Source organism: Labrus bergylta, chromosome 2, assembly GCF_963930695.1.
Source record: "Labrus bergylta chromosome 2, fLabBer1.1, whole genome shotgun sequence".
Taxonomy (NCBI): Eukaryota; Metazoa; Chordata; class Actinopteri; order Labriformes; family Labridae; genus Labrus; species Labrus bergylta.
In genome coordinates this window covers 9012145-9143234 of record NC_089196.1, presented here as the reverse complement: position 1 = coordinate 9143234, position 131090 = coordinate 9012145, and the positions used below count along the sequence as shown (strand labels likewise).

At 40.6% G+C, this 131090-nt stretch overlaps 6 protein-coding genes, 1 long non-coding RNA gene, 1 other non-coding gene and 1 pseudogene across 14 annotated transcripts; 3 read left to right on the top strand and 6 right to left on the bottom strand.

Moving 5' to 3' along the window:
* Positions 1 to 9636: 9636 nt before the first annotated feature.
* fgfr1a (fibroblast growth factor receptor 1a) lies at positions 9637 to 36973 on the bottom strand. 6 transcript variants are annotated; one of them, XM_029276858.2, is made up of 19 exons: positions 36690 to 36973; positions 36327 to 36384; positions 31360 to 31540; positions 25054 to 25296; positions 24749 to 24838; positions 23337 to 23509; positions 21170 to 21293; positions 19810 to 20000; positions 19344 to 19494; positions 15901 to 16097; positions 15376 to 15521; positions 14903 to 15024; positions 14318 to 14428; positions 13522 to 13712; positions 13273 to 13395; positions 12998 to 13068; positions 12765 to 12902; positions 11975 to 12080; positions 9637 to 11028 (listed from the first exon to the last, which is right to left on the bottom strand). In XM_029276858.2, the coding sequence occupies exons 3-19, from the start codon at positions 31511 to 31513 to the stop codon at positions 10852 to 10854; spliced, it is 2508 nt and encodes an 835-aa protein (XP_029132691.1). In that variant the 5' UTR covers positions 31514 to 31540; positions 36327 to 36384; positions 36690 to 36973; the 3' UTR covers positions 9637 to 10851. The 6 variants fall into 6 exon arrangements, with proteins under 6 accessions (XP_029132691.1, XP_029132690.1, XP_020486693.1 ...); XM_029276857.2 differs by having other exon boundaries at positions 36327 to 36973; XM_020631037.3 differs by having other exon boundaries at positions 15907 to 16097; positions 36327 to 36973.
* Positions 36974 to 42038: 5065 nt separating this feature from the next.
* Positions 42039 to 46427, bottom strand: LOC136181273 (uncharacterized). Its single transcript, XR_010667628.1, has 3 exons — positions 45806 to 46427; positions 43747 to 43791; positions 42039 to 42868 (listed from the first exon to the last, which is right to left on the bottom strand). It is a non-coding gene; the product is annotated as an uncharacterized lncRNA (long non-coding RNA).
* A 2089-nt stretch (positions 46428 to 48516) lies between these two features.
* On the bottom strand, positions 48517 to 50332 carry ankrd39 (ankyrin repeat domain 39). Its single transcript, XM_020631106.3, has 4 exons — positions 49916 to 50332; positions 49626 to 49729; positions 49339 to 49542; positions 48517 to 49247 (listed from the first exon to the last, which is right to left on the bottom strand). Exons 1-4 carry the CDS (start codon positions 50007 to 50009, stop codon positions 49101 to 49103), a joined length of 549 nt encoding a protein of 182 aa, XP_020486762.2. The 5' UTR covers positions 50010 to 50332; the 3' UTR covers positions 48517 to 49100.
* A 440-nt stretch (positions 50333 to 50772) lies between these two features.
* On the top strand, positions 50773 to 57248 carry kctd9a (potassium channel tetramerization domain containing 9a). 2 transcript variants are annotated; one of them, XM_020631146.3, is made up of 12 exons: positions 50774 to 50942; positions 51228 to 51349; positions 51436 to 51479; positions 52469 to 52565; positions 52688 to 52746; positions 52833 to 52961; positions 53080 to 53147; positions 53237 to 53332; positions 54437 to 54586; positions 54968 to 55073; positions 55151 to 55284; positions 56608 to 57248. In XM_020631146.3, exons 1-12 carry the CDS (start codon positions 50895 to 50897, stop codon positions 56722 to 56724), a joined length of 1170 nt encoding a protein of 389 aa, XP_020486802.1. In that variant the 5' UTR covers positions 50774 to 50894; the 3' UTR covers positions 56725 to 57248. The 2 variants fall into 2 exon arrangements, with proteins under 2 accessions (XP_065820044.1, XP_020486802.1); XM_065963972.1 differs by lacking the exons at positions 52469 to 52565; positions 52688 to 52746 and having other exon boundaries at positions 50773 to 50942.
* Positions 57249 to 58315: 1067 nt separating this feature from the next.
* On the top strand, positions 58316 to 59132 carry LOC114920186 (progonadoliberin-1). The gene is made up of 4 exons (XM_065963974.1): positions 58316 to 58540; positions 58622 to 58757; positions 58852 to 58947; positions 59045 to 59132. Exons 1-4 carry the CDS (start codon positions 58530 to 58532, stop codon positions 59090 to 59092), a joined length of 291 nt encoding a protein of 96 aa, XP_065820046.1. The 5' UTR covers positions 58316 to 58529; the 3' UTR covers positions 59093 to 59132.
* Positions 59133 to 68262: 9130 nt separating this feature from the next.
* Positions 68263 to 75467, bottom strand: LOC109982030 (uncharacterized). Its single transcript, XR_002277902.3, has 3 exons — positions 74955 to 75467; positions 69534 to 69627; positions 68263 to 68948 (listed from the first exon to the last, which is right to left on the bottom strand). It is a non-coding gene; the product is annotated as an uncharacterized protein (transcript).
* Positions 75468 to 78029: 2562 nt separating this feature from the next.
* LOC109982022 (protein polyglycylase TTLL10-like) lies at positions 78030 to 79083 on the bottom strand (annotated as a pseudogene).
* A 5327-nt stretch (positions 79084 to 84410) lies between these two features.
* si:dkey-112e17.1 (uncharacterized) lies at positions 84411 to 111280 on the top strand. Its single transcript, XM_020631103.3, has 7 exons — positions 84411 to 84564; positions 98284 to 99260; positions 102514 to 102565; positions 103729 to 103852; positions 106435 to 106577; positions 109128 to 109370; positions 109834 to 111280. Exons 1-7 carry the CDS (start codon positions 84448 to 84450, stop codon positions 110509 to 110511), a joined length of 2334 nt encoding a protein of 777 aa, XP_020486759.1. The 5' UTR covers positions 84411 to 84447; the 3' UTR covers positions 110512 to 111280.
* Positions 111281 to 112593: 1313 nt separating this feature from the next.
* chfr (checkpoint with forkhead and ring finger domains, E3 ubiquitin protein ligase) lies at positions 112594 to 126125 on the bottom strand. The gene is made up of 18 exons (XM_020631104.3): positions 125990 to 126125; positions 124956 to 125076; positions 124082 to 124181; positions 123606 to 123715; positions 123458 to 123517; positions 123169 to 123366; positions 122617 to 122700; positions 121965 to 122130; positions 121702 to 121856; positions 121361 to 121523; positions 119890 to 120089; positions 119576 to 119701; positions 119368 to 119451; positions 118416 to 118486; positions 118032 to 118119; positions 117783 to 117890; positions 117577 to 117649; positions 112594 to 115518 (listed from the first exon to the last, which is right to left on the bottom strand). Exons 2-18 carry the CDS (start codon positions 125059 to 125061, stop codon positions 115476 to 115478), a joined length of 1935 nt encoding a protein of 644 aa, XP_020486760.1. The 5' UTR covers positions 125062 to 125076; positions 125990 to 126125; the 3' UTR covers positions 112594 to 115475.
* Positions 126126 to 131090: the final 4965 nt, after the last annotated feature.

The following is a 131090-nucleotide window of genomic DNA, read 5'->3' as shown; positions in this document are numbered from 1 at the left end:
AATGAGACAATGGAAAGCCCAAAATTAAAGAGGAGCCTAACTTTAAAAAGGAAATAGTAACACAGTGTGGAAAATATGCTTACTTTATTTTCTTTCTAGTAGAAGGTTTGATTTCACATTTCTCATTTCTGTAGGCCTACATTAGAGCCAGCAGACAGTTAGCTAGCTTGGTGAACAAGCAGAAACTGCTAGCCCTGCTCTGATAAAACAAAAAGCAACTACCATAAAAAAACTCCCTGAAAACATATATATTATTCATAAATGCTAACAGTTTTTTCAAAGCTAAGAAGCTTTGAACAGAGCTAAGCTGTTTTAAACTTTCAGTCGTTTTTTGCTAAGCTAAGCCAACCTTCTGCTACCCATAGCTTCTTCTACTTGTCTTTGCTGCTGCAACGTTCAAATTTCCCCTCTGGGGATCAATAAAGTATTATCCTATCCTATCCTATCCTATCCTATCCTATCCTATCCTATCCTATCTTATCCTATCCTATCCTATAACTAGCATAGGCTACAGAAATGCGAGTGACAGAGCATAATCGCTAAATTGCCAATCTATATTTATATACTTGATTTATATTTGAACGTTGCAGGTTAAAATGTATGTACATTGTTATAGACACAACACTGAGTTTGTGTTGTGAAGCAGTTTCGTAGCAAAATTAGCAGTAAGTTTATGTTTCTTATATTTCATTATTTAAGTTCTTGCTATTTTTGCGTTATTTCCTTTGTTAACTGTTTGTTACACCCAATACAAATTACTTGTATGTGTAAATGTACTTGGCAATAAAACCCGATTCTGATTCTGATTCTGATGTTGACAAAAGTGTGTCCAATATGTGCTTCCTTTTAGCGCTGTTTTGGTCTCTGTCTAGTTGTGTTTTTTAGGGAAATGTCTGCCTTTTTAGCAAGTAGTCTTATCTCCACCATGCTAAGCCAGTTGATGACTTGTTGGGTGGGCTTCCTATTTGAATGATAGAACAGTAGTGTGTTTAAACTGGAAACAGCTTCCTGAGCTGAATACTTTAGACTTTAGACTTTACTTTATTGTCCCCAAGGGGAAATTATTTTCTACTTCACAGTACAGTTATGGACAGCACGCCGACAGATAATCACAGATGGACAAACACAACAAGATAACATGCATACAACTATATAGACAGAGTGGGACTGGAGTGTTTTTATTTTGGCCTTTTGTTGAGGGCTGCTATGGCTTCAGGCACCAAGCTTTTGCCATATCGAGCCCTCCTGCACAACAGGGACCTGTACCTATGTTCAGAGGGCATAATGGTGAAGTGGCAGTTGAGTGGGTGTGTGTTGTCCAGTGCTATTGTGAGTGCAATGCGTGAGATGGCCTTGAGATTCAGCTCTGACAGTGTGGGTGTGGAGACCAATTAATTTGGCAGCTATGTTTGTGACACGTGTGAGCTTGACCTGGTTTTTGACAGTGAACATGTTAAAGAAGCAAGTGGCACAGTAGAGCAGGATGGGCTGGACAATACTTTGATACAACAGCAGGAGGAGATGGGGGGCAACATAGAGTCCTTTGAGTTTAAGGATGGCATACAGTCTTTGATGGCTCCTTTTTTGAATGTCCGTTGTGTGCTGGTCGAAAGTGAGTTTATTGTCTAGTGTGAGTCCAAGGTATTTGAAGCTGTCAACTGTTTCAACTGTATCGTTGTTGATGAGAGTGGGGGGATGGGGTGATGGGGTGCCTATTGTTATTTCTTTTGTTTTGGCTACATTGACATGGAGGAAGTTGTGTTTACACCATTGGGAGAAATGTGTGACAGTGTTATGGTCGTCTGATACAGAGTTATTGTCTGATAGGAGGGCGAGGATGGCAGTGTCGTCAGAGTATTTGAGGTAGGTGGGGGTGGGAGAGGGGCTGGTGCAGTCATTGGTGTACAGGGTGTAGAGGAAAGGGCTTAGCACACAGCCCTGAGGGGCTCCGGTGTTGGTGATGAGTGTAGGTGATGTAGTTGTGCCTACCCGAACAGCTTGCCGTCTGTCGCTGAGGAAGTTGTGCAGGAGATGGATCAGAATGAGTGTTGAGTTTATGTAGCTTCTGGATGAGCAGGTGCCTTTGGATGGTGTTGAACGCGGAGCTGAAGTCCACGAAGAGGATCCTGGCCAAAGTGCCTGAGGAGTCTAGGTGCTGGAGGACAAGATGCAGCAGGCAGGCGACAGGCGACCTATAAAATCACTGTATGAGTGAGCGAAGTACTGGTACTTAATTTTTTGAATTCGGTTTATTTATTTTTTAATTGTTTTATAAAACATAGTAAACATTGATTTTAAAGATACAAAATTAATCTCTTTCAGAGTATACTGTTACAAATTACATTTGATCTTGTTCTAGCCCCGTCACATTCCATTACAAGCTGCAATGAGATAGATTTCTGCCAGTCATTGTTCTGATTTAGGGCTCATAATATTGATTCACAATGATAAAGTATGGGCATATTAGACATTTCCTGAATCCTTAGAGGATTCAGGAAATGTGAGTATTCCAGTTTCTGTGAGTATTCCAGTTTCTGTGTTTTGTGTCTCTGATGTTCCTAGATGTCACAGGGCTAAATGAGAAAGTATATTTTAGGTGGAAATTGGGGGAAAATGTGTGTTTTTTACAAAAAGAGCTACAGTTACCTCAATGTATGTCAGAAAGATTCAATTGGTCTTGAATGAAAGCCAAGGATGTCCCCTTTAAAATGATAATAAACACAATAGTACTTAACATTGACAAATGTCCTGAACATGGGCCTAAACCAAGATATGCACCAGCGTCTAATGCTTTTAAGTTTGGGGGGTGGTCTCTTCATGAGCTGGTTTCTATGACTCAGCTGCCACTCAGGGCGTTCTATCATATCAAAATATAATCTACAGACATCAACATTTTCAAAAATCATCACTAACCTTTGCCACCTTGAGTGGTACTGTAATCTGGTCTGGCCCATGGACTATGTATGCGAACTGGAGGGGGTCCAGTTGAGGTTTTACAGATGGGAGGATGGTCTTGAGCAGCACCATGTGAGAATTCAAAATATAAAGTCAAGTATCTCCATTAAGATGAGGTGAGCTGCAGACTAACTTTACAATTCTCTGAAAGTAAATTACTATGAGTGACACTTTTATAATGTCACATTCATTTCACATTGCCTTTGATACATTGTAATACCCATTATATAAGCTTCAAGGCCCATAGATAGCCTACTTCTAATTATATGTGTTAGGCCTATATTATGAATTGTATTAACAAGATATTTTTATTGCATTTCTTCAGGCAGTGCAGCCTCAGCACATCTTACAGTCAGGCACTAGCTGTGTATTTTGAGCTGCCTTGTTTCATATAAACTTTTAAGTAATAAAGACAAGTTCAGCCAAGTTAGCACTCACTCTGAGAGCTCAACATTTAGAGGTTCTGTTTGGCAGAAATTAGTCATCAAACATCACATAGTGTCTGTTTCCTTTGCCAGACTCTCACCCTCTCATCATATCCTCTGCTGTCTGGCTTGTGTGTTTTCTGGAATCAGATTTTTTTCACTTCTTCATTGACCAGCCCTGCTTTAACAGGAATCTACTGTCTTTGGCCAAGTTAAACGCTACGTCACAAGCAGGTTAAAACCTGACTTTGTTCACTTCAGTTTCAAACCCACATCCCACTCTGATTATGGGCCAAACAGCCTGAAAAGACCTCTCTGTCTGTCTGTCTGTTTCCATTTCTCTTTGGTTTTCATGGTTTAGCCTCCTGGCTGCACAGGAAGCAGGAAAAACAAAATAGGAAGAAAGAAGAAATGTGTTTCACCTCAGTTCTTTTCAGGGAAAAACCCAACTGCTTCAGGCGACATGCTCCATACAGGAGCCACAAAGGTGCAGAGACCTCACAGAGACATGTAGGTACACGTTAAGGTGTGGATTCTGTAGTGTAGGAGACATGAATGCAACCTCGTCTGCACCTCGTCTGAAATTCCTCACACAACGTGATTAACAGAGGTGGAGAGGGGCAAAATAAATAGGCGATTCTGAGGCATTAAATCATGGACTTAATCTTCATGTGTCTGCACAGGGCCACTGTCTGATAGATGTTAGTAATATTGTTGGTCAAGACTGACGACAATCTGACGTCAGATGTCCTCCTTGGTGTGTTCAGGAGAATGAAATGCATTCACACGTGATGGAGAAATTCAATAATGTAAGAGTTGGTTATACGACAAGCTCTGCCGAGTGTGTTTCCGTCATGTTTGATGAGTCTGTCATTACTAAGCAATCCAAAGGTTGCAAACATGCCCATAAAATTCTCAATTAATTCTTATTGGACAATAAAGGTTAAAGCCATGGACAAGTCTATTAACTGCAACGAAACCTGGGAAATAAAAGATGAGCTGTAGGATGCCTTTAAGATTTTATTCCAAAGTGTGCCAAGAAAACAACCCAGCTCAGTGACTGGAAGGTATGTCAGCCAATCTCATCCCAGCCTCAATTCAATTAAAGAGAGTACAAAGACATATGGCTAAGAGGGGAGTGATATGATTAGAGTCCTGTGCACGACGATGCTGCTGCTGTGATTCATACCCACTCTTATCTGGTCCCCTCACAGTCTGAAGAGCTGAAGGAGCAGAGGGCTCCCTGAGGTGGGCTTCAGTTTCCTCAAAGGCCTCCTGAACTAACCTACTACAATCAATGGATCATCTATGACTTATTTTTCTTACAGTGAAGCAAGACTATAAACAGGAAACAAGAAAAAAAATATTTTTCTAAGAGGGTTTTTGTGTTGATCAGCATTCTGACATTTGAAGACTCATGGGATCAAAAAAATCCTCCAAATCGAGAGCCACGCTGCTATCTTAGTTTTCAATCAGAACAATGCAGAGGAGCAACTGTATCCTAACCCTCCCCCCTTCATCCTTAAAGCGAGCTGCCATAAAAGACAGGTGATACGCCTCCTGGGACAGGGATGTGTTGGAGGAATGTGTGTGCAGGTATCCCGCTGCCTGTGGGGACTGTGGAGAAAGGCCCAGTGCACCAGTTGATCCTGTTTGATAAAGGCCCTGACAGGCCCAGATTATATGTCCCAGCCTGGAGGAGGTGTCTGCGTCTCATTCCTGCACTGAAGAAAGTCGATCTGGTGGGAAAGAGGCGGGGCCGTGCCTGCAGGCGTCAGGTTTTGTATGGACGCCAACACGCACCTTGTCAAGCAGACACCTCTACCCTCTCCACTAGCTCTCTTCACCAAACAAACACCCTCACCCATCTCATTTACCTGACCACACCCGGGCCTCCAGACGCTGTAAATACTCTCTCCACAAATCAGGACACAAGTACATTCAGTTGCCAGACACTGTGCAATAAGTTTAGCCCCAAAATGCCCTATTTTCTGTCTTGCCTGCGCCATTTTTGTAGCCTTTAATTGCTAACGCTCAACCTTACAGACCACAAATTATAGTGTCATTGTGAAAACATACAGGTAAAAATACTTGCTGGGGACCACTTTAGTTAGAAGAGGAAAGTACAGAGAATAGAGCTAGTGTTTAAGGAGAACTTTATAATAAAATGTGTATTTTTAAATTAATGACAAAGTTGAAGCTCTTACGACCATTTTTTTTCTACTGACCTCGAGATAACGACATACTGTATGTGTAGTTCACATTCTAAGTTGAAGCATTTCTCCGCAGCTACTGTTTTTTTGTGGGGTTTTATTATGTTGCATGTCCATTTTTAAGGGATATTTGGATAAGTGTGGATGACTTCAAGGCTTTTGATGTGGAGGGAAGAAGGAAAGGGGCAGTGACTCAAAAACAACAGTGAGACACACAGTGAGTGGCAGGCCGTGCCCCAGGCTCACCCCTACTCTCACGTCTCTCCCACAGAGAAGTCGGGGCACCAGGGACCTGTCACACAGACAGCCATCTCACAAGCACACACACACACACACACACACACACACACACACACACACACACACACACGCACACACGCGCACACGCGCACACACACACACACACACACACACACACACACACACACACACACACACACACACACACACACACACACACACACTCACACACTCACACACACACACACACACACACACACACACACACACACACACACACACACACACACACACAACAACAACCAAAGAGCACATCAACTGCCTACTTGTGTCATTTCTTCTGCATGGGTTCAACAAAGGCGTCAGCAACAAAAGATCATAAATAAGCATTAAAGAATTAGATATTTGTTTTGCAGCTAAATACATCCTGAAGATTGGACAACACCCTGAACCACAGTGGCCACATATTGAACAAAACAGTTGTTCATCATCTTAACTATTGTTAACGAGGGCGTGATAAGTGTCACAGCTAGCAAACAACAGAAAATATTTGTTTGTTTTGAAATCCACAATCTTTGGTGCAGCAGCCTGTCTGCTGCGGTTACACCCACACACACACACACACACACCCACAGACACACACACACACACACACACACACACACACACACACACACACACACACACACACACACACACACACACACACACACACACACACACACACACACACACACACACACACACACACACACACACACACACACACACACACACACACAGAACTGTCTGAGGTCTGATTTTTTATGTACTTTGCTATAGGGAGCAATGCCAGGAGAGGAGACATGTCTCCTTCACCTTGTAGATGGATGCTGGCCAGAATGCGATTCATGACTTCCAATATTGCTCTGCTGTACACCTCTTCTCTGTCTCCTTACGAGCATCGAAAGCTCTCCTCCACTTAACTCGCCTCCCTCCATCATAAATAATCAGTTCATGTGTGAGGAGACAGGGGAGCACAAAAACAGGCTGATGTCACCACTCCTTATTTTCTACAGCGCACACACACACACACACACACACACACACAGGTACCATCATCACCATTGGCGTCACCCTCCCAGGACCCCCTGTCCACTAACTGTAGCTAAGAAATGATCTCTGATTGATGACGTTTCTCTCGTTCAGGGTGTCACAGAGTTGAAGGGCAGGTCGTCCGTCAGTGCTGACAGAAAACGCACGTGGTGAAGATTAATGTTGGAGAGGTTCAGGCCTTTTCTCGAGACATGGAGATGATAATCCCAAACTGGAATAAATCAAACCCTCACTGGTAAACAGGAACAAAAAGCAATTCATCTAACAGGCCACCAAGGAGATAAGCACGGGTCTCATCTTGCTCGTATTACCGACGCCGAGAAAAGATGTGAAGACTGCAAATGATGTGTTAGTTTTTAGTAATTTATATCTTCAAGATGTGATGATGCATTTATGACCAAAAAATACTATTCATTCTTGTCAATGGGGGCAATTAACTGAAATATTTAAATGAAAAACATTTAAAATTCAGAGGATTCATTCAGCATAAGAAGAAATGACTGATAAAGCCTGAGCTAGTGTGACAGCCTGTTTATAATAGCTACATAGTTATTGTAATCATTTTAAAAGGTTACTCCAGCTGTTTTTAGAATCACAAATAATTGTCTAACTTCATGGTAAACCACTAGAGATTACCTTTGGAGCTGTATAATGGAAAGGCAGCTTTGAGGCAAACCTCCTTTGAACAGGCAGAAACCTTGAGCAGAACCAGACTCATTGGTGAGCAGCCGTCTGCCTTGGACTATCCATGGGAGAGTCGGGGTGTCAGTTAAATAAGACACCTAAATGATATCTTAACAATCCAAAAAGACCTGCAAGATGATGGAAGTACAATCATTTCAGGGAAAAACAAACCAGTGTATGATGTCCCACACAGTCTAAGCCTATAGCAGCATAACTACGGGCTGGTCCAAGCCTGAGCCAACCCTAACTAAAGGCTTCATCATAAAGGAAAGTTTTAAAGCCTTTCTTAAAAATGGAAAGGGTGTCTGCCTTTTGGACCCTGACTGGCGAATGACTTCAAAGGGGAGGGGCCTAGTAACTGAAGGCTCTACCTCCCATACCACTTTAGGACACTTATGAGGTAATCCTTGTGTTTGGCAGAATAGTTGTGTTTAATAGGATGAGTTAAATATTTACCATCTTAACTATCCTAGTTCAGTATGCTAGCACACTAACATTTACTATTTACCTTGTACTGATGCGGCTGGACAATTTGTACTCAAACCAGATGTCAAATATGAATTCAAAGTCCTCCCAGTTGTATTTAATTATTGTTTGTGCTGCAAGTTAAGTTTTAATCTTCCAAACGGTGCTTTGTTTTGGTCTTTTTACAACCAGTTAGGGGCAAAAATTATGATGCATATTATATAAATATCAGAGTATTCAAAACTCTATTGCTTTTGAGGCAAATGGAAAAAAAGGTCATGAATTCTTGACCGATCCCACAATGATGTAAACACTAAGATTATTTTTTTAATCATGTTAAAGGATACTTTTTTACATGATCATATGCAGGGCACTATCTTAAAGATCCGTTTAATGAGGCAAATTACATTACGCTAACCAGAATTAAAGCAGGGATGTTGCTGAGCTCAAAATATCTGTTAGAAGGTAAAGTTAAGATTGCAAAAATATCAACTAGTATCAACAAGTCAGTCTGTATTCCCTAATCTGTACTCAAGTTGTAATTTATGAGAGGCAAAAAGGACACAGCAGTAATTTCCTCTTTTTCGCGTTGATTAGATTAGATTTAATTCAAAATGACGACCTCAAAGAAGTAACACCATACTTATCAGATTAAAGTCATGGTAATACAGAGTTACAGCAGATGAACTCTCCTCTGCTAAACTCTTATTGTGCCATCTGTCCGAAGTGATAAGACCCTCCACCTAATAGCACCTCTGCTCCTCGCTCTGCACCATTAGCAGGTTATAAAGCAATGCCTCTTGCTCTCCTTCTACCCTTAAATAGAACTCTTCATCATCACCTCAACCACGGCACAGATGATACTTTTTTTATTACAATCCGTTTCCAGGAGTGGACGATATTTCTCCCAAAACATTACACTCATTTGTTTGTTTGAATCCTGGTCGGAGCTGGAACTGGATCCTTGCATCTTTGAGGGCCATGACATGTTGTCGGTGTTCATTTACAAATCCATGCAGATTGGCTTCACTTAACTGGTGGGATCAAAGTAACAAGGATCTTTTCCTTTATTAACATAAACTGTTTCCTCTGCGGTAATACAGTATGCTCAGCAGGCTAACTGCATTGATCCGAACTGTAAAAGCTGGCTTTTAAAAAAGGTCGAGAGCCAGTAGTGCTGTGCGGCTCAATTTAGCCGGTTGCATGGAGACTGCAATCCAGGTGACGCATCAGCCAATGGCAAGAAGCCAGAATCAGACACCAAGGTTGGTGTTGCTGATGGATGGAAGTGTAGAACCAGCACTTGCCAAGCCATTCCCACAACCATAAATCACATGTTTACTGCTGCCGGTGGCACCCTGTTCCCGCCAACATTTCTTCTGATGTCAGCAGGACATTATCATATCTAATAAGCCCCCAGCAACCTGTGTTTAACTGGGAGGGGATTGAAGTAGCCATCGCTCCATCTCTTTAAACATGATTTACATCACAAACATGAAAATCTCGATATTTATAGAGCCGTTTATGGAGTTAAGTTCAAGCTCTGAAAGCTTTAGCAGTTTGTTTTTCAATAGCATTTTATTTAATGTAATCCTTTTTACGATGACATACGTGTTCTGCAACCCTTCGTCAGAAGTTATATGGCAGCAAGTGTAACTCCTGTTAAAGCATTTACAGCAAAAGATAAAGTTCATCACATGGGAGGCATGCACAATGGAAGTGCATGATGTTGACTGAAGATAATTATTCCATGGCGTACAGCAGGGCATACAACCTGGGACACTTAGAGTTGTGACCATCTTTGATGTAAGTGAACAATCTTGAATGGGACAAGATAAAGTTTTACACACACACACACACACCTGTCATACACATACAGATACAGACAGTCAGCCCCACACGCAGTCATACAGCCAACACAAATTTTTATAAATCTATTTCCTCTGATGGAGAAGATACCCAAACACTGAGTCACGCTGTTTCAAAGGTTGTGTCATGAAAATCATGTAATGTTTAAAAATAGAAAACCCAATATATATATATATATATATATATATATATATATTCCATTGATGATTATGCAGTAAGTTTAGGGGAAGCAAAAACAAACTGGCCATTTCATCCTCATCAATTTTTACGATATTCTCATGTAACAACTGCCCCTACAGACTATATTAAAAATAGATCAAACAAAAGCATCCTTGTACAAAAGAAAATAAATCAATTATGGTAATAAAAATAAGAGTACAATGTAAATATATATTCATATTTATAATTTTCTAACTGTATTTACAAGAATAGAGCAGTGGAGCACATTGCTGCATGTTCGTTGGGAGTTTTTTCTCTGGATTTGGTCTGAAAAGCAGAACATTGTCCGTCTCTACTGACAAAACAACCGTGCAGGGGAAAAAACATCAAAACAAACATAAACCTGACACAATCACAGTCAGTCCTTTTTGATTCTCCTGACCCTCCCATGTGCCTCTCATGTGGAGAAATGCCCAAAGTGGAGAGAGAGGAGTGGATGTTTTTTTTCTGACACCCTGACAAACCGCCACTCCTGTAAATACAAAGAGCCCCATAAAAACATGGGCACCGCCAAGAACCAGAGATCTGCTCCTTGATGTCAAACCATGTGATCTGACAAGTTCTTCAAGGTGTCCTCTGAGCTCATTTCTCACAGAGCACCAGTGTTTTTTTTAGCTTCATCTCTGGGAATGTGGGGCAGGGAGCGGAGGAAGTGTCCATTTTTTTTTCTGCATGGAAATGAGGTATCAGCGTTTCTTAATAGCCGCTCCGTTAGAGTGAGGGGGAAACTTTGGCAGGCAGGGCTCCTCTGCTCCGGCATCGTGGGAGAAGACAGAGTCCTCGCCCGAGGAGCAGGTGGAGCTGCGTGTGTCCGGGTAACTGGGGGAGTATTGGTCCAGAGGCATGGACAGCTCCAAATACTCCTGTAGGAGACATATGGGGAGGAACAAAAAGAAACATTTAATTTCTAACCTTGTAGCAATCTCCAGTGTTGAAAATGAAGCTAATGCAGAAGTGCAAAAAACTGCAGTTCCTCGAGTGTCCACAAAAATAAACATGTTTATAGCCTGATAGAGAAATGAGCTACAGAAAACAAAACTGTTTCCTCTATGTATGAAAACTGAACAGAGTTCATTTTCATTTAGCCAATCCTCGTTATAATGATCTTAAGCCTTAATGTTAGGGGCGGGGTTAGTTTGAGTGACAGGTGGATCCTGCTGGCTGTCAGCAGATCATCAATTGAGAAACTTCAGTCACAGCACTTGACATCTCGGGCATCAACACTAACAAAAAAATCCAGCATTCTGATGGCTTCAACTGTTCGTCCAAGAAGTCAGGGATGGAGCTTTTACCGGGAGGGAAACCATAGTATTATTGTTTTGATATTTTGTAACAAACAAGTAACTGTACCTGTCTTGTTTGCTCAATTAATGCTTAGTACACATATTTATTTGTTGGCCATCTCATAAGAGTGTGGATTGCTTTCTGGATAGATTAAAGAGAGATGAAGTGTCCAGAAGACCAGTTACTTTGAGTTACTTGGTAAGCTTGAGTAAGCCACTACCACATATACAACATCACTATGTGGGAAACAAAAGGACAGCCATCTTCCTTCACCAGCATACAGGTTAGTCAGGCTGTTACACTCTGATATCTTGGTGTTTGCCAACCCTTCGCTCCTCTCCATCACCACACACTCCTCTAAGTAATGCAACTTCTGGAACCAGACAACCCACGTGGTGGTGGCTGAATGCAAAATTTGAAGCTTGATTTATGCAGTTGACAAACCAACGGATGAAGACTATACAGTCTGGATGCATAAATACAAGTTACACACTCATTCTTCAATTTGAAGTGAGAAGGACTCGCCTGGTTGGATGTCATGGCCAGGCAGCGGTCTAAGTCCTCCACCAGCTGTTTGAATGTTGGTCTATGAGATGGAACAGCATGCCAGCAGTCTCTCATCATCATGTACCTGCAAAGAGTAAGAGATTCACAATTGAGTTGTCATGATAATCAGGCCTTAAAATAAACCCACACACCCTAGATGTTATTGAATTCCTGTGGTTTGTCTGTGGCTCAAAAGTGACAGAAAATCTGAACATTATGTGCTCACTGGGGATCACTTAACCTTTAAATATCTTGTTTTATTAGCTGTCACACAAACAGTGGTAGGGTTTGTCATTATGTTGCTAAGCACCATTGCTGATATACAACAGCAGTAATATAAATATCAATGCCAACTGCTTGGGCAGAGCATGAGTCACAGCAGTGACTGAGACTCATTTAAGAGTCATGTAGATCATCTTTGACTTTCAAACTATTTACTAAAAAGGCACAAATGATTTCAAGATGGAGACTTCATTCTGATTGTGACCGCAAAACAGTAAAACATAGACTTAATTTGTATTCAGCTAATGTCAAAGTGGGACAAATATTCGCAACATCGTGAACAGCTCATGTGGGATATTCATCCTTTTGACGTCTCAGCAAAAATCACAACAAACAAATATGAAGTTGTGTCAGCATATAAAGGTTATTTTATCATTCTAATTAGTTTTTCCAAAATGAGAAAATGCTTTCTAACGTTACGACTACAAGCTTTTGTTGAAGAATTCCAGGAAAATTTAGACACAGTAGATTCAAAACATTTCCTTACAACTCATGAGTGCAGGTTGAGGGCTTGTCCATACGGTGTCCTTCCTTAAGCAGCTTGAACAGCTCCTCCACTGGGACTCCGGGATATGGAGAGCCTCCCAGAGTGAAGATCTCCCAAAGCAGCACCCCGAATGACCAGCTGCAGACAGAGACAGAGCGGAGCATCTTACATTTCTGCACGAGAAAATGTTCCGTCAAGACTGGATTGGAAAATTAAAGATGTGTGATACTCACACATCACTCTGGTGCGTGTATATCCGGTCAAACAGAGCCTCAGGAGCCATCCACTTGACTGGTAAGCGGCCCTGTAGGAGAGGTATGCAGGTTTTCAAACAGTTTCAGCATCTCCCAGGTTTGTTATGAAGACGTTACAGCAACATATTCATTAACTAGATGTGCTTATATTCTCTGCTTATTGGTATTCAGGTTAGTTTAAATGTCTGCAGGAAGGAATAATACAAACAGAAACGACCACAGAGAGCACAAAATAGACACAAAAGGATACTCACATTGGTGGTCTTCTTGTAGTAATCGATGTGGTGGATATCTCTTGCCAGGCCGAAGTCAGCGATTTTCATCACGTTGTCATCGGTTACCAAAACATTGCGAGCAGCAAGATCTCTGTGGATACACTTAACAGATAACAGAAACAGAGATTACTTGAACTGAACTCTGGGAATCAGTGTGAATATTTAATGTTCAAAGTCATGTGCGCTTGCTTTTAGTGAAGAAGTCTTCTAATGCAGATCTGTCTTTACCTTTTTGGAGGACAAATACTCCATGCCCCGTGCCACTTGGTAAGCACAGGACACCAGGTCTTTGATGGACATGTTCTCCACAGGAACCTGGTCTGGGTTGTAGCAGTACTCCATGCCGGGCGGGCGACGAGCTCGCAGGTACTCCCGCAAGTTTCCCTTGGAGGCGTACTCCACTATCACGTAAAGGGGACCTGGAGACAATTGAAGGAAATACAAAACATGAATCATCGTAGAAGGACATCATGACATAAAGCATTGTTATATAAAAGGGTTCCTTTATCAAAATGATCCTAGTGCTCTGGATTTAAGCCAAGTAGTTAACCTGCACTTATGAGCAGAGAATAAAAATACTTTATATCAGGGGTTGGAATAAAAAGAAATAGTCAAGTTAGATAAAGTTAGTAAATAAACTGAAGTGAACAAAGAGCTTTGTGTTTCAGTGCGGAGGCAGCAGAGCGATGCGCTCTGCAGGGTCATGAGGGGTTAGTTTATACAGTTTTTCGTCAGGGATGATTGAACAGAAATGGCAGCAGCTGTGGTCGATTCAAACTGAGAACACGGAAGCTGGTGTCAGAATCGTTTAATCATGCGCTTCTACACTTTTCTAAAAGAAAGATTCATGCTCGTCTGAGGGACAACAGTGGGCGAAAGACTGTGTGTGTGTGTGTGTGTGTGTGTGTGTGTGTGTGTGTGTGTGTGTGTGTGTGTGTGTGTGTGTGTGTGTGTGTGTGTGTGGGCCAAAAGAGATCAGCGCAGGTCAGTAGCAGAGCACTGAGAGAGAGCAGTCTGGTCTTACCATCCTGTGTGCATGCGCCGAGCAGATTAATGATGTTCTTGTGCTTCCCGATGATCTTCATCATCTCCATCTCTGAAATCAGGTCTGACAGGTCTTTCTCTGTGGCGTCAGCTACAGAGGAAAGGCAGAAAAAAAACAATCAAATCGGGGTAATTAGTGGATTAGTGCTGTTAAAAAGGTCCAAAAAGGCCTCACAATGATATCTTAGAAACTTTTCACTACTTTAAAAGTTTGTGTGGTGTTTGTCTTGGAAAATGCTCCCTGGGGAAAGGCACTTAAAGCACTGGACAATAAATGCTACTTTCCCCTCCATCCCTACTCCTCCGTGCACTTTAATGAACACTGTTTTATATGGGATGTCAAGGGCTCTCGTAAATTTTTACTCTGCTCTCCCATTTGCACAGTGGCTGAGATCCAATGGCAGATGTATCTGAGTATCTCTTCATTACAGTTGTGGTGTTAGAACCTCAAGTCCAGACTCCAGGGACTAGAAGACATCTGTCAAATCTATTACTCTGAAGAGCTCAACTCTGTGCAAGATCCAGGTATAAGATAAGCTCTTAGGACTAAAAAGAAAGGACTTACATTTCAACATTTTGACGGCAACCTTGGTCACACGGTTTGGCTTCTCTTTGTCGAGGCCCAGAGCCTCACCCATCACGACCTGACCGAAGCAGCCTTCACCCAGAGGCTTCCCAAGAACAAGTCTGTAAGAAGGAAAAGACACACAAGACATTAACAACACATATATTTCATCAGTTTTGTCAAAGAAAGTAATTCTCAATTTGTCTAGCTGACCTTCAATATATGCCTACATCAATTTAGGACAATATTCTTGAGTTAGAGTTACATTTTTTTACTCACTGCTGCTCTGTACAAGCACATTGTGATCATGCAGTTTAAGGGGACCAATGAGAGGGAACCTCAGCATAAGCTTTTTGAGTCAAAATGATGGCTTCTGTCCATCAGACTAAATATTTGATTCACGAAACTTCTCTCTTGGATAGCCACTGTTCTTGTCCCTAGAATTTTAATACGTTTTTTTTCCCAGGACGTACCTGTCTCGAGGAAGCTCCCAGCGAGGGTCCTGGGGTAGTTCATACTCAGACACCCCAGACAGCATCGGTGATCCGCTGGAGGAGAGGCGGGAGGGACGGACCAGCATCACTCCAGAGTGGATGGAGGAGCTTGAGTCCACAGACACCTGGATTGAAAAAAACACGGACATTACTCCCCTCATAGTGGATCAAAAAACAGATTTAAGAGCTTATTAAGAAAAGTGTGACCAAAAGAGAACAAAAACTACAACATGACCATGTCATACCTATGGAGACCAAATACTTCTAGATTTGATACTTACCTGATGTCCAACACCTCAAGGTAAATGCTAAAATGAACCTGAAATGTCTTTAAATGCATGCTTTTAGTTTTCTGTTAGAAGATTAACACGGCAGAGATTTACAAATGAGCCAAACAGCTCAACAAATTGAAAAGCTCCAAAGTTATCAAAGTCAAATATGTCATGCAGAGAGAGAAAGAGGAAATGGAAAGGTGTAAATATTCCGAACCCCCTATCTACTTTCTGTTACCTGTCTGCGCAGTGGGATGCTCTTTGCCAGCTTGTGGACGGCCAGCTGACTGTTGAAGTCGCTCTTCTTGGAGGAGGTGCGAATCTTAACGATGATCACGATGGCGATCATGACGGCAATGAAAAAGAAGCCCACGCAGTAGATGACCACCTCCAAGTAGGTGTGGTTGGCTGGAGGATTGTGTGGCACAGCTAGATGGAGGGAGGAGGGGGGTGGCGGGGCAGGGAGGGGGGTGAGGTCAGCTGTCATCAATTAAATCAAACTAACATAGAAGGTGTGATTTTATAGCCAAACATACGCATGCTTTACAGGCACACACAAACACACACAAACTCACACAGCTGCATTAAAACCAGAGCCTTGGACACGATAACATATGGAAGAGTGTATTGCTAGTTTCATTTCTTTGAGACAAATATGAATGATCACTAAATAATTAGTTTCTCATTAGAGAAATGATCGGGGACCAACCAATATGAATTATAAACATTTTATAAATGGAGAGTCCAATGGTGCTCAAAGGGTCTGATTTGTATACAGTTACATATCAAAATGTCACACGGCACATCACTTCCTCTTTATCCAATAATATAAGTCACACTTCAATCTACTTAAAAGTCTAAAAGCAGTGTACAATAAAGCTTAAGCTCAATAAAGTCATTTAACTGCTTAACTTAAAAACATGTGTTAACCAATTTTCACTTCTGTTCCTAAGACATTTTAATCGAAACCTGTGTTGGTGCTGGAAAACAGTGTTTTTTAAAATATATTCTATTTATGTGTTAGGTTGAGAAAACAGCTACAGCAAGAAAACAGTCCAAATCAGATCTTGTTTTTTTCCTCCCTTTTAGAGAAAACACCAAATGTTTAGACCAATTCTAGGGATGTAATGGACACCATGTTAATGAATACATAGTTTGGTGCATACCTTGGTTTGGGATGTGGCTTTGTGCAAAAGAACTACATTTCAGAAACACGTTTATAACACATTTAGACATTTCAGGTCATCAATGAAGCAGTACTTATTATTTTATATATTTATTTTTTCAGTATTTATTCTTGAAAGTTTATGCACTGTCTAAAGTGCGATGCTCAAAAAAAAAACAACAGTGTGCAGTGCTTAAATTTTAAGGATTTTAAATCAAGACTACCACTGAGAGGCTATTTTTCCACGTCATTACTGTGATAAGAAGGAAAGTAACCCTTTCTAAAATACCTGATAACTTCAGTTAATTTGTAGTTTGATTTTTATCCCCCCGTTATGTTCGCAACCTTCCCGCTTTTACAGCCTAATTGAGTGACACGCACCCTGTACCCAAGATGATGATTTTCATGGTTATTTATGGTCTTGGTCCTGGCCCTGCGTTGGTCTTGGTCTTACCTCAGTTTCTATCCCTAGAAGTCTTGGTCTTGTCTCAGAGCATTCTGGTCTCAGATAGTGTGGTCTCGACTACAACACTACCTCAGAGGGACAATATGTCCTAGGAGCACTTACACCTCGATTACTTTTTTTGCAATTCAAAACGTTTGTTTGTATAACAGAGATGCTGCTTTTCCTCTTAATAATAATAAATTCTATAAAACTGTTTTTGGGTTAGTTTCCTTTTCCTCCATCTAGAATTTCATCAAGATAAGTTTTTCTATTTAATTGTAGAAGAACATTGGCACTAATAAATAGTTCAAAATGAATTACATTCTGTTGGTGGGAGATCAACTCCAACTACTTTAAGCAGGAAACTCTATTTGTAGAACAAAGCATCCCAAACCAAGGGTGCCATACCAACTCCAGTACCCCATTACACCCCTAACCAACACCAGCAGCACAAGTGAACTGCACTTGTGTGAGGCTGACTGACAAGCTGCCTGATAATTGGATAAATGCCCATTCCAACCCTCAGGAATGAGACACATCCACCACAGAGAGCCAATTATCAGAGCCAGCCGCTGTGCTCACAGCAGGAAATGACATCAGGGATACATGTCATTTGCGATGCTTGTCAAAGAAAATCAGCTTTACACCATATCAATAGCAAACACCGGTTAAAGAGCAGAGCGGTGGAGACAGATCAAAGTGAAATCTGATCAGAGCTGCCAAACAACTCGTCTCTAAATGAGAACTACTACCTTGCTGAAACCATTAAGTTTGCTTATTTTTAACACTACTGCTCTGTTTTCTCGAGTTAGATTTTTGTTGTCATGGTTTCACAGGTAGCAGACAGCTTCTATGTTGTTTGGCATTTTCTGATTTCATTTGAGAAACATCAGAGCATGGTCCAAACTCCTCTATCTAAATCTAGTTTAGATGGAGCAGGAGCCATGCTGAGGACAGAGAGAGGAGGAGTTGTAGTACTTTGGAGCTTGCCCTGCCTTCCTCGCACATTTTCAACAAAAATAGAGTCTAAAAACAAGACCCTTTTCTGCAAAATGTGAATAAGCAGAGTCAGGCGGGAGTTAGTAAAAGAAAATAATGGAAACATAGGAGAGAGACAGAACCACTGATACCTTCAAAAACGATCAACCATGCAGAGTGATGAGAGAACCCGATAGAATTGCCCGCCAAGCAGGTATACTCCCCAGCGTCATCAATAGACACATTTCTCAGTTGGAGGACTTCCATTTCCTTGTCCGTGGTGTTAAGGCCAGCGGTCTAGAAAATAACAAAGGAAGTAGACCCGACAAGAGGCCCAAGAGGGGGAAAGGGAACCATGAGTAAAGGATTCTGAAAGAGAAGAGGGAATGGAGGAGCGTTCTCCTCCGCCATCCAACACCACCTAGAGCCCCTGCAGAGGACTCTATCAGAGAGAGCCTCCCTGCTTCCCCGGTATCTGTTAGTTGAGGAGCTGGTTAGATTGAGTCTGCGCTGCTGGACCCAAAAACTGGGCCAAACCCATCACCACATCAAATACCTCAGTCTCATCTCTACATGCAAGAGATGGGCAACATGGAAAACTCCACAGCAGAACAGGACACACTTGTACACACAATCATACTTCTGCAAATGATGTTGGCATTAGAGAAACAACAGGAGGTCTGAGATAGGTGAGCACAGGAGGACAGCTGGAAAAAAACAAAAGGGAGTTTGGGAGGGGGGGGCTGTGAGGCATGTAAGGAGGACTTTGAAGGGCAAGGGAGCGAAAGTAATAGAAGAAGATGGTAAGAGAGGCCCTTATTAGGAGGGCAGAGCACAGGCATGGGGCAGGAATGAGAGCGAGTCCAACATAAACCTGAGAATAAACACTTTCAACTGTTCTGCTGGGAATTTTCCATAGCGTCATTTACAGTCAGGAGCACTGAGGCAGGAGAGAGGGAGGGAGAAACGGAGGGAGGGAGGAGAGAAACAGCTGAAGTTGTCTCGAGTTAAATGGCCCTAGTTTTTTTCCAGGTGGAGCTGGAAGCGTCTCCGCTGTGTCGTCCCTGTGCGGCTGCGTGTCGGTTACCTGTGGGCTCATATCTGTTGACAATCAGCCAGGCCGACTGATTGGCCTCTCCTATATAATTGGACACTTTACATATATACTCTCCGCTCTCCTCCTCTGTCACATTGTAGAGGGTCAGCACCTGAGCGTCCGAGCTATTGACCCCAGAATGCTGGAAATAAAAACATTGCATGTGCATCACGGGAAAATATGGCAGACACAGGATCAAAATACTGTACATGATTCATGAAGCTCGTTTCTCAATCATATTTGATACATTTATAGTTACAGCAACAGTGAAATAAAGTTATTTTTTTTTTAAATAATACACTTTGGACCTGTTTTACAAACAAATTGGGAATTTAAGGCAAAATAAATTAGCATTTAATGAAAATATATAATCTAAATTGCTCTCTTTTCTTTTTAAGCATTATACATCGGATTTATCTGTGCCGATTTGGCAGGATTTGTCACAGTCAGCCCCTACCTTGAGCACACGGACATACGGCAACCCATCAGCACCAACTCTGCTCCCGTTGACCTCGATGTGCTTCAGCCACTGGATATGAGGCTGGGGGTCACTGAAGACCTTACACTCAAACTCCACGTCGCTGCCCACCAAGGCGGTGCGATTAGCAGGAAGGCCAGCCTGCAGGATTGGCCTGTGGGGAGAACGCTCTGCAACACCACCATGAAAAAAACACACACAAATGTTAGAGTAGAAGTTTAGCAATGGAGCAAACATGTGATATCACAGATAGACACATGTAGTATGAATTAAAAGTAAAAACCGCTCACTGATTTTTAAACATAAGCCAAATAAAACCTCAGTCCAGCAATAGCTGTTTTCCTGGAAATGGCCAAGTCAAACAGTAGACAAGGCAGCCTTTATAATTTGATCTGATGCTGCATAATATTTTAAGAAACAAACAAACTGACACTGTGATTTTGCATAAGGAGAGTTAAGTAGCTACTTCTCCTGATAAATGTTGCCTGTGCTATCATGCTCTCTCTATGAAATTAAATATTCTTGTGCTTCATTGTAAAGACTGGGAAAAGGGTAAACTTAGGGATCTTGCAAAAAGTCAACTGTCCAATACTGTCTGACCGAGTAGTCTCTGTGGGGACTAAGCAATTAAATACTGTCCCCTCAGTGGAGCTGCTCCCAACTCATCAGCATGAATCAGCATCTAGCCCCTCTGCTGAGGTCAGAGGAAGCCAAGGGGACATCAGGGACGGAGGGAGCAGGACTGTGATTTATAAAAACGGATGGTGTAGAGTGACAGAACAGGTCCCAGAAAAGTTATCACTTCCTCGACATGGATCCTCGACATGGATGATCACTAAAGATACATGTAACCAGGCTTAATCTATTAGATGTCTGACAAGAGAAGACCAAGATGAACCACTAAGAGAGCAGGCTTTTGATTGCTCAATCAGGTGTACTGTTGTGGGTTTTTGGTGAATTATAAGAAGTCTTCTAATAGTTAGAAGGTGATTAAACCCCAAGACCAAATGCAATTCTCATACTCTTCATGCAAACTGTTCCAAAACACATAGATATCAACATTTCCTACAAAAACACAGATTTCTTACTTCTCAATCTATTTTATTAACTAAAGTGTTATCTCCACTCCTAGACTCATCTTGCATGATCCATACAATACTGAGACGTTATTGTTGTTATGCGTGTTCATCGTTTATTTTCTTATCCCTTTTTTTTTCCACTTTGTCTTCCATTCAACATTTTCTCTTGTTGTGTTATTTCACCAATAAAGAAAAAAACACATCAAGATTTCCTTGTGAGGTTTATTCATTCCAACAACATGAACAAAGTCAACACTCACCGACTACATCGAGCTGGTAGGTGTGGTTAATGGTGCCGTACTGATTTTCCACCACACAGGTGTAGTTTCCCTTGTCAGAGGGGACTACGGACTCCATTATGATGGTCCACACGTGGTCACGGACCTAAAGGTTTGGGGGGAAAAAAAGTAAAGAAAAGTTAATTTACAAAGGCCATAAAATACAATAAAAACTAACGGTCAAAAATGAACATAGTACAGAAAAACATGTTTGATGTATCTGTGTACAAACTCTTGAGCAAGTTTACCTTCAGTGTGTGGCAACACAAAACTTAATACCTCTACATACTTACAGTGCCAGTTCTGAAAGTTAAAGCTATAATTTTATTAGTAAAAAGGAAGATAATCAAGGCCAGCAGGGAGACTAAACTGCATTAAAGACTGCAATCCTGCAAAACTTCAAAGGAGACACTTTTCTCTGTCAGTTTTCTTCCAGTATAAATTGCCATAAATTAAATTTTGCTCAATTTAAAGCCCTGCCTAACAAGGTCAATGATCTTGATGTGTTGATAACAAGACAACTCACTACTCCCTCTTCCTGTGACACCATCCGGCGTTTTAAACAGTGTATCTTTGCCCCACCACACAAAGGCCAGAGGAAAAAAAATCGAAACATGTTTTATATAAATCTGCCCCAACCTGTCTTATTAGCACTGACTGATGTCTGGCTTTTTTTTCTGAGACATGTTATAGTTTTTCTTCCATAAATCTGCCAAGACCGGCAGTGTGTGATTAACCGACAGACCTTCAAGGCAATGGCAACATCAAACATGCATATACAGAGAGCGAGCCCATACAGTTTCCCTCATTTAGGTTAAAAAACGTGATGAAGGAGTCCAGCTGCCTGCTGCCAGATGTGTTGTGCTTGGCTTCATATACATGTGGTCTACATTATACCCTCCCTCCGACGTCTACATGCAGACCTTATGAACAATAGAAGCCCGGCCATAAAAGCAAAAAGTTTGGGAGGGATGAGAGACGTCCACTGCCGTTGATGCAGACCTCTGCACCTTGACAGAAAAAAGCAGCAGCCAGATGGTGAAGTGTGCTGCCTGGCTGGCTGGGTGGGGAGGCTCAGGTGGGGGTGGGGGCGAAGGGAGCAGGCAGCTGAGAGGAAACTCCTAAATGTGTCCCAGCTGGAGAGAAAGATGTGCTGGGGAAGCACGAGACAAGGCTGGACTGGCCTACACCTTGATGGGAAGAGCAGATGCAGGGAAGGAGGAGGGGACTATCTTAACACACATCGCACACCTGTTGGCCAACTGACACTGATGCAGACATTCCCAGTACATAAAACATTATATTCAGAGACATCCAATACAGAGTTACCATTACTTATTATGATATGTATGGTTTTTTATATTTCTACAAAGTGGAGAACAGAGACAGGCTCTCAGAGTTTGAAGATGGTAAACTGTAACTTGAGGAATTTCTAGCAGTTAGGTCAAATGTGGAGATGTATTTTACAGAAGAACAAACAGATTTGAACTTCTTTCCAGAGCATCTAACCTGAACAGAAGGGATTTATTGTGTTATCTCTAAGTGGAAAACAACGCTTTGTACAACAAGCGCTGATGGTTGAAACTGGTTTATAATAGATCCGGTGCACAGCTCTGCTAAGTAAATCCAGAAAGTGCAATAAAACCATCTCTATCAACTATTACAACCTCACAGTTTTATCAGCAGTTACGGTCACATTGGAAACAGGAAGACGTTTACAAAGAGAAATCACACACCATGCATCATACACCAGACACAGCAGGTATCAGAGCTGTGTGGATATATCATTTCAGAATCAAATGGTCCACCGATACCCAAAATGAGGACAGCCAATGTTATCTTCATCCAAACGGAAGGCTAAGGTTGCCCACCTGGAGGTGTTAGTTTTATGACAGTGTTCCTTTTTGTGGCTTTGAGATTGATCTAGCTTTGTTTCTAGGGTCAAACGTGAAACTTGCCTCTGCGTCTCACTTACAGGAAGTGTTTCTTACTCCTGGGGAGGCGGGGGGGGGGTCTCAACGATGTGGATGAGATCACTGACACATCTTCACTTTTAGTGATTGAATAATAAATGCTAAGGAGGGTCTCTGGTCACAAAGAAGAATCTGAGGAGGAGGATTAAAAAGTACGTAATATTTGTATTGTTTACCTTGAAGCCCCCAATGCGATGGTCCCTCTTGAACTCCTTCCCGTTTTTGTACCATTTCAGAGTAGGAGTAGGGTTGCCGCTGGCCTGGCATCGAAACTTCACAGTCTTACTGGCCGGAACAGCGTGAAGCTTTTTCTCCATTTTTTCTGGATGAGCCCATTGTGGGGCCATTGCTAAACACAAAAAAAAGACAAAAGAAGTTATACAATGGCAGGTTATAGAAGAATATCTTCGATATAGAGTAACTAAACATTTTGAGTAATATCTGAAACACTAAAGGGTAGAACTACAACTCGGTTTCTTAAGGATATAAGTCAATGCCCTCTGGAAGAATACATACCAGTACTAACTTAGAGAGGGTCCCAAAAATATATTTTAATGTATATTTTTTCATGGCTCTACATGGTGAATGGACTTGAGCTTGTATCGTGTTTTTTTAGTCTTCTGACTACTCAAAGCGCTTTTACACCGCAGATCATACCTACCCATTCACACACTGATGGCAAAGGCTGCTATGTATGTTGACTAACTCCAATAACATTAGTACGCCGCCGACATAGCAGCGGGAGCAGCTTCGGGTTAAGTGTCTTGCCCAAGGTCACATCGGACATGTAGCTGCAGGAGCTGGGGATTGAACCCCCAAACTCTTGTTTGAGAGACTCTACCAACACAGCCACAGCTGCCCCAACACCGCCTTCTTTTCACTTTAGGCCTTTACACTAGTAATGTGTATAAATGGAAACATTTTATTTGCTTAAAAATAAAAATAAAAATAAAAGGAATAGTTTTGGAACAAGGAAATTGTGTTTTTTTTAATCATGAACCCCGATTGTTCCTGTAAAATGTGCCTCAAACTCGTAAGAATGAAAAAAAATGGATGGATAACATAATTCCAGATTCCAAAATAGACATTTCTAAATTAAAGTCACATGGTCCTTACCCATACAGCCCTGCAAAGCTGTACATTGCATGAAAAGAAAATAGATCTCTGAAACGTCTGTGGCTTCACTGTTCCTGAGTGAAAGGCCGAAACAGAGCTCTGAGTGTTTGAGAGCAAACGTCTCTGCTGGGGTTTTGTGGGCAGAGTGGGCAGCAGTAGCCAGATGATGGAGCCTGAGTGTTTTAATTGCTCAATAGACAAATTCGAAGACATCTAAGGTTAACCACAGCAAGTCACCGCAGGACATTCCTCATGTAGGAGCTGTCACCGAGGTAGTGAAAAACCCTCTGATTCAGAGTGAAATCATTCACCCAAATGTGACCCGCACACACACGGCAGACCCATAATTGAATCATAAATCTCTCAAATCACTGAGCGTGACAATTACTCATCACCCTGTGACACGGGGGAAAGCGGGTAATGACCATTTGTTGCAGTGGCATTAGTAACGGGAGGAGATCGGCACACTTACGCAGCAGCTTCTGACTCCCCAACAGTTTGGCTTCCTCCGATGAGGACTCTTCATCTTCATCATCATCCTCACTGGAGGCCAGGGTGTCAACTAGGTAAATACAAAGTTATAGTGAGGTCAAATACAGTTCCATTTTAAAAGATCCACATCATATGTGTTAGCAATGCAGTTTTTAGGATATGTGTGACAACAATGAACCCTACAACACTACTGACATTCTGTACAGTTTATACGCACATTTTACCAACAGCACTTCAAATGAAGAAAATGGCTAACACAAATCTGTCCCATTTGTACGTCTTTACCTGTGACGTTGAAGACGATGCTGTGGTTGCTGAAGGTGGTGCAGGCGTACAGACCGGAGTCGGTCAGCTCCACTGTCTCAATCTCCAGCTGTCCATTACGAATGCGTGTGTGTTCTCCGTCCACTACTGCCACATGGTCCTTTGTCCAGTTGACGGCATGGAGGGAGTCTTTGGCAGGGCATTCTAGCTCGAGACGATCCCCGGGGTAAAGCGTGAAGAGCTCCGGCTGTGTTTCCAATGACACTGCCAAAGAAAATAACAGGATATGGTTTCCATCAAAAAGCTAAGACATTTGTGTAATTGTTAGCATCAAAAAGGGAAATGTGAACATGTTTAAAAAAAAAAAAAAAAGGTCTAACGTTTGAACTAGCTTTATTAAAAATACGAGTCAGTCATGGTATTAAAAAAAACAGGATGGCTAACACCCAAACGAGCTGCACGATGTCTCTGATAACTGATGGGAACAGAGTGTCTGAATTGTTCTCAGAGCTCTAAAACAAAACCAAGCCGTGTCTGTTCTGTAGAAAAGAAAAATCTGAAGGTGCTCGAATCATAAAACAGGGTCCAGCAGAAAAGTCCTCCCTTGATTTCCTCCCTGCAAACAGCCCGCCTTACCTCTCCCACAAATTAAATCATCTCCCAAATTAGTTAAGGCCCCATCGTCAGGCAGGCAGGGAGCTACTTTAGAAAGGAAGGTGAAATTCAATTAGAGGATTGAAGAAAGGGAAGGTGTTGCGGAGCCAGACACCTGAGCCCCCCTGTTCTAAATGACTACAGAGTCTGCAAGGAGGGAGGGGTTAACCTGATTATGCTGACACACTGTCCATCACAATGGTGTTGTTTGTCTAGTTACAAAGGTTAAGATCAGCACCGGACAACTTACTTGACATTCTTGCTTTAGGATATCACAGCCATGCCAAAAAGGCAAACAGCGTGCACTGTTCTGATTAGCAACAACCGTTTGTGGACATTAGGGCTGCATCTATGGGCCATCATCTGATGATGATCTAGTCTCTGGATGAACAACAGCTAACATCTTAGGGCCACTGGTGAAAGCTCACAGATAATGTATTTCTCTGCACTACATCCTTTTCCAAGCTCTGGTCATGTATTTTATAATACTTTCTATAGTGGTTTTAGGTCCAGAGAAGATTCCTTCCAATGCCACGCATGTCTCTATGTGAATTTGGAAAATTTCCTTTTAAAATCAAAGAAAAATGCAGAAAGAAATCGTCAAACTAAAGCAGTTTGGTTTAGAGATTGCATTTCTCTTGCTGCATTTTGTCTCTTTAACTCACCACCTTGCATGTTTTCCTGCATGTAACCAAAACTCACTCGGACGTGATCAGTCAAAAACCCAAAGGACAACAGATGCAACAAGAACCCCTGCCCAACAAATTTCTTGTCTCCTTTCAACAGATTGTTCAGCTGTCATAATATTAGAGCTGCAACTATCGATAACTTTCAGTAGCAAGTATCTTCACCCTTGGATAATATACTCTATTCAATAAAACATTAGAGTCCAATAGGACTTAAAAGTCTGGGTTTAGGGCCCGGAGGAGGGGAGTTATAAGCACATCATGTAGTTGCTGGAAAAAACAGCAGCAAGAACAAAAAGACAAGTTGCATTATTTCACACTGCTAGAAAAAGGTCAATAATCCAGAGGAGTTGTTCCAAAAGGCCTTTAAATAAATCAAATGAAAATGAAATGGAGGCAAGCAGAAAATCTTCACATTTGGAAAGTACGTCTGAATAATGTTTATTTTTTGCCTTTGAATAACAACTGTGATTGTAAATCAGTTTTCAAACAGCTGACTTATGCATTAATGGACTTCTTGTTTAAACTCCGGTTGCAATGGTTATGTTGTTTTGTTCCGGTAGCATCACAAAGTTACCACCTGCTGCAGAAGTGTAACATCGAGTGCAACATTTCTCTCATCCTCCTTTCCAATAATGTCCCTTCCCCATTATTACAACACATTTTGAACTAGCTAATCAAATGCCTGGCTGTAAGCGATCTCCCCAGATGAGATAATTCGGAGCTGCATTCAAAGCCCACAGTGTGTTTGTACACGCACATCCTCAAAACAGGAAGCATATCTACACAGCATAACCCTCAGGACAACATCAGCAGACCTGACTAATCCCTCCCTCCATCACAACAAAGACCTCCTAACAATAAAAGGGAAGCGGGAGCAGTGAGCATGTGCAGAAAAGCGAGAGCCGGCCAGGGCCTGCAGCGGCAGGTTCTAGTGCCAGTTGCTATGGTGACCCCACTTGGGCCTAGTAAAGGTATTTCCTGGATCACATATGTCTGACAGGCCCTTAATCCCGGCAGGAAAAGGGGCCAGGGGGTAGGATCAACTTTCTCCTCAAAAACAAAACCGAGGGGAGGGGGGGGGGGGGGGGGGGGGGGGGGCACGTAGAGATAGGCTGCAGATATCAAACTTGCACACGGCCTTTAACACAAGGTCTCGGCCTGCACTGTGTGTGGGGGGGCTGACAGTGTGTTTCTGTCCCTGCCCTCTAAATGAAGATCCCACTGATAAGACTGTGTCAACATCCCAGCTGTTAATCTGGCTGCAGACATCATAAAACACCCATAAAAGCTGTTACATTTGCACGTTGCTTTATTGTAGGCCACAGTCTGGACCATTTGTGCTTCTGTGACAACCTACTTCAAAAAAGAAACACTATTTAGTCTACTCAACCTTACTACTGTGTACAAGAGAAAAGAAAAGAGCAACTGTATTTCTGCTTGACTCAGGGTTGAAGTATTAAGCAAACTATAACTCAAAGTATATATTTTGTTCAACTTCTCATGCTGAGGTTAGTGTTACATTTGAAGCCTTTCCCTTGAATCTGAGGATGTTTCATTTTAATTAATCCTCCTGTTGCTATGATTGGATTAAAATGGATTAAGGGGCATATTTTCAGAAAGCGACCCATCTGGAACGTCTCTCGTGTGTTCTTCCATCCACTTGGAAACATTGACTGACGTGGCTCAAAATCAGCCTAATTACAACAAATCATGAGAGGAATTTAGTGCAGAAGAAAGCACTGAGAGGTAAAACACGGGGAAGAAAGCTCACTAGTCTGTAAATCCAGGACCAACAAAAAGGAAAAGTTGGCGCCAGTCTCAGGAACCTTCGCTGACTACAAGATAGGAAGCAATATGCCGCGTGAATGACTTCTGGGATTTCCTGCTCTCGTAGGAGTGATGGTTGAATGCAGTGAACTCCGGCTGGTTGAGGCTCTGCGGTACAAACAGGGGTAACTGGCTTTGGCTAGTTCCCTGTGCTGATTTCACCACAGTTGAGTGAGGGGTGGGTGATGCGTAGGGGGGGATTGATAAGAGACAAAAGACAGAACTAGCAGGAAGAATAGGACAATGCCTGTTAGCAAGCCCCAAAATGTCTCCCCGAATGAGTACCCCCCCCCCCCTCCCGAAAGCTCTCCAGTGGAGGAGCTTTTCATTCCTAAATGAGCTGCTGACAATCAGCATGGATTAACACTCAGGAGCTACAAGGATTACTGTTCACAGCAAAGATGTCTCAGTGCCATTCAAATGAGTTCAGCTACATTTAGCCTCACGCAAGGGCTCTAATGGACAAACAGGAATACCAGGACCTCCTAAAAGAATTGATCACTAGTTTTTTTAACCCAGATATTTGAAAGTTGACCTACACATCAGAGACAACAGACTCAATAAAGTGAAAACTCTGCACATTAACAACATAATTACAAAGTCAAGACGCCCACATTTGCAGAACAAGGTTAAGATTGTTTTACAGAGTGAACAGTTGGCCTGTTATGAAGTCTAATCTGTCTTGTTTTTCTATCTTTCGCCATTTTCAGACTGCTTTTTCTCAAAAGTTCTGTAACTAAGATCAGCATGCTAGCATCATGCCATTGTACGTTTATATTGATTCCGCGGCGGCGCAATATTGGTGTCGCATTTGAGCATTGCGGAAGCGTGGCACTGTGGGAGCTTCCACATACACACACAGTCAGACATGCACACACACACACACACACACACACACACACACACACACACACAGCGCAGGCCTCCCCTTGCTGGCTCCGCTGAAATCGACTTGTCTGTGTAACGCCTCAGAAGATGGTACAGAGGGGAGGGGGGATCCTTAACGTTCCTCAGCCTTCAGCTGGATATTTGTTGTGAGATATTTGCAATGATGGGGGGGAAATTATTTACTTTAACATGAATCTTTGTACAAACTTATGGGTTGATCCGATGATATTTTGTGTTTTATTCTTCATCTTGAAGCTACAGTTACAGCATGTGATATGGATTACAGTTTTATTGAAGCAGTGCCACTTAAATAATCACATTAAATCTGTTATGTATCGATGAGCAGACATCTGAAACCATTTTTCATCTCTTCATTTCATTTTACATCATTATTTCTCAGCAAAGGTTTCTCAACAACTAAGCATGGAAGTTGATCTTAGATTTATTTATAGTGTGTATAGTGAAGTGTACAGGCTCAATAGAAATGAACTAAATGCACCAGGTTCTCTATGAGCTGAAATGAACTCTGGCAGGTACAAACTTTAATGTATCAGTCCTTAGAGTCAGTTCAATGTTTTGTTTTTCTGATCTCAGAGCGTCAGCAGAGCTGGATCCTCTGGGCACTGTTTAAAAGGAATCTTTCTCAGGAACGAGGGAGCTTCACTGAAGGGTCACAGCCTCGTCTACTTTGACTGACAGCAGAGCATCGAGTCAAACAAATCCCCGGAGAACAACGTATAAATAACTTCCTGACTTTTCACTGTAACAACCCAAAAACAAATAAAAAATACATCCATGCTGAAATGTAAAAAAAAAAAAAAAAAAAAAGTCTTTCTCTCTGAATGAGCATAGGGGTCAGGAAAATTAAGGGCTGTTGTCATTAAAATGGCAGTGGGCAGCCTATATGTGACCCCTGGAGACACTCAATGAATTGAATTTGTCCAGTGAATATTCTTTTCTTATGTGAACAACACATAACAAAAAGAGTCCCAAGACAAACAAAGAAGCTTGCATAAAACATGACCACTTCCATACAAGCATTTTGTTTCCCTAACCAAAGACAAAAGGAATGCAACCAAATGCTTCTGCTGTGATTGTTTGTCGACAGCTGAAGCCATCCGTCACCCAGCAGGGGAGCGGGGGAAAGTGAAGCATTCCCAAGCACAAGTCAGTGGGGGAGAGGAGGGGGAAAAAGCACACAGGCACAGAGTAGTAGCAGATAGTACCTGGCCATTTGGTGATTAAGAACAGGGAGGAGTGTAAATGCATCAGACTTCCCCCACCCTGGTGGAAATTTATGGCTCACCTTAGAAGACAAACATTCCCTACAGAAACCCAATCCTCTGGATAAGGGAGGGCTTAGAGTAGCATCTTCTTTCCTTTTTTTCAAAAAAGGGGCTAATTTATAGTTTCCCTGGCAGTTAACTCCCCTCTCAGTGACAACAAATACCTTTTCATTACAAAGGGGGAGAGGAGCAGGGACTGCGAGGTAGTGGGGCTGCCCTCGGGCTACAGATGGGAGTCATTTACTCCTCCCTGCTCCACTGTCGGCTTAAACACAGCCACACCAAGTTTATTTTAGGGCTTACAGGCCAAGAGAGACCCTCTTGCTTAATGACTCTAATTATAATGCTGTACTTTATCATATTCTTTGCCGCTATCCACTTCCGACTGAAGAGTGTAAACATCCAAACCCATCTACCCACAAGTCCAGGCAGCTATTACACTGCTGGACTGTTTCCAAGGGACACATTTTTAAGGATTCGATTTCAGTGCCTCTTTCCCCTTTTTCAGAACTTTACTTCTGCAACAGCCAGACGTGGTTAAATTCTTTATAGAAAACCTTAAAGTCGTACTCCTCAGCATACAAACTAAATGAAATCATCAGACCCAAACGTTCAGGGAGTAAATAGCTTGCTGTACAGACTGTTTTAGTCAGCCTGGATAAACACATTAGGTGTTGAAACAAAGTTGTGCTACATCTGACGCAGAGAACTGCACTCAAGCAACATCAGACTGAAATGGGGGTGGTGAAGGAAACACTGACGCTACAAAGGACTCCACCAAAGCCTGGACTGTGTTAGGGTACATTCCTGTACAAAAGAACAAAGCTTTGATTATCAGGACGGGAGTCAAGATAAGTCAGGCTTAATAAGCGTATGGGTTCAAACAGTTATGCGATATCTACTTATAAAGCAAGCAGAATTAGGAGTAAAAAAGCAGCTTACTAATAAAGCATAAGAAGCTTTTAGTTATGAAGCCCTCTTACCTTCATCAGTGTTGGCAAGCCGGCACTGCGTCCTTAAAACTTGGGCGAATAAAGCCAGAAACAATAGTAAAGTTGGCCTCATCAGCATCCTGCTGAGGGAGCTACAACCGCTGGCTTTTTTGCGACTGGAACTCCATTCAGACCGGTATGGCATCAGCAGCGGGGCATTCACAGGGCTGGACTGAAACACATACAAAAACAAGAAAAGCAAATAAATAAACATGATCATGTGGATATAAATGCCTTTAAAAAAGGTTGGTTTTAAGTAGTAGGAACATTAAGGCTAAATGTTTTCATGCTAAAACTTGTTAATAGGGAGGTTTAATTCAGGATTGCCTGATGAAAATAAACTTGTGATATGCAAAAGGGACACCAGGCCCATTCAAAACTTTAAAAGCTTTCTCTCTGGCTCTTCAAAGCAGAACCAGAGAGCTAACTGCTCAGTAGGCAAGGAAATTCTTCACTCCTCAGTAAGGAAGAAGAGAATATTCTGTCCCTCCATAAGGTTCAAGGTGGGAATTTTTAGCTTTCAAGCCTTCTTGTACAAAAACAGAGATAAGAAAGTTCAGTGCAGCAGGAACGCTCCGATAGCTCAGACAAACAAACAGTGAGATGTCCTGCTCCCTTCTGAGGAATTAAATGTTTAGTTTTGGAAACTTCAAAGTAACCATTGAAGTCTGAAGACATAATGAGGCTCATGACTTCTAAAAAAAATGCTGTATAGAGTTTCTGTTTTTGCTGCAAAAACCACTCAAAGTGTCTAAAGCAGTGATTCTCAACTGGTGGGTTGGGACACAAAAGTGGGTCACAGAGACATTTTAAATGGGTCCTGAAGGTCTGCATGGGAAAAAAAAAAAATGTATCAAAAAGTCTATGAAGCATTTTATTTAAACAGGTTTGTTTTGTTCTGTGTCTTTGAACTGTAACATGTTTGGTAAGATCCAAATTATTTAATTAAATCAATTCACTATCAATTAGTTTAAAAAGATCAGAAATGTGGGTCCTTGGAGTCTGAGGTGGGTCCTTAGGCTATACTGGTTGAGAACCACTGGCCTAAAGGATGTACAGTCCAGCAGTACCAGTGCGCGGCCCTCATACACACACACACATCTGCTCGCATCATCACCTCTGCAGCATCTGGCCGCAGAGATTAAAACTTGGCCCTAACCCCCATAACCCCCCTTGAGGAATTTATTTAAGAACAAAAAACTACAGCCAGTTATGTGACACCCTTGAGGAGAGAGACCGCTAGGCCATCATTTTCACGCTGAGAGATCTATCACCTAACAGTTGGTTTTTTGAGCCCAAAATGACCGCCCCCCCCCCCCAAATCCAACCATTTGCTCTCACGAGTTGTCAAACAAGGTCCAACAAAAGCTGGTTTCTTTTCACTCATCAGGTCAATGACGACTCTAAATATCAACAACAACAATTACTGTATCACATCAGGGTCAAAGAAACCTCAACATGGTTTATGTTTTGACACAAAGTCATGTTCAGAGATGCAGCTGCGGTTTCCTTTAAGAGCTATGTTCGCTTGTGTGTGTTCGTCACAGAAACGGTCATTGTATTCTCCTCAAAACCAATTCAATTTCACTTTCCAAGAATGGTCCAGTGTTCCAGCAGCTGAGCTGTGTCAGGGGGGTCCGAGGGGGATAAAGAAGCTTGGTCATCGCAGAGCTGTAAGCAGTGAGTCAGTGTTTGGGAGGAATCCAAGAAAGGTCTTTTTTCTGCGAGACAGAAGGAGCCGCGGAGAACGGACAACCATGTTCCCTCGACAACCGCCAATAATTGAAAGAGCAGGAAGTAGATTCTTAAAAGGTTATGATACAACGTTTAGTCACCTCCTCTCAGGGGAGATGAGGTATTTCTTACTATCCTCACACCACACACACTTCTACACTGAGGATGACCAATATATTAGTATGCCGATACTTTTGGTCACCAAAAATGTAAAGCAAACAAACGATTTCTTTAAAGCAACACTGATTAAAAAAAATATTCCAGGCCAATAAGAGATCTGCTATACTGTTAACAAATTGATGATCAGTCAATATTTAGAAAGAAATTGCAGTAGGGAAATGCCAAAGTAATATTTGAAAGCAGCTTAATCATTACCCAATATGTTTTTCCTTCAGCATGCATCCTGGACATTAACAAATCTGAGAGGTTTGTTTAAAGATAAAGGTTTTTGTCATGTGATTATAATTCTGTACAAATTAGATTTTAAAAAAAGGTGTGAAAACCAGAGCCAGAACTATTATAGCTTGATATAGCATTTCGAGTGAATATTGGCTAATTTTATCTCAGATATTTGCCAATATTACTACATTTATTCACCAGTCAAATAGCATTTCACTAGCAGTTCTTTTACTGTCATTCACTCTACAGATCGAACATATGTAACAAAGATATCGGCCAATATATCTGTATCGGATAGTATGGTCACCAAGAACCTGTTAGTGATAATTCAGTGTCATGTCACATTATACTGCCTCAGGACACATTGTTTGGCAGGGATCCCTCCTATTTCATAACTGAGTTCTACAGACTATAAATGGGCAGGATACAGCAGATGGTAAACTTTGAGAAATATTTAGAAATGGTAGTAGATTAACACTGATGTAATGAAATGACAATACTACTCAACGTGTTCTTTATTGGACATAAACAATCCGAGATGTGTAAACTTCCTTACACACATGGTTTAAAATCAGTGATAAAAAGGCTGAAGTGAAGTTTAGATTTGGGCTCAACATTGGGACTAAACATGTTTTCTGACTCGGCCAAATCATTACAGAAAAATGTCAACAGCAATTGCAAAAAGGACAGAACAGAGATTGCACAAGAACACACACACACGAAAGTCCTCTAGTATGACCAATACAACTTCTCTGCTGGTGAATCAAACCATCTTCAGTATGTCTAAACATAACAAGACTTGAGTTATGACTAACTGCCTACAAGGAGTCAACAGAAGTCAAACTGAAAGAAAAACTAGCCCAAGATTTACTGTTGTTGCTTCTTCTGGTGTAAAATGTCCTTGTTGAAAAGATGCCCATTAACATGCTAAGTATCGAAAAAAGTCCCAAAATACTTTCTTTTTTTTTTTTAAATGAACAATTGATGCTGATAGAAAATAAAAGAAAATATTAATTTAGGCTACACATCTTGGATTGTTTAAGTCCACTAAAGAACATGTTGACTAATGTTGTCAAAGATTAAGATGATATGCTTAGGTTTGGAAAAATCACACTGTTTTTTTTTAATCCTTCAGAATTGGTAACACGAGTGAAATCCGGCGAATATGAGAGGTTAAACTAAACGGATAAGAACACACAAGTCACATTTAGCTTCTCTCATTATACAAAGACAAAGGTTGCAGGCCTAACCCATAACACTGCCTGCACCATAATTACTGTTCACTGCCATCCATGCATAAAATTCCTCAGGTCCCAAATTCTGCAGCCCCCACACTCCCTCCCTGTTTCACTTTGCACTCCCAGCCAGCAACAGGCTGGTGTGCACACAGTTCAGCGGACACAAGAGCATCAGACCGTTCCCCTAAGGCTACTGTTTTCACAAAAACACACACAGCCTCACTCTCGGAGTTCATGGTTTGCCACGAGGGTGCTACGGAGGGCTCAGGTGTCAAAGAGATTACACCAAAATGTAAAGACAATTAATGCTGAGCCATTCGACACTTTACCATTTGGTTGACACTTCCAATCTAATGCAAACCAAGAAAGAAAAACTATCCCTGGAGACTTCATGCTCAGAAAATGTTGTGTTATTAAAATCAGCATTTGACACACATTGACGAAACACTTAATCCTGCCGTGTCTTTGGAACAACTTTTGAAGAAAATTTTTACTTTTTCTCGGTAAACTTAACCTCACGTAAAGCTCGCAAGCATTTATTCCACAACATATTTCTCTATGGATTTACAACATCTATTTCCCAATGCCACAGGAGCAGCGGGGTAAATTAATAGGCAGCACAGTTCCTCACTTCCCATTATAGGTTTCAGGAAAAGGCTGTTTTCCCTCCTGGTGAACTCCCTGTGGAGACACTGCTTCCCTCAACCATCCATCTTCTCCCTCTTCCTTTATATCATAACATTTAGAGCTTTACATAACATCAGGCTGGCCTCTCCAGACCCAGACTTCATGACAGATGTATTTATAATGGCCGTCCTCTGAGAATTTTTAAGATGTGGTTTAACCTCAGTGCATTTCTGCATATGTAATTTGGGCCATGGTTTTTAAGGAAAGAGACACGTTGTGGAGTCAACTCTTCATGTTTGAGCAGAAAAGTAAGAACACAATTTAAAGAAGGGAAGAAAATGTGACAAAAACTGGATTTTTTTTTTTTGTTGTTGCAGAGATTCTGCACAAATGTTGTAGTTGCAATGACAAAGTTGAGCAAAGTGCCACATATCCACAGAACCAAAAGTAGTTTATTTTAGCAGGATACGCTCATGTCCAATCTTAAACATTTGTTTTTTAAACTTCAGCCTTGATGTGCCTTGAAGTACTCCCCCCACCCCAAAATTCACAGACCTAATCTGATTAGAGGCGCCTACTGTGACCTGAGATAGAAAACCAACAGGACTGCAGGCAACATTGGGCCTTCTGCTTGAAGGTTGGTGTTTGTGCCCTTTTCATTTACAAACACGGAGGTGTTCCAGCACAGGAAACATCATCCACACAGCAAAAATACAAACATATCACCGTTATCCCATCTTTTTTTCCACGTTTCCAGAACACTAACACCATTTTCCTAAGAAAAACATGTGGCTGCACGTCTCAAAGGTTTGCTTCAGTCGTTCAATTTACTACAAAAGCCAAGAGGTGCAACAAACTGCAGTCAAATTATTGCCGTGGCTTAGCACCTTAAGCAGGTAAAAAGCCATTTAAGTGAAGCTAAATCAGAGAGTAGATGACTATAGTAAGACACAAACTCACCTTACTGGCGGTGGTCTGAGGAACAGCCAGTGTTGGTCAGATGAGGAAGACTCCCGAGCTGAGATTGGATGTAGAAAAAAAAACTTCCCGACAAACTGTATATCCAGGTATACAAACGTAAAGCCCGTAAACGAAGCTCACTTACTCCAAGATAAAGACGTTTTGCTAACAAGTTTGCTCATATTTTATCCAAACTTGTGCGACAGGAGAAAAGACTGTGCGTCCCCCACTCTGATAAAAAAAAACTATAATCAACGAAGCGGAAAAAAAACAAAAAACTTCCCACACAGTGTTTAAGTTTGCTTTTTAGAAACACCGACGCTGTGTTTTGTTTTCACTTTGAACAAATGTCTTTTATCTCACCTGGCTAACCTGAACAGATCCCGGAGGAACACCGCGCGTGTAGTCCCCCTTTTATCCCAAAAAACGCCACGAAATGAAGTCTCCTCACCTCGGAAAACTGTGTCTCAAAAGTTGTTCAACTCTCTCCGTCGAAATATATCGACACGATATGTTGCCTGTCGATTTGATCTAACACAAGAAAAGTCGTAGTTAAAATGAATCCTAGAAAGTGTTCGCACCATTCCTGGCGGAGAAATGCTGTTTAACAACGAGAGTCCGGACTGCTCCAAACCTCCCCCCTTAAATCTGAGAGTATGCGCATCCTCCGGACTGTTGTCAAGACCGGGAGAGTGACATAGACTACTTCCGGTCTGTGTTAGAACATAACATAAAAGCAGACATTATCAAACAAAAGCTATCGGAAGTTACTGGACAGTAACCTTACTTAACTTTTATAGATAAAGTTGGCCAAATATATACATTGCTGATACCAAACTAACATTTAGGCCTAAGTCTGATTTTTAAGAAAAGGCCACAGCTGCTCTTTAATAACTGTATTTATATAGGCCTGGAACTTTTCAATAACAAGTTACAATGTGCTTTATGGGTAAAAACTGCAGAAATATTTAAAACAAATTGGCTATACAAATCGACAAATAATAAAACAAATAATAAGGATTATTAACAGGTATTTGAAATAAAAACAACCAGTAAAGAAATCTCCTTATCTCTTATTTTTGCTACCTTTAAATGTTGAATCTTTTTAAACATTGGGAATTTTTCAAAGAGTAGGTGGGAAAAGGCTGAGGAAAAGGCCTATAACTGGGGGAAGATGCAGTATTTTGGAAGTAGCCTGCCTGGATTGATACAGTTGTTTTCAGAGTACTAACACACAAATACCAATTTAGAAAAATGTATAGCAGGCCTTGTGACTGTTTTGCAACTTGACAAACACATTGACAGAAAATGTTAACACTGCACTTGCTTTTTATTGAAACTTGTGTTCACATTTTATGTCTTAACTTTGCCATTTGTAATTGTTCACCCTATTAGAATTTAAACAATTTTTACACATTATATCCACTGCTTTCCATATATATATAATCGTTTATATGTTTTGTTTGTTGAAAGGCTCCATGTTAACTTTTTACTGGGACTAAAATAAGACTTTTATTTTTAAGGCCAAGCATTCGGTATGCAGACCTGATCCAGGCTATTAGTTTTCAACTTGACGCAGGTCTGCTGGGGCTGGAAGAAACCTGGCTCCCCCTGCCATCCATAGCACCGCTCCAACAGACCTCCACCAACTCTTCACACCGACCTCTTTGCATAGTGGGATTATAAACTAATACTGGGATTATAAATAATTATAGAGCTCCTGCGTTACACTTAACGACCATAAACTGTTATCTAGGTAACTCACTTCAAATGTAGTCATGCCAAATAAAGTAGGCTACTGTAAGAAAGGCTAAAAAAGGAATATCCAAAAATAAAATAGGCTATCAATAAAGTTTAGCTAGATTCCTGTAACGCCATAGGGATACAGGCTTCGTTTTTTTGTATACCACTTTTGGAGGGACACTGCAAAAAGTTACATAATGACATGAATCTACAATTATTCCAATGTTTTTTCTTTTTACAAAGTTGTCGAGCTCTTTGTGAAAACGTCCCTCCCCAAATTGAATATTGTACCTTAAAAAGTTTTATTAATTTCAAAGGAACACAAGTTGATGATAGAAAAGGTCTACGTATCATTGTCAACAGATATGTAAAAAAAAGTTCAACATCCCATAGATCATCAGATTGTGAGGGTCAAAATGCGAGGATGTCTCTTTGGAGGGAAATTTGTTTTCTTAGAGAGCCAACAGGAATGTAAATTCATTGACAGAAGGTGAGCACTTTCATCAACTTCCTGTTCAAGATAACTATAAAACAGCTTCATGTGCTGGCCTAAAGATCATATGCTTTGGCAACGTTTCAAAGAGAGTCAAGATTTCAAAAGTATCTGTCAACTCAGCATAAACACAAGATTACTTTGCATGATCAAACACATAGTTCGTATGTGAAGAGCTCATATGGTCTTTGATTTCATGTCACATTTGATTGACGACTGAAGCTGCAGAGACACATGAAGCCCAGCTTGGTAGACAGATTAAAGAGTAGGATGATTTAGAAACTGATTTGTGTTTCAACATATGTCCGCCTTTCATGCAATGTAAACCTTTTGTGGTGATTATGCATGCAAAAAAATAGATTACTTTATGTATTACCTTTCCCTAATTGTCCCCTAAAATAATCTTTTATATGTTGTTGATGTATCTACTCTACTGTCCTCCATTAAGGAAGCAGCCATTACATTATTGCTTTTAGTTTCAACACAAACCCTAAACTGAACTCCTGTGCAAACAAAGAAGGATATCTGCATGCTGTCACAGGATGTGCTTCAGATTAGATAAAGGGCTGATACTGTAATTGATCCATCGTGCAATCCTCACACCATGAACTTAAAGTTCAAGAAGAGATCACAACAAAACAATGAGTTAGGCTTACATAAAGGCCCCACAAAACACCACATAAAGTTACAACACTGACTAACTTTGAGTTCAGAATAAAGCACATACAGATAAATGCTGTTAGATTGAAACTATCACACACTCAGAGAAAGCAAAGTAATGAAAACGCCCATCACATGAAGGTGTATATTGAAGTTGCTACATACTGGTGGTGATAACTCTTTGGTTATCTTGAAAATTATTTTCACTTAAAGCATAACTCCCCTCCATGTTACACATCAAAGTCTGCTTTTAAAAATATGAACCAATAGTAAGCCTATCAAGCCATTAGCGGCTTCAGAAGGAGCTGTGTGAAGTCTGATGAATGACCTATACATCAAAATTGATCAAACCTCTGGATCCTGATGACTGAAAGCTTCAAAATGAAAAAAAAAAACATCTGGTTAACTAATAAAGAAGTGAGGCAACCCGACCTCTGGCATGCTACTCAGCTCTTCTTGAGGCAAAGAAGCAACATAAGCTACAACTAGCATAACACAAACCAAATCTCGAACAAAACAGTTGCAATAAGGAACTCTATGAAACTGGGTTGAATAAGACGGATAAGACAAGAACTCTGATATATTGTTGAATTATTGTAATTGGTCAACTCTGAGTCAGACATTTTTTCAGTAAGAAGCTAAATTGGTGGAGTACTGTTTATAAAAACGCTCAACATTTTGTGAAAATTTAGGATTTAGGTTTTTCTTTTTGAGGGTAAGAATAGTACATTGATGCTACTCTAAGTCTGCACAATAACTGGAAGCTAATCCAACAGTCACTAAGCTTAGCACAACAGTTTGATATTGGGGCTGTAAGCTTTTACAGAGTTATCAACAAGTGTCAACCTCCGGTGTTAAAAAATAAAGCCAATGCAGAAGTGCAGTTCGGTTTAGTTAGGTGTGGTACGGTACTCATTTATTAGCGTCTACACTGTCGAAAGTTGGGAATGGTACCAAAGTAACTGATCAGTACCGTCATACTTTTTTGCTTCCCTTATGTTGGGATGCCAAGTCCCAAGGGTACTGATCTGATCCTAAAGGTTGGAGCTAGACACATTTCAGTCTGTTCAGTGGTCGAATGATGACTTCCTGTGGGACAGCCGTAATAAAGGACAAACACAAATCGAGCCATGTATAAATACCCTGTGGTTACAGAGAGTAATTTCAAGGCTGTTTTGTTTTTTTGCGACTAAAGTCAACACGTAGCACCACCCCATGGACAACTTTGGCGGTGCAGATCTCCGCTTAACGTTCTCCATTGTCTCCCTTTGTTTAATGTGTGGGGTTTGTCTTCTTCATTGAACTTATTGGCAGGCTACACTGTGTCGTGCTGCTATGATGTCACGCGATGACACAGCTGACGCGGCAATCGCCATCCAGCTTACACTCTGTTTACCACGTAATAGTACGTTTGGCTGTGGAAATGCAAGATCAGGGTTTACCGTACCAAAATGTACTGAACCAAAGTGGACTGCTTGAGTGGAAACGGGGCATTACACAGCACATTCAGATATGCTTAAAAAATGCCCGTTTTTACAGCAGAAATGACCATATTTAAATCCTGGTACAAACAAAGGATTTTGGTCTGATTAGTTATTGTCCTCATAGGCACACCCTGTACGGGTGGATACATTTTTTTTTTTATAACTCATCTCTTTTGATTTCATGAATGAAGCGAGTTATGCAGAATAAGGTGCAGTGAATTATTTTATATTTTCATCACTGTGAACTTAAAAGGCAACCAGCCCAGACCCCAGGAGCTGATTTGGTCCTGAAAAGGAAATGCCTGGCACAAAAGGTTTAAACAACAACAATTGGTTTTTATTCCATGGTTTTTGCATGGATTCAAATACAAGATGTTCATTTTTAATCAGTGAGGTTTAAAGGTTGTGGTGGGCTGATATCCTTAACCGTGGAGAGAGCCAGGCTAGCTGCTTCTCTGCTGAGCTAACCAGCTAATGGCTTTAGCTTAATATTTACAAGAATTGTATCAATCAATTCTTTGTCTCTAAGCAAGAAAATAACACATATTACCCTAAATTCCTTGAAGTTTTATTGACTGACTGTAAAATAACATATTGTCTTCATTTTCTGCTTTTTGATTGCTGTATTGTGGTAAGACTCCCACTTTTAACAATTCTTAACTGCCTTTTTTGTTGAACGCACTTTAGGTTCAAATGAACTTGCTTCTTCAAAGAGAGCTGCTTTCTGCCAAGCCAGATGGAGTGTGACTTTGACAACCGCGCACATACCAGAGAAAAAGCACGCATGTTCATAAAGTTAACTAATAGTGAGAGTTAAACGTGCATGTGCTGCCATCAGCCACATCTTACGGTTTCAGAGCATCAAAACACGGCAGAGATCTTTGATGCAGCAGCAGTCTGGTACCAGACATTTTACAGACTTTGTTTTTATTTTTTTCTGTTTGTGTCTCTGATAAAGGGTTCCCTTGAGATGTGCTTTAAGCTGTTAATAAGAAAAAGCTCTCCACAAGACTCGAAAGCCTTGGCAGCACTCTGAAACATATGGTGACTGTTTACTCATTTGTTTTTTTTTATTGTTTTCTTCTTATGATAAGAGATGAGTCATATATCTGGAACTCTGGAAATCTCCCCCTCAGTGTGAACAGTGAAAGCTGAGGGTGGTAAAATGTGTGCGCAACAGATGAGACATAATAAAATAAAAAGCAATTGGATACCAATAAAAGATGGCATTTGGTGGTATATAGCAGCAAAAAGAAGACATTTTGTGTTTCTTTCTTTACCTGTTTACTGTCAGACATATGGGAATAAGAGCAGAACATGTAAAAAAAACAAGGTTAGTTTGAAAAAGCTTCAATCATTTATCATTAAGCTGTCCCTGTGATGTGGACATACCATGGTAGCTAAAGAAGCGTATAGGCGGGTCATGGATACTGAAAGGCCATAAAATGACGGCATACAGTAGAGTTTATGATTTTTATTAATAATTACACAGTACAGTGTACAGTATCTGGGGTAGGACCAGGACCTCATAGGCACTAAAGTCAGTTGAACATTTGCTCAGATGCATGCAGCAGACAAAAGTTCATCCTGAACACCGTCTGCTTTAGGATAAGGTGTGGCAGCTCTGATCACTCCACACTTCCTTTCAGTGTAAGGAAATGTGCCGGACACTGTTAAAGCCAGGGATACCTTATGCAAAAGCAAACCGAAGGCAGCCAAAGCCACACATCAGCATGAGAACAAACATGGGGTCATGCAATCCTCAGAATGAACAATATCTCCCTCCCCAGCCCCCCCAGGGGATGCTTTGCATGATGATTTCCCTAGGAGTTTTGTTTTTTTTATCGCCCCAAAGTGCTGTTTTATTGTCCCAGCTTTATACTGTTTTCGTTCCATTGTTACCGGACAAGTACAAATATCCTCCTTTTATACACAAAAACCTTCAGACAGGCCTTCCCCAGCCCAGCCCTCATCCATCCATCAGCAGCGCCTCTGCTCTGCACAGAGCCCCCCAAGCTCTGCTCACCACCCCCCAGTCCTCTTTTTGACAGGACGCTGTTGTGGCTTTCCGGGCCTTTATGCGGCCTGTTGTCTGAGGCAGATTGAAGACCCTTTGTGTGCGTCAGGCTCTGTCCTGAGTGGCCCGGGAGGAACCTGCTGGGCTGCGAGAGGAGAGACAGGAATGCGCATATGAATGGGGCTGTGTGTGCCGGGCACCTGCTGACAGAGGGACGGCGTGCCTGTATGAGTCTTAGTTCATCAGCGTAACCATCTTGTTCAATTACACGTGCAAACCGGTGTTACGTTCCTCTGGTCAATCACGCTCAATGGGAGGATTGTCACTGCAGTTGTAGATGTTTTGATGATTGTGGAGGGATTCTTGACTAATGTGGTGTCAGCTGCATTGTTTCGGTTGTGCAGCTTTTTTGTTACAGCCTAAAACTGAATTTCCCATGATGTGTATGAAGTTACTTAAATAAGTTACATGCAATAATATACAGAACTTATACTTGGTGCACCGTGCAACATGTTCAACTTTTATGTGCACTGTGTGCATGATCGTGTTTTTCCCAACAACTGTGAAAGTTCAGACTACATCTGTAACAACTGCAGCTCTGTTTTTGGCTCCTCAATTATTTTATTGTGCTCTGTGTGTGCTCTCTGTTTTAGGCTATTCTTGCTCTTTGCTGCTGTAACACTGTAAATGTCTTATTTGTGGGATAAATGATCTTATCTTATCTTATTTTTCTGTAACTTTGCTAGATGTTGCTAAGTGCTGTGCTCATGATGGATTAACATTGGGTCTTTGTAATATAACAATAAGTAAGGTCTTTTTTACCTGCTCTTTTGTTATATTAATAACAAAGAGTAAGGTCCTATAACCTGCTTTTTGTTAAGTGTCTCGAGAAAACATTTGTTGTGAATCGTCGCTATACAAAAAAAGATTGATTGATCGATTGATTATCTAAACTCTCCCCCAAAGTACTCAAATGATCCCTCATACTTACCTCCACATGTAAGTTTCTATTGACTATCTTACCTTTCCTTGAAGCTGTGGACTCCCAAGTTTTCATTTCATTTTATTCTATGGAGACAAAAAGAGGACAAATTAAAGACTGAATGTGTCTGTGTCTTTTAAACAAATAAAATCTTAGTGACGTAAAGCTGCCTGACACTGAATCACGTTGGGAGCCAGCACTGGTGTGGCTAACGGACTGTGACCACACATCAGCATGTCGGTTCACAAAGCTTTGTTTGGCCTCTGTGGGGGCAGCGGAAACACGTGCTAATGGAGCACTGACATAATTACAATTAAAGATGGTGTGGAAAACAAAGTTCTAGCAAGAACTTGCCTATTTACACTTAAAGGAGCAGCATTACTATCTGACATAGAAGTTGTTATTGCAATATTGACCCTTTTATTCCAGACTCCACTCCTGAAAAACATATTTGTCTCTTTAGATGCCAAATCCTAAAAGATAGACGCTAAATTCTGACTGCTGTTTGTTACTGAGCATGTAGAGTAGAGTGGATTTTTATTGTTTGAGAAAAATACGTCAAAGTGTGAGAAACTATAAAATTGTAACACTTTGGCTGAAAAATTTAAAAAATAAGAATTTACTCCTCTAACATTGCACAAATTCATTTGATCAATTGTTATGGTGTACTTACTGGTGAAGAGGCTTTAAAGGCAGGGGTAGTTATTTTTCTCCAGATAAACTTTTTAAGATTTTGGTTAAAATTGCCTTTATGTCCTGACAGAAATTAATAACTCATTTGTGTTTGTAACTCGAAGAAAACGGTCATCTGTATCAGTTGTAAGCGTGTAAAAACTTCTACCAATGTCTGCCATGAGGTACCAATCTGATGAACCAATCACGCCTCCCTGTCTCCCTGCTCGTTCTGTACTCCTTGCGTGCACGACCACACGCTCAAAGCGCTTCAACGATGACAGACTTTATGCTGTGAGTTTGTCGTTAGCCATGAGTAGTAAAATATTCATGTATTATGACAAAGTTTAGTGTTTGATTATGGTGAATGAGACATGAGATATGAGACGAGGTAGTTTCTACACAATGCAAGCAATGAACTTAGGAGCAACGGCGCTGCATGGAAGCGAGGGGCGTGGCAATGTAATGCTACTTTCAAAATCATGCTAGTTTTTGATAATGACCAAACCATGCCTTTAATATTGTACTTTTAGAATAATTTGGGTAAGTGTTGTGGTACATGTAATGTCAGAGAGCCTGCAAACTCCCCATCTTTATGTAGAACTTATCTCACTGACCAATAAGTATCTACAACAGTCAGGTATGATGGGACCTGATATATGATCCCAGAAGCTTCATTAATCGTCCTCTGACTCATATGGTAAAGCTTATGGGTTGTTTGTCTGGCCCTGCTTTTGAGAAGATTACATCTCCATAATCAATATAAAGAAGCTTAACCAGCCATCACAGAATCTGGAGGGAAAAAAAAAACATCTGGGAAAATAAATGTTCCCTCTGATAAAAACCAAGAATAAGAGCAAAATCACAGCGTGTGCCCTGAGCACAATTTCCTGGGGAAACTTTTACGTGATTATGATTGCTGGGAGGGATGTTTTGACATCAGCCAGATGTTTTTGATGCATTTTAGTCTAAGTGTGGCCACAAATTGTACTGAAATGGCCTCCATGTCTGATATTAAAACAACGGAAAGATCTTTATTTTAAAAAAGTCCTGAAAAAAAACATGATTCACATGTCTGGATCACCTGATAAGCCTGACAGTCTCAGTGCTGATTGCCGGGAAGATCTGAGCTACAGCCTTCTGGACTCATGGCTCTTGTCACCCGCTGACCTGGAAAGCTGAAGCTCAAGATCTGCAACATCACTTCAAGCAGCAGACAACATGCTGCTTTGAAGTGGGAGTGGACCTAAATTGGATTATGCAGTATCTCTGAGCAGCAGCTCCTGAAAAATTTGATTACACCCCCCATCAACCAACGCTAACACTCCTGCTTCCCTTTCGATGCAGATGAGATGATACAGGGCGGTCCTCCATGCCAGACTCTGGTACTCCCCCTTCTTAATATGTGCTCATCTGCCAGCCATTTACCTGATTACTTGTGGATAGCTCAGACAGGTCGGGCTCTGTTGGGGCAGCATTTTGTACAGGTGGACGCAAGAAGGACCAGGAATTATCATCAACAGCAGAGGAAATAAAAAGGCTGGAACACTTTAAAACAACAAATGTTGCAGCTCGATCACAATTTTGCTAGCAGAAGAAATACACACAGAGGACAAACTGTTCTCTTCATCCATGCTCAATCCAAAGTGCTGTTTAAAATAAAGTCCCAGCACTGACTTCAAATGCTCCGTTCAAGCATGGCGCACAGACCACCTTCTATTCCTGAAGAAAATAACATCCAGTCCCGGTTTAACTCGGCCTCATTATGGTGGAAGTGGGTTCCTGCGCCAGGAAGTTTCATTGCTTTCCAAATAAATCTCACTAAACAGAGCTGTAATCCGAATTCCTCGTCTTGTGGAGTCGTCACTTTTAAGGGAAAGCTCTCAAAGCTGATCCTCAAAAATCACACCTTAACCCTCATCTATCACACGCCGGAGAGTTTGGACTGAAGAAACTGAGTCAAGTTTGCATTTAATTGAAAGCCATTTCTGAAAGATGAATTCAAAGTCTGTTTTTTTCCCCCTGTCGATGCTAGGAGGCCGGTTTCTGATTGTTTCCACATTAAGGGGGGGATAGCAGCTCTCAAATTCAAACCAGCTCATGAACATTTATCAAAAAAAAAAGAACGAGGCCCTTTAATATTCCTGCGCTTTTACGGAGTGACACAGAGGGTTTTCATTACCCAAACTCACTGCTTGCAAATCTGAGACATCAACTTTGATTGTGCTACACAGAACCTGGCAGGGGAACAATCGGGAGGTGCTGTGGGCGGCTGTGATCGTCTGTGTGCCAGTCAGACTTACTGCTCTGATACAGAGTAACGTCTTTTATTTAGAAGTATTACAGGGGTGTCTTTTCTTCAGTGACCAGTGAAAAAGGCAGAGCACACCCCTGCTATTACAGCCATGTGGCACTCAAAATGGGTGATCCTCGTTACAGCTGCTCAGCTGTGTGGAAGGAGGAAACTTGTCACTGAGCGTAAACAGCTCTCTTGGCTTAGTTCTCCTAGCTTAAATACCCCCATCCCACCCCATCTAACCCCCCTTCTCCAACACCCCATCTCCTTGTGCTGTGTGGCGTCAGCTGCAACGAGCTCCAGATGTGGCCTGGCACCCCTCCAGTCACAGCACTGGATGTGGTTTGAAGGTAGTTTGGAAACACCACCCACCAGTGGACCCAATGAAAGTTCCTCAGACTGCAGCGAGAGGTTTCCTGCCGCTGGATTGTGTTTGTGCGGCACGCAGGAGAAGTGCAGCAACTGTGCTGTATCTGCCTCCTGTATGTGCATGTGTTACTTATTGACCATGCTTTGAATAAGTATATTAGACAAAAGATTCAAGTATTTCCATCTGTTTCTAGAGACATGGAAATATCAACATCCTCTATTCACTCACAGGCTCCCGTTCTTTTGTTCCTTGAAATACTGGTTTCGGTACACAGTTCAGTAATTTGCTTTTGATGACTACAGAAAGGATTAATCCTCTCAAAGACTCATAATTGCTAATCCTTTTAAATAGTCATTTGTATTTTCTTTAGAAAGACATAAAACCAGATATGATGGTGACTATTTATTTTTTTATTTTGCCTAATCTTCCATTCTAGGTCACAATTACTGTATAGCCAACATGTTTTTTTTTTTAAAAAAGGTTGGAGAACAGTTGAGTGGTTTGAGGTTTTTACTTTGAAAAAGGAGGGAGTTATATGCACATCACGTAGGTTCAGGGCAGTGCAAAACCAGCAGACTGAGGAAGAAGACGGTTTTTACTTTGACAAAAGTACAAAGACAGTATCTGCTCTCAGTGTGGAAAAGTGTAAATGCTTCACACCACGAGCATTAGGTTTCATGTTTTTGCTCACATCACTTTTTTGAAAAAGAAGCAACAGGTTACTGTAAAACTATTTTGGCTGAACGTGGATGTCAGATTTGAAACTTTTGATCCCAATGTGTCAGTGACCTGCAACAACATGTCGCAATCAGTGGTGACTTACTGCACTGATACAAAACAAGTAACCCAACTGAGTGTCATAAACAACCTCCCTGAGCAGTGATGTCTTACTACCCGCTGTAACTGCTTCACTTTTCTGTCTTTCTAACACTTACCCTGTTTAGTTTTCAGACATGGTGCTGGGAGGATCGAATGAGGTCACTGTGTGTAAAGCTGCCAGCTAATTCACATGGTCTACTGGAAAAAACACACATTTCTTTTGAGACAACAGCTCCCCCTGCTGCTTCATATTAAAACAACACACAGCGTGGATTTACTCAGAAATGTGCAGAAGTTTTACAATTAACACATCACAGACGCGTTGGCTTCCAGTTTGAATACAAACTGCTTTGTCAAACATGGCTCGAGTTCAAGGTAAATAATCATTGATGCTGCTGCAATGGTGTTGGGTGGGGTGAGGGTGTAAAAGCTGGTGTTTTAAGTAAACTGTTAATATCCATATGTGACTTCAATCCACCATTCTTAGCTATTTCCAAGCAGTGTTGGAAGTCACATTATCATTTTAATTTAGTAGAGTTTTCGCTATTCAAGATTTGTTTTTACTGTTTGTACCTATGTGTCCTCTGTATTTCTTGCACTTTCAAAAGCTGATTTTTACTTGCTCGCTTTAATAATTCTTTAGGGGAACTCACATTAAAGGCATTAATTTCCGTTTAATTCATTTGCACATACATTTGTATTTTACATTGGATGTATTTGAGTTTAACAGGTTTTGCTGCACAACTTCATCAGGTAGAAATATCTTTTGAGGGTTTCTTACATTCTTACATTTTAGTGCCTCAACTTTTAACTTAAAATTCTGTAAAGAAAATATATCAGTACTTGAGCGGTATTTTATTTACACCATTTCTATACTTCTTGTGTAAAGGATCATGTGTTGTGTACTTTTACCTCTGTTTACATTGAGCTAGTACACAAGATGCTCTAGCAACATTCCTACTCAAAACCTTGCTATTAATGTTATCTCACTGTAGAGTCTTGCATTTTTGTGTCCATTTATGGTTGCAGCATAAAAGGGTAACATTTGCTTACAAACTAGACATGTAATGCTGTGTCCAACCTGTTTTACTCACTGGCTCTTTGCCCAAGTCTGAAAAGAACAAGGAGTCAAATTTATTCAATCCAGGTCAAGATGAGTATAATCCTGATATAAGAAGACCCATCTAAATGTCTCTTCATAGCACCTCTGAATGCCCCAGATTGCAGTGTTCCTGATTTCACCCAGATGGTTTTAAGAGCTCCTGCAGGTCTCCCTTTGGTGCTAGCTGGCAGGGTAGCTGCAGCCTCTTGTTCACCTGGCTGCAGAGCGCTGGACTGTGCTCAAGAAGCAGCTGGCACACCTCCTCCTGACCTCGTTCTGCTGCCTGCTCGAGCATTAAATAGGGCAAAAATAAAGGCACAGGTTAGAAATCATGAAACAGCCTTGTTGTGTTATTGTTTCAAGTAATTCAGCACCTTATGTAAAGGTGATGCACCATCGTCGTCACAGGTCATTGGATCTGCTCTGTGCTGCAGCAGAAGTCTAACCACATCAAGATGACCGCAGTAAGCAGATCGATGGAGCGGTGTCGCACCGCCTGGTGTCTGGGGAGATGCACAAGCACCATTCTCCAGAAGAAACTTGCATACAGTGTGTTGACCACTGCGACTTGCATAGTGCTGAAACAAAACACACGTAAATGAGCCAGAGGTTTAGGTACAAAGGAAAAGTCAATAACACTGAAGACTAAAAGTTTCCCCACCAGAGCTGTGTATCCAGCTGCATCTCTCAGGTCAGGGTCTGTGCCTTTCTGGACCAAGGTTTTAACTCGCTCCAAGTCCCCGTCCATTGCAGCAGACCAGATACCTGTAGAGAAGAATACAACACAACAGCTGTAAGCAACAAAACACCAAATACATGAACTAAATAACTGTTATCAGAGGTCATTAATCAAATAAACATGAGTCAGTTTGAATTTTGCAGCTTCACTTATAAACATCTATATGACCTTGATCTCGCGATCTACCATTTGAAAGGCAAATAAAGGCAAACCTCGTTCAAAATCCATTTCATTCAGAGTCTGGTAAACACTGGGAGAAGAGACTTTATGGGAGCAACACGAACATTGATGTCTATCCAACGCCATTGTGGAAAAACAGTTTAAAACAACTGTTTCTGACTGATTCAAAGCTTTAGTTGAGCACTTGTTTCTGAGAAATATGCATCAATAAACTTGTTTTTGGGTCGGTTCCGCGTTTCTTCTTGTATCTTCAAAGGTCCACAACATCGTGGTGCATTACCCCCACCAAACAGGACCAGCTCTAAAACATACAAGCCCCACAAAAACGTTACGGAGCCAATTAATGTTTGACGAAAATAACCCAAAAATAATGTTATTTGAGAATTGTGAATACGAAAAAACCTTCAGGATAGCTTCACGTCTGCAGTAGACCGAAACAGGTCAAACGTGCTTACGTATGAACATTCCGACCAATGGTAGAGCAGCAGTCGGAAGATCCCTTCAGGGGCCCTCTGATTTATCGGGATTATCGTTTTTACATATTTTGAAGAAAACAAGCAACTGTACACAAAAGTGTTAACTGGTGATCTCATGAATAAAACAAGTGAGCTATCGTATTGCTGCAACGACTCTTTCAATTCACCAACTCGTCAGTTTAGTGAGTCTTTATTTACTTATGGCATGTCTAATCATTCCCGTTCCTCTTTCACTGTTCTGAAAAGCTTTAACTGTCATTTAAGCACCAGGCTGGAAGATGCACTGAATATAAGTATTAAAACTGTATCTAAATATATTGACGAGAGGACAAGGAGTTATGAAAATTTGGCAAAGTACGAGTTGCAACCTCATAGTAGATACTTTTTCCGATTGCTCCTGAAAGCATCTTCTGTCTCGTGTTGTTGTCTGATGTTGCTAGCTAGCCAGCTTGAATCGGCAACCAAGTGTTAGCTGGCTAAAGCCAAATCATTGTAGCCATTGTAGCAAAAAACTTGTAACCAAAGCGCCTAAAGAATGAGAAGAGTTACCTTATTTATTAACGGGACATGTAAAAATGGCAAGGTGGGTAAAATGTAGTTAATTGTGGGAGCTTAGGCCGCTGTGTGACTGTCTTTTTCCACTGAACATACGTGTTTCATTATGACCTCATAACCATCCTCTAAAGTTACGTAGTTCATATAATAGTCATATGGAGTCAAGAGAAATGCTACTCTTTGTTGTTTTGTTTTTCACACTGATGTTACTATTGGCAACAATCTTGCTAACTGCGACACACCAATGTATTTACATGAGTGACCTATTGTGTTAAATCTTATAAATCCCACTGTGTTGATTGTTTGTTTTTAGGTTGTAGCAGTGTACGGGACCTTGTCAGACTTATTATCCGTAGCCAGCAATAAGTTAGGAATCAAAGCCTCCTGTTTGTACAATGGAAAAGGTGGTCTCATAGATGACATTGCTCTTATAAGGTAAGTTTATAATAAGTGTGTTTCTGAGTTCACTGTTGTCATGACAACTCTGTTTGTAATTTTTTCCGTCTTGTCTTTGCTGACAGAGATGATGACGTGTTGTATGTGTCAGAAGGAGATCCATTTATTGGTGAGTGCTGTCATGTGTCATCATCTGTCAGTGGAAGAGAGACAGAGACAGGGCTGCTCGTTTCATCATGAGGATTATTTTACTTAGACTTTCTTTATTGTCATTCAAACTTGTACTTTACAGAGCAGATAAGAACCAAATTTCGTTGCATTTGACTCCTTAGTGCAGGATAAGAACAGCAGCAAGTATTTACATAGAAAAAATAAGGTGCAGATATGAAAAGGAAAGCTATGTGTAAAATTACTATACAGATAAATATATTGCACGTTTGTGATGTATGTTATATTGTGTTTTACAGTCCAGTGAGGTAGTCCTGTGTGGGGGTTTGAGGGGGAATGGAGGGATTATTTTTTTCGTGTTCAAAAGTCTTATGGCCTGTGGGAAGAAGCTGTTACAGAACCTGGAAGTTCTGCTTCGGAGGCTGCGGAACCTCTTTCCAGAGTCCAGATTCAAGATTTTTATTTGTCACATGCTCATACAGATGTGCAGTGAAATGTAAGGGTGTAGTCCAGCAGTGAAAACAGTCCTTGGTGGGGGTGGGAGGTGTCTCTGCTCAATTGATATTGAGTTCACAATTATAATTGTTAACACGATTACTTTTTATTTTACAACATCTGCACCACAACCATCTATCTATTTTAAACACTTTTGACACTTTGACATTCTGAACACTTTGAAAAACAAGCAAAAAATTAAAATAAATAAGTTAAGAATATCCAGTAAATATATACAAATAATAATATACACTATTAATCAATAAATTAAATGATGTTTTTGAGATAGTGGTGATGTACTCTTGTGGCCAAAATAGAACAATAAACACTTGGAAAAGTTAACCACACATGACTAACCTATGGGAAAAAAAGGATTGCTTCACGGCATCTTGTTTTCATGATCGTGGGAAAACCAAAAACTTGATTGAAATTGAAATGCGATTGCACAGCTCTGCTCAGAGACATTTATTCTTCTACTTTTTTTTTGCATCACAGATCCTCAAAATGAAGCCAAGGTTATATCTGATCAGCACGGAGCACACACTGATTGGCTGACACTTAATATTGGTGGTCGTCCCTTCACCACCACCAGGTACATTACAGAAGACTTGCGATTTCCAGACATCAGTGTATATTTCTGTTTGTTTGTCTCTGTTGCAGCTACATTTTTTTATTCATTGTCTTCTGTCCTGAATGTGTCTGTTTTGTGTTCAGGAGCACCTTAGTAAGCAAAGAGCCAGAGAGTATGCTTGCTCACATGTTTCGAGAGAAAGGTAAATTATGGCTACAGCCTATCAGTTTGCAGTCAGTCACATGTGAGCAACCTTTTGAGTTTTCTTCATCTCTGTGTTTTCCCCAGATGTGTGGGGGAACAAGCAGGACGAGCATGGAGCTTACTTAATCGACCGCAGCCCTGAATACTTTGAGCCCATTCTCAACTACCTAAGACATGGACAGCTCATTATTAATGAAGGCATAAATATACGAGGTAAGCGTTCAAGAAACTCTTAAGTATTGATAACTATATTCCTCAACAAAGGTCAGAAGTTACATTCCCTACAAATCTCCCGATAGAGTTTGAAATGTGTTTCTTTAACATCTTCCAGGTGTTCTCGAGGAGGCTCGCTTCTTTGGAATAGAGCAACTTGCTGAACAGCTAGAAGCAGCAATCAAGGTAATATGAAGTGTGGATTAGTGTTCATTTAGCACTGTGATTACTTCCTTGATACGTCATGACTCACCACACGCTTACTTTTAAAACAGAACTCACAACCACCCGAGGACCACTCTCCCATCTCCCGAAAAGAGTTTGTTCGTTTTCTTCTGGCAACACCAACCAAATCAGAGCTCCGCTGTCAGGTACAGCTTAATCCAAAGTTTTTCAGACATGTCCATCAGTGTTCATTTTGACAGATATTTTAGATTTAGATGTAGTGTTCGGTTTTAGATGAAAATGTTCATTAGTTTGTCTCATTTGAGTTCTTTTTACTTTTTATAGTTTTATAGTTCTAGTTAACGATAACTCAAAACATGTTAGTCCAGTTTCAGTCAATGAAAAGTCATTACATCTAAGTCATTCCTTTTAGTAAAGATATTCTCTCTTCAAACTAATTCAATTAACCTAATACAGGTGTCAGGAATTGGTATTAAGGCAACCGGGTGTTTAAGCTGTTTATCTAAACTCAAAAACCCATTAAAAACACCTTTTACAGACCAATATGTAACTCTGACACCTAGTGTTTAAAATGGGTACTGCAGTCCAAATTCTAAACATTGCAGAGAGCTGTCTCCCCCCGCCCCCTCCACCCTACAGTCGAAGCGCATGCAGGTTGTTATGTCACTGAAGCTTCAGTGTTTAGCCAGCTCTACATCGGTCTTGAAATTTTTCTGCGTTTTAACCCCTCCATTTTTCAAAAGCATCTCCAATATTCATCCTAATTTAACCAAGTTTCTGGTCCTGGAGCTTATTAGGAAAATGCAGAGGCTTTTTAGGCCGGGGAGAATCAGTTATATCTGTCCGAACCAGTTCACTTGCCCTCTTCAATCAGTGCAACACGGCCGTGCGGGGTGCCTTAAAACCACCTACCTTCTCTGGTCAAAACAAAAACAAACCATTCCAATGGCACCTGAATGGAAACTTAGGAGGACATACTTGCTTCTGCATTGTTGTTAGAGAAGCCAGTACTTCATATTGTGTGTCCTTAATGTCTGATGATTGAGTAAGGTCATTTTATGATTTGATTCAGTAGATATATTTAATGAAAACAAAACATATGTGTCGTCAGTTTTTATTTTCAAAGATCTATTTTTAGCTCGTCAATGACTCATTTTCGTCAGGGAAAAAAAAAGGATCACAAAGAAGAAAATCTTTAGTCACAATCAACATGAAGGAAAAGAACACTGATTTCCATCAGTTCATCATATGAAACTGATTTTGACCACCTTTATTTGTATTGTTTTTAGGGTCTTAACTTCAGTGGCGCTGATCTTTCCCGACTTGATCTACGTTACATCAATTTCAAGATGGCCAATCTGAGCCGTTGCAATCTTTCACATGCCAACCTGTGCTGCTCTAATCTAGAGCGAGCCGATCTGTCTGGAGCCAACCTGGATGTAAGTCAAAAAGCTCTTTAACTGTTCCATGTCAGCATTTTATGATTCATATTACCAAAAAACATCAACATAGAATACACTCAAGAACTCAGCCAGGACCAAACATTTCCCTGGTCTTCTAGGTAACGTGTCATTTTTGTGTTATTAAACAATGGTTCAGTTTTTTTGTGTTTGTCCACTTTTCCCCTGCTGTCCCCTCAGCTGTGAGGAGGAAGGGCCGTTCTGTTCACAAGTTTGACAAAACACAAATCCACTCTCACCTCATTAGAAGAGCATCAAGCAGACTGTTTCTCCAATCTGTTAACTTCACGTAACCTTTTTTAGGGTGTCACCCAGTATGAACTCATAAAACATAACGATTATTTGGCTTGTCTTTCAAAGGGTGCCAATTTACAGGGTGTGAAGATGCTGTGTTCGCATGCAGAGGGAGCTTCTCTTAAAGGATGCAACTTTGAAGATCCATCCGGTCTGAAGGCCAACCTGGAAGGTGATTGATCCTCACTCTAAACCAAAGCAGAGCCTCACATGTCAAAATAAATCTGAACCAAATGTTTTTCTGATCAGGTGCTAACCTGAAAGGAGTGGACATGGAAGGAAGCCAGATGACTGGGATTAACCTGCGTGTGGCCACTCTGAAAAATGCAAAGCTGAAGAATTGCAACCTGCGGGGAGCCACTTTAGCAGGGACGGATCTCGAGGTGAGTTGGAGCCATCAGAAGGATTATGACTCGAAACCATCATGTTGATATTTAGTTACAAATGCCACAAAAATAATTTCAGGAACAGAAATCCCAATAGCTTTTTTTGTATGCCATTGCTGCTCATATAGAATGTATATTTCTATTTTGCCTAAATGGCTAGAATGGAGCAGAATCCTCACATTTTACACAAACCCAAGAAAAGGTTGAATAGAATAAATTATATATCAACAGGTTCGCTTTGGTAAATGGACTCAAGGCGCTTTTACAATGCAGGTCACACCCATTCACACGCTGATGACAGAGGTTTCTATGTAAAGTGACCGTCAGAAGTATCTAATCCCAGTCATACACACTCGCACGCCCAAGGACACATCTGACATGTAGCTGCATTAAGCTGGGGACCGAACGGCCAACTCTACCAACTGAGCCACAGCCAGTTTCCCCCTCTGCAACACCTGATGGTTTGCCATTTGCCTGGCGAACATACTGATGTTCAGAACTGCTATGTGGAGGTGCCTTAAAACCGCCTACCCTCTCTGGTCCATGTTTCCTCAATGTCTGATGATATAGTAAGGGGTCATTTAATGATGTAATTCAGTAGATAGAAACATGAAAACAATGTAAAGGAGTCATGTCCTGGAATCAGCAGCATTCTCTGCCCCTGGAAATTGTACCCTCGAAAAGACGAGACAGACTAGCGTCTCCTGTGCCATTGTTCTTGACTAAGCTGATGTTTTAAGTCCCGCCTCGTCTGGATTCTAATTGGTCGGTGAGGGAGAAGTGACATTGACGAGCGCGGCGGTGTTCCAAAAGTTTAACTGTAGTGTTTTCAGTTTAGAGAGCTGTGAGTGCAGCGAGAAAAAAAAAACGTTGACGACGTTTTAGTGCTGACAATGCGGAACTGCATTGGTTTTGTATTGAAAACGAGCCCAAAAACGATGTTTATGGACACAGACCTTTAAGCAGAAAATGCCAAAAGAATTGTTTTTATTTTTGCAAGCGTAAACGTCTTCCTTTGTCCTTTAAAAAAACGGTTTTACAAATCAAAGGTGAATATTTTCAGGTATAAACCTATTGGCTGGACAAAACAAGCTATAGAAATAGGACAAATAAAGCTTGGGGGCATCTGCCATCATAATCTGGCATTTAAAACAACAACATTTAAAATACAAGGGACGTGATAATCAGCTGTAAAAGCACCTAGCATTTTAGTTAAATCAAATTGCAAGCAAATGTGTAAAAGTTTTCCAGTCGTCATGTTTATTTTAAAAATATACCACGTGTTATAACCCACTTTATTGAATCCCCTTGTCTTTGCAGAACTGCGACCTGTCCGGCTGCGATCTACAAGAAGCCAACCTGAGAGGGTCCAATGTAAAAGGAGCCATTTTTGAAGAGATGCTGACCCCTCTGCACATGTCTCAGAGTGTCAGATAAATGAGCTCACACCTGTGGATCAGTGTGAACATCAGCTGGCTTCTTTCACGAACCTGTGCTCCACTATATTCCCCTACTTTCAATCTCTGTACCTGTCTGTGACACAGGTACCTGTATGCACATCCCTGGCATTCCAACTTTTATTATTTGAGCTTTAAATATCTTGCACTAGAATATATTCAGGGTTGTCCATGTGTGTTTGTAAGGTAGAGTCATATTTGAATGTTCAGCTGCATATATCACCAAAACAAAAATAATGTTCCTTGTCTATGTCGATGCGTTTGGATGCAATCCATGACTGTACACATTTCATGTTTTACATAATTTATGCTCACGTTACTTGACATGTTAGTGGGAGTCTGAATAAGGTCATCTGTGTTCAGTGAAGTTCAGAGCGCTTAGCTTCTTCACTGATGCTGCTGTAGCAGAACCAGAAGGGGGTCACTTACCAATAACTGTGTGGTTCTTTGTTCCTGTTTGTTACTTCATTTTGTTGGATTTAACATATTCTAAAGAAAGCAATGCCAAGCCAAAGCCATAACAACAGCAGAGTCTGAAAGGCTCAACATGCTGTTTGTGCAACAAAAAAAAAAAGAAACTATGCGACAGGCTAGTTTATAAAACAGCTTATGTATGCAATACATGATCGATGGCTGTGAGGTTTTCAAACCTTTTGTTCTTAAAAAGCTTTCCGTTGTTTTGCGCTATGTGAATCTACCTCTTTTTTTAATCCGTCGTGTGAGTGATCCACAGTTGCATGCATTTATTGCAAAGTTTACGTATGACATCAATTATCCTTCTTAATTTCATTACGAGAAAATAATCCTTTTTGGGCTGCTTCACCAGGAGCCATTTTCACTTCTTGTCAAAGTGGGTTTGCCTGGAATCATTCTGCGTGTATCGACATATATCACTTAATCGTTCTTTAAACTTCTTTGCACAAGAGTATGTTGACTTGTAACATGTTAAACCTGTTCACCAAAAAAAAAAAAAACACAAGTTTTGGTGCTTGTATTTTAATGTAAATCAAATCCAGTGTTTCCCAAAAAAAAAAAACTTCCAAAAGAATGGTTCTTAGTTTAGTACGGTGTCGTCAGCTGTTTAGTCGAGGGTCTCACCTCAGTCTGTCTGCATGTGTGAAGAGCTTCTCGTCTTCTCTCGCTGTAGCTCAAAGCTGCTCTGATGCAATACAATATTTACTCAGTTCTTTTTAACACAAGGTACCCAGCCTGTGAGAATGAACGATGAAGGCAATCATGTTGTGCAAAATCAATGGAAGAGTTCTGGTTATTTATGTTACTACATCTCACTAAATGCGATATGGGACAAAGGCTTGATTGTGTATGAGGAAGAGAGTCTGGAATGAGTCCCTATCTATGAATATTGCACTCGACCATGGAAATATATTTCCATCAATGACTGTTAAATAAACTGCTATGAAAAAAAAAAAAAAGATTCTCCAGTATCTTTTTTTCCTATTTCATCTGATTTTAAAATTACAAAGAATAAGTACATAAGAAAAGTTACTGAATTGATAATCTTAAAAACGGTTGGCTATTTGTGGACAGATCCCTCCCTGTGCAACCTTTTGTTTTTTATGGAGGAGCAGAAATCACACAGCAGGTGTCATTTTTCAAACAGCTTTGCAGGTCACCATGATGCTTAATCCCACTTTGGGACCCCCTGTAGGGAAGTGTCAGATTTAGAGGAAAAAAAGCAGCACAGGTTTATATAAACCTCTGAAAATATTGAAGGATTCACAAAGGACGGCAGACAAGATCAGATCAGAGAGTTCTGCCCGCTGTATGAACAGAAGGTAAAGACTGGCTAAGAACTACATCAGTATTTGTTTTGTGGGATAAATAAATGTTAAAATTACGCTTTTTTTTCTCCTCAGCATGGTTACCCCGTCGCCATTGTGGCTCTTGCTTGTGTGCACTGCTATACCTTTTGGCTGCAGTCAGCACTGGTCATATGGACTGAGCCCAGGAGGGAAAAGGGAGCTGGACAACCTGTCAGACACTCTGAACAATGTAAGCATGAGCTACGTGTCATGGCCTCGCAAACTTTTCCAGAGCATTTGTTGATCTTCTTGTCTTTTGCTTGTACTTTTTTATTTTTCCACAGATAGTCGAGGGGTTTCCACATGTGGGCCCAGCCTGCTGTGTTTTGGGCTGTGAAGAAGAATCTCCTTTCTCTGAGATGAGGAAAAGAGGATTGCTTGTATGTTGTTATTTCATTTGCTGCAAGTCATCACTCTGACAGTTCTGATGAAATGCTTCATTATTCTCACACATTTTATTTCTTTTCTAACTTTTAGGATATTATCACCAGCAGGGAAAGTGGACACAAAAAATATAAAAAATGATCATCATTTCATGGTACAATAAATACTGTGAGCATGTTCACTTGGTGTGATTATTGTTTGACATGATTTATAACCACATCAGAGTCTCTTAACTCCTTGTTCCCTTCTTTAGCTTTACATTTTCTCTATTCTATTTTATAACACCCCCCCCCCCCCCCCCCCATGTCGTGGAGAACCCAACTTAATACCCCAAAAGGAAGGTGAAGACAGCTTGAAGCTTCCCTTGAAGCTTCCCAAAAAAAAGTTTGCCTAAAATATTACCAAGGTGTTTTTATCTCAGTAAGATGTTGAGAAGCTCATCTGTGACTTTTGTTCTTTAGACTGCAGTTTGTAGTGCTCTATTTATGGTCTACCAAAAAAAATATAACGGGAAACTATCTCAGAACTCTGCTGCAGGTCTAGTAACAAAAACAAGAAAAAGACCGAACATATGACTCCATATATAGATATATATATACAGGATATAGTATAACATATAACCTATAAGGTTGTAGAAGTTGAGATCAACCTTTATTTATCCTACAACAGATAAATCCTACATATGCCCTTGTGGAACAGATGTCATGTCCAACAGTTTCCCCAGCCTCCGCGTTTCGTGGCCCTCTTCCTCTGGCCACTGGAGCCCATGCAGATAACCTTGTTGTCAGAGACACTCTACGTATATGGACACAGTTTCGTAGACACTTTGGCCAGACTCAGGCTCTAATATCCATGCCCTTAACCTCAAATCCTCTTCCTTGATAGATAAATCTTTCCAGATGTGGTTTAATAAGGGAATCCGTTGTGTGGGGAACCTTTTCATGAATGGGCTTGTTTTGCTCATTTTTCCACCTTGTGAGGCAACACAACCTACCAAAACCACACTTCTTCAGGTACTTACAAATTCGAGATTTCACCCGCTCACATTTTCCATCATACCCATCCAAACCACCGACCAATCCGCTTGATGAGTGTCTGAAAGTCAAGCCCTACCTGACGGGTCACGTGACTCGCTTATATAGCACTATCCAGAAAATGGAGGGCTGCTCATTACGGCACCTGAAAGGACAGTGGGAGCAGGATTTGGGCACGGTGCTCTGGGATGCAATTCATAATTGCTCACGGTGCAATTAAAATAATTCATACATCGTCAATATGCGTGAGGCACGGGTTATTGCAGTTTAAAATCCTTAACTGCCTGCATTGAGCTAAAACAGCCTGGATATTCCCTGGTGCAGACTCGAGCTGTACCCGATGTCACCAGGCCCCTTCTACCTTAGGCCATATGTTTTGGACATGCCCAAAATTAAACGCATTCTGGTCTGACATCTTCAATACAATCTCATACACATGTGAAAGGAAGGTTGACCCAGACCCTGTCACTGGAACTTTTGGGGTTGTCCCTAGCAACAGCTGGATACCCAGACATCGATCAGATTTGATTGCATTTTCAACATTATTAGCCCGCAGGTTTATCCTCCTCAATTGGAAATCTCCAACCCCTCCATCTCACTCACGTTGGATTCGCGACGCTATGTCAGTTCTTAAACTGGAAAAAATTAGATGCACGGTTCAGGGATCATCAAAGAAATTTAAAAAAACTTGGAACCCCTTCTTAGACTATCATGCAAACATATTTGAAGCTAATACTCTAGACCAGTAGCCCCCCCCCATCTCGCCCCTACCTTCTCCCCTCCTCTTTTCCCTTCTCTCTTTGCTCTTTCTTCTTTGTATTGCAGTACTCAATTTGTCTTTACTTATGCATTCTGCTGCATACAGAAGTATCGCATATACTAAGTTTGAGGGATATGTATACCATTGCAACATATGCACAATAAAGCTCCTCTGTCACTTTAATTTGTTTATGTATTTCTCTCTTCTGCTGTTCTTCCTTCCTTTTTTCCTCGTCGCTCTCCTTTTTTCGTGTGTGACTGTGATTATTTCTGTGTACTATTGTTGAAAACTCAATAAAAAATAAAGATAAATCATACATATGTAAATGTCAGAGCTTTTTACATCACCTTGGCTGTAAGGAAAGAAACAAACGTAAGATTAAAAGTCCTTATGCCATTAAAGGTGCACTATGTAGATTTGGTAGTGAAATTTTAAAGTTGGAGAAGTGAAACAAGTCTATGCTATATTTTCTGAACTAAATACACAAAATGTATTCAAAGGAAAAATGGGTCCCTGGAACACTGTTTGGAGCTAAAAAGCTACCAGTTACGGTTTCACTGTTGCATGCCCCCCACCATAACTTCTCACGTAGCATTTTATTTTCAAACAGTGGTACAGTATGTTTGTGTATATAGTTATGAACATATACCACAGAATCTACATTTCTCCAACTTTCATATTTCTCTATCCAAACTACATTGTGCACCTTTAACGTGAGCAACATGAAGTCATGCTGTCACAGTTACAGAGAAGTTTAAAAAGTGCTTTAGATCCCTAGCAGCCTCGTGCACTCAATCACTTTCCAGGTGATGTCTATTAAGTCCTTACGGGTGTAGGGCTCAGGGTTTAGGGAGGAAATGGAGATTCAGCCATGGTGGTCGCAAAAACAAGGTTGTGAAGATCCCTAACGAAGCACTGAAGATGGCGCCAGCATAGCATCGGTCATAATCAGCAGTATGTAATCAACGGTTACATAGGAACACACAAAAACAGACGCATGGAATGCAATAAAAACTGTCTGTGAATTAATGTCTGAATTTAAGTGTTTAATTTATTTAAAAAGACCACACTATGATAGTAAAAATATTTATGAAATATTGTATTAATTATGAAACAAAATATGATATTATAAACCCTATAATATTATACAAATGTAGATTTAAATTGAATAACCAATAACCAGTCATACTGTCCGAGCTGGTCAGCACTCTAATGTCAGAAGAGTGCTCTTTAGCATTCTTGGTATCTGTTCTTAAGAACTGGGAAGTGAGACGAAAGTCAAACGGCAAATGTTGTTGTCTTTCTTTCTTTCCTCAGCATTTGAAATGTGGATCGATCAATTGAGCAAATGTTCTCCTTGCAGTCACAAAGTGTCTGTGTTTCTGACCTAGCTGCCGCTTCAGCTGTTCTTTTGTTGGCGGTAAAACACACACACACACACACACACACACACACACACAGAGTTTTTTCAAGAGAGAAAAAACTTTCTTTCTTTAGACTAAACTATAGCAGTATTCACTAAAGTGGGTATTCATTTATTCTCTCCTGCTCACTTGTAGTGTTCTCAGTGAGCCAGCAGAGGTCACACATTCATCTTACATTATGGGCTCCTGTTGTATTAAATTTACCTGACTAAGGACAGCAGATGAAAAATACACAGTATATTTCTTATATCTAACAGAGTATGCATATCTAATGTGACTTACTCATGATCCCATCAGGTTTGTTGAGCTGGCTGAGGAGGGTGGTGTAGAGGTCTTTCCTGTGCAGGTACTCGTCGCAGTGGCTCTCCTGGACCTGCCTCCACACCTTGATCATGGTGTTGCCCTCAGTGCGATCCCTCATCAGACCCCACGCCTGAAATGACATTACACCATTGTGAACAATGGCAGGGCCCTCAGGGCTTCCAGGGCCTGAAACATCTGCCATCCGTGATAGTCCTGGGACACAACCGTGGTTACATTCATTATCAAGGCCAGCCCAAGCTCTGCCGCAAGTGCGGTGAGCAGAGACACCTTGCAGAAGCGTAAGCGTAAGCAGGTTATTTGTGGAAAGTGTAGAGAGATTGGTCATACTTTCGAGGAATGCACCAATGGCAGAAAGTGCAGTCTTTGTTGAGAAAGCAACCACCTCTTCAGAGATTGCCTGAAATCTTTTGCCAAATTCAGAAAAGACGCATAATTCTCTTCTGACAGTAGCTGAAGTTCAAGTCGAAGTGTAAGGTCTGGAGATAGAAAGATTGGACAGTTCTGTTGAAGAGCCTCTCAGAGATATCCAGGCTTCCTCCATCTCTTGAGGGTAATGGTGCGTCCCAGTCACCATTTTCTGTGGTAAGTTCTCTGAGGATAGCTTTGCCTTGGATTGTGACTGGTGCTATGAATCCTAGAGGATCATAGAGGTTGTTGATATTGGATAAGAAACCTCTGCGAGTGTAAGGCTTTACCTTTTCTGAGACTGTGAACACAAAACAGTCAGTTTGGAGGTTCCATTTGATTCCAAGACTGCATTGAGTTGGAAGCATATCTGCATTAAGGTCAAGGTCTTTAAGGTCGCTAGCATGATCTTCGAGAGGAAAGGCTTCCATGACGTCTTCGTTGTTCGCTGCGATCTTGTGGAGCCTCAAGTTCGATTTCGAGAGAACTTGTGTCCCCTTCAGTAGGCTGACAGCAGCTTCAACTGTAGGCAGAGACTTCAAACCATCATCAACATAGAAGTCTCTCATCACAAAGTGTTTGACATCTGAGTCGAGAGGTAACTGGTTGAGCTGGACAGACTGGTGCAGGCAATGAATAGCCACAGCTGGTGATGGGCTATTACCAAACACATGTACTCTGATGCGATAATCCACAATGTCTTTGCTGAGGTCATTGTCATGAAACCAGAGAAAACATAGTAAGTTCCTGTCTTCCTCCCTTACCAAGAAACAATAGAACATATGTTCTATATCAGCTGTAAATGCGATGGCTTCTCTCCTGAAGCGGATCATTACACCAAGCAGTGTGTTGTTCAGGTCAGGTCCAGTTAACAGAACATCATTGAGAGATACACCATTGTACTGGGCACTGGAATCAAACACTACACATATTTGCTTTGGTTTTCTTGGATGATACACACCGAATGTTGGCAAATACCACCGTTCTTCTTCATCGGTGAGAGGAGAGGCTAACTCAGCATGACCTTTTTTAAACATCTTGTCCATGAAGCTGTGAAAGTGGTCTCTCATTTCAGTTTTTCTGTGAAAGTTCGCTTAAGAGACATGAGGCGCTTAAGAGACCTGAGATGCTTCAGTGCCTGAGGCCTGTTGAAAAAGGAAAGATGTTGTTAAAAAAAGTATTCAACCCCTTAAACTTTGGCAAACCTCAATGCGATTAAGTAATGTTACAATTCACTAGCAGACGATTTTATCCAAAGCGCACATGAGCCGCCCCTCAATGTAATGCAAGCCTTCTTTTATGAGCAAATTAACCAGACTTTTTCTGCAGATTGGTCTGACTTAGTCTGCCAGAGTGTGTGACAAGAGCAGCCGCCTCCTCTTCATAGTAATGATTATTCTGGAGTTGCTTTGATTAAATTAGGTATACCTGAGCACCCTTAAAAAGAGTTTGAATTTCTTGCATGCACTTACAAGGTGTATTACCATGAATAAATTAGTATGATATGTAACATCAAAATGAATTATTCCTTAGAATTAAGATTTGGCCTGATGAATATGACTTTATGTGAATCCAGATCATTCCCAGGCTTTTTTTTCCAGAGCCTCGGCTAGGGGTAGAAAACGTTTTCTCCCTCCATGTAAGAACAACAGTGGTTGTCAAGTCATGTTGCCCGAGTCTGCTGACCACTTGGAGGTAAATTAAGCAAAGATGTATTTAACCTTTTTAACAGTGACAATTAAAAATATACACTGTAAGTATTTGAAAAAACGGTGAACTGCTTTGATATAATTTGGCGAATTGTGCTTTGAACAGATTTCAAGACTCCTGATCTGACAAGAATACCCAAAGATTAGCAGTTTATCAGGAGGCTGGCTGCTTTACAAAGCACTTGGTAATATAAATCTTTAAAAAAAAGCTTTGAACTGTTATTTATTTATTGCTTTATTCTCTTAAAGTTCACTTATGGCTTGATTCAGGTGAATCAGGACAAAGAAGACTGACTGTTATCCCCCCAGAAGCTGAGGGTTACAACGCAGCCTTTTTAAAAACACAGACTGGTGGAGGGAAAAAAACACTATTTATATTTTGCCACTCCAGAAAAATTAGATACATCCCCTCCCGCCGAGTTTCAAAAGATGCTCAGCGCAAATTGCAAAGTCTGTGGATCTGGCATGCCATTGCAAGTTTTGGCTGTGCATATAAAGTCCTGTGTAGACCAGCTATCGTTGGAGGATGACTTTGATCTCCATTGAGAAGTATTTCAAACTTTGCATAGCTTTTGGTTTTATCAGATTATTTCAAATAAAGATTTTGCAAAGTGTAACCCCAATGTCTTTTTTTAGTGTTCCCCTGATATAATGATCGTTACTGAGTCAATTCCGCCCTTCACAAATCTTCAGAGAGCTCCTAACTTAGCTTAAAAATTCCTAGTAAAGAGTCCTAGGGTGTGTTGGAATTGTCATTTTTGCTTAGGAAGGTTCCTAACTGAGTGAATTGACCTGGAAGCATTTAAGTGGCGGCCATGATAAGAGCCGTTCGAATTCTTTAAAAGCTAAGGAAAGGTGGGTCAATGCTTCCTTTGTAACCTCCTTTAGCATAGGATACACTGGACCACCCTTCTTTACGAACGGAGATGAGATATGCCGCCCCACAATTCCTTTGGGCCGCAACATTGAAACAGAGTCGCGCATCCAACCGTTCACAAAAAGGAACGATGACCATAAAGGGACACAGATCATGTAAGGGATAAAAAGATAAGAGACAATTTTAGCCAGATGATGTTTTATTCAACATATTTCATTCACTTAAGGATGGTATGTGCAGTTGTACATTTGTATGTTTAAAACATTATGTATATCTTGCATGAATGTAACAATTAATTTCATACAATCATACTTATTTTGATGTTGATTTATGATTGGACAGGTAGGTGATGGTTTCACTTTTGTTACTTGCAGCCTGTATTGCTTTTATTTAAATCCCAACCTTGTGGTAATTAGGATTATTTCACTGGTAAGAAGGCACAGGGGAAAGTTTTTTAGATGCGCTTTTAGTAGTCCATTTTCGGAACACTGTAGTTTCAACACGGCAGACCCATGTCATTAACCTCCGCCGGCCCGTCGCATTTCATTACGTCGCCTAGTGGAAAATGTGGTCGGATTGTCAGAGCAACGAGATCGCCTTTCCCTAAGTCCTTTATAAATTCTCCTACCATCTTTCCTTAACCTCATGACGTTTTCCCCGGGGTTAATGTAAAGTGGATAGTGAAAGGGGATAGGAGGGACAATTCGGATGCACCGTTAGCCTAGGAGTGGTTTAGGAACATTCTTAGAGCAACTCTGAGTCAAGAGTCAGAAACTTTCATCTTAGTGAAGAGGTGGGATTGACCCTGTTGCACAAGATGTGGTTGGTTAATCCAAAAAAATTGAGAAAAAAAATCGATTATAGAATCTAGTCAGATATTGTCTAATTATGAACACTATGAAATAAGCATCTGTGTGATCATTTGTAAGATGCACTTTAAAAGTAAAAAGCCTGCAAAATGTTTGAAATCACATGCCTACTTGTACAGCAGCTTCTTCACATGCTGACAGTGACATCAGCATGTGAAGGGCCTTAATTAGTGATTCGATGCACCTGTGGAGGTAACCACATGTAGAGAAACTCGACATGCATGTCTCACTTTGCACTGAAGAAACTGCACAAATCATTTTTCTGTTCTGCACAACTGAGGGTCAAAAATATTTTCCTCATGTCCTGTTTGAAGAACATTTCTCCATTTTCTCCTCAGCTTGAGAAACTCTTAAGCCTACTACTCCTAACAGTTTTTCACCTGAGGAGCTCTCAAGGGTTAAAACACTTTGTGAATAACGTTCATCTTTACAAGGATCTAGTCTTAACTTTGAGGGAATATTCTTCTAAAATGTAATGATTTGTCAAGAATTTTCTTGGAAGTTTGTCACTAGGAGCAACTCTTAAGCTGGCGATACACTAGACAATTTTGTAATCTTAACTGATTTTTAAAATGTAGGAAGGTTTGTTGTCATGAGACTCGTGATTAAACGTGACTTCAGAAGATAAACAAACATTAATGACGATCATTGTCAGCTGGCTGTCCTGGCGTGCAATTTTAAAAAGAAATATCAACTTTAAAATGTTAATTTACAGACGGTTTTAGCTATCACATCTACTAAAGAAGCAGTGCAAACAGTAAGAAAAACACATTGCTTGTCGATATCTATGTTCTGTTCTAACTTTTTGATAAAGCTTCAGTGAAACATAAAAAACCCGTGCTCCCAACCTTCAGTCCCTTTTTATAAATGGGATGAATTTGCAGAACAGAGCTTACCATGATTTACTAAGGGGTGATGTGAAGGGCAGTCACTATGCAAGTAGCTTTCAGGGCAAGAGTCTGAGAGAGCATTATAATACAGTCATCAAGTATGACAATATTTTCTCTTCTATCATAAAATATGTAACATTATCATTATATTAACCTGATGTTTTGCTCCTGCTGGTTTACATTAAGTTTATATTCCCTCTCTTATTACATTTGTTGACCAGCTGTCACTTTAATGTTGCCTGAGATAATAATGAACCAGAAAGCTGTATGAAGTTACCTTCAAGCTAGCACACATTTCTCTCAACAACTTTACCTGTCAGTACCTGTCAACAGGGAAGCTAATGATCCAACACAATTAACATTGTATGTAAACTTATCAAAACATGGCTGGGCAATAATGAAGACTTTTTTCAGAAAATTGCATGAATGGAGTGTTGCTGTTAATCATTTAAAGTTTATGGTCATTGTGTATTTTCAGTGTAACCTAATTTACAATTCTCATCTACCTCCTTCACAAGAATTACATTTAACGTGGAGTTTGCATTCCACTTACCTTAAACTCAATCACAAGGACAACGGATTGACCTTTGTTTAGAGATTGAATCTAATTATGCTGATTGGGTTGTTGGGCAGCAGGAATTCTGTCTGTATTAAGAACATTGGTGATTTGCTTAGCTCTACAGCAAAAGCTCAACTTTTCATGTGCTATGCAAGAGGTGTTACTTCCTACATGAAGCCTTTGTTGGGGGAAAAAGCCAACCAGCTAACCCAAAATTATTTAAAGGGTCCTGACATATCTCCCAATTGATATAATAACGAATCCAGAAACACTGTTCAACCATTGTTCAGAAATGTCAGGAATGAATGTGCCAGATGAATTGACACATTTGTTTTCATTACTGTAAATGGACAAAGGCCCCAGCAAAAATAAAGAATGAGATTCACCATCAAGTCTAATACTGGCATGTTCTACATTTGTAGAACATTTGTACAGAAAAAAAGCAGACAAATACAATATGTACAAAATAAATTATTTATTTAACAAATGACAAAATAAATTCTTCAGTTTCACTGGATGAACAAATAACACAAAGTGGCTTTAAATGCACAAATAACAAACAAACTTGCCAACATAAACATTATTTCAAAAATCGTGATAAAATATTTAAGAAGCGCTCTTCCCAGGCAGCCGCCTCCCGAGCAAACCGCTCATCCCTCTCCCTGGTCTCCCTATCCCTCCTCGCTTGCTCCTCTCTCCTCTCCCTCTCTAATCACTCCTCCCTTGCCCTCATCTCATTCATCAGCCTCTCCTCTCTCTCCTTTGCCTCGTCCCTTCTCTCCATCTGCTCGAACAGTCTCATCCACGGTGGTGGCCTTCTCCGTCTTTTGGCAGGTGGAGTGGAGTGGAGGTGGAGGAGTGGGAGAAGGAGGAAAGAGAGGAGGTGCTGGGTCTGGGAGCAGAGCCAGTGGCAGGAGAGGAGGTGGAGGAAGTAGTGGAGGCAGAGTCGGAGGAAGTAGTGGAGGATGAGGTGGAGACAGAGGCAGCCACTTGCTCTTGTGAGGGAAAGGACATGACAGCTGCTCCCTGGGAGGATGAAGATGCCAGGGCCAGCGGGGTGATGATATGGCTGGCCCCAAGCACCTCATCCATAAAACAGGAAGCAGCTGTCATCTCCCCTCCTTCTGTTTTAGGGGTTTTCAGCTCCTGAGGAAACATGACAAAATGAACAATATCCATTCAAGTACACAACCACATGTTTCCATTGTAATGTTAAGCAATGAAGTATATTTTATGTTGATCAGTTCAAATTCTATTGGCATATTGAAGAAGTCAATGTTGCACAGTGTGACATGTGTTCATTGCTTTTCCTGCACAGGAATCCTGTGTGCAGCAAAAATTGCCACAGTTGGCTGTGCCTCCTGGACCAGTAGCATGAATGGTCAAATAAATGGCATGTCAGTCTTGATCATGTAATGTGCAAGTTGTATGAGTTACATACTTTATACTTCTGCTTCAAATTCTCCCACCTCTTCTTGAGGGCAAGGATGGGGACTATCCCCTCCACCCCCATCTCTTTAGCACATGCTCTGATGAGAAGTGTAGTGTAATTGTAATGGGTGAATACCATAAAATCACCTTTAAGCTTATCTTTGAGTTAGATCATCACATGACATTGCACTGACATCGACTTTTAAGGCAAAATAGTATAGATTGTGAGCCTATATAGCCTGTAGTAGCTCATGACAGCACCTATCCATTAAATCTACAGATGCAAATGGTATAACTTACTCGAAACCCTTAAGGGCAGCGTTCCGCTGTCCGGTGAACAGATTATTGTTCCGGGCTCTCCACCGGATCAGCTACCACGTGTGGTCATTTGTCCCTGTACAGCAAAAGCACTTGTTTTCAACATCCATACAATAATAATGAGTAAATGTTTTTGAGCTTCCGATAACTCATGGCAGACACTTTAAGTGATATGCACTATGGCTCAATAAACAATTTAACAACTTCACATTTGAAATGGTAAAATACAATTCATTTCCTGAAAGGATGCATCCGAATCCATACTGCATAAAACCTGGAAGTTAATATCCATGCTGAAATGTTTAGTATACTGAGGTGGACCCAAAAAATACCTACTGAATGACCACGAAAGTTCATTATAATGAAACTCCTTACTGAAAAGTACGTACTGCCTACTGAACTGTGGCTATTCGGAAACGGCCTGGTATACCGTACATTTTCCCGAATCAGTACGACATCCGGGTAATTTTTGGTAGACTGCGGATCTCACATTTGTTGGCATACTGCATTTTGATCAAATCAGTACTTACTAGTAGTATAGTGCGCGGCTTTGAAAACAGCCAAAGTCATTGCTTTCCAAGTCAAAAGTCCAAACCTTTAAATTTTGAGTCCTAAACAAGTCATTAGCTCTCTCTTTTGTTACATTTACACAAATCACAATTTCTATTTGAATTATTTTATTTAGCCTATTCTTAAAAAAGAATAACAAAACCAGTTTTTTTTTTCTTGATTCTGTATTTAAAGATGTGTTCCATTTGGTCAGATCGTGTATTGAAGTCGTAGATCAATAATCACCTTGTTTAATCCCCTGAATGATCCTTGCCACACTGCAGTCATTTGATCAAGGTCTTTTTATTTTTCAAATGTATCACATAAACAACAACAGCACAAACATAGGACAGTCAGAAAGGAAACCTGTCCAAACCCCAAGCAATATGCAGAATGTATTATGTGTAAAGGCAGTCAGCTATATAGCTTCAAAGAGAGCGGGAGTTTACAAAGCTTACAAACAGAGTTTCAGTCTCCGGCCTCCATTGATGGGATGATATTCTTAATGTAGGCCATAGCTTTGTCCGGATCCAAAAACTCTACGTCCTCCGCTCCGTGAGTGATTCGAAGTTGAGCTGGAAATAAAATACCATACCGGACTTCCTGTCTGTCGCGGAGCAGCTTCCTGACATTTGTGAAGGCAGCCCGGGCTTTTGCAACACTGGCAGTGAAGTCCGGAAAGATGGTGATTGAATCCCCATTGAGGCGAAGTGGACCATGAGTGCGGGCACGGTGAAGCACCTCCACACAATCTTGATAATAGTGCAGTTTAGCAATGATTGCACGTGGTCTCCCCCTGGGCCCCGATGTGAACAGTTAATCAGCTGCACTTTGTCCAGCTGTTACACCTCGGTTAGCAGCTTGGAAACCGATGCGGTCGAGCTGGAGCCGGGCGTTTCAGGGACACCGATGATTCTTATGTTGCATCTTCTCGTTCTTCCTTCCATGTTGTTATATTTCTCTTTTAAGCTGGCCATTTCCGCTTTAAAACAATGGCTATTCAAAAATCAGACATGCTGCCATAATCTGGATTAATGTACTTTGTCTTTACTTGTAGTCTGTGTTAATATATGCTCCTTGTCTGTGTTTAAATGCTCATGTATTTAAATGTGTTATATGTTACACATTTTTATTTTATGTCTGTGTGCTGCTTTATCAATTGCTTCATGCGTATGTGTTGTTTAATTTGTTATGCTTATGTGTTCTTTTTTTTTTTTTTTTAAAGGTTTATTTTGGGCTTTTCGTGCCTTCAATGCAGAGAGAGGACAGTGGATAGAGTCGGAAACCAGGGAGAGAGAGCGGGGAATGACATGCAGAAAGGGGCCACGGGTGGAAGCAAACCCGGGCCTACCGCTCGAGACGAGAGTCTCAATACATGGGACGCGCGCCCTAACCACTGCGCCACCAGCACGCCCCTGCTTATGTGTTCTTGTGTCTATGTTTTGATGAAAATTAGCTTGCACGGCTAAATCTGGCACATTTACATGTGTGACTTTGTTGCTCTTGTTAATTAATGTGTGTTGTCCCTTTTAAATAAAGAAATCTAAAAGCCGCTCACCCGTGTCCTGCAGAGTCACGACTTCGTCCGACCATGACGATAGCCCCCCCTCCACTTCTTTGATGCTAACCTTCACCTGATCGATCTCGGATTTGAGCGCCGTGGTGTTGTTAATGATCTCGGTTTTCACCGCTTGTAGTTCACTCTTCAGAAAGGCGAAGTCCTCTGCAAGAGCATTTTTTAACTCGGACTTTATCACCGCTTTCAATGAGAGCAGGATTTCTGACCTCAAACCCGAAATGTCCATCTCTTCGGAGCCGGGTGACGGTGGGGTCGGTCGGACCGGACTCTTGGTGGCACTCTGGTCCAAGGAGGAGCTGGGCCTAACGTTAGCGAGTCCGGTGTACTTATATTTCCGCAAATTCAACGCCATCCGTGTACCCGACGGGCTCACTCCACATCCAGCATTAGTTTGCAAAAATTTTAAACAACCACACTGCGTGAAAAATCAAAGAAAGCCTGGCGGGAGCTCAAACAAAACACGACTTACTCCATTGCAGGCAAACCACGCACCCCACTGCAGTCATTTGAAAGGAGTCAATAAGATAAAACTTTCTCCCAGTTTTCTCTTGTACCTTCACAATGGTGGCATGAATGAATGCATTTAAAACCTAGAGAAAAATATGTGGTTACATTCTTGCCTTGAAAAATATATAAGGATCGAACTGTAAATACTTCATGTTGCAGGTCTCAAACAACTTATATGGACCGACTTTGCTCCACAGCACACCTTGCCTTTTACCTGACCAGATTTCAGCTATTACTGAGAATTAGAAGAACAGTTGGCCTCATTTGTAATTTAGTGCAGCATCAATTTCTCAGAAAGCCTACTGAGTGCATATGTAGGTCTTTCAGAATGTTGCTGCTCAAATAAAATGGTATTGATATATACTTATACTCCTCTGGGGTGACTGAAGTTGACTGTTCAAAGCAAGTTGTGTCACATGACTGGAGACTGGAGGACAGAGGGTCTGATTGTGGACTCTGCGTGCAAGTTGGGGATTGGGGAACGCTAGGACATCTCAAGGGGCTGGGTTCCAGTGCTAAATGAGCAGATGAAATAGTGGCAATCCATTTTGCTGTGATTCGTGGCTCTGGTTCCACATATTTCATTGGATGTTTAGTCAATGTTGATTTTTGAGATGGTTTTTTCCTTTTGTTGAGTTTAGATCAGCACTTTTCCCATCAATGCTTATTATTGTAAAGGGACCCAAGAAATCAGTTTCTAATTTCCCCCCCTTTCTTTTTTCTTGGCAGAAATTTTTTCGTAATACCTTGTCCCCCACCACAAAGCTATCATCTTCGCCCTTTGATAACTTCCTCTTCCGCACCATTGCTTGTGCTTCTGTAATATTGGCCTCCACTTGAGTGTACACATCTTCAAGGTTGGTAGTTTGGTTGCATACATCCTCATTTTCAATCAGATATTTGACTTTTTCATCACTTATTTGTAGCATAGTTGTAGATAAATAAACCCAAGTACACATAATAGCAAATAAATAGATATGGTTGCCAAAGCAGCTCCAACAGCAGGGAAATGCCATCTCATACCTTACACATGACTGGAATTTCAGACGGGTAACGGGCCTCCCTTCCATACATGAGAAATAAGGAGAATATTTTTGGTGCATAATCCAAACACAGTAGGTTTGATGTAATTTTCCCAGTCGCTTTGGTGGTCATGCACCATTTTTCTCAAAGCCCTGAAATTGGAACACATACTGTCATTCTCCATACACACATGATAACAGAGCATAAATACAAACAACATGTAGAAAAGTGTATTTTCACCCTTGAATGGTGCCATTACGCTTTTCAACCAAGCCATTTGTTTGGGGGTGGTATGGTGCACTGAGGCTTCTGGCAATGCCAAGCTTTTCACACAACCCTTCTAGAATATGCAGTGGATATTATAAAGAGCAAACAGTTTTGATGTAATTTTTGTTGTTGCAGCGTAAAGACACAGTTATTACGTCTCACTATTCTACTTGCTTCGTTGACAAATTCTTTTCCCTGGTCAGTTCGTTTTGGTGCACCATACAAAAAAGTCCATTATGCACACTGTCACTTCGTCAGTCCCCTTACTCTCAAGAAAGAGGGCCTCTTTTAACAGGAACTAATCCGCCAAAAAGGCTTTAGTTTTTGAAATACCCCTACCCGTGGTAGAAAAAAGCACAACCGTATTTTTTCACAGAATTCTCGTGTCTAGTTTATGAAATGTATGGACGGTCGACAAACAAATAAATGAGGGTGTAAAGTTAAGCTTCATGCAGCTCTGATCCATCTCCAAATTAAGACCATCCTCTGTTATTCCGACCTGGAGAAAGTCATACATGCATTTATATCCACTATATTTTAGTCTCACTCAGGCACGTCTATCCCATCTTCAGCTCGTACAAAATTCAGGAGCCGGACTACTAACATGGTTAAAAAGAAGAAGTCACATCACTCCAATTCTTGCCTCCTTACCCTGGCTACCAGTCAAGCTGAGGATTGGTTTTAAATTACTGTGGACTGTGTTCAAGGTGTTGAATGGACTTGCCCCCACATCAGCCGGTAAGAGATCTAAGATCCTTTCAAATGAAACCTTCTGTCAATGCCTAGATTCAGGACAAAGTACAATGGGGATCAGCCTTTTCTATTGCAGGACCAAAATTATGGAACTCTTTACCTCCAAACATCCGTCTCTCACCCACTACTGATGTTTTTAAAACTTGCTTCAAAACATATTAATACTCAATTACCTTAAATTTATTTTAACCTGTGAAGCTCAAACTCCATAGCTCTGTTAGTCTTGTGTTACACTGTACTGTATTATTACCTGTTCTTGTCTGTTATTTTCTAATGCTTAGGTTTTTCTATCTGCGCTGTTCACTTTGTGTGTAAAGTGCTACATCAATAAAGTTGAGGTGTATACACAAAAAAATTATAAACTTAAAGATGTGTTTTTACATTCATTTGTATAAGCTGCATACTGCTCCATATGACATCAGTGTTTTAGGTGTAACCTAAATGTTGAGGGCTGAAGCTCATTGACATCAAAAGTTGAGTTGAGGCATGGAAATGAAGGCAGCGAGAATTTTTATTAGCACAGGTTTTTTCCTTAATTTGTCAAGTGGTTTTTCTTGTTTCGGAGACAAACTATGACAACTAATGATTTGTCTCGTTAACAAAATAATGTTCAATAATTCTAAACAGGCTCAGTTAACAGATGTATCAATTAAACAATAAATCAAGTCTGCCTATGCATTATAAACAACCAAACATTTAACTCATTTACTCAAACAATAACTCACATGTGGACGCACTCAGCAAAGGTGGAACAGGTCTTGTCCTTCGGAGAGCAAAGAACTCTCCTTCCCTTTATGGGAGACCTGATTTGGGGATCTCATTCACCTGTAGTGGATTGCTGCAGCCAGCACAGGTGATTATTGTTGCTCCTGATTGAGCTCAGGGAATCAAGCCAGGCATGACATCTCAACTTCATGTCTTCTACACATCATCATCATCTCTGAGCTCAGACAATGGAACTAGTTGTGCAACGGGTCTGAGGTATGTTTGGGTTTTGACCTTGATTTCTGCTGTTCTGACCTGACCATCTGGTCCAGGGTGCGTTTGGATCACTCTTCTGATGGGCCAGAGAGCACGAGGAAGTTGCGGGTCCACAAACAGTACCACTTTGCCACATTCAAGGTTCCTAGTGTTGACATGCCACTTAGGTCGTACTTTTAGATTGGGAAGATAATGGCGAATGAAGCTTGCCCAGAAGAGAGGTCGGTAACCATCTGACTCTGGTGCCAACGTCTCTTTCCAATAAACTCATTGCTGTGAGGCATCTCGCTGCCCCATAAGGAGCATATTTAGAGTGACAGGGTCAGGGTCTGCAACATCCAATGAAATGTATCCAAGTGGCTTGGAGTTCATGATCCCTTCAACTTCTATGAGAACAGTGTGCAGTACAGCTTCAGTCACTGACTGGCCTCCAAGGACGACCCGCAGAGCATCCTTTACTGACCGTATCTCCCTTTCCCAGATGCCACTGAAGTGTGGAGAGCCAGGAGGGTTTAAGTGAAACCTGACCTGGTGGTCAATTAGTTTTTCTTTCAGGCTTGGTGCCATTGAGTTGAATGCTTTATCCAGCTCTGCTTGACCTCCACGGAAGTTAGTGCCTCGGTCTGATGTGAGGTCATGGGGCCGACCTCTCCTAGAGATGAAGGCTAAAAGAAAGGCATCTGTGTAAAGATTCTCATGGACATCCAAGTGAACACAGCGTGTCGTCATGCACTTAAAGATAATGCCCCAACGTTTCTCTGTCCGTCTTCCGATCTTGATCGTGAATGGTCCAAAGCAATCAGTTCCAGTAGACCAGAACGGGGGCTTGAAGAGACGAAGTCAGGATGGTGGTAGATCAGCCATTTTTGGTACATCAGAAGAGGCTCTCCACCTTTGACAAGGCTGACATGAGTACTGATACTTTCGAACAGCTGCTCTACCTCTCAGCAACCAGTATCTTCTTCGGATCTCACTGAAGACTCTTTCTGGCCCAGGGTGCAGAAGACGCTCATCAAAATCTTTAATCAGCAACTGAGAAATGTGATGATTGGGATTCAGAACAAAAGGGATGGATCGTGTCTTGGTCAAGATCAGTGGCTCTACGAAGCCTACCTCAGCTTGCTTCCCTGATCCAGAAGGAAATCACCCTGCCGATCCAAAGCACCACCCTTTGGAGTGACTCTACCACTATATTGCGATGGCTAAAGTCAGATTCATGTAGGTACAAGGTGTTTGTGGGCACTCGCATTGCTGAGATTCAAGAGCTTACTATGGCTGAAGATTGGCGGTATGTTGATAGCCTCTCTAACTGTCAGACTTAGCTGAACCGTAGAGGTGGAGTCAAGGAGTGGCCAGCTCTTGAACTCGAGACTCCTTTAGATGAGTAGGCTATATAGTTAAGGAAACCAACTAGCATCCAAAGCATCTCTGTACACCATTCCTCTGGAGTAGCACCTCTTGAAGTGTCTCAGTGTGGTACCTGGAAGGATACCCTTACGATGGCAGCGGATCTTCTTGCCAGATCTTCCACATCAGATCCTAATTGGACCGCAGAGACAATTCTTCTACAGTAGGCCCAAGACGACAACTTTCCAGCTGAGTTTGTTGCTTTGCAATCCAGCAAGAACATGTCATCCACCAGCTGGTTGCTGTCCTTGGCTCCTGAGTTTGACCACACCCTCTGCCTCATCCTAGTGGGAGAAAGAGATAGTGGAGGTTCACTGTGGGCAAAACCAACCTGCATGTAGCCTTAGGAGGGAGGAGGAGAAACGCTGCAGTCACCTGACCATAGCAGAATGCAGAAAGTGACATCAGAAGGTGGACTGGGGGCAACTGAAACAGGGGCACCCCTGATGAAAAGTCAGTTGTAGGTGACCCTATCACAGGGGGGGGCACCCCTGCACCACACAATGACTGAAGTAAAAAAAAAAAAAAAAAGATAATATAGAAAGAAAGAGGGGGAGGAAAGGGGAAATAAGAGAAAGGAAGAGAAGAAAAAGAAAATGTATGGGAAGAAAAAAAAAAAGAAAAGAAAAATGGAATGAAGGAAAGAAGAAGGACAAAAATAGGAATAGGGGTATAGAGGAAGGGTAGCTGTGGTAAATGCTCTCATGCTGTCTCAAGTCATGCACAATTGCACATTACCAGACTGGGCTTTTACAGAGGTCATGGCAGTTATAATGAACTTAATTTGTAAAAGTAGCGTCATTGCAAATGAAACTATTATATCGGGTGAAGTTTAGGAGGGTTAGAATTGATTGATCTACACACAAAGAAAATAACACTCTAAAAAAAAAAATATTAAGCACATTTTTGGCCCAGGTTCTGGATCTAATCTGGAAAACTCTTTCAAACAGTTTTTTTTTTTCTTTTTCTTTCAGAAGTTCTTTAGTTCCGAGCAGTTTGGATAATTACACATCACGTCTCCTCTTTGGTCTCAACACTCAACTTTGAATCTTCTCTGGGATTTTCCTCCCTGAGCTCCTCTCTTCTTTCAGGTTTGCCTCCACATACATGTATATGTACAGGAGGAGATCCAGCGTACAAAGGGGACGCGGACTTTGTTATCTGAGGGGATTCACAGATAGAGACATCTTCACTCACTGATGGTGATGACATCGACGTGATGTCTTCTCCTGAGTTGCTGAGTGCTGCAAGTCGTCCAAAGCCTTCAACTGATGGTGAAAAGTGCGTTTGCTCAACTTGAATTCAACCTGAGGCCTGGCCTTCTTACATTTTACAATCTGTGTGCTATGGCTATTTGGATGTGAAGATGTGTGCGGCGAGAGACGGCGCCGATGGAGCTGTGAGGAGGACATTCACTGACTGTCCTCTGAAACATTCACAGGTGTATCAGGGGATGCTGAGGGCAAAGCTGTGCTCTCATTCCCTGACTTACATCTCCGGACTTCAGTGTTTTTGGATCTCTTCTGATTGAAGTGACTTTTGCTGCAGGCCAGCTCTGTATCGGGAGGAAGCTCTCCATTATACAGCAGCACAAACTCTCTTTGGCTGTCCAAAGGGAGAATGGTCTGCCTGAGACGACACTTGTTGAAGGTCTCCACAACAGTGCTGGGTATCACCTCTTTCAACAGGTTACAGTTGGTATGCAGAGCAGGGTTACAGTTCATCTCCAACAGCCACACCTTAAAGTCCTCATCAACCATGAAGTCGCAGCCAATCAGGTCGAAGAAGCCCAGTCGGCATTCCAGCTTCGATTTGACAGCTAAGAAACACTGCAACATGACCTGCTGCATGCGTTTTGCAAAGACATGCTGCGTCCTCCTGCTGGCCTGTCGGCCCTCTGCCTGCTCCAGCTTCAGTCTGAAGGCGGATACGTCCTCTGGGCTCTTCATCAGAAAAATACCTCTGCCCTTGTTCATTCCCGTCGGCTTACAGATCCACATTTAATTCCTGTTGTTGCTTACACGCTCCTGCTGGGCAAAGAAAGCCGCCCTCTCTTCGCTCTTGTCCATGCAGAAGGTAGTGGGAATAAACTAGCCTCTTTGATCTTCTGCCGTGGTTGACTTTGCTGCTGACTCGCTCATACTCCCGCAGACTGCTGAGGAGGCCGATCTTAGTTGTGAGCACCTTGTTATTGGGAATGTGGTACATCAACTGTTCACCTTCTCTGAAGTTACTGTACTTGGCTGAAGATTTGGTGTCACACCACTTGAGTTTGAAATCCTTCCTGTGCTTGTTGTGAATCATTTTCCATCCTCTGCTCTCACAGTAACTGCTCACTATTTACGCTCCATTTGTTCCTCCCATGAAGAAGAAAGGCCCAGACCCTTGGGGCTCCTCCACCCGACGCTCCCTGTTCGAATGTTTCTGCACTGATTCTAAATCCTTGGCTTCCTGGATGTCGGTCATGTGGGAAAACCTCAGCGTCTCCTCTGTCTGGCCCTGCTCCAGTCCACCTTCTTTTTAAAAAAAAAATTTATTAGGTGATGCAGAACAATACAGTACAAGTGAGGGACATGACGAGCAAAAGTATGTAGGAGACAGGGGAGACACGACGATACAATGCACAACAATGACAAGGCAAAACAGGCAAGCAGGGAGTAATAATAACGTTTTGCAATTTTGTATGTTGAGGGTGTTGAAGGGCCCTGCTTGTGTGTGTGTGTGTGTGTGTGTGTGTGTGTGTGTGTGTGTGTGTGTGTGTGTGTGTGTGTAATTCGAGTGTATGCTTGTATTTATTTATTTTTTACCTTTCCTTTTTCCCTTTCTCCATCTCTTCCTCCTTTTGCTCTATCAGTCCTGTCTTCTCTGATGGACCCTCGCTGCACTCAGATGACATCACTTCAGGCTGACACTAACTGTGGGAGAAGATGAGAAATGTTCCTACATGATACACAAGTGGGCTCTTACAGAAATGAGGAGAGTAAACTGAAAATTGAGGCAATTGAGAGGAACCATGAAGAGAACTCGTTTACACTAAATCTATAATAATTCTTGTTTAGTGTTGTTTTGCTTAAATATATTTTTTAATGAGCTAAGCCAACATTGTGACTGTATTTATGGCTGTGTTAGTCTATTGGTCAGCGTACTAGTTAGCGTGCAAGAACAAATGTTGAAGGCATTCATTGTCTTTATAAGATGTCCCAGTAACTCAAGTCATTTCCTGACTTTCAGACATAAAGTGAAATATCTCTTGTAGTTTTCTAATTTTTTTCATTAGGTGATGCAGAACAATACAAGACGAGTGAGGGACATGACAAGAGCAAAAGCAAACAGTATCTCTGCTAAAAAGAGGCAAAATCAAGTTGCTCTTCTTATAATATAAGGCTTTATTGTAAAGGCTAGTTCATAATGAAAGTGATAAACTCAAGCCGTCAGGTCACAACAATGAATGAGGTGTTCAACGTCACTTTCTAACCTCTGTTGTCATTAGTATGATGGACATCAGCTGGTAGAGGAGGAGCAGGCCCAGGTAAGGAGACGCACCTGGTGAGGTTACCATGATGATGATAGACTGTTTAACATTTAAAGTTTAGATTAAAGCATGAAATAAAGTCAAATAGATAATAACCAAATTATCCTATCTCAGGGAGAATAGAAGTATCAGTTCATCAAACTAGAAAAATGTTTATCTAAGCAATAAATAATATTGTCATTTGCTGCGAAAGGATAAATATCTTAACATTGACAACATAAACACTCTGTACAAAAAAGGCCAGCAGACTTTCATTCATTCAACCTTTATTTATACTCGAAAGATCATTGTGGGGCAACCCTCATTTACAGTGACATTGAGTCATTACAGAAATAATTAGAAAACAGACATTAAATCAAAAAGAAAAACAGGAGACAGATAATACAAGACTGCTAAAATCAGTCTACAAAAGTCTAAAATGTACTAAGATAATTAAGCGAGTACAAAACTGCAATAACTTGATTGAAATAGAATGTTCTTATTGTTCAGGAAAACCGGCTCCAATGGGTAATAAACCCCGACCAATAACAGTGAAGCTTCTAAGGCATAAAGACAAACTCTCCATTCTGGCCGATGCAAAAACCCTGAAGGGGTTGAAAGTAAATATAAATGAGGACTTGGATCCACAGGCTCAATGCTAGGGTTTTTCCTGGCCTCAATTGTGCAACTTCAACTGCTGAGGAGACTCAGGTCCTCAGGAGTGCAGGGAGTACTCCTGAAGACCTTTTATGACTCTGTGGTGGTATCATCCTCTACAGAGTGTTCTACTTGAACAGCAGCATTACACTGACAGACAGGAACAGACTTAACAAGCTAATAAGGAAGGCAAGCTCTGTCCTGGGCTGGACCCTGGACCCTGTTGAGGTGGTGGGAGACAGGAGAATGATGGCAAAGCTATCATCCCTGATGGAGAACGTCTCCCACCCCCTGCATGGTACTGTAACAGCACTGGGCAGCTCCTTTAGCGGCAGGCTTTGCCACCCGCGGTGTCTGAAGGAGAGATACTGCAGGTGTAAGATATCTTTCTATATATCTATTAATATAAGAGTAAAGTCTATATCCCTAGAGGAGAGCATGGAAATAATTACAATTTATAACATACAATTAGATATTAGACTTATCAAATAGCACATAATAATATCTATAATAACCAATAGATAACTGTAGACATGCTGTCAGAACTCACACAGATATACATAAATTAATCTAAAGAAAGGTGACCATATCTACAGCATCACTGAGGCCAGGAAAACCCTTTAAATACCTTTTTTATATTTCAAGAAAATCTCACTTTCCTTATTTCTGACCTCAACATGAAAACCATCAACTCTCTAACAGCCCTTTGAGAAAATGAGGAGTGTGTCAATTTAAAAATTCAAGGACCTCATAAATAAGTGCAGACAACAACTCTCTGTCACACAACATGCATACATGTAGGCCCTGGGGAAGAACCACAAAATATCTTCTTGATCTACTCATCACAACTGTCCACTGTCTTTAGTTTTAACTGGCCCACATGGGCTGGCTGCCAGAAATAAATAAATTAATGAGAAACACTGAACGAGCTAACAAGCCAGTGATGGTTACCACAGTTGACCTGCTTATAAGTAGCCTACTTTAGTGTCAATATAATAATATCAGAAAAAAGCTGGGAAAAACACCCAACTGTGAGAGAACAAGTTTGATTGATCAAGCCACTGAAATGTTTGATTAATAATAATAATAATAATAATAATATTGTTATTTGAAACATGTTAATACAATAGTAGATAGCAAGTAACTGAAAAAGAAAAGCAATACTTCTTACCAAAGTTAAACTTATCAGTATCAGCTGCCATATTCAACACTATAGACAGACAAAGATCTGCTAAATGCAGCTGATCCTCACTGAAAATTAAATGAAGAAAATGTGTAGTTTCCTCCCACACTATCAGATCAACAGATTTTCACCATGCACACATTAGCTGTGATATGTAAAGGTGGTTTGATGAGAATCAAACATGATCATCTCTATAGTAATGTAAATCATGTTCTCTAGGTTGTCTCTGCGGGACCAGACAGAGGAGGCTTCTTGATGAATTTTAAACTATTTTTGCTCAGAGCCTCATCTCCGCAGATCATTTGTCAGCATACTGAAGGAACAGAGGGCACCGAGACACCCTGGAAAACCACATCATGCACACCTATCACCACAGCTGTTTTTATTACAGAAGGTCTGCAATGACTACTACATGAGGTACTCGATGAGCCTTATCAGGACTCTGATTATGACATTTGTGCTTTGGGGAATACCTTGACCATGTTGGAGAAAATATTTTTTTTCTGTCCAAAAATACTATTGAAGACATAGTTTTAAGTTTTTTGTTTTATTGTTGTGTCACACATACATTTATATGCCCAGCCCGCATGGGCTTACGTGACATCATAAATTAAAACGTTCCAGGATCAGAGTGCACTAGGTAAACTATATTAATTGTCAAGAAACACAAAGAGAAAGCAAAGGCAAGTCAAACTAATTAAACAGAATATTCTGTCTTCTTTTCCAGGCTTTTGAAACAAAATTAGCAAGTTTAAACACATCAAACTTAAACAGCCATTCCAGCTTTGCACATCTGTCTGCCCAAATATTTCAGGATTTTGACGAGCTACTTCATGAAACAACAATTCTCTTAAATCATCAAATGTTGTACAATGCAAAATAAAATGGGATTCACTTTCAACTTTGTCCAAATCACACATCTCACAATGTCTGTTTTCTACTGGAATATTTCTGAATTGACGGACTTCAGTGGCCAGAAGGAGAATACCTGATCTTAACTTTTTCACCAAGGATCTTTGGCTTCTAGATAAACGACATGTTACAACTCAGGCATAAAATTATTTTTTAATCTGTACACATGTCCTTAGTTTTGGCTTGACAGAACGTTTTCAAACCATTTTTCTTCATACTTGATCAATGTATGAATGTCTTTCATGGAGTTAATGTTACAGCACAGATTATTCATGTAAATATATGTCATATCTACCTCCTCCAATATTGAATAAAGATCATTCGCCCATGGAGAGTTGTTTTTTGCTCCACATACATACTTTCTTGTTTATTCGGTCCTCTGCCATTTTGATTAGTCAATTCCACAATCGGCTCATTTTCACATTGTCGAAGTACAAGACATATTGTGGTGTCAGCCAGATTATGTTATTGATTATCAGGACCAACAGGATGCAAGAATTATTATTATTTTTACTCACACACTTCAGAAATAAAATATGTATATATATATATATATATATATATATACATATTTTTTTTTTTTTTAAGATGCCCTTTACAACATGATAGTGGAAACCCAGTTGGATTAATGGAAAGCAAACTCAACACTAAACATACAGCTCCCTCTAGTGGATGATTTGGGGGGATAACTTGTTGCAGATTCTGAAAATAATATCTGAGGTTTGGGAGATGTTTCCAGTGAAACAATTAAACAAATCAGTAGGATTTCAAATTGATAAGATCTTTTTGGATCATTATTCACATCAGCAATAACTTCTCATTTTAGTAAACAAATGCTGAATGAGTGAGAAGACCATCTTTTGCTGCCAATATTCTGACTTACTTTTTACATTTATTTATTTCTGCATTGCATTACATTTGGTGCTAGAATTGGGGATATTAACTGTGTGTCACTAATTATGTGTCCATGCCATGATAAGTCAGTATGTCTGTTCTAAAAAGGTTTGGGAAACATACATTTGCTCTGGAGGTATCTGACATATAGCCTACATGCACTACAAGTGAGAGTGCAGGGCCTTCTTATCATTTGCAGAAGCTGTTTTTCACACAAAATGTAAGTGTGTATTTAAAGGATCCCATAGCCTACACAATTGTTAATTTCAATTCTCATACAAGGTTTAATCTTCTGTAGGACAATTGTTTAAAGACAACACGCAATACAGTAGAGAAAGAGTCTCTTCTTCATCATTTGCTTAATTTTGATATTTAAACACAAAAGACTCATAAGAAATGTTTTCATAGGGCATCATTGCTGAAGGAAAGCCAAACTGGTGGAGCTTCTGTAATTCGATCCTCAATAACACAATTTAGGCTACTTTTTGGAAATAGACAAAAAATAAAACACATCCCTGATAAATATTTGTTGAGTGGGCAAAATAAAATTCATGAATTATGTTTTATGTTAAGGGGGCTTGGTCCTGTGTTCGAGTTCGCCCATGAACGATGGAAGCGCGCTCCCGACACTTCAGGTGAATGAGAGGGAAGCAGAGGAGCGGGACACGGTTCAATGTGCGTAACGTTGAAAAGAAACTATCAGAGGAAAATGACTTGTGTTACGTCGCTTGGGGCGCATGCTTTTATGACAACATATCTACTCTTCGTGATGGGATGCGTTGCACAGAAAGTAAGTTGACATTAGTTGACAATAAGCTGACAATATTTCACAAGCTCACCTTAAGTGAGAGCTCACAACTGTGGGTTGAATCAGGCAACGAGCCCCGTTCGTAAATGTTGATATTCAATGATTGTTTGCTTCTCGGCAAAGACTCAGAGCCCTCAAGGGACTTAACACCGAGTTAAGAAAAGTGTGGTGTCAACATACAGTTCGGCGTGCATCTTATAGACAAAAACATTGTGTGTACTACATTTCAAATTGAAGTCTCTGACGTCCGTCCTGTCAACAATCTTTTACTACTGAGATTCAGTCCCTCGTTGTAGGCGCGAGCAACAAGCGGTACGGATCAACCAATTTTTAAGAGATGACATTTTAATTTGGTAACGACTTTTGTATTAAAGCATTTATGCCGACATTATCATATTGCCACATTAATTCGATAAACGTTCAAGCGAATTAATTAAAGTGTAAGACAGTTTGACACTTAGTTATGGACTTGTGAATGAACAACTTTTCCTATTGAGTTTTGCGCACGTTGTATTTTGCAGCAAAACAGCACGTAACAGGACCTTGTCTTACGCTGCATTTGAAATTGCGAAAGCTGAGTGAAAAACAAACTGCATGCTATTGCTTACAGCAGTTATAATTATAATGGTTTTGTAGTCATCTTGAGATTTGAAACAGTGTCTACAGTGCTCAAGACATTGAGCCAACAACACATCCGCCTCATGTAGGCTACCTAATTTATTTTAAATGAGCAGCAGGATTTCTTTTTAGAAGTAGGTTGCATTTTCAAAAGGACTGTTCAGTGTTATTTACTTAAACTGCATAAAAATAAGCCATGTGGTTATTTGCCAATGCAAAACAGTGAAATCCATAAAAACCCTCCAGCGTTAGCGATAGCCAGACTTCTCTAATCACCTTACATCATGCTGACTTACTCTAGTCCACCTTTTCCATTCACGGCAAAGTTAGGAAAGTTTTTGGCTTACTTCCTGAGACATTATATCCTTTAGGGTTTCAGAGGGATGTTTTGATGGCACAGGCATGTTTTGATGTTTCTGCACTTCAGAGTCAGGGAATGGCATGCAGAGTCCAAACTGCTGAAATGGGAAACACATTGAGAGCATGCAAACCTTATGTTGTACCTTTCTGGTCTCACTGAGGCAAAATTCCCAAGCTTTGCCTCAGACATGCGAAGACTTCATGATCAAAAGGTTGTGTCTGATAAAATAGGAAAGCCCACAGTCAGGGGTTGCATCTGGGGCATGTTTTTCATTCAATCAGGCTGTTATTCATGTTGGACATGTTTTAGCTTCTCCTGTGGTAGAGTTCATGCTCCTGTCTGCTTACTCAGGCTTAGCTGTTTATTGCTGCTTTGAGTAGCACACAGTGGATTTGTGAAGGAGTTGTTTTGATGCCATAAAATGACATTCCAGTCTGTAAAGAAGACAGGGTTTCTTAATGTACCCTGACAGCCGCCTTGATCTGTTATTTATACATAGACAGCACTGAGATTGATCCTGAGTGCTCACTCCTGAAGACAGTTTCATCCAGATTTGATTTGATGACAAAAAGGTAAAGTAGTTCTCTTATTGTTATAGACACCCTCGGGCTCATTAGATCTACATACTACATTAAAATGGCAAGGACAAACAAAGACAACACTACGTCAACCAGTTCAGTCTATTTAGTTATTAAAACTTAAAAGTTGAAAGCAAATTTAAAATAAACAAAACACAATAGAGGTCTATGAAAAAATACACCCTTATAAGCCATCTGAATATTTTCAATGGGGACTACAAACCAACCAGTGTACACAAGAATATTTTTTTATAGATTTGAGTATATTTCATATTAACCGGGACATAATTGACTAAAAACCTCCATTACTAACTATATTATCATGACAAAATTCTTAACCTAGAACTCAATGGTCACAAAACATTGAGTGTAGACATCAGTCTGCACATTGGTTTAAAGAGACATATGGCAAGCTGAATTTACAAACTAGTGTCAATGTATTTCAGAGCACTTACAGTAATATAAATGTAGAAAACTTAAACATACACAAAGGCTATACTTTGTTATTTTGAGGGTCATAGGAGCAAAGCACTCTGTAAAATACATGACCCTCTCTAGTCTTCTGACACCATATTCTTCTGTTTTTTTAATCATGCGTGATGGACATTAAAGAACCCATGTGGAACACTGGCTGGTGTAACACCCTTGCGGGGTTACCCTATACAGACCTACGCCCTGCACATCAAGACCACATTGTTAGCGAGGAGGAGCTTTCACCCGTCATGAGTTGTCCTCTTCCGCTGATGGACAATGGCGGCTCAGCAGCGCAATTCTTAGAACTAGATAACAAAAGCCTGTGGTATATTGAATTGTCAGCGTCTCCAGCTTTAGTTCCTGTGTGCATAGGGTGCTCACTATCTTTGCAATTATCTGCCTGAGGGGGCACGGTAAATGATGTCTTTGTCCTCCGCTCCCCTTTTGTATTAACTTGATTTTTGGAACAGCATAAACAAGCTTGGAATTTATTCTATCCCCCTCAGATAAAAAATGGTAGGCGTCCAAGTCTGTCAGTCCACAATTCAGCGCTGTGAATTTGATCTTTGTTTTGTTGCTCTGCTGAGTCTTTTCGAACGTTTCATTTGCACTGGAAAGAGGGGACATTCATCTCTAATTTAATTGAGTTGTAGGACCCCATTGAACTGTGAATTCTCTTATTCCTTGAATGAATTATCGGACAACAGATACACACAGTCTGTCAACAGATAAACATGTCACCGTGTGGCAGCGAACTGCAGAGATGGGATGAATGGGCCAGAGACAGAGGGATGAACAGAGGGCTAGACAGACGGTGAGGGAATCTGTCCTGTTTGTGTTGCAGATGCAAACGTTTGTCGAATTAGGTTTCCCTACCAACATAAGAAGATCAAACATTAAAACTCTCATGCTCCAGTTGCTGCATTTGTGAGGAATTGCATTTGGGTTTTTTTCTTGCCCCAAAGCTAAGTTCAACAAACTAGTGCCACCTGATTACATTTTTGTACCCTGATCTTGAACCCAGCACTGATATAAGGTCGGTTGGCATGGATAAGATCAGTTTCTTGTGTTTTCCTATGGTGTTTAAATAGGTATCTGACACATTTTCACAAGTTTCTCAAACCAAATACTGAAGGGCCTGATTAGAAATTTTAAGATACAGTAAAGAACATAATATGGGATGTATGATTACAGTTGTTGTGAACTTGTGATTCCATTTTACCAACACTTAGGCTTAAAGAGAAGTGAAACAGTTCTATGCTATATTTTAAATGGGTCCCTGGAACACTGTTTTGAGCTTAAAAGCTACCAGGAGAGTTACAGTTTCAATGTTCCAGGGACCAAATTTTCCTCTGACGACAGTTTGTGTATAGAGTTATGGACATGAACCACAGAATCTGTACACTTCTTCAACTTTCAAATGTATCTACCAAAACTACATAATGCACCTTTAAGTATTGGCCGATACTGAGAACCATACAAGTGGTTAAAGTGTATGCTTACCTGTGCCCAATACCACAATTGATCACTGTACCGGTAGGCAATTCCATTACTGGTCTCTCCATATAGACAAGTCTCCGGCAAGTGCTGTCACTTGGCTTTAGAAAGCACTTAAAAAGATAACGTTTGATTCTGTTATGTGAGTTATTAACTTAACTTATATTTAACAATATTGACATTAGAACAATAATACATTGCTTGCGGACAGAATAGGGTCACACAACATCAAGTAGGAACTAAAGTTCCCCAGAGACAGATTGTTTCTTTCTGTCGAAGTCATAGTCAGTGATGAACCTGGTTGATGCCTCATGTTTCAAGTATTTTGATGAATTCAAGGATTTAAATGTCTTGTGTCGTGAAATAAAATGAAACACCAAGGAAATACTATTGTCCTTTAAATATGGGGGGAATTCAGAGTCTTTGCTGAAAAGGCTGCTCAATTGTTAGATACGAATCATAATTATTTTTGATTGATATTGAGATCACGATTATTAACAAGATTGCTCATTGATTTTACAACATCTGCCACACGTGCTTTTAACCAGTTTAAACACTCTTTAACATTCTTAACACTTTGAAAAACAAGCAATTGACCCTTTGGGTCTCTGATTGGTCTGCTGACCACTAATCAGAGAGCTCCCTCTTATAGCAATCGTTGCTAGGCTACTTCCGGTTAGATATCTAGCGAAGTCCTTTCAGTGCGTCGCGGTGATATTGTGACTAAATATGGTTAAAAGGTGCTAAGGCTGTCTGCAAAAATGAATCAAAATATCCACATTACAACCCAGGAGTGTTTTTAATCATGTTTCCTAAACCCAAGGAATGTTGTTTGTTTTTGTCATTGGTTATATGACGGATATTTAAAAAAATATAGTAGGGTCTAGCTACAATCTGTAATGAGTAATTCTGATTGCTTAATTAAGTTACCTACCCAGCAGTACATGAGTGGTCCTGCCCTGTGACAGTTCCTTTGGCACTCACTTCCAGAGACAGTAGCCTAAATGAGGCTTCTGTCTTTTTCACTTGGACCTGTAGCATTTAGCACTAATTGATGTTGCTGTGATTGTCAAAATATGCACATTACTCTCGATTGCATATGGAAGGCCCTGTTGCAGACATTTAGAGGATATTTCTGACCTATGGCTGCAGAAATGGTCATTCATGGAGTCCAAAGGTAAGTCATTAGAAGAGAAACAGCTAGCAGCCACGGGAGGTCAACTAACTTTGGTTGACATCATATGCATCAGACATTGATCATCACTGCGGATGCGTCCCATTCCAAAGCTGGAAATGCTTTCTCCAAACTGGTTGAAACCAAAGCGTAGATAAGGTCATTATTAGAGCCCGACCGATTAATCGGCCAGCCAATAATATCGGCCGAGATTAGCATATAGAGTGACTATCGGTATCGGCTAATTTTATCGCAGATATGCACCGATATATGTAGATTTATTCAAACAGGCAAATAGCATTTAATTTGAGTATTGTTGTATTACACTAGCAGTTCTCTTTCTGGCTGTCACCAGCAGAGGATGGATTACAACAAGCTCTCCAGTGTGTCAAGTGGTTATGCATGTACATGCGCAATTACTTTACAGTTGTGTTTGATAACTGCATTCGAGGGATCAACGCAAATGTATGTATCTACATCTATCTCTATAGGTCATAGATAGATCTTAGAAAGATATCGACTGATATATCGGTATTGGATGTTTTTTCTCCCTACTATCGATATCGGTATTGGTCCCAAAAACTCCATAACGGTTGGGCCCTAGTCATGATTCCCTTCAGGCCTCCATAGGTTCAGCTATCATATCAACATCAGTGGCATTTTTCTAAGGAAAAATGTTAATAATAGGATTGTCACAGGATCACATTTTTTAATCGGGATTCATCTCAAAATTGTATTTGTTAATCGCAAATTATCAAACTTTTTATGTATCAAAAACTAAATAAAAACAGCTAAAATGAAAAGTGAAAAAAATTAAATGTTTGATTTGATAAGGTAGATATTACTTTTGACTCGTCAAGTGAGCTGTCGGGGATCTTTTAAAGTGGAATGAGCCACTGAAAGATGCAGCCAGTGTCTTACTTTTGGGTCACAATGAGAGCCTACATTGGCTGGCCTCGCTCACCCAATCACATATCTGTGTGATGTAAAGGACTGCATTGGTAATATATTCCAGTGTCACTGTATTACATGCATGCTACATTGAATGCCCCATAATGGCTCTGTAAATGAAGTGTTCATCAAACATGCTTAGGCGAAAAGAGGTCATCCATGATGCACACGGTGGGGAAAATGTGCTGAGCAAGCCCTACAGTGGTCAACAAGGGCACCCCTAGAAATGCCTGGGCCTTATCTGGCTACCACACCAGTTTTTTTGTAAACTCTCCCTGGCCTGAATTAGAGCTATTGACATGAGCCCACCAGGCGAGGCATTGACATCACAGGGGAGATATGTGATAAATCCTGGGCTCGAGTATCAGCACTTTTCACAGCTGTGGAGGATGACCTTAAGGAGTTTATTTTCTTCTGTTTCTTTTTGAGAGATTTGTGCAATATAAAAACAGAGTCATGGCATCTGTCTGATGTTTAGTTGTAGATGCTGTCTCTTGTGTCTAAAACATTAAAGATCCCATTCCAACTTATATTTAGCTGCATTTCTCTGTAAAACATTGGTGTAATTCAGAAAAACATTTTTTAAAAGTTTAACCCAAAAGGTAACCTGACTTGGTTGAAGTTCTCATCTTAAAGGCCTGTTTAGTTCTGACACACATTCAATATAGTCTAGTTGCTTTTTGGTCTAAACTTGATGACTAAAACTTTCAAACACAAAAAACATTGTTTAGTTGTTTCTTTTTTTAGAAGAGAAGTTTGTTATTGTTTATTTGATGTACCCTCCAACCACTTTCTGTCAAATGTCAGTCAAAATTATATTACAGCATCACCCATTGGCTTCTGAAGTGCAGTGTTGAAGCCCAAATATGGCGGTCGCAATGTTGGAAATGCTGTCTCAGCCTACTTTGAGTCGGCCTAGAAACAAGCAGAGTGGCGTGGAAAGGCGGTCCTTAAACTTCCTGACAAACTAATGTGCCTGTCAGATCAGTCACGGCCCTAATTACTTAAAACTCCTACCCCCCATAAAATCAAATGATGCAACTGATGGTTAATAACCCCCCTTCATGTATGCCAATATAGACATGAGCTATTCAGAATTTTAAAACCAGGCTGTAAACATGTTTATTTCTGCTGTCAAAATGGGTGTGAAGGTCATTTTGGGGCTTTTGCAACAAGCCTCATGTGGACATTCAAGGAACTGCAGTTTATTTTGCACTTCCTCATTGGCTTCATTTTTTCACACTGGAGGCTTCCGCTTGATTATCACTGATTTTATAATCAAATTCATTCACATTATATTCTTGTGATTCCTTTTATGTCGGCTCTTACATGTAGCTGACTTAAAAAGCTACAGTATGTTGCAATCTTTCATACCCAACGATTTTAAAATACATTTCTTGCCCATTTTTTGAATCAGATGTCAAAAACCTTTTTAATTACGTAAACTGAAAACCAATTCTGGACACAATAGACACTTTTTGATGAAGATGAGAGTCCAGATCTGGGAGATCAGTGTGATTGAAAAGCATCCTGAGTGGACTGCTGCTTCGGAAGTGTTAGCCTGTGAAGCAGTGTCACTTTTCTCCTCCAGTAAACAGAGCTGGTGAGGATTTCTGCCCCCTTTTGTGGGGCCCGCCTGCCTGTTTATGAGCCAGTCCTGGGCTGTTTGTGCATGAGAGGCATAGTGTGTGTGTGTGTGTGTGTGTGTGTGTGTGTGTGTGTGTGTGTGTGTGTGTGTGTGTGTGTGTGTGTGTGTGTGTGTGTGTGTGTGTGTGTGTGTGTGTGTGTGTGTGTGTGTGTGTGTGTGTGTGTGTGTGTGTGTGTGTGTGTGTGTGTGTGTGTGTGTGTGTGTGTGTGTGTGTGTTAACAGTACTTCAGCAGCTCGTGTTGCAGAGTTTTCACAGTGGTGTCGTCAGCCTGGGTGGTTTAAAAAAAATCAGCCAACAGTTAGGTCAGACAGCAGACTTCTGTTTTGTCAAATAAAGGTGTACTGACAAGTGGTGGGTTTTTTTTTTTCACTTTCACACCTTTATGCAACAAATTGGGCTCAAAACTAAATGACAGCCTCAGGTTAAGTTATTCAATGTTGCTTAATATAATCATTTTAAAAACAAAGTTTCAAAGAGCTTTATTGGAAATGGAAACTAAAAAAAGTGAATGCAATAAATAAACGGCACTATACAGGGAAAACATATACAATCATTTTAATAGAGGCCTGTTATGTAGAAGGAATTCGAAGAAATTAAGTCACCCTTGTATTTAGTTAAGGAAAAGTGACCATGGTCCGATGATCTGAGTTGCCAACAGGTAAAACATGGATGCAGAAATTTATGAATGTATGAAAGTGACAGATAGTGTTTATGACAAGCAGTGTCTCAAAATCTTTCATATACTGTACCTTGCGGGGAACCAATGCAGGGATTTGTGTGATTTGGGATCTAGTATTGGTTAGCAGCCATGCTGAAGCTTTTTGCAGAAGTTGCATGTAGAACAGGGCTGCTTGGCTGATCCTGAAGAAGGTAGCTTTGCACCAGTCATGGCATCAAAAAACTCTTTGGAGAAGTGCATTTGTAATTCTGGATTTCTTTAAAAAGATTTAAGGATACTCAAATGACCCATATATCTATCAATCAATCAATCAATCAGTTTATATTTGTATAGTGCCAATTCATAACAAATGCTATCTCTAGACATAACAAAAAGAGCAGGGCTAGACCAAACAAAAAATACAGATGCATTTCATCAGTGTATAGGGCTGAGAAAACACTAAACAGACTAACCAGGCTGAATAGAAGTAACATGGTCAGTGAGAAAATTATGGGACCAAAGATTGAACCCAGCAGAACTCCTTGGAGTAAAGAAGTTGTTGAATGACTTTAGCTATTTTTAACATATAGGACGAGAGCCAATTTAGAACAGGGTCTTAAGTACTAATTAAAGTTATTTCAAATTATTTTCAGTGGTGATGATATGTAGGTTTTTTTGGCCAAGAACTTTCGAACTTAACCTAACATTTTGTCTTTTCAAATTTATGTAGAACTCTCTGAAAATCCAATGAAAAGTATAATTCATGTAAAATAGCTCTTAAGCGGGGCACCAGAGAGCCTAGCGGTTAAGTTGTGCACCCCATGTACAGAGGCTATACTCCTCCTTGTCCCAGCGGCCGTTGGTCTGAGTCCAATCTCCAACACCCTCACTCTCTAATCCCAAATTTCCCGCCTCCCTTCAGATGCCCTATCCAAAAAAGGCAAAAAAGTCCCAAAGCATGTTTACAAAATAGCTCTTATGTAATGATAAATAGGAAAAATATAATGGTTTACATAATATAATGATGTCAGCTCCTAGCATAAGTCAGTGGGTTTAAAATCGCCTCTGTTGTAATTAGACACACTTATGAACCCCGTCCTGGAATGTGAAACTCTTTTTTTAAAAGGATGTAGTGATGCAAAGTTAAAACGATAGAACAATACTTTTTGTGAGGGGCCCCTCAGTAATGACAGCAGCTGGTCTGATGTTTCACTGAACAAGTCATTTCACACAATTATGTGAATAGTTGATCTACTTCTGTCCAGGAAATACCCTGTCAGCAGCACAACTGGGGCGCAATGACCAGCAGGCACTTATGTAGGCTAAACTTTCAGCCTCCCTTGTACTTATTAGCATCAGTTCATTAAAATATTATCTCCCCTCCCCGTTAGTGGAGTGGTTCACTAAAACAGCATTGCAGCCCATTGTTTGGCCATGAGAAAAGGCATCCTTGAATAATTAGTGTCCTACCATTGGAGCGGCCTGTGATGTAACAGAACTGAGATGTTTGGCATTATAAGAATGTCCCATTTCCATTCGACACTGTGGCACTCGGGGGCCCTTTCATGTGTAGTGTAGCATGCTCATCCCAGGGTGGTAGGGACCTCTGCTGCCTTTATCCTGGTGGGAGAGATGTCTCAGTCTCTGTTCATGACACAGTTTTGTTTGATCAGATGCAAGATCTGACAACATTCAAAGTTCTACACATAAGTAGTTACGTTTTTTTTTGCAACATTATTATGGTTTTCAACATTTTCTGTTATAAGTTATGTATTTATTTTCTAGTGGAAATAATGAAAGCACATTTTGAACAGAGTTTAAGGGAAGTCCAGCAAAGCAGCATTATGGCAAAGATAGATAAACATGTTTTCTCACCTCTGGTCAATATTGCCCTAAAAGGGGACATGCTGTCCTTTTTTCCTCCCCCTGTTATTCCCCCATATTGTGAAGTGGTCCCCCTCATTGCGCAACCCCACTGCAAACACAGTGAACCCCAAATCGGCTTACTCTCTCTCTAACCTCAGCAGGAATGGCATTTGGCCCGTTCAAATGTCATCCGTGTAATTCTTTGCTGTAGCGCATTAATTTCTGTGTAGGAAGTGCAAGTGTAGCATGACATGTGCTAACGTAATTGTTTCCAAATGCCAGTCAGAGAAAGAAACAACAACTATTGGGAAATACAACTAGAAAACTATGGCTTGTAGAGCTGGGACGATATGCCTTTGTGGCAATTCGATTGTATCATGATTCTTGGGTGTCAATTTGATTAATATTGAGTCTAAAGTATTGCAATTTTGCGATTAGATACTATTGATTATTGCGATTTCTTTTCTCCCAATTTCTAAGCAAAAATAAAGTGTAATATACAATAAGAGAGTAGAATATCATAAGTTGTAATATTTATACAAAATAATGTTGCAAGTCAGTCAGTTAGTCTTTGTTTATTAGCTGGTTAAGTTTGAGAGTCTGATGTTATTGTAGCTTTATTGATAACCTATGGGCATGATAATATTTTTCAATATTCCTGTGAATGCTCAAACTACATGTGCAATAACTGTAGCTCTGTTACTCCTCTTCTGCTATTTAATTCTGCACTGTGTGCTCTGTTTATGTCAATTCTTGCTGCAACACTGAAAATGTCCTTGTTGTGGGATAAATAAAGGTTTATATCTTTTATTCGGATATGGTTGGTTTAGTTTTGTGTTATTGCTCCTCTGCATGCTGTCTTGGTCACATGCAGTAGTGCTTTGAATGGACAACATCACAGGATTTTTATAACACGGTTATAGTATCTTCAAAGTCATTCTGACTTCTATGCTACAGATTGCTGTCTACCCAGGAAGACAAAATGTTTGCCCAAGGACATAACCAACATTTTGATGTAGTATTTCGACAGGCTGTGCCAGCCACTGGCATGCCTGAAGCAGCAGACTTAAAGTATCAGCGTAGACATAGAGTAGAGTGGAGCTGCACAGTTTATGGAAATATCAGCTGTAAGTGCTGGTTTTGCCCTGGGCAAATATTTTGTAATTTGTGGCAGAAAGTAAACAACTGAGAGATCTTGAAAATAACTTTGGTGAAGCAACCTACTGCTGGATAATGTTTTGACTACCTGTTTGCACAGGAAAGGCTTTGGGAGTCTCAGATTAACTTGATATGCCATGCTGAGTTGATAAAAATGTAGCAAAAGGCTAATTTTGTAGTTAACAGTGCTATTAAAAAGTCATTTTAAAAAGGTTGAGAGTATGAGTTTAGCTAAGACCTATTCATTTTTTACAGTTTGTCCTGATAAAGGGTGGGTGATGCCTTTAAATTATATTCTTCAAATGTAACTCCAGTTTATCAATCACTCAATAGACCACACAAACATACACACACACACAATCAGACACATTATCTTCAAGCTGCTCTCCATCCTATTTACCTGCCTGTAACAGGATTTGAGCAGGCTATGGGACAGTCAGCTGAATCAACTATAGTGCTTTTGGTTTTATCCTGATGACTAACGTCCTCTCTTTTAATGTCATGATTGAAAATGACATGTGGAATTTTGCTACTGAAAATGTTCTGACTGAGGAATGTATTTGCTAACTGCATTCAGATGGGGGGAATATTGACTATAGAGCAATCAAAATGCCATCTTTTCCCTCTGCCCCTGTTGCCCTCTTCGCTCCCATCCCATACACATTCTCAAAGTGATCTCTTATCCTTTTAGCCCAGTCCAGAGCACAAGTGTCGCCCGCGGGTGTTGGTTTGATACCTGTCTGGCATGGGGGTCTGCTAGTCTGGGTCATTCCCACAGTCCAGAACTTGGGCCAACAGGAAATCTCATAAACACACAGCCCCCCTAGAAAGGTCTGGTCCTTAGCTCTCTGGCCCAGCCACACATCTGCCTGTGATTAGGACCAGGTCCCCCTAACATCCACACACCTGGAAAGAATTATAGCTAGCATGTTTGAAGAAATACCCTCCCCAGGGTTACCCAAGGAGCCAATACGGGCAAAACACAGGCTTTGATATAAAGGCAGAGCAGCAGGGTTGAATAGTTCAGTTTCAAGCTGGTTTATGTCAGGGAGTAATCAGACCACAAGTGGAGGTGTATTATTTGCTAACAGGTACCTTTTGTTGTTGGTGCCTTTGACATTCAGTAGAACTTAATCACTTTTTGTACTCCATGTGAATACATGACTCATCTGACAATTTAGGCTGAGGGTAACACAATACTGCTTCGTACTTTTCAACATAATGCCCAACTTTAACAGGAATGCTAGCATAGGTGGCACAGGTGGGAATCAAAAGCAATAGCCTTGGCAGTGTTTGGGCTGAGCTCTTACTTTAGAGCTTAGATTATGTTCTGATAAAAAATATTTTCCTTTTGGTGCGGATTCGGAGAACGAACAAACAAAAAAGCTTAAAAAAAACAATAACTGACTACATAGATCTCAGAGGATATACGGTAAAGTAGCTGATGAATGTATGATACTTTTAAGTGGAGGGATACATTTTTATTAGTGTATGAATGGCAACCAGGTTTCACAGATGAATGTGCCAACATACAGCACAGAGATGTGTGCTTACATCACGGTGGGTAGAGAAAGAAAGTCCTGTTTCTAGTCAAGCTCTCATTGGCAGGGAAAGGTCCTGATAGGTCAAAGGTGTCAGAGTACATGAACTAATGCAGAGTAAACAGTGAGGTTTTGAACCAATCCATGGATCTATATATGGATGTAATGTGTTTGAATTAAAACTTTTTTCTGGATTTGGATTGTGGGGACGATTGCCGATGCAAGGCTGAAATAGTACAGTAGACCCTCAGATGATAAGAAAAATGAATCAGAAAGACATGTTTATTTGTCAGTGGTCTGACAGATGCATAGATTGTGGCTGCTGTGTTGGTTGGATCTAGAAGTGGTTTTCACTGTCAAAAGTATGTATGTAGGTATCCAGGTAATTTCCCTAACAGTAGGACTTGTGGGTTTTTATTCAGAGAAAGGTCACAAATATTTTAAAGCTCTGTTGCAGAGTTTTCCCAAAACCCACTGAAAACATTAAATGACCAAAATATATGACTAAGATTTGCAAGTTCTTCACAGCATGCTCCCCAACATCTTATTAGTTTGTCTTGATTGTTAGATTTTAATATCTTAACAGCTTAGTTAAGAAGATTGAGTATTGGAAAAGACAGATACCTTTCCCATGAAAAATGAATGCAAGTTGTTCTTTTTTATGACCCTAGGCTGTTCCTGCGAAATGAGCGTAATTGCTATCATTGTTATGGTGTGACTCGGTTTACTGAAGTAACTGTTACCAAAAGATATTGAACTATGAAAGGGGCAGCCAAGTAGCGGCATGTAAGCTAGAAGGCCATCGCCTTTAAGATGTCGCCTGATGTCGCCTTTAAGGAAGTAGATCATTTGTAAAAGGTCTTCATTTGTTTTGTTTTTGTCCTTTACAGTTAAATTGACCTGACAGTAATCGTAATTTATTTTGGAGACAGAAAAACTGAATACATTTGGGGAGGCATGGGACTTATGGTATTGATTCTATGTAAAGATTGGTTATGCACCAATTCTGATATCACATTTTAGGCTGTGTCATGCATTTCCAATGCTTTAATTGGCCACTTTAGTGCAGCAGTATGTGAGGAAAGTAAATTGTCTTTCTTAGAAGGGGAAATGTCTCAAGTAAACCTTAAAATCTAAGGCACTAGGATTCAGTATCTTATCTCATTTATATTGCAGGTATACTTTGACTGTGGTGCCAAGGTGGATGTGGTGGATGTCCAAGGTCTTATTCTGTCTCCTGGCTTCCCCTATAACTACTCTTCTGGGACACACTGTGTTTGGCAGTTCTTTGTGCCTGTTGATTACCAGCTGATTCTGGAGATATTTGACTTTGACGTCTTTGAAAGCCATGACTCAGCTTCCCAGTTTGCCGCCATCTCTAATTTTGAGGAGGAAGAGGCGGACGAAGAGGTGACTTTCACTCCTGGAAGCTTAGTGTCCGATGAAGCTTCATCAGAAGTTAAAGATACCACAATTCTGAGTGCAGGTGATGTCACAAAGAATCAGCAGTCCTCCAAGGGTGGCAAGGTCAAGCAAGTAGTGGTCCAGGAACAGTCCACAAAAATGGAGCTTGCCAAAGTCTCGAATTCTGCCAAAAGATCTGCAGAAGCTTCCTCTGGCCTGTCGTCGCCACCTCCTCCCTCTCTTCACCTCCTGCTTGGGGCTGTGCCTGATGGAGATAAAGCTGTAAACTCTGCCTCCTTGTCTCACCTCAGGGGAGACCTCAGCCCCAGTTCTAATCCAAGCCCAGTAATGGAGGAGACAACCTTTGCCCCTCCACCTTCTACTGAAACTCCAGCTGTGAGCCCCGAAACCCAACACTCGATGCTTGACGCCTGCCCCCACGATGTCCTTTACATCTCGGACCTCATCACCTTCTCCTCCAGGTTCTGCGGCTCCAACCGGCCTCCAAGCAGCCAGCTGGTTTTTGGCTCCAACCAGGAGATGGTGGAGGTGATCATGGAGTTAATCACCACCACCCACTGGGGACGTGGCTTTGCACTTCTCTTCCATTACCACAACCTGACTGAGCCAGGGGGGGACCGTCGAGCCACCGCTCTAGCAACCAGTAAGGTAGACTCTCTGCTGGCTGCTGTGAGTGGAGCTGCCTTCTTCGCTTTGATACTTACAAGTGCCCTCTGCATCATTTTCAGGTAACAGAACAACAATTACTGTATACAAACTGAAACATAAAGCTGTGAAGGTTCTTAATTAGATTATAAATCCTACTTGGTCTAACAGATGTCATAAATCAAAGTGGAAATACAGGCCTCTTCTCTGAATATGCAGTTAGATACACTTGCTTGCTATCATTAAATTAATGTCACACAGCTGACACATCAGCTACTGATAAAGGTGCATTTTCAGATGTGATTATTTCTGTCAACCAGGCATGATGCTGATATCAATGTGCAACAGATGGCATCAGTGAATACCCACATTTAATAGATACCTTCAATGTTAGCAAGTTCATGTTTTTCATTCTATTTTAAATATATGACAATATCCAGAATGACTTACTTAACTTGTGTACAGTAATTCATGGTCTCCAGAGAACGACTACAAATTACTAGTATTTGATCTTGTCAAGTTTAAACTCTTTCGATCCTCCGATTGCCGTTTTTTGCTTTAAAGGTCACATATTATAATCCTTTTTAACTCATTTAATTAAGTCTCAAAGCTCCCCAAAACATTTCTGTGAAGTTTCTTGCTAAAGTCCAGTCTGATCCGCTACTTTATCATGCCTATAAACCCTTCTATTTCAGCCCAGCTAGGAACAGGCTGTTTCTGTAACTTTAAATGCAAGTCAGCTGTCCTCAACCACGCCCCTCTCTGAAAGGGGATTTGGCTTGAGCTTTTTTGCACCTTGCCCTATTGTTTACAGTAAGAAGGCAGAGTCAGAGGGCAGAACAAATACCTAGCTGTGGGAGTGTCACCCACTCGTGGGAGGGGTTACTGCCCTTTTGTGATGTCACAAAGGGAAAGTCTTCAAACGGCCTGTTTGAGCACACATTCTCTGAAAAGTGGAGCAGACAAAAGCCGAGGAGGATGGATTTTCTCATAATTGGGGAATTTGTAGATGGGCTAAGGACACATACTGGTGTTTGATAAACATGGTAAAGTTTATTTTGTATAACATGCGACCTACAATGTCAGACAACCAGTAAAGCAAACAATTTCCCAATTAGTCTCAGCTGAACTTATGTCCATTTTCACTATGTCAGCATCCCAACAAACATGAGAATCATTATTCCTGCATAACATCTTAATGTTAGCATAACTATTGTGAGTATGTTTTCCATGCTGATGCATGGATGTATAAATAGAACCCAATGTAGTGTTACACATGCTGTTCTGTTTATAATGAGATTAGTGGTGCAAAAAGCAAAAAGCCTAGATGTAGTTACCTTGATCTTCTTGGTACTTTTTTATATGTTAATATTTGAGGCCCATAGAGCAGACACTTGCAATTTTTTAAACCAAATCTCCCATTGGATTTGGCTCTTAGTGGTATTACAACGTTATGGTCTTACCGATATGAATAACAGCTGTTTAGCAAGGAAAGTAATGTACCTCAAGTAATGATTTAGTTTTAACCTACAAAAGCTAATCGGGCAGTGTGCATAACAGACATAGAAGTTGGAACTATACAGTACCTTTTTTGCCACCATCTAATTGGCTTCAGCGACTGGTGCTTCTCTTTGAGATTTGTGCTGACGTTATTGTGTTGCTTGAAGCACCAGGGTGCTCGAGTATAATGTTACACAGCTGTGAGCATCTCATTGATTTTCCTCTGAGAAAGTTCACAAGTTCTTCTATTTGATTTCTCCTATTAATGAAAGTGGGCTGGTCAGACAGTAAATGTGCGCACACACCCAGATGCAGACACTCATATATGCAGTACAAAGTCAACACTTTGTTGTGTTGACTCAGCTGGAAGCCTCAGTCCCTGATGTGGTGACCCTTGGAGATTAGTTAGGTTTGGCTGCAACTGTGCGGCTTCCTTGATGTGGTGCATTCTTGCCAAAGAAAGGGGCATTCAAGGTGCAGCACCTGGCACCGATTCCAGCACACAAATACAGAGGGGCTGCATGAGAGTGAATGGGCTGGGAAATCAGGGAAAGGAACAACAAGGAGAATTAAAGCTCAATGTAGGTTTGGTATAGCATTATCAGCTAATAAAGGGTGTTCCTTGCAAGCTGTTCTTTCTTATCCATCTCACAGACAATCCACCCAAGCCTGTGGGGGTTAAGTTTGGACATTTTGTAATACTATCTGTTCTGACATGGTGTCTGTTTTTCCCTACTGGTCCAGCTGATTCAAAATCCAGAGAGGTAAAGCTTTGCGTCAGCCTTAGCTTGCTGTGAGAAAAAAAAACTCTTTTTAACGATAATAGTGTTAATTTCAAATGCAGATCAGTGTCTCCAACTAATCCATTAGGCACAATAAATCCACAGGTTCTCACTGTTAATGTCAAGGAAATTGGAAGCATGTGTTCAATAAAATGAAAGTGTAATTAGCAAGAACAACAAAACAAGTCTTTCAGAAGCCAGGAAATGCAGAACCATGAAACTCAAGATCAAGAGCAGAAACAGTAGCTGGGATTTGTTCTCATACAGTTTCTTTATCATTTAAATGTGTTCACAGAAATCATTCGGGAAAAAACTAGCCTGCTGAGATAAATAATCTTGCAAGTTTGAAGCCGTTGTGTGATTAATTCCCCCCCAATTCCCTTCTGGTCAGAAAACAGCCGAAGGTGGAAAAGTGTCACAGCAGGGGTTACCCTCAGTTGACCTGTTGCTGGTACAGTAATGAACTCATTCAGCTGTAAGAGTAATTTTTAATAAGCGGGAACTTGCTCGAGTTTTTCTGCATGCTTCACTGGTTGAAGGATGCATGGGAAAATAGGCATAAGCTGACAATATTTGTAACTGTTTCAGATGTGAAAGTATATAACAGTATAGCCACCAGTGTGTCTGTGGGGCAAATAACTTGGCCCTCAGCAGTGACAGTGATGCATTTCTACAGGAAGAAGCATAACATAAGCAGTAACTTCTCAGTAATGACCACTTTGTGAAATGTTATGAGTTGTGGTATTTGTGGATGCAAGATTGTGGTGCATCCTGCTCTATCATCCAACACCACAATAGAGCAACTATTGAGGGGGAAACAGCCACGGGTATGTTGGAGCTATTTTATATTAAATGGGGTGGTTACAGTCAGTACAGTTGTATGGGATAGTGTCCATTTTTACATTTCTGGTCAAAGTGTGAAGTGGGATTTTTTTATTCTTGGGAAGGAACTGTCAAGAGTCAGATTCAAATAAAAGAGGACATTCATCACAGCTAGTTTCTGGATATGTCTGTAATTATAAACTGTAAAATTACTGTGGTACTGTATTTTCAGACCCAAACTGTGTCCGAAAAGAGCAAGCTCCTGTGCATCCAGCAACTCTGAGGTACATTGCATAACATACTACATGCTCTTGTTTCCCACTTCTTCTTCCGTTGTCCTTCTAACATGCCCCTACCCGTCTTTTTCTTGCTGTGGCCTTATTTTTCTGTAAGACAGTCCTTTAAAAATTCAGAGCTGGGGTGCCAATGGACTAGCAGTTAAGTCAAACAGGATGTATGAAGTCTATACAAGCGGGCGGCATGGGTTCAACTCCAACCTGTGGCTCCTTCTCCACATGTCATACCCCACCCTCTCTCCCACGTTTCCTACTCTATTTATTGTGCCATCTAAAGAAAGGCAGGAAGACCAAAATACAATTCTAAATAATAAATACAGAGCTCAACCTGAGGTCACTGGACATTTCTTAACATTTCTTATTCTTAACTCTGTCCACTGTTGCCACACTGCCCCTCTGCTCACCACAGATACTTATACTCACAGGTTCACGTTACCTTTTATATTCCCCTTCAGATCGCTTGGATATTTCCAATACACATCAACAGAGTAACAAAAGTTATAAGCATAAAACAGGGAGGCTGTTTTTAGATTGCTCAAAAGTTAAAAGAATTTACAACATGCCATCGGCCATGATTTGGATCAGAGCACCTCTTCAGAAACAACCTACGTCCATGTTTGATATAGTCTATAGCCTATGGTTGTAAGACATCTCCACAGCTGGCTTTGTGTCTCCTGCATTTCAGGTATCGGACAACAAACTCTGAATCTGTTTCATTATTTATTTGGATCTGCATTAGCCGCTTTTCCTTCTGATTATTATAAATACATTTTTTTAAATAATGACTGAACATTTTTTTAATAATACACAAACAAGAGGCAAAATAGAACAAAAAAAGATGGTTTTGTTTAAATCAACATCCACTTTAAAGCTAACAACCTGAAAAACAATGACTACCCCACATTTCATCGTAATTACTGCACAATAAATCTATAGGGTCAGTACATATTGAATAAAGCTTAATAATAATAATAGTAGTAGTACTGATGAAACCAGAAAGTAGGGAATACTTTGAAACCGTTGAACTTGTGGAACGTGTTATTTCATGTAGTTATCCATTCCATTATGCCTTGTATTTGAGTATATTGAGACAATAAGGTAAAAACAACTTCTGTGGCCATTTCTACTGTATGAACTGCTTTGTGCTGTAGGTGCCAGAGGGGGTCCAAAGCATCAGGGCGGAGGTCAGCGAGCTGCAGCTGATTGCCGAGAATCAGACCAACCTGGAGGCAACGACAGAGCAAGGCAAAAACAATGGCAGCCTGCCACACACAGGTTAGGAGAACATACATATGCACACACACGATAGTAGGAATAATCTGTTGTACCAATAATGTTAGCTTTAAGCAAAGGACAAAAAGTACATTCTTCATGCTGAAAATGTTCAGTGTATGCCCTGGTTGGTTTGGATTTTTCAGTTCCTCCTGCACAATTCAAAGATATGTGATATTGCTGCAGCACAGAGCCCATAATTGCACATTACTGTGGATGTCATTCATTTTGATTTATATTTACAACGTGTTTAGACATTTGACTAGAATCATTTTAGGAATGATAATAACACCTTCAGGAATAAAAGTCTGCTATTATTTCATTTCCTGGTAGAGTAATGACAAGATAAAGTTTTAGTGCTGTCATTCAAAAGTGAAGACATGGGGTTTTTAAGGAATGTGCCTCAATAAGGGCTTTAAGGGCTAGCAGAAATCTACTGAAAAACTCTGGATATTTCCAGGAGGAGCTTCACCCGGAGTTTCTCCTTCCAGACCCCTAGTATTTTTTCCAGCAAGTCTGAGTGGGCTGATGTGAGAGCGCTGCAGGATATTCTCCGGAGAATTCATCTCAAGCCAATTGGAGGGGGAGTGACGTTTATATACTGCGACTGCTACACTACGATCTCTGTGCACGTTGTTAAACGGCTGCATTATGTTTTCTGCTCGTCAGTATGTTGTTCTCCGCTCTTTTGTTGATGTTGTCATTCTGTTGGACTACACATAGCATTGATATAAAGGCAAATATTCTCATTATAGCGTCGTATAGTGGACTCTGTTGCCTCGACCGCTACTTCCGCGTTGTTTATTTACATCACGTCTTACCTCAGGAGACTCCCCGACCCCCCTCCCGTCTGACAGGGATAGTCTCCAGCTGTGAGGAGCATATGTGAACGGCCAGGTCGGGAGAATCTCTCAAGCAGTCCTATCAACTATCTAGATAGTTTCAGGAGTGCATATGTGAAAACAGCTAATGTCTGTGATGTTTTTTCCGGGGATGTCTTGTCAATCAAACACTGGAGGATTGGATTTTCTGCTGCTTAGTATTTTCTCTGGGAGGACTTCTTCTTTTCCCCCTTGTTGTGTTTATTCTGCAAACAGCTTTCTTCTGTTTATCCCTAACAAATTGTCACAGCTGTTTCTGGAAAGATTGAACAGTAAATCTTTTTGGTCAACCAGGAGTTTTCCTAGGAAAAATGTACCTAACACGAGATGTTACTGTAAATTAAAACAAACTGTATAGCAGGAACCCTCCGTGAACTCTGGGTGGGTCTGTAGTTGTCAATGTTTTTAGTGTTGGAGAGATCCTGGAACAATCAGAACACTTCTCTCTCTCAGTGGGACTGAACCCAGGCTGGGAGATTTGTGGGTTGTGGCATTTAACCCACAAATCTCCCAGCCTGGGAGTAGTTTGAACAACAGAGGAGTAAAGTCCCCTCTGTGTTTGCTCCAGTCACGGTGTAAAGAGTTTACACATAAACACTCTGCTTATAAACATTGAAGGAGTTGAGACTTGCCAACTCTGCATGTTGTGTCATTGAACCTTTTTAAAATTGCAGTTCAACATTACAGGCTGTACTGCTTCAACTGAAGATGAAGGGAGCATTAGTCAGTCAGTCAGTCAGTCAATTTATTTATAGAACACGTTAAGATAATACAAACACAAAATAAAAAGTATTAGTCATAAAAAAGGAAAAACAAAACTACATGCATGAAAGAAATGTGGAGCCTTGGCTTATAGACCTCACGATGACATCACATCGATCGCTGGTGGCAGAAAAACAGCTAAAGCAAGTGGAGAGAAACATGGAGAAGCCTACCAGATCCTGGGTTTAAGGGAAAGAATATATTTTTTGTGCCTTTGCAGGTCAGAATAGGAACCTGAAAAACCTAACCTCTGTTGTCTGTAGAATACTGTTGTCAAGGACACTCTTCGAAGTAAAACACAGATGAATGGCAACGTAAACGGTGGTGACTGGTTTAGAAAAACTTCTTGTCTGTTTCCCCTTATATCGATGTCCAAACTCATGGCAACCCCACGATGTGATGAAAAGTTGACAGACTTATATTAACTTTTGCCTTTAATAAAATATGAACGAGTACAGATTGTGATACAAACAGGCACGTCACAACAGGCACCTCTTTCCACTCTACTTTCAAACTGTGTTTTTTTCACACAGCCCTCAGACTGAGTCTGTTTTAGACTTAGTGTAAGTACAAATATTTTCAAGTCCATCAGATTCATTACGACAAACATACTGGATTAACATTTAGGACTTACGAAGAAATCAAAACGAGTCACCACTGTATGCAATGGTTTGAACCAGCATGAACTCACCTATATGTCTTCAGACGTCCTTTCTGGCTCCATGAAATCGTTCCTAGTAACACTAATGTCTGAAGGCACTGATCCATTCTTATATTCGAGAAGCAAGCAGCATGTTTAACCTTGTCTTCATGGTAAACAAGAGTCATCACTGTGTACAAACACAAACATTGCTCTTTACATCAGCAGAACTAATACAGTAAAATGAAATAAATCAGTGTTCTCAGTATATTTGATGTCATATCATGTTTCTGTCTTTGCAGTCAGTGCTGGCAGGGACATTTCCCTCAATGAAGAGGTGGACCTGTCCTGCAGCGGTTTGACGGAACTCGACCTTGGAGCAGACGAGGTTTTCATTGTATCTTCAGCCCCTAGCCCGAGCAGGCTACCCTTCTCACCTCACACAGTAAGGCCCATTTGGATGTCAGTGCAGTTGTCTTTTATGTTATCTGGTTAAGACCTTACTTGCTTCAAAGTTAAATATTCAGGAGTCCTTTAAAGCTACATGTTTATAGCTGGTGATGTTCGTACTGCATTGTACGGCCTGCCACACACAGGTTTGGAGATTACACAACTGCATACAGCTGACATGTCACTACCACAATGACATCTTAGTCAGTACAAAAGTGTGATGCATTTCAAACCTCTAATGCAGACTTGCACTCTTCTGGCTCCAAAAAGCCAAGATGGTGACGGCAAAAATGACAAACTCAAGGCTGAAAACCTGGGGGTCAAGCCATGGGGTCTATGTACTAGCCTTAGGAATTTATTAGCAAATGCTAGCAGGCTAACACATGAAATGAAATGTGTTGACATGTTTCAAATTAACCTCATTAAACATCTGCACATCAGCAATAAAACTGTGAGCTTGTTATCATGTTGACATCAGCACTACAGTTCCTAAAGCTACACATAGCCACTAGCATGGACGCAGCTAGGGCGACCTCTTGGTGGGTGAGCTCCTCACTTTGGGGAAATGATCCCTGAACAAATGTACATCCGAGGTGAGAGGGAATTCATTACTTGAATTGACCCAGTGTCCCTAATAAGACTCACACCATGTATTGGCATACGCATGGTACAACCTAAAACTATGAAAATGATGAGGACATAAATGGGAAATGAGGATAATTAAAAATTGTGAGGAGCGTTGAGGAAGAGGCAACGGTTTGAGCAAACTTTTTTTTTTTTGTCTCTTCTCCCTTTTGTATTCTCTTGGAATAAGAGTTGGCATAAAACAGCTCTGGCAGCTTTTTGAAGGACTGGCAAGCGTTTGTGCAGGCTAGTCTAATGGAGTATTATCTACAGAGCCAGATTCCCAGCTCCAATTGTGTGCGTTTGTGTGTCTGTGTGTGTCATGCACGCTTTGGCCCGCAGTGTGTGGTCTGCCTGTGTGTCCGTCCTCAATGCAGACGTCCATGGAAATAATGTTTGAGGGATGTTGCATTTGCTGACAGTGGCAAAGTCTTTGAAAAATGCCAAACTCATCTTCTCGATGTCAATGCCAGGGGGAAATTCCAGGTCAGGTTTTTATTTTTATTTTGATGCCACACATCCTCGAATATGCCGACCTAAATCAACTTTGAACCCTTGTTTGATAACATTTTTTTTGCAACGGGCCCCTTCTAGAAACTGATTTAATTCAGTTACAATAACACAAGAGAACACTAAAACCTTTCGTGCTGTAGGCAATGTGAAGTGATCAAGTCTGGATCAAAAAGGTCTTTGTGCATTCCCCCTGAGACTTAATTCTACTGTTTGTATTATTATTAGTTTTAGTTGAGTATGTTTAGCTTCCCCTTACACCCAATAAAGGTCTCAGACTCGACCTTTGGAACCATGTTTTGTATGCGACTGTGTTTGGTTGCTGATTTCTAACCCTGTGTGTCAAATCCAAAAGTTGCCATTGTGTTCATGGGGCTTTAGACCATTTTTATCTAAACCCCCTAGCTAATTCTTGTCTAGACAAAGCTAGCTGCTAGTGACTCTGTGAAAAGGATTATCTGGACTCGTACTCTTATGGTTGCAACCCCTGAAACCTTCCCCCTCCCCTGATCAACAGCAGCTGACTGATCAGCATGTATAAAGTTGCTCTACACATCTAACCTGTGATGCATAGTGCAGTAGCAAAGATTTATGCATACTCAGCATTTTGACTCAGTATTGCCAGAGCTATCCTCTATCCTCTTAATAAAATGATTGAGATTAAAACATGAGCAGCACATGCTTATCAGTCTGTTGTGTTTGAGCAGACCAAGCTCATCACCACAGCTCCTTTTTCTATTAACATAGTCCACAAGACAATCTGTTGGGCGAAAAATGTTCAAAACTCTGAGTCCTTATGTTTTTTTACTGTTTATGATGTTATCATTCGCCAACAAGGGAATCAATGTCTCTCGTTTTTATGACTCGTCTCTCATGGTGTCTGAGATACACAGTGAAGTGTACATATCTGATTCCTCTCCTTGTTACCTGATATCATTATCCCTCTGTTTAAGCAGTGGGCTTGTTACTGAGTTCAGTCTTTCCATAGATGCTCAATACCAAAGATGCGTGCATGATTGAATAACAAGCCCGCTGCTCAGTGCAGGTCATTGACCATTCAAGCTGCAGTTGAGTGCTTGAGCATAATGCAGCATCTGATATGCAAGCTATTTATGTTGTGTGGTCGTCTTCTTCCCTAATTAGTTTGTTTATCCTCTCTCTGCCATCTTTTACTTTTAACCTTTGGTCTCCAAGGGAAATTCTTTTTCCACACTTCTTGGCTTGGAATTAATAAAATATCTGGAAACGGATTTTGCTCCTTGACACTGAAGAGTCGGGGTTTCATGTACATCACATAGAAACTCTGAGAGTCAGCTAAAAACTTCCTGTATGTGAATCAGTCAACATGCCTACCAAACCCAGACCTCTCATTTCAAACGATGTTAATTAATCGATGCATTCTTCCTCATAGCAGCGGGAGAGGTTTCTGCGGCACAGTGACACAGGTCCAGGCCCCGCAGGTGACTGGCCCTCACCAGACTCCAATGCCTCACCAAATGGCTCCAGGTCTGCCAAGGACAGCAGCAGCGGCTGTTCCAGACCCAGAGCTTGGAGCGTACGCACCTTCCAGGACTTCCTCCCTCCTCTGCCGCAGCTGCATAAGAAGTGGTGCAGCTGGAACTCCACCAGTCCCTTCACCAAGCTAGTGGACAGCGTCAGTACAACAAACCTTTCATGTCGTTTCACCCACAGTCATTTATGGCATAATAAGAATGATGAGGTCTGTGCTTTAAAGAGTTCAAGTGTCGGTTGGATTTAGTTTGCTTCTAATTTAAAGTCTCTTAAATGTTCTAGTTTATGGTGGCCCTGCAGCTCAGAACAAGAGTACATTATTAAACTGTATATTATCAAGATATTTTTCATCATTTTTGACTCATTTAATATATATATCCAGCCTTAATTTACCATTTTATCACACATACCACTGCAGAATGTTATAACCTGCCCTAACATAAAAGTGCAGGTGTAGTTTGCATCATTCAAAGTGGCTTTATTTGATCATTTAAATACCTATAATGCATGCTGTTACAGTACAATCATGGCTAACTGTGACCCTTGAATGAACTGGAGTTGTCCTATTCTTCTAAACCTGTACAAACGGTCTTGTATAATTCCAGACTCCATCCAGTTTGGTCACTGACTGCAGGGAGGGCGAGAGCAGGAAGGTCTTCTCCGACATTCACCTGGAGGCCAATGCAGACAACAGCATCACATCCGACTCTTCCATCAGCAACGCCTCCTACCCCCTCACACAGCCTGCTCAGCGGCAGCGGCGTCTCAACTCTGCGAGCAACCTGCGGCGCTCCCGCTTCACAGGGCACTGCTTTGGCCTGCTCTCTGGGACGGCAGACCCGACGAAGGCTCCCTGTCTCACTCTTGCGCCTGGCTCCCCCTCAGACTCCAGCCCTGGCTCTCCGTCCTCCACCCAGGGTCAGATCGAGAGTGGCCAGGCCGGGAAGAGGTTCCCAGGAGAGGCTGATCACATCAGTGTGCCAGTGTTCGCCATCTCTGAGGAGGAGGACCGGCAGCCTCTGGTCTCAGCCGAGCACCTGGATCAGACCTCTCTCTCCACCGTGCTGAACGGAGCGATAAGGGGGATGTATGAAAAGAAGAGGCCTCTCGACGCAAGCAGCAGCCTCAGCCCCCAGAGCCAGAGGGCCAGACCCGAGTGGAGGCCATGGGGGAGCCAGGTGACAGGAGGGGTGGGGCCGCTCCCATGCATCGAGTCAAACAAAGTCAACCAGCCGTCTCTCAGTCAGTCCTCAGTGCTGTGCAGTGTGACCAATCACATGTGACCACACAGTCTTTAAGTTTGTGAAATGAGCAGAGACTCTGGTGGGCCAGTTATACATTTCTGAACTCTTAGTGCCACTCTGTAAAATATATAACATTTACTTTCTGTACTATTACAAAATGATTACTTCATCAAGTGTAGCCTCAGCTGCTGCTGGCAAATCTATTCTTCTCACTCTAGCTGTTTTGTATTTTTATATGATTTTCTTTGGACAAATATTGGAATAATATGCTGCTTACCATGCCAAGGCTGCGACTGCTGTGGTTAGTGTTTGTTAAAAAAAATAAAAGAATGATTGCAAAATGCTAAGAAAAAAGTATTATCGAAGCAATTATCCATAACCCGGAACTCTTAGGAGCACTTTTGAAAAACTAGATTTATTCACCAGTTTGATGCTATTCAGCCAGTTATAACACTCAAACATTGCACTTTGCTTTCAATGGCTCATTCATTGTGGATTTTGTGCTGCTAGTGCCAGATTCCTGTTTTTTTCTGATGTTTATTTCTTAGTGCTGGATAATGAATGCTTCTACAATGACTTATTACCCAAAAGTGTTCTGCAGAGCATCGACTGTGTTACAACATGTGGATGCAGTATGTTCTCCTGAAGCTCATCCTGGATTATAAAAGGGAAATTAAATAAAGTTAATGCAAATAGAGTTTCTACTATACGATATTATGTAGTATATGAAAAGAGAACTAGAAACCACAATAGTATTTAAAATGAATAATGAATCTATGTAAAGTTTTAATAAAGGCTATTTCATTCACTTGCTGTCCTTGATTTAGTGTGTTATGTGAACAGCAAGATACAAAGTAATCTTTGAACTACACCTTACACTGAGTTACTCTTCAGCAGAATTAGAAATACTATTGCATACTATTGCAAGAAGCACTTAGATGTGAATGTACAGAAATGGAAAAAGGCTTTTACTCTTTTCACTAAAGTACAACTTGCAAAAGGTAACACGACAAGAAATCTTTACCTTCTTCAACTCTGCTTTAAATAATTTCTCGTCCTGTACCAACAGAAATCAAATCTTTTTGGGGGGTGCTGGTAGCCTGGTGGTTGGTGTGTGGAGGCTTAAGTCCTCCAAGCGGGCGGCCCGGGCTTGAATCCTTTAAATAAAGGCATAAAAAGCCTAAAAATAAACCTTAAAAAAAAATGCTATCTACTTGTTTTAATGGTATCTCCTTCTCAGACACTGACAAATACAGAGGTTAAGAAAATATATTTTTTGCATTAACTTCACCTCACAAAAAGTCTTCCACTTAAAGCTACTGTGAGGAACCTTCCATTTTTGTGGATTTTGGCGACCCCTGTGGACAAAGTGGTACTTTTCAGCTCTACTGATCTTGCCCAGTTGTATTCTTCAATTAAAATAAATATCCTGCTGTCTATTAACAGCCAAACATATCACTCACTGTGACTGTTTGCCGTGGAAAATGCAAACAAAGGCTGTTTGGCAGAATGCTTTAGCTCACTTCGTTTGACAGCTATGAAGCGGTGTCTGGCATAAAACATAATAACATAGAATTTTTTTTTTTTTTTAATCAATTACGGTCTTGTGTGCTTTTGACGATCACATAGAAGCATGCGGACAAATGTCAGTCTGTTTTATATCCAGTTTCAAACTCCTCACAGGGGCTTTCACTATAAAGTACATGGTCAGTTTATTTGTGTGATGGAGGGTTAAAGTCCCAATAAAATAAAATAGATTTTTTTCTCTGGTCTCAATCCAGTATTCCTCAGTTAAATGTTCATTTATCTGACAAAATATGTTTCAATAAAGCATTATCCGAGTATTTTTACATCAAAATAAACTATTTGATCTTCCTGTAAAACATTTTCATCCTAATCAGGTTTGTTTACTAATTTTAGACCAATTAAAAAGCTGTATCTACATTTAAAACCCCTCCCCATAACTATAAATTCTGCCAGTTACCGCCCTCTGCGCAGGATCTACGAGCTAGCGAGCAGCTAGGGGTCCTCGGTTTGTTTTTGGTTGTGAGAGTTATTTGTGTCTTTTCCGCTTCCATTTGAACCCTTAGCTATGAAGAAGAGAGGCGGAGAGGCGAAGAGTCGGTTTCTTCAGACATACATGTTGGTCTTTTAATTTGTCAGGGTACACAAGTAAATCAGATCTGTATACAGGTCAATGTTTTAGATTTCTGATTTGTAGCATTGCTAATATAACATACAAATGATCATACAGCGTAAGAGGCATTTATCAAACATATTCTTGCAACATTTCAACATGTGCCTAATGCTAGCTTTAACTAGAGGTTGATCATAGTCTAGACTATAACTGTAGAAATAGTGCATTGCATACAAAGTTTACAGGCATCAGTAAGGACTTCCAGCCCTCATTAAGAGGCGTGTTTTGAAGGGATGTGATCTTGACTCTGATGCCTGTTCAGCCTCCCTTGTCCCTGGGAGCTGCGCTGAGGTAGAATGGTCCTGCCTCTTCCATACTGCTGAGCAGTGCGGTCCAGACTCTTGCACACAAAGTGAGTAAATATTTTCCGTAGTATACAACATACCCCCTCCCACCCACATACCAGAGAACGCAAAGCACTCAACCAAAGCCTCTTTAATACCAATTCCTGATTGGAGCGGCTTGGGACTGTTGTTGGCTTATGGTGCCCAGATCTCCGGTGGGGAATAATTAAAACTCAGCCACACCGTCGGGGGATCGACCGGGTTTGTGCCGAGGGCCTGAGCCGCTAAGGAATGCCAGTGTGGACCCACCGTGACTCAGGGAATACAAAAAATAAAAATACACACCTAAACCACTTTACTAACACCACAGATTAACTCAAGAGCTCTGGCAGAGACCAGAAAGTGCCCATTCATAAACCCAGTTTAGAAACATACTGTGTCCACAGTCACTATGGCTCATGTTTCTCATATATATATCTTTCTAAAGGACATCATTTTCAAAGATTCAGCATGTAAAGTAACAACGATATATACATGTGAAAAAGTTAAATTTTCCCTCTATTGCATTTTTCTACCTGATGAATCGTGTCCCATTTTGGAATGAAACCCTTTATATGATTTAAAATCAGACAAAGAAGAACCAGACGACGGAAATCTCAGGTGCTATGTAAAGACAGCTCTTCTAAGATGTTTGGCTCATACCATTCCCTTGCAGACCTCACATGATGCCTCTATCTGTGTACAAAACGTGATGTGCAAATATCCTCATTGTTGTGAAACATAACCACATCTACTCAATATTTGGACTTATCTCTAGTACATATTCTTCTAAACAAAGCCCAAAAACTTTCTTAAAAAAATAAGCCCAGTAGCTGTATGTGGGAATCATACAAAGGTACTGGATTCAAGCTAAGTGTTAAAACAATTCCCCCCACCCCCACTCTTCTTGTCCACCTACAGTTTTCTACAAATGTACACACTACATCGGGCCCACAAATAAGGTATGTGTTACTTCATCCTCACATTTCAATATATAAGGCCCCTTGAATCTAATGTCTTAAGGTTGAGAAGGCGAAACAGTCCAGAAAAATAAACATGACTTGTCCTTTTTTTTTTTCCAGTAGACATCATGTAGCTGTGCATGTTTGTGAGTGATAGCATTGACACGTGGAGGTCTCAAATCAGAAGTCAACACGACATCTTTGACATGTTGACACAGCACTCTCTGACGACCAAATATCGTTCACCTGTCGTTTAAAAATCACAACACAGCAGCTCTGTGTACCTGAGAATCCAAAAAAAAATCGATTACAAGCCTAAACACAATGATTTCATATCTCTCAGCTCTGGCCTATACAACAGGAACGTACATTTCAACTCAAAGGTACGCTGTTGAGTTGTGTTTGCACGATTCTCTAAACCTAGTTAACCAAGTGCATCATCCAGCTATTGCAAACTTTCAATTTGTGTGAAAGAACCATCACTTCCAGCAAACTCAACAACCGCAGGTTTCCTGGAGTGTTGCATTTTTTCAAGACCATACATGAGTAACTGCCTTTCATCACAGCTTAGCCCTTACTACAAGGCTCTAAGAAAGGGTCCCTTCTACACTATAATCACCTTTTGAGATGATTATCCTGAGCAAAGCATACACCAAAGCCCCCCCCCCCCCCCCCCCCGACAGGGTTACAACACATTTATCCCCTTACAAATCCTATACAAATATCACAAGGGATTATTAATCTAGAGAACGTATGCGCAGGCTTTGACATGGCTTTTTGCCCCCGTCTGGAGATGAAGTAATACCTGGGCGAAACAAGAAAAGCCCCCCCCCCCCTCCCCAGAGGTGAGACATTTACACTTAATGATATTGTTACGAGTTGGAATCCAGTGGAAACTAATTATGACTTGGCCAAAAATGGTGCAACTACTGTAATACTCTGACATAATCATGAGCAGTAAAAAGAACCTCCCTAACAAAATAAAACATTGAAAGACAGACTGTATACATCATGTGTTTATACCCTCAATTACAAAAGGTAGAAAACTACATATTACAAACATGTTTAGGTGAATGATCTTTATCTGTACAAATTGAACCACAAGGTCTCTATTTAGGATTTGTTTGTTTTTTTCCATACAGGCTGGAGGAAGTATCAGGAAGCATTTTTGACAAATTAAAACACTGACAGTTGGTGGTTGCTTACCTGGTAGACTTGGTGAGTAAAGGAGCCCCCCCATCTCCCTGCCCCCTAGGTCTAAATTCTCAATAACAGCTCCAACCTTTAAGTAAACATGAATTCAACTCCAATGATAATGTGCATAGCATTATTTCACACAGCCCCACATCGAGCAGGACACTGGTCATTATTGTAAATGGATACCGATTGTATTTTCTGCATTGGGTTTTTGCATAACATCTGAAAGGCAGATCTCTAATATGGACAGAAAACAGAACGTCACAACATCGTGTGACACTCTTCAGTTTGACACACAGGTGAAGAAACAAACCCCTCCACTCCTCAGCTCTTGAAGCGTGTCTGCTCACAAATGTGATTGAATTTCCTGAAAATGAATTAAAGAAGAAAAAATAAAAAAGACAATCATTTAGAGCTGCGTTAAAAAAAAAACATGACATAAAGGACCTCCATCAGGTCTTCAAACAGCAGAACTTTGGGACCAACTTTAAACTATGACTCCCTCTAGTGGTACAGTATGTGAACTACATGCAGGGGGGTCACCATGTGTTTCTCATTTCTGTCCTGTTTGTCAGATACAGTCAGAATAATTCAAAACAGATTCATAACTGACAGTTAAACCTTGGCATGGCCATGTCTTTACAATTGTAATCTTCTTAAAGTTGTCTTATCTTTTATTATTCTTTTAAAACGTTGTCCTCAAATGTCCTGCTGTTGCAGCTTCTATTTCCTTTTGTTGTTTGTACCATCTCTTTATTTCTGCTTTTATCTCAAGTTTCTGTTTTAATCCCTGTAACAGCTCTGATGGCTCTTGTTAATTTTTGTTATAATTCAGTCATTTTTTTTATCTAACTAATTGAATCCATATTGATTTTCATTACCATTATTATTATCATCATCATCATCATCATCATCTGTTGTTTTCATCTCTCTTGGTTCTTTCCATCATCTTTAATCTTATCTCCTCTTGGTCTCAGCTCCTGGTGATGTTGGGTCCTTGTGTTGTTGGGTTCTGGTGATGTTGGGGTCTTGTGTTGTTGGAGTCTTGTGTTGTTGGAGTCTTGTAAGGTTTGGTTCTTGTGTTGTTGGGGTCTTGTGTTGTTGGGGTCTTGTGTTGTTGGAGTCTTGTGTTGTTGGGGTCTTGTGTTGTTGGAGTCTTGTAAGGTTTGGTTCTTGTGTTGTTGGGGTCTTGTGTTGTTGGAGTCTTGTAAGGTTTGGTTCTTGTGTTGTTGGGGTCTTGTGTTGTTGGGGTCTTGTGTTGTTGGGGTCTTGTAAGGTTTGGTTCTTGTGTTGTTGGGGTCTTGTGCTGTTGGGGTCTTGTGTTGTTGGGTTCTTGTGATGTTGGGTTCTTGTGATGTTTGGTTCTTGTGATGTTTGGTTCTTGTGATGTTTGGTTCTTGTGAGGTTTGGTTCTTGTGAGGTTTGGTTCTTGTGATGTTTGGTTCTTGTAAGGTTTGGTTCTTGTGTTGTTGGGTTCTTGTGAGGTTTGGTTCTTGTGATGTTGGGGTCTTGTGATGTTGGGTTCTTGTGTTCTTGTGAGGTTGGGGTCTTGTGATGTTGGGTTCTTGTGAGGTTTGGTTCTTGTGAGGTTTGGTTCTTGTGAGGTTGGGTTCTTGTGAGGTTGGGGTCTTGTGATGTTGGGGTCTTGTGATGTTGGGGTCTTGTGATGTTGGGGTCTTGTGATGTTGGGTTCTTGTGTTCTTGTGAGGTTGGGGTCTTGTGATGTTGGGGTTTTGTGTTCTTGTGAGGTTTGGTTATTGTGATGTTGGGTTCTTGTGATGGTTCCTTTAAGCGGCAGTATGACGGCTCTTGTGATGGTTGTGTTAAAAGGTTTGTTGAGTGTTTTGCAGTGGGATTGCGTTTTGTTCTGAATATTTTGCGTTGTCTTTATTCTTGCTGGGTTTATGTTCTGAAGTGTTTGGTTTCTGTTTGTTCTTTTAAATGCTTTAACTGTATGTCAAAGCCTTTTGTAAAACTGTGTTTTTCTTTCAATAAAGTTATTATTATATTATAGCAGGACTTGAACGTACATGAAATTAGTTAAATTTAAACACTTCTGCTTTCACATGTGAATCAAAGTATTATAGAGTTTGTGTAAAGTTGAAGCTGAATGCACAATCACTGAAGATGACTTTGGACACTTCACTGCATCTACATCTTACTGCTATTTATAAACAAGCAGTGCAGAGGGAAGCTTGACAGAGTTTGTTTGTTGATGTGGGAGGGACTCAGTTTACTGACATATTTAAATATCTTTGTGTTAAATTCAACCAGGAAACAGAAACTAAAGTGATTCTGTTACAGAGAGGACTGAAGTGGATGGTCAAGTTTTTTTTGTTCACAACTGCAATTTCACCATTTAGCCCCTAGAGGGCAGCTATACTTTCTGAGAAGGGAAGCGTGTATGTGAAGCTAAAATACTTACATTGCATGATGTGCCTTCACCTGTGTCCGGCAGTTACGCCCCCAGTAACAGTCAGGACGAGCTGTCACAGCAGCTGAGGAAACAAGAATGAGGTAGACATTTATTAAAACAGGAAGTAAGACCCTAAAACAGCAGTGACATATTTTCAGTCTATGCTGCGGCTGAAAAAAAGAGATGCAGTTAAAAATGGCTTCAGTCTGTCTGACCTGGTAGTTCAGATGAGGGGATGCTCTGTCTGTATTTGTAGGCCAGCTCCTTGAATGATCGCAGGCCGCAGCAGAAGCACAGGACGGCGTTCGCAGAGATGCGACCATCTGACAGACGACATACAGAAGGAAAGAATATGACCACTTGTTTATGTGTAGTTTAGCCCCACCACATGTTCTATATTACCATGAATGGAGTGTCATACTGGATCCTTCGAATGCATCTGTCATAGCCCACTGTGGACTCACCTGTGAGATAATACTGTCCCTGCTGTAAGCTCTGCAGAGACTCCTGATGCAGATCTCTCCAGGACTTTCCTCTGGAGGTCAGGTAGGTCTGATAGTGGATGGAAACACACAAACTAAATATTCACACATGCATGTCAAGCCTCTAACATGGGTTTTTGATTAGATTGTGTGCTTCATTTTGAAACAGTTGAAATGTAATGTAGAAAGTATTTATCAGAGAGCAGAAAATGCTGTTTGTTACACAGAAAGATGCAAAGTGTCTAAGTGCTGCACTAGTCTAAAATCAGCAACCATGAATTAAAATACACTTCTCCACTGACCCCTTTAAGCAGTGCATTAAATCACACAAATAAGCAACCACCAGAAGAAGGAGCCTTATTTTACCTGGAGGATCTCTGATTCATAGTTGTTGTTGTTCAGCACACCATCCAGGCATTTGTCTGTCAGGTTGAGCTCTGAAAGAAACATAAATGCTGCACTTGAATCACAGACTTTGTAAAAGAAATGGATGCAGCTACCACAATATCTCCTTTAGTCTGCTGACTATATACCATTCTTAAGCCTCAAGTTTAGCCTTTTTTCAGTCTACCTCTGCAGCATGAAGCGACCATTTTGGATACAAGGACTGATTTACAAGCTACACTCTTACCCTTGTTTACAGGTTATTTTACATCATTCACAGGTTCCATGCCTAAACACATACCCTGCTTGATTATTTATTTTTACTCTGAATAAACATCATGCTGTATGAAAAAGAACTGTGAACCTGAGATTGAGACCATCACTCAGAAGCCTAATCATGTGGTTATACATAAAGTGAACTTAGGGTCATTTTCTGGTTGACTTAGATACTATCAGACTTTTTGCAAACAGTTGAGTCTCCCCCTGCTGACTGTTTTAATGAATGCAAGTTAAAAACACCAACATTGTCTTCACTTATTGAACCAATAGGTCCACTCGTTGCATACAAATTAAGATATCAAGAATAAAGTATTAATCCAACTACAACACAGAAATGAATGGAACAAAGAAATCTACAAAAAAAAAAAATGTAAGCATTGCAGGCTGAATTTGTGAGTTTCATTGGTTGAGCAAAGAGATACATGAGTGCTGTTTATATTTCAGCGTACATGAATAAGTACATGCATTAACTCTGCAGTGACATGCAGGGGTATGTATCATTAGATTATTATGTTTTTTGAGGATGACAACCATTCAAATAAGATACTGCATTTACATAACTTCTACAAAATCTAAGCCTAAAGTAAGCCTACTACAATCGACAATCAAACTGGAGAGCGCCCCCTGGGGCCGTTCTGCTGAAAGAGATACATACCACTGAATCGAGCCAGACAGCCCTGACAGCCAATCCTCTGGCAGCCCCAGTACATGTGACAGAAGGGTCGCTGGCACAGCACACCTGCCAAGACACAGCACAACATGCATACATGGTTCAAAAAGGCAAAAGCGCAACAATCTGCCTGTACATCTGAAAAGCTGACATTAAATTCCTACAGAGAAGCAAACAAGTTCAGTGGACTCACATTGTTGAGCGACACCCTGCTGGCTGTTGAGCTCGGCCTGTCTGTCTGGCATCGGCTGGAGGCAGCAGGTGCAGATGAGATGGAGGCCCTGTGGGGGGCAGCGGTACTCCTTGGGATCCTGAGGAGCTGCACATAAGACGGAAGCAGAGGAAGCTTCAGATGGATGAGCAGAGGATCCTCACAGTTGAGGTGAGGTCAGCTTTCAGATACAGAGCACGCTTACTTAATGATTTTGGTATATTTAATTATTTCAGAATGCTGCTGAAATGGAAGAGTTGAACTTTGGCTATGATCTAATCTTCACTTGTTATCACCTGAGGGGATATCAGAGGATGTTGAGGGCTGCTCCCCTGTGGGCTTTTCAGGCACCTCTTCATTTGGTGGTTTGGGTGGAGGAGGAACTTGTGGTGGAACCGGTAAACCCGGGAGCCAGAAGTTTGAACCTGTGGCATACAGCACCTGACTGAAGTCCCTCCTGTAGCCTGGGCACTGTCTGCACATCACTAGAGGTTGACTGGGGACAAAAAGAGAATAAAAGACACTAAGGAAAATCTTCACATGAAGAACTTTTTCTCTATTCAAGAAGAAAACAAGATTCTATTGAAGCTTTTTTTAGAGTCAATTTGAAGCTCTATGTTTTGCTTTCGCTGTCCAACATCAGAAAGATTAGAAGCTACCTGTTGGAGCATGCTATACAGCTCCTTGTACAGACTCTAGTTATATCACACAATGATTACTGCAAAGCCTTACTGGCATGTCTCCCTCTCCCTGCACACTCAAACCTCTGCAGATGATCCAGAACGCAGCAGCATGACTGGTCTTCAACCAACCTAAAACACTTCTCACTCCCCTGTTCATCTCCCTCCATTGGCTCCCAGTCGCTGATCACATCAAATTTTAAACCTCGTTGCTTGACAAAAACGTTTCTCTCTACCTGAACTCTATCATCCAGGTCTACACTCTCTCCCGTCCAGTATGCAGTGCCAATGAAAGGCGCCTGGTCCTAACGTTACGACAGGGCTCTAAGTCGAGAGCTGGACACGTCTCCTCTCGAGTCCTTTTACACCTCAAAAACAGAATAACTCCCTATTTCATGAACACCTACGCACTGATATGGATGCCATTTCTATTGTTCCACTTTCTCTCAGATGTTGCGTTAGACAAATCTTCTGCTGAATGAAAATGTAGAATTGTAGTATTGTATTGATAGTTCTTACATGATGGGATTAAGGTCTGAATTTAATGAATACGATTTTCATTTCACATTACCTTCATGCTATCTTTTCCCTTTGGTGCACCAAGAACGACCTGATTGCTCTTTTGAATTGGGTCAGTGATTAAATGGGTCAGTGATGTCAAACATTTCACTTCTTCTACCGTTCCATTTAGCTATTTTAATTTTTTTTTTTCTCGATTTGTTAGAAGTTCTACTAAAAGTTCCTTATTTTATTTCAAAATAAAAGCATGCTTGTTTCCAAACAGGGAGTAAAGTACCCTTAGCTTAAGATGGTACAAAATAAAAGTATAACAAAAACTGTTTTGAAATGCAAAAAATGGCAATAATACATTAACAGATGTGGCCTCAAAACACTTGGGAGACATAGAATCTGCGAAACAACTAAAATGTCTTTACAGAAACCTGAAAACATCTATAGACTGAAATGACTTGAAATCAAGTTAAACTAATAAAACATTTTCATCAAAAGACTTAGACTAAAACCAAGTCCGTTCAGTTGCAAAAATGAGTAGTAGCTGTCTACAAATACTAACAACTAAAAGTTTTACCTGATGTCTGACGAGTCGCTGTCATTGTCGGAGAGCTCAAACAGGAAGTCTGAGCTGCCCTCCTCGTCGGAGAATGAGCGTTCAACTTTTGGCTGCAACATGTCCTGAGTTATCTTGTTACGGCTGTCCATGCTCTTCAGGTCCTCCTCACTGCGACACTTCTCTGTGGGCCGGCACAAATGTACACATCATCAGTCTCCAATGACACATTATTTTAAGCAAGTCTTCCTTTTGCTGAACATCCTCAAAAGAACAAGTCAGGCTTTTTCCTCCACACACTAGAAGTAGATCTCATCTGCATGATTAAAATATGCTATTAAATAATATCCGTCTGTTCAAACCTGGGTGCTGGTTGAGGTAGGCCTCCACCAGGTTGTTGAGGATGTGGTTCTTCCGAATCCTCTCCACAGGACAGCGGCAGGTGGGGCAAAGAGACGAACGCTCCATCCAGCCTGAGTAGCAAGCAGCACAGAAGACGTGCATGCAAGGCTGCAAGCTAGAGCAAAAAGAAGATTGTTAAAACAAACCAACAAGTGGACATGCTGCATGTACGAAAAGTGCATGACAAGAGCACGAGCCTCATGACTGAACTTTAAGGTCTCACCTGACACAGTCGTGCAGAAGGTCCTGACAAATGACACATGTCAAACTCTCCTCCATCTTGTCCGTTTTTGCTCCTTCTGTCGGGGGTTTGGACAAAGAATGTCCCTGTACTGAAGCGACCACTTCTGTACCAGAGGTGTGTGGAGAGCCTGAATCATAATCTTTATCTGTAGAAACAGGAACGGTAAATGACACACTACTCTGAGACAGCTGTCTTGCTTGGCTTTCAAAAACTTTGCACGCTTTATTTGAGAAGAAGTTTTTGGTTAGAACTAAAGCTCTGGTTACACCTTAAACGGTCCTATTTAAGACCACTGGAGAGTTTGAGCTTTTCAAAGCACACCATTGTTTTTCCTTTTTTTTTTCTTTTCAAGTCTGTAAAGCTGTTTTCACGTACAAACGCCTGAAAATATCTAGATAATTACAGGAGGACTGTTCGAGAGATTTCTGCAAGTGTGAAAGCCCTATACTGTGTGATGCCTTTTCAGTCTTAAGTCTATAACACAGTATTTTACAAACAGCTGGAGAGAAGGTCACGGCTCCGGAGCAACAGCAAACAGTTTATAAACAAAGATGAAGCAGCTGGTTGTCGTACGGATGCAAAAATAAGAGAGAAATTAATTTGGAAGAATAAAAAAAAAAAAGGAACATACCATCATGAGTTTTCCTCCTCTTGCTTTCTGGCTCCATGTTGTCTGTGTCTCTTCCCAGTGCCTGGGCTGCATCTCTAGTTTGGCCTGATGAGAAGGAATTTTAGAAGACCTGGGTCAAATAATCACCGAATACCTGATTGTTTTGAATGGTTAGAAAAAAAGGGGGGGGCTCAGGTAATCACAGTCAGGTGAGCAGTGTGTGTGTGTGTGTGTGTGTGTGTGTGTGTGTGTGTGTGTGTGTGTGTGTGTGTGTGTGTGTGTGTGTGTGTGTGTGTGTGTGTGTGTGTGTGTGTGTGTGTGTGTGGGGGGGGGGAGAAGGTACGATGCATAAAGCAGATGAGAACAGACAGTGCTGTCATTTAATCATCAACCTGCACATATTAAAATGTTTTCAAGTTCGATACGTTTTGCCTGATACAAGTGGCGTTAAATTTAGAATAAGTTCATTATGGTATTAGTATAAAGTGCAATGCATGGAAACATGATGTACTGTTAGTTCCTCTCACCACAATGGTCACCCCCTTTTTAACAGTGTGATAGCAGAGAACCTACCAGAAGCAGGACAGGCTGCGGTTGCCATGGCACCAGAAGTGGTCATGCTCCCAATACAGAAGTGGGAAGAAGAGGTGGAGGGCTGAGGTTCCTCCTGAGTTGGATCACGAGGAGCCGCTGCGAGCATCACAGGCTCCACAGAGAGGGACATCTCCGACGGTGAAACTGGAGCAGCACTGAGCGCCGTCCTCTCCATGTCTGAGGGTTAGAAAAATAAAAGGGTGGAGGTTACTGGTGAGGCACAAAACACTAGTGAAAAATAAACCCACGGGGAAATTATCCAACTTACCATAAGTTTGTTGTGTATTAGATTGTTCTGCTTTGATTGAGTGGTAGACGTAGGCAATATCTACAAGGGGACAAGAGAAGAAGTTGTTCTCTTGTTTACGTTTGTAAATTAAATTAAATTCTCATGGCTGACAGGATGAACTACTCACTCTGTTCCGGCTCACTTTTCCTGTACACAAAGTAGATGACATCGCCGTTCTGCAGCATGTGAGTTTGCTTCTTGACCAGTTTGGACATGTTGATTATTGTGCCATTAGTGCTACACAAACAAAAAGTGATAGGGTGTGTCACTGTACAATAGAGTCCATGGGTTTGTAGTTTATAGGAAGAATGTGCGACTTTTACTTTACTTCTACTGGATCAAAAAGTTGCACAGTCTTCCTTTAAAAAGGGTAAATACTGTATATGAAAATGACAAACATTGTCAGCTCTTTAAAAAAATGCAAGCATAGTTTAAAAAAACAAACACTGACATGTTCTTTAATTAGTAAATCTGCCCTTGCTACATTTGTTATCTTATCTTTATTTTGTTAGCAGATTCCATTAGAAACAGTCACATGATGCAACATTTTCATCCTGCAGTAAGTTTTTTTTTTCTAAAGGGGAATCATTCAGCGTGCAGTACCTCATATCCTCGAGCCACGCTAACCCCGAGCTTTCATCCTGCACAATCTTACAGTGCTCGCCTGATACCAGTTTATTTGCTGGGAAAGACAAATAACATCCTGGAATAAAGAAAACAAAACACAACAATGAGATCAAAGAACAAACATGAAACCCAGCTGTAAGTTTTTTGTTCCTTTATGAAGGTTTTTATACATCTGTTAAAGAGTCTGCAGGCTGTTGTTTTTCCATGAAAACCTTATTTTCCCCCCTCTACTAATTCTAAAACAAACTCTCAGCAATTTTGGCCAATATGGGGAAACACTTCTATAACTAGAGCCTATCTTCAAACTAATTACCTTGACAATCCAACCTCACAGTAATTAGATTCACAGGGAACAATGTCATGACATGGAAAAAAAAAAAGAGAGATTTGATCACCCAGACACAAGATTACCAATTAAGGCTAGTCGCTTTGCACTGCATTAAAAAAAAAGCAGACCCCCAATAGCTCTCAACGACAAAACAGAGCACAGAGGGAATATAGGCCCAACCTTTTCTTAAGCAGAACCCATACAAAGAAAAAATCTACTTAATATTCTGCACACATGTTCTCAATGGAAGCCTTTTGTTATCATCCCAAGAGGCTGTCTAAGTTTGGTGCACTAAAGAACTCTTTGTGTTTTCAAGGGGGAGGTTTTGAAGAGCTCCAGACACTGACAGCAACGTCTACGCTTCAGGCAGGACGGTCTCTTTTGTTAACAGGCATCATCACATTGAGAACTTTTTTTAAACACGATAAAAATAATAAAAAACAACAACACAATTTTAGGAAATGGCATTAAAAAAAAAAAAGAGACAAATATATTTTGTTTTTCTATAATATACAGACCAACCTTTCTTTCTGCCAACTGTGCACTCCCTGTTGAAGAGCAGGACAGTTTCACTGGAGTTCACTTTGACCAGCTTCCCCCATGGTCGTCCTCTTCTATAACTCTCCATCACCCACTGCTGTTTCTATAAAAAAATAAAAAAAGATACAATTTATAAGCTTCAAACACTTTCTGTACCAATTTGGTGTTACTCTTTTGCAGTGTTTTTGCTACTTTTTTATGGACTACAAAGTAGGAAAGAGAAAGCAAAAGTAAATGTCATCGTTATTCTTCAATGTGAGGTTAATAAAACATTTCAAATGAGTCAATATCCTTTTATATACCAGCTTTATTGGATCTGAAACGTAAGGTTTAAAATGTTACATTTCAAATCTCGTGATTAGGTTTTCAGCAAACATTAGGTTAGATTAAGTTTTACCAGTCTTCCGGTCTCCATAACACTAGCGTAGGCCTATACCTGTTTCAGACACATTTAAACTCAATGACCTCAGCCTGAACACATGAAAACACTTCATCATTTTGAGTTGCCAGGTAAGAGATTGTATTTGTTTTTAATCCATTGATGTTGCATGTGTCATGTTTTATGAATGCCGAATTGACATGGGAACTTCAATGAATCAGAAAATGTTATAAGGAATGTAAGTAAACATATCCATCTTGCGGAAAAAGCAAAGCTACATAAAATGTAGGAAGTTTCTAACCAGGGTTTGGTGCGGAGCTCGCTCGGGTCAGAATCTGCTAACACCTCCTAGCTACGTTTGGCTTTTCTGAGCTTACTAAGTGACTTTTTAAGCGACGAAGCTTGAAAACGTGTACTTTTTTAATCGTTAGCTGACATTATACGTTTTTGAAGAAACTATCCGACACATTGCTGATATCATACAACGCAACGTGAACAACAACTTGGTTCAATAATAACACTAGGCTAACACTGTTGCTAACATTAGCAGATAAACCACACAGCGGAAATCAGGAACACACAGCAACATCCAGAAATGACCATAATGTTAAACATATGTGAAGTCCGTCACACTTACTTTAGCGTCAAAAGGTTTGCTGGTGTCCCACTAGTTGTTTAAAACACTTCTCCTCATGTTCCAGCTAAACACAAGATGCACTTCCTGCTAAGCACTGGGTTGACATTATGTACCGTCATCAGCTGATGGAGGAGGGGCAGGTTGGGACTTGGCCCCCAAAACCATAGACTACATCAGAGGCTCAGACCAGTGCATATAAGTTTCTGCTGGTATTACATGTTGTGTTACATATTGTTGCAACAAGTCAGTCAGTGGCTGTAAATAAGAGAGTTTTGTCCATAAAGCTTACAGTCGTGTAAAATCACCACTTGACACTTTAAGCTTTATTTTATTTTGGGGGGGGGGGGGGGGGTGTAGCCACAAAATAGCATGGCTTGCAAAGAAAATGCCATCTCTGGTAGGCTAGTTGTATTATAGTAACGGAATCATATAGGGAAAGTAATGCTATAAATGCTGTAATTTTTATTCTAAATTAAGCATTAAGTCAAAGTTTTTAAAGGTTGTGGTTTCAGGACTTTTGTGGCCACGCTAGAATTTAAATCTCTCATCATATCACAGTATCATTAACCAATCATTTGTTTGATTCATGCCTCATTGTTGCAGCTTTTAGTAGCTACCTATTAAAAGAATACAGGACTAGGTAAGGTCATGACTTTCTGTCTGGAGCAATTTTTTTTCTCTCACAATGGCCCGTTTTAAAAGATGAAAAGTAAGGAGCTGATGATGACATTGAAGATATTAATCTTCTTGGTAGTAATTTTTTTCCCAAATCAATTTGTTTCACCAATAATTTCCTGGGATGTAGACATTACACAATTACTTGAAATGTAAATGTAGCCTAATTGAAGTTTTTGTGAATTACTTGTATTTGATGTTTTTGGGAGAATGTAGGCCGGTTTTCTTGCACCTTGTTTGTAAAGTTGAAAGATTGGAGAATGGAGGAAGGGCTACAGAGAGCGTGGACAGAAAGCTTGATATGTGCATCAGGGATTTTTGGAGTATCTGATTATATATGAATAATGTTCTTATTGAATGGTTCAAATTGAGTTTAGTTTGAAGTATCCAATACAACCCTGATTTTGAGAAATAAAATCGAGCTTCAACAAATAACAAACCCTCTTATTGTATTCACTGTAAAGATTGATAACTCAGTCTCCTTTATTAGTTGCCAGCTCTACATATCCATCAAGAAAAAATGCAACAAATCACAAAAGAAAATCAAATGTTTCAAATGTTAACTTCCCTTACACCGCACAAGTTATGAACATAAAGATGAAATCTCTGTGTTAAAAAAAAGGAAAATCTGAATTAAAATTTTGCGCCACATTCCTTGAGATCATGTTTACTGGGTTGGATTAGCTTAACATTATAGACTCTCACTCTATTATTTAATGTAATATTTCGTAATAACTGTATTGTGTGTGTATTACTACAAAAGTCAAACCCTTGACTGCTAAGCTGCCTCAGCCCAGAACAGAACTGTGTTGACCTAAACTGTGGATCTTTGAGAGCCCCATATGTCTTTTATTTGTTTATTATGATAATAAAAAGTGGACAAGTGTTGAGAAGAAGAGCATGTGTGCTAAAACACTCAAACAATGCATCTGATTTGTATAATTTCATTGTGATGTTCATGTTAGATAAAAACATATCTATGAACAGTGAACAGAGGTTAGAATTTCTCACAGAACTTCTCTTGCTGTAATTGATTAATATCCTCATCCATATCATCTTCATTCTGTTACACAGGTTTTCTAAAGAATATTATGAATCTGTTGATCTCTTAGTTCAACTAGTAATAAGCAACAACCCCCCTAGCAGAGAGAATATCTCCTCAATAAAATATTTTAGGTTTAGAATTTCAAGACTGTCAATCTTGAGATCAAAATCAATCACATTCATCTGTTCTTACTGCAAAGATTTACACAATTCAGCTGCAAAAAATAAGCACGGCAACAAGTGAACACAATGCGGGAGTACATTCTGCTTTCTGCAACTGTAGCAAGAAGAGGAAGAAAGCCAGAAGGACTTGTGGTTCCACATGAAGGTCAAAACATATTGTAATGTTTTATTCTCATGACGATGGTTGCAATGATTGGTCATTTCAAAAAGTAAATCTATTTCTAATTGTATTGACTATATTGCAAAAACATGCATGAAAGACGAAATCAAGACAGCCTAAAAAAAACATTTACACCATAAGAAGTTTTTTTAAAAGAGTGTTATTGTTTTTCTTTTATGTGTATTTTTCGTAGGCCAGTTTAGTCAAATGGAGTTATTAGCCCACATTAAAAGTACATTTCATGAAACATCTAGACTATGACAAGTCTATAAAGGACAATAATCTAAAGACATATCTGAAGGACATGTTTGTAGATTTAGTTAACGTGTACAAACAGTGGGTTGATTTGTCCCTCTCTTGTTTTGTCGTGTTAGCATGTTAGCTAGCATATTTTAGTTCCATATTCAGCATATACTTACATATTTCTATCTGCTAAACAGCATGTCAGCAAAACACTTAAGCACATTAAAGACCTTGTGATGCTGAAGAGAATAGAGCAGTGATAATGATGTTTGACTGTTGGAGCAGGGGTTCCCAAACTTTTCATCCCGCAACCCACAAAATAATAATGGGAGAGACGGGGGACCCCCTCTGTCACTGGAAGTGGTTCAAGCATTTAACGTTGTCCACAGCAGCACGCACTAATATGCCTATCCCAACACTGACATAAGAACAACACTAAAGAACATAGCAGAGCTTTGAAATCATTAAACAAAGTAAACCAACATTGTAACAATCAAATGTTTTATTTTCAATTAAGCACGAATCTCACTTGAGGACTACTTCACATTAATGGGTGAAATGTGCGATTCTAAGTCATTTCAAATTTGTATTTCTTTTTTGAAGGCATCTCACGACCCCCATCCCAGTGTCTTGCAACTTCCACTTTGGGAATCAGTGCTCTAGAGCACGTGGAGGGATTTATACTCATTTGCACTGAGAAAGGCTGATATTGCATTTGTAAAAAATAAATGATGGTTGTGAACTCATGTGCGTCGAATTGGAAATTTGACTTTAGATAAAATACAATATGAATAACAAGGTTGTAGAGAATAGTACTGTTTTGGACTTCTATCAGGATTAAATGTTGATCTCCACTGTAAAAGGTTGTGAACTAAAGTGAAACTCCTGGGATGATATGGAGTGGGACCTCCGGCCCTGCTAACTGAGAATAAACAAGCAGCAAAATCAATGGTTTGTGTGAAGTACGATTGAACTGCCTGAAAAGTTTAGGAAGTTTTTTCAAGAAGTTACAGGTTAAATATGTTAAAAAGTAGACTTTATATAATGTCGAGTAAAAGGTGACGACTGACAGGCAAGACAGTGTTAGGAGCTTCTGTAGATGCAGTGTTTTTCTGATTTCTCGAGCAGTGCATTTTTATGGGTTGTCATGAAAGAAACATTTTTATTGTTTGTTCCACCGTTTTGTACTAACAGGAGCAGGTACAGCAGCACCTCTATTCCGTCATTTCCTAACTTTTGGTTGTTGTGGTAGTTAAGCTTTTTACCTACAGTACAGTGCTTGCTTTTTGCTCTGTCTATATCTGTAATGTTTCAGTTTTACCAATAAATTAACAGAACCAGACAGATAAAAGGGCCCAAAATTGCAGCCTCTCACAAGGCAGGATACAATAAAAGGGCAGAGTTTATTAAACCGTCCAGGTCGGTTCACTGGTAATCCAAAAAATATCCAAGCAAACAAATCCGAGAGGGGCAGGCAAAAGTCAAAAAGGCAACGTCAAATACAAATCACAAAAAAAGACTGCTGGACCGAGGTGACACGAGGGAACAAATAAGGAACTAGCAACATGAGGGAAGACACACAGGGATTATGCACAGACAATCAGGGGCGGGACAATGTGAGGGTCAGGATCTGAAGAACAGACACAAGGGTAAGTACAAAATAAAACAGGAAATTACAATAAAACAAAAAAAAAGGACAGTCACAAAACATGACCTTACCTAGGATACTTGGCAGGTTGTGTCCCAAACAGCAAAAACTGAAGAGGACACCACAGTGAAGTTAAACATATTGTTTATTGAAGTATAAGGCTAGATGAGAGTAAATTGTGATTGTTTACATTTAGAGAGCTGTTAATAACACACTTTTCTTTGGCATGGTAGCACACAGGTTTATAAACTGCCAAGATGGAGCTACCCAGTAGAGCTGTGTTTCTATATATTAATTCCTTTCATCATATTTTTTTCTTACTTTATAATTTGACAGCACGGTGTAAATCTGAAAGTAACACAGTTTGTTATTATAAGTAGAATTGTGTGGCTATAAGGCCGTTGTTTTCTGTAGAAAATGTATGTGCTGCAGAGTTTTAAGTAATGCATCTTATCAATAGTAGGTGTTGTTGGACTACATACCATGGAGACTTTTTTCAGGAGAGACTTGGTTATGAGTAAACAATTATTTATATTAGAGTTTAGAGAAGGAAGGAAAATGTGAGCAGTCTAGGGTGGCCCATAGCATCTTAGGATACCCCCAGCCTTTAGACACTGTTAGTGGTGGTGGTGAAGGCTACAAGATGATGGAAGTGAAAACATCTGAAGAACTAAACCTGGACACTGATGAGAATGATCTACACTGACATGACAAACTGACAGCAGCAGAAAGGAGAACCGATTTGAAGTTTGACAGCAGCAGGAGGATTGGTTGATTAAGGTTGTGGCAAAATGTGGTTGATTTTAATAACTAAAAGAGTAAAAGCCCATAATCAGCTGATCAGAGAAGCAGAGAGAGAGAGAGAGAGAGAGAATGACAGAGAGTGACATGAATACAAGATGATTTTATGACTTAGTAGGAGAGTATGAAACAGTGACCCTGCTTGAACCAACAGGTACCTTCATGTGTATCGGTTTATAGCTCATTATCCATTCATATTCAAAATTGTACTGTTATAAGTTTGCACACACCTCTTAAAATCATGAACATATACCATAATATAACAACACAGGAAGAGGATGCAAAGCGTGATACCATTTTGAAATTTGTTAGTTGGATTAATTCAGTGTTGGTTTGGGTGTTATCAA

Excerpts from the sequence above, each read along its gene's own strand:
- kctd9a (XM_020631146.3), top strand. The coding sequence starts at position 50,895 with ATGAGAAGAGTTACCTTATTTATTAACGGGACATGTAAAAATGGCAAG. Across the intron at positions 50,943-51,227 it reads GGACATGTAAAAATGGCAAG|GTTGTAGCAGTGTACGGGAC; the intron begins GTGGGTAAAATG and ends GTTTGTTTTTAG. Across the intron at positions 54,587-54,967 it reads TGTCTGGAGCCAACCTGGAT|GGTGCCAATTTACAGGGTGT; the intron begins GTAAGTCAAAAA and ends TGTCTTTCAAAG.
- si:dkey-112e17.1 (XM_020631103.3), top strand. The coding sequence starts at position 84,448 with ATGTGCGTAACGTTGAAAAGAAACTATCAGAGGAAAATGACTTGTGTT. Across the intron at positions 84,565-98,283 it reads TGGGATGCGTTGCACAGAAA|GTATACTTTGACTGTGGTGC; the intron begins GTAAGTTGACAT and ends TTTATATTGCAG. Across the intron at positions 106,578-109,127 it reads TACCCTTCTCACCTCACACA|CAGCGGGAGAGGTTTCTGCG; the intron begins GTAAGGCCCATT and ends TCTTCCTCATAG.
- ankrd39 (XM_020631106.3), bottom strand. The coding sequence starts at position 50,009 with ATGGCGTTGGATAGACATCAATGTTCGTGTTGCTCCCATAAAGTCTCT. Across the intron at positions 49,543-49,625 it reads CAGCTGGATACACAGCTCTG|CACTATGCAAGTCGCAGTGG; the intron begins GTGGGGAAACTT and ends GTTTTGTTTCAG. Across the intron at positions 49,248-49,338 it reads GTGCATCACCTTTACATAAG|GCAGCAGAACGAGGTCAGGA; the intron begins GTGCTGAATTAC and ends ATGCTCGAGCAG.
- chfr (XM_020631104.3), bottom strand. The coding sequence starts at position 125,061 with ATGGAGAGTTATAGAAGAGGACGACCATGGGGGAAGCTGGTCAAAGTG. Across the intron at positions 122,701-123,168 it reads CGCAGCCTGTCCTGCTTCTG|GCCAAACTAGAGATGCAGCC; the intron begins GTAGGTTCTCTG and ends CCTTCTCATCAG. Across the intron at positions 117,650-117,782 it reads CCCCTCATCTGAACTACCAG|CTGCTGTGACAGCTCGTCCT; the intron begins GTCAGACAGACT and ends TTGTTTCCTCAG.
- LOC114920186 (XM_065963974.1), top strand. Across the intron at positions 58,758-58,851 it reads TGTCAGACACTCTGAACAAT|ATAGTCGAGGGGTTTCCACA; the intron begins GTAAGCATGAGC and ends ATTTTTCCACAG. Across the intron at positions 58,948-59,044 it reads TGAGGAAAAGAGGATTGCTT|GATATTATCACCAGCAGGGA; the intron begins GTATGTTGTTAT and ends TCTAACTTTTAG.
- fgfr1a (XM_029276857.2), bottom strand. The coding sequence starts at position 31,513 with ATGCCATACCGGTCTGAATGGAGTTCCAGTCGCAAAAAAGCCAGCGGT. Across the intron at positions 24,839-25,053 it reads CATCGTCTTCAACGTCACAG|TTGACACCCTGGCCTCCAGT; the intron begins GTAAAGACGTAC and ends GTATTTACCTAG. Across the intron at positions 14,429-14,902 it reads TGCCGTCAAAATGTTGAAAT|CTGACGCCACAGAGAAAGAC; the intron begins GTAAGTCCTTTC and ends TTTCCTCTGTAG.